The sequence below is a fragment of the Oxyura jamaicensis genome, chromosome 26, assembly GCF_011077185.1.
Source record: "Oxyura jamaicensis isolate SHBP4307 breed ruddy duck chromosome 26, BPBGC_Ojam_1.0, whole genome shotgun sequence".
NCBI lineage: Eukaryota > Metazoa > Chordata > Aves > Anseriformes > Anatidae > Oxyura > Oxyura jamaicensis.
In genome coordinates this window covers 849,152-984,492 of record NC_048918.1, presented here as the reverse complement: position 1 = coordinate 984,492, position 135,341 = coordinate 849,152, and the positions used below count along the sequence as shown (strand labels likewise).

Genomic DNA, 135,341 nt, shown 5'->3' with positions numbered 1-135,341 from the left:
TTTTGGGGAGTCAGCAGGAGTTAAATCCTTGCTATCGATTCTTTCCCAGCCCGGCTGCATGGCTGAGCATTACCATGAATTACACTGCCGAGCAGCGGGGAGAAATGGAAGTGGGTGCAAAGCAAGCACGGGGACAGGAGGGGGACGCCTGCGTGCTTAAAATATTTATGATGCAAATTATCATGTGTTTTAAGCCTGTGATTCTTCAAATATTTATCTAGCATTAATATTTTGAAAACTGCATTAAAATTTGCCACCGGTGCTTTATTCATTAGCAGAGTTCAGCAGCCACAGACAGCAGTGCCTGCTAAATCTGTAAGGCGCCCATGCAGAGGCAGCAGCTGGAGGATGGTGCCTGGGCTGTGAGAAAGAGCTTTCTGCTCCCACTTCCAGAGCAGGAACCTCAAATGAATTCCTTACCCACGTTGACTTCAGCTGTGACTGCAGACGTTAAATTCAGCAGTTCACACGCCAGGCTTTTTGACCCGTCTGACACCAAGTAAAAGCACTGTAATGTGAGGGAGGTGAGACTGATAGTCCTGGAGGAATCGGGAAGGGGAATTAGGGGCTGGGGGTTGTGAGCTTGCCTAAACCTGATGGCTGGTGTGGGTCTGATGGAGCTGTGAGAGCAAACTGAAGTCCTCCGAGCACAAAGGCAAGGCTTCCCTTCTTGGATGTGCCGGCCCCATTCAAGGAGATTTTTGGACAGGGGGGAAAAAGAGGGTGACCTGCTCTGCTATGGCTCTGACACCCCCAAATTACAGCCTTTGGGGCACACAAATCCCCAGCCACGTACGGGGCAGCAGGGCTCCAGCCGTTTGCTCTTTCCCCCCCTGCTCTCTGCGCGCTGCCTTAGCCCGGGGCTGAAGCTCAGCTTCAGACCAGCGCTGGCTTCTAGCTCCTGTTTTAATGCCAGCCACTTGCCAAAATACCCCAGGCACGGAGTGACTTGGAGGGAAAAGTACAGGACATGGAGACAAATGCTTGGTGGTGCTGGCACAAGGAACTCATTTTCCCTTGATTCTTTGACGCTGCAATTGATGCATGGCTTAACGAACTTCACTACCGCTGCCAGTAGCCTGTTAGAATTACTCCCAGTTATGGCAAAAGTTTAACTTTAGGTACAAGCAGGACTGCGAGTGGCTTCATTTTGCCTGTATTTTTTTTATTTTTTTTTGGTTAAGCTTCTAACCTCTGCCGTAATTTTGCTTCATAAAACCCGGAGGGTGTAAGGGAGCCTGCAGACTGCGAGTTGTTACAGGGACTGCAGCAGGGCAGAGATTTTGCCTTGTGATGCTGGGGGTCAGACTTCCAGCTGTGACTTTTATTTTCCCGAATCCTCGTTCTGCACTGGGGACAGGGCGTGCCAAGCCTGCCTTTAGGGACCGGGCAAAGTAGAGCAAAAAGGTGCCCGTTGCTCCCAGCCGCTCTGGTGCTTCCACTGAAGAGGTCCTGAAGTCAGGTCCCTTATTTCTGATTTTGTTTCCTTTCCCTTTTGAGTACCTTTGCATAGTTACGAGGTGAAGCTGGCCGACAGCATCCAGCTAATACTGATGTGATTAATTTTCATCTTTTTGTTTTAAAGGTTGTGCTCTCCAGTGCAGAAAGCTTCACCACAGATGGATGGGAAAGCTGCCAGCCAGCCACATTTTTGAGGTAAAAGGGGACAAGACACGGGAAAGTTTAGTGCTTTGCAAAAGTGACCTTTCTTGGTAATTAATTTGTCACTTCCCAGCACCATCTGCTGACTCGTCAGCTGCATCCATCATAACCATAAAAAAAAAGATACTGAAAAAGTCAATTAAAACAAGGACCGGTGTCAAACGGGCTTTGCACAAATTCCTTAGCAAAGGTGGGAGAGGGGAAAAAAAAAAAAAAAAAAAAAAAAAAAAAAAAAGCCCAGCAACCAATTCCGTAATATCCTTTTCATCAGCACACATACCCATGGTCCCAGGGAGAAAAACTATGTTGAGCTCCCCAGAAGTTTTACAGCCAGGACCACTTCGCTGCCCAGCGATAAACAGTAATAAATACACAGGGATCTGGGAAGCATCTCGGCGACTGCCACAGCTTCAAGGCAGGATTTGGCCCAGATTGAGCGGTATTGATTGCGGTGGCAGCAGCAATCGCCGTGCGAGGAGCGCCGCGCAGTGCGGTGTGTACACGCCGTATCGATCAGCTGCGTCGCGGGTAGGTGAGAAAAGTCATTTTAGGGGTTTGGGCTGTAGCTCTTCTCCTCTTGTCTCCAGCAAATTGCGCCGGTGCTTAGTGCTCATCCAGCCGGGCAGGAACCCCGCTCTAACACCCCGTGAAGCCATTTGAGGCAGGAGGCTTTCATTGCTTTCTCCACCTCATTTTTTCCTCCTGCATCTCCCCCATTTGTGGCTGCTTGCTTTCGAGGTTCCTCGTGCGTAGCCGCCGGTCTGTGAGCAGCACCGGGACGTTTCTGGCCGGATCCCAAACCCTCCAGCCTCAGCGGCTGTCTGACAGCTTCCAGGGACAACCCTGGGAGATCTCAGGCAAATCGCTTGCTCTCTCTGCACCTCATTTATCTGGAGAGAGATGTTAGTGCTCGGTTTGGTCCCTGAGGGGTAGTGCTGTGCCCAGGAGTGCGAGGTGCGTGGTTATTATGGTAACAGGGGCCAGACAGGTCTCAAAATGGGCAGACAAATAGCCCGGGCTGCCTTGGCATCTCCCCACTCATCTGCTCAGTTCATAAAGCTTTTGGTGATAGGTTTAGCATATGTAGTTGTATTTATTATACTAATATTTAGCTCTAGATCCTGCCAGGGGAATTGTTGCCTTGAATGGATGCTTCTGTAATGCCAGTGGGTCAAACACCATTCTGCTGGTTTTGGCACCGTTTGCTGGTGTTGTTACTGTGATTTGTTACCACGACAGTAGAAATACAATCGATGCGTGCATCATTTGGCTGCTGATACACTTGCATCATAAAGACATTATCCTGGGGGCTCACCACCTACGTAGCCAAGCTGAGAGAGAGGAATTTATCCACCTTATAGATGGGGAAACTGAGGCAGGCAGCGATCTGCTTTAGGGGCCCTGTCCACTGGTGGGATGCGCAGAGAACAGCTGCCAGCCTATGGACGGCAGTCTGGGGAGGGGATCATCCTGGAAACGAGAAACTCTTAAAAATCCGATGCAGATAACGGTGCTGCCCATCTGGCACGCTCGTTTCCATGCATGCCAGGAAGCTGCTCCCCGGCACTGCTGGGAGTGGGGGCACCGCTGCAGGGGAATGAGCGAGCACTGGTGCGTGCACAGCTGTGTGCGTGGGTATATAAAGGGTGGGCAGCACAGCAGGAGCATCCAGGTGTGAGAGGGAACGAGAAGAGTTCTGACCTCCAGCACCGGGCTGCGCTCACCAGGTAGGTGCGTGGTTTGTGCTCCCGTTCCCCAGCTCAGTGGGGCGATCTGTGGGTGCTCGGGTGGGTGCTGGTGGCACCAGAACCCGTTGGCTTCAGCAGCGATTGCTAAACATGGGAGAGCTCTGACAAAGGAGGAGGAAACAAAATCAATGCTTAAATAAGGGGAAAGGTGCTTTCTGCTCTTAACACGCGGTGGAAGCATTGATTCCATCAACTTCTGCCTTCTTGCTTGCCCTGAGCACCCAGCAGACACTGGAGAGTGCTGTAGAGGCACAGCAAGCCCTGGGTGCTCTCTGCACTTGGGAAACTGCTTTAAAGAGACAAAAAAGAAATTTGCACAGCTCCTATTGATGGTAACAACTTGATTTTTTAATTTTTTTTGGAAGACAGAGCCTGGCTGATAAACCTACTGTCTTGTCACTGTTCTCACACCGGTACCTGGTGGATATTCACCCCTCCTGCCCTCGAATTGGCACTTCACTTCCATTTTATGCAGGCATAAGCCGAGCTGGGCAATGCTGCTCCCAGCCTCGTGCGACCTCGGTGCTTTGTTGTGCTGATGCTGAACTTGGGATCCTCCTGCTTTGTGCTTTCTCTTTGTAGCTGGGAAGCAAATTCACAAACAACAAGGTACATATCTGCCTGGAGAGGCATTGAGCCGGAGATCTCGGGTCTGAGAGACATGTCCTGCCTACAAAATAAGGAATAGACATTCAGAAAAGATATTTTTTGACTGGAGTAATGTGTGGGGGTGTTTCTCTGGAGGAAGAGGGAGAGAATCAATTCACAAAGGGCTAGTCAATACGAGATGAAGGAGGTGACTGAGTTTATTTCTCTGCATGTGGCAGTATTTCATTGCAGTGTTAGAATAAATGAAACCGCACAAAAGATTGATGCTACGGAGATAACACCGCATTATCAGCACATATGCATATCGACGTGCTGTATTACAAGGGGAGAGCCTGAGAAATTCCCCTTCTGATCGCTCCAGCAACAGCTCCATTTCGCGAGGTCTCCCAGGGCGATCTCTGAGTGTGCCTGAGGGGTTTCTGTCCCGGCACGGGTGCTGAGGGAGGAGATGCCCTCTCCTGGGTGCAGAGCGGTGCCAAGGGAGAGGAATGGGGCTGCAGCCACCTTCTCTTGCCATCGGAGCTCCCCTGGCCTGGCACGCAGCTGGGGGATGTGACCGGCAAGTGCTGCAGGAAGGGAATATTTATTAACTTCCACCGGCCTCCAGCTCAATACTAGCTGATATTTATGGGAAATCTAATTTAGGGGTCAAATTTGACCTAACAATGTCTTTTTAATAATGTCCAAACTGAGAGGTTTCTGAAACTAATTAAGGATCAGGCTCCAGTCAGGTAGAGTAGTTAAGCCGTGAGAGCAGACTTCATTAAACGCGTCCAGAGAGAATATTTTAATATTTAAAGAGAGCATTTAATGTTTATATAAGTTCTCTTCCAATGCAAAGTCACTGTTAAATCACTTCAGAAGGTAGTTTTTAAAGCCCTTTATACCAGACTTTTATGCAGCAGGGCTGGCAAACACCCTTCCCAGCTCTCCTGAACCCAGCGAGGCTTATTAAAGGATTCAGTCTATCGGTGCAGATTTTCAAGGGTGAGGGATATAAAAACAAAATTTAACAAAAGAGCTGTAGTAAGTTCTTTCTCTCCTGCAGCATCACCATCTCCCTTGCTGTCAGTGGGATTGACGCGTGTGTTTTGCTCTGGATGTGTGCAGGTCTTAAACCACTACAGCTGGAGGGCTAAAGCTTGCAGAACAGAGGGAGTCTTTAACAGTACTGAAGGGCTGGGCTTTCAGTCTCTGGAGATATTGCTCAAGAACAAATCTGTTTACAAGAAATAGTTTGAGAGGAGAACTGTCAGTCAAGGCACTTCTATTCTCAGCTTAGGAGCAACTGGAAGAGTAAATATACCTTTAGTTAGCTGGTGGCTAAATTAGATTGCAGCTGATGAAAAGCCGAAGGGATTTCTTGTCAAACGGCCCTCTCTGTTCTCACCCTGGCACCCTCCTCCCTGTGTTGTTCAGGCTCTCACGATGGTTTCGAAGAAGGTGATGGCCAGTTTGCTGCTGGCGTACGTGGTGTCTCTGCTGGCTGAACAGACCGAAGGCTTCGTGCCCTTTTTCACCCAGAGTGACTTCCGAAAGATGCAGGTAACTCACGAGATGTCCTGCGGTGGCAGGAGCCCTGAAAAACATAGGGAAGGCTTCTTCCTCCCTCTTCCTCCCTCTGCTCCCAAGCCCCGTGTACGCCATGCCACTGTTGCTCCCATCGTCTGGCCCCTCTGTTAGGACAGAACGTCTAGGAGCGGCAGTCCCTCCTCATCCCAAAGTGGTAGGAGATGGCAGAGAACACTTCCAAGATGTGAGACTAAAGAAGAGTCTGGGCTCCTTTACATAGAAACTAAAAAACTGTGCGGGACATCATCAGCTGCTAGCAGCTCGTTTTTCTTTCCTCCATGCTAGTGGCTGTAATTTCTATAGAGAAGCTGCAGCCTCCCATCATCATACTGATGGGTCTTTTTGTTGTAACAAATAATTAACCATCCTCCAGATGGTTGTCACCTCTGGGATGCGCAGAGAGAATGTTTTTCCTTTTGATGTGAAACTAATACTGTTGAAAGGTGTCAGGCAGGCAGCCTCAGAGACTGCATCTTCTCCTTAAACACAGCCAAAGGGAGCTTCCCCCGCACGACACAATCCATTGATACTGGGGAGGAATCTTTTTTTTTTCCCAACACCTACTTGCTCACTGGATAGTGATTTCTTCTTATGGGGAGCACAGACATCCTTCAGCCTCCTTGTAGGAGAAGATGGGGACCCACGCACAGTCCCCAGACGGTTCATACGTCGTCACCCTCTTAGCTATGTGTCTGCTGGTGATTGAGGGGCTTCTGGAGGTACGTGGGTGAAATCAGTCTTAGCTTTCTTCTAGAGGCTGCCTCTTCTCCTCCGAGCACGTGTTCCAACCAAAGCGGGCGCACAGCAAGCAGTCAGCGTGGCGCTGAGCACAGCCTGCGCTGCATCTTTCATCCTGTTGTGTCGGTCATGCCCCAAAGCAACTCTGGCTTTTCTGTTTGGGGTAGGAAGAAAGGAAGGGTCCTGAAACCAATATTAGCCCCGTAAGTGGGAAAGAACTGATGTTACAGGCTTCCCAGAAAGTCTGGCAATATGTGTTGTCTGCACAGAGCTCTCCATTTGCAACGAGCTCGTGCAGGCTTTTGTTAAACTTCGGTGCCACTGAGACAGCAAAGAACCAGGACTGGGCCTCTGGAATGGCTGTGTGAGGTCGCTGTGCTTGGCTGCCAGGTCCTGCTGGCAGCGGTGTCTTGCACGGATCAGAGCAGTCACCCAGGTTTGCTGCAGGCCATTGCCTGCAGTCCCCTAACCCAGCCTTACACTGAGCATCGCGGCCCCTCCTGCGTACCGGTTACATCCCCAAGGCCACGATGACCGCAGCTGATGGGTCTGTTCCCCATGAGCGGTGGCCCTGGGGAAGGATGCAGCAGACAGCTCTCAGACCTCCAGTCCCTCTGGTTTTCTGCCCTGCTCCTTGGCTGTTGATGTGATGCAGAGCGGGTTTGGTACCTGTGCGAAGCGGCCTTACAGCATCACTGCCCTGTTTGCTCTCTGCTGTGGGGTTGCAGGAAAAGGAGAGGAACAGAGAGCAGAAGAAGTCCCTGACCCCGCTGCAGCAGCTGGATGAGGAAGGCCTCGCTGAGCAGGGTGACACAGATGTCAAGACGATCCAGGTATGTTGAACCCTGCGGCTCTAAGAGCTCATAAGGACACGTGGGGGAGAACTGAGAGCCCAAGGGCGGTCCCATGGGGCCTGGTGACCACTGGGTGCTTTGGGGTGCCACAAGAGGAGCCAGAGGGTGTTATTAGGGGGCTCAGCCCATGTAAAGCAATACCACCCGTTTCCTACCAGCTCTGCCAGGCAAGGTTGCATCAGAGAAAGGTTTTACCTCCAAGCCATAAATCATCTCAGAGGTTTAGCAGCCTGGGAGCCCCTCAGACCTGCCTGGCCTCTCCCTTAGCATGGGAAGATGGAAACAACATGAGGTCTGTCTCCGCCGTTCAGCGAACGCCAGCCAGCTGCAAGGCAGTAATTTGCAGCTCTGCTTCAGGTCTGGTTTTAACTTGTCACTCTTTCAGGCAGCTCCGGATCAGCTGTCTGGTGTCACTCACCTCCCATCTCAGTCCTCTGCACCGCCAGGATCTTATTTATAAAGTCGGGCCCGTACGGCTGCACCCCCCAAAGCCTGTATACAGAGCAGAAAATTGCCAATTTTAGGGATTTAAGTGCCAGCCTAAGCCCTCAAAGGCACGCTTACTTGGTTAGCTAAGTCCGAAAATTGCACTTTTCCACTTGAATACGGGGAGCCCTTTGCCCGGTCGATGCAGCCACTCCTGTGCTCAGCGCAGCTGCCTGCTGCCAGCCAGAGGAGCTTTTAGGTCCAGCCCAAGCGGCGGGACGGGCAGCGGGGCCAGCCTGGAGTTTGGCCAAGAGGCAGGTCGATGTGCAACTGCTCTCATAAATGCGGTACACCGATGATCAATGAAAGGATTTAAACAGCAAGGATTTGCAGTTCAAAGCATTAAACAGCTGGCACATCCCAGGTCCGATGCTCCCCACATGCTGCAGCCACAAGCCCTCCCGTGCCTCCAGACACGAGGGGAGCAGCTCTGTTAACTCCAGCACACCTGGGCCATGGCTCAAAGTCAGCCTGGAGGCAGGGCCATGTCTCGTCCTCAGCCCTTTCTGTGGCAGGATGCTTCGCCAGCGTCAGTAAAGCTGCTGTCTCGAAGGGTCAAGGTATGAGATAGCGGAGGATTTTAAGGTGCAGGAATGATTTTTTCTTTGCAGTCTCTGTTGCTGGTAGGTGCCTTTCTCTGTATTTCTGAGTCACACCTTAGATGCTCCAACGCATGAAAACTTTGGCATTTTCACCAGCACAAGATTGCACTGCAGTACGTGGGGCTGATTTACATTGCTTTTCCCCATGCAAGGATCATCTCACGTCAGCCTTAGACCCTTTAATGACTTGAGCAAAGTGGGGTCAGAGCACCCCAACCTACCTGCCTCTGCTCCCCTCAGCTTTTCCTGATTTTCCTGCTTCCTCCACAGCTAGCTGTTCCTGTTAAGGCCGGGATGTGGCTCATCTCGAGGCAGCTGGAAAAATACCAAGATGTCCTGGAGAAACTGCTCGCCGAGGTGTTACAGGACACCCCAGACGGTACTGTCAGAAGGTTGATTCCTGCCTGGGGACTTCTGCCCCGCCGCCGCCCCCCCCCCCAGCAGCTCATCATCACCGAGATATTTATATTCCTCAGAAGGGCTTTTGTGTCATGTTTGCTCACTTTACAGAGTCCTCAGATACCCCACCCACTCGCACGCACGCGGTTCCCTTCTGGGAAGGTTAGACGCTCTCTTCGGGTGCTGCCTGGGCCCCAGAGCTGCTGCTGACTGTTAGCAGCATTGCAACACTTCCCAGCAGCTCTCCCCAGCCCTGCTTCCCACCTCCCTACTCCTCCCCGAAAGTCCTCAGTCTTTAGGGTGCAATTTCCGACCACACTTTCAATGCTAGCTGCGTTATAATAATCATAATGCAGAGCGTGAGGCACTTCGGCACCCACGGCCAGGTGCGAACACCTTGCTCCCTGCACTGAAGCTTAACACCGGGTGAATTGGCTGCAGCTCCAGGTCTTGAGCACTAACAAACCCAGCCCTGGGATTTTCTCTTAGTGTATGGGCATTGCAAAAGGAAAAATGCAGGGGCTGGGGGGATGCAGCTGTTCCAGCCTTCGGGAGTGACGGAATGATTCTCACTAGTGTTATCACTGAACATTTGTCTGATTTGGGCTAAAATACCCCAGACAACAGGGTCCCTGTTATCCCTGAGGGAGTTATTTTACTTTGGCTTGTGCTGATTTCAGCCTCCATGTTTTTCAGGTGAGGAGCTGAGGAGGAGAAAATGATATTGAAAGCCTGGGAAAGACTGGATGATAAATTTAAGGACACTTGTTCTTTCCTCTCTGTTCTTTTTAGCTGACTGATATCTGCAGCATCAAAAGAGAAAGCGATGCAGCTTGCTAAAGCTAAAAGACTCCACTTATGTAAATGAAATCTGTAAAAGAGATTAACAACAAAATCTGAGGTGAGATAATAAAATGCGCAGTATAATTAAATGGAGGATTTGTGCCTTCTTTTTTCCGCGTGCCTCTCAGCCAGATGGCAAGCAGCAAGTGTGGGAAAGACGAGAGGGAGGGTTTCCAGTTCCAGAGAAATCACGTCCTTCTGAGAAGTACAAAGCATGCTGTAGCACATGAGTAATTAATCTTCGTGGACTAATAGGTTTTAACCTTCCCTTTTGGCAAAGAGGGAAACTGAGGAACGTGTACAGGGACAAACCAGGGACAGAAGCACAGGCTGAGGAGCTTGGGTGTGGGTTCCCACCCAGCTCCATGCTCCAGACACGGCAGGGCACTCCCCTGTACGGCTGGGAGAACACCGGAGTCCTGATGTGCAGTTTCTACCTGCGATCTTAAAGCCCTGTTGCTCAGCCAGGCTGCACGCATCTAAACAGCGTCGCAGGGAACACCTCACCCGTAGCTATGATGTGAACAGACACAGTGTGAAATGACACAGAGCTCTGGCCCGATTTCTGTCTCTCAAACGAACCTCGATGTGACATCGTAATTCCACTTGAACATATTGCTCTCCATTTACATACCTTTGGCTTATTTTAGAGCTGCTCCTCTCTACTGGCAGCAGGAAATCCAACATATGTAAAGTAAGGACTGATGAGATGAATGGTACGTATGTGAATATATCCCCATTCGATCCAATTTTATCCTCCCAACATAACGCAAATTCTGCTCTTACTGAGGCTCATTTAAATAGCTGTGTTTGTGCTAGAACAACACATACACACTTCTACCTCCTTGGAGCACTGTCTGCTGCGAGCCATCCCTTAGGAGAAATGAAATCTCCCGATGTATAATGCAACATCCAGCACAGAGTGGATTCCGGTTTTAATATTTGATTCGAAGGTATGCTCCTATTGAACAGACTGATCAGCTCGGTGTAACTGGAAGTTTGCAGGGATTATTGCTGAGGCAGGTTGAGCTATGGAATCACTATAAAGGAGTCTGAGCAGGAGGAAAATAATACATTCCATTAGGCTGAAAATAAAAGCGACTGCACGTCTTGCCGGGCTCGGAGCTCAGCCAGTGCAAATCAGTCTGCAGTGGAGTGATACCCCTGGGAAATCTGTCATGGAAATCACCGGAGGAGCTGCACTGCGTTTACACCAGTGTCCAGCAAGATCAGAGATGAGGCTGTTTGCTTTGAAGGGGCGCTCGTTACTTCTGAAAGACCTAAAAGACCTAAATCCTTACCCTAGGCTTAATTTTGCCCTGCCACGGGAATAAATAAATAAATAAATAAATAAATAAATAAATAAATAAATAAAGGATAGTTTCCATCTGAAGTGCAAGCTGCTCCTTAAATCCCTACAGAAGCTCTACTGCAGGAGGTCGGAGCTGTCTCTCTAGCATCCCCTCTTGCCCTCTTGCCCTGCTCTTCCACTGAGGGGGTTTCCTGGCTCCCCATGCTGTGTAGGAAGGAATGTTGCCCAGTGGCAAAAAAGTAAATAAGTGGCAAAAGTAAATAAGAAAGTGAACGTGAGCCTCTGGGGTTTGCTTCCTGGACCATTTCCTAGCAGGCTGGTGCTGCAGAGACTTCTATAAGGAGATCCACAAATGAGCCTTTACTGGGATGTCTCCCTCTGCTCCTCCGTTTTGACCTACACAAGCCACTGCTGGGCTGCAGCAGCAAGCTCTGCTTTCGCCCCAGTCCTTGGTTGTGCCCTGTTCCCAGCTGGCTGAGGTGTGGGATGAGCTGTGGGATGCATGGCTGCTTGCGACAATAACCATACGAACCCTCTCTCTTGTTCTGCAGCAATAACTGTACACCAAAGTGCAAGGGGGCCTTCAGCTTTCCGAATAAAATCCCCTCCAACTTGGAGGCTTGAGTAGTGGGAACAAAGCAGATATTCACCCCAACCGCCCTCCCAGACATGACTCCTGCAGTCAGGGATGTATCTGGTTAAGAAGAAAAAGGGGTTCCAAATCGCAGGACACATCTGTATGCACAGTGCCCTCAGCAGGCTGCTTTGGCGTGGCTCAGCCAGCAGCGCTGAAGTCCACGTCTGCAAGCACGTAGGGAGATGTTGCTGCTCCAGAAACCAAACAAGTTCCATGGCAGGATGAACAGCTGGGGGAAGAGAGGCTGGAAAGGAGGAGGACGAGAGAAAAGGATGAAAGTGGCACCCCCTTTCTAACCTAAGCTCGGCAGGCTGAGGACACGACATATGAGGAGGACAAGGAGTGGTGTTCTTGGGTCACACCTGTGCCGCGGCTGTGAGTGACAAGGTGTTAAATCGGCACCGTCGGCTTCCAAGTAAGATTTGACACTTCCCCTAGTGGCATATGCAGGACTGTCGCCCGAATGCCATGGGATAAGAGGTGGGGGTGGGATGGAGGTTTCTCTGGCAGCCCCTCCGTCAGGGGTGGGCAGTCATCTGCTGACGTGCTTTTTGGGGTGCAGCATGCTCTTCAGGCACCGTGTAAAGATGGTGCAGCTCTACTTCTACCCGTCTGCTTATACCACTCCTGTCTTGGTGCTTCAGGAGGAGAAGCAGACAGCACGGCACGCCTGCTCTTCCCAGTCGATAGCTGAGTCACTGCCAGCTGGCCTAAGACAGCTTCTGGGCTAGCAGGACAGGTGGAGGGTGTCCCGTCCTCACTGTCCCATCTTCCCACAGCCAGCTCAGGATATTTACAGCCAAGATATTCCCACCGTGGGCTGGGAACTGGCTTTCCTCAGCCAAGGATCTCTGAGCATCACAGCCCATATGCAGCATTGGCAGGGTTGTGCTCGCCCCGGCAGCCTCTGCTGCTGCCCAGGGCTGTGTGGCTGATGGAAGGGGCTGCACGAAACAGAATGTCCACTGCCAACCTCATCAGCAGCACTGCTGGCAAGATAATGGGAACAAATAGGTCCCTGGGGCTATGCCCTCTGTCATCTCTGAGAGGCTTTCTCCTGCCTTCTTCTCCAAGGTGTTCAGGTACCTCCAGGGAAGGCAGTGATGCTCCCAAGGGCTAGCTTGCTAGGGAAGAAGGAAGAGGGGCAGTGGATTTCTCTCCACAAGGAGACATCTGTTTCTGCTGAGCATTGGTCCTGCCAACCTCCCTTCTGCAAAAGAATCACAACTTTTCCCCAGTCCTCCAACTCTCAAACACCACTCCCGTGTTCTCCACTCTGAAGGTCACACAATGCTGGGCCAACTGCTGCAACTTCCCTGACTTTCAGAAGCAAACGAAGATGAAGAGTGGTGCTCTGCTCTGCTCTGCTCTCCTCAAGCAAGAGGAATTCACTTAATTCATGAGCTTGTATGAGCTCGTGCTTAGATACCAGCATACATCTACAAGTCTAGGCAGAGCTTCTCCAAACTGTCTGCAAGCTGTGAGCTTTCAGAAACTGTGTACTAAGAGCATATTCTAATTCTGTATTTACATTAGACACTACTCCAAATTATTAGCTGTCAGTTGTGCTTTCCACTTAGTGAGCAGGGGAGGCCGGCTCGGCTTCGCACATTCACACTTCCCATCGGAACTGAGTATGCTCTTTTAATGGGCTCCCTGGCCTCTACTAAGTGTATATTTGTTGTTGCTAACCAGATTAACAAATCTCAGTATCTTGTTGCTGCTTTCTCACATAAATCAGGAAGAGCAAGGCGAGCCTTGTCTGATGCCCTGAATTAGAAGAAGGGCACGACAGCAAAATGAGCGTGAAAGGAGGGTGAGAGGAAGCTGAGAGCCTGGCTGACTTGCCTTGTATTTAAGGCAGTCATTAAAATCAAAGATGCCCTCACTTGCTGGATTTGTACAAGATGCAGCATCTAAGCTGAGGACACAGCAGAGGTTTCTGTGTCCTGCTGTACTCCGTCCTCACAGAGCTGAGTGGCAGGCGGCCATGCCGGGGCTCTTCCACAGCCCCTTCCCTGCAGGTCCCACTCCTGTGGCACTGAGATGTTTCCACGGCTCTGGTATCATCCGTCGGTCACAAAAACGGCGATGCACAGACAGTCTGCAAGCATTCATCACCACTTTTTCATTATCTTTAATTAAATTCTGATATTAAGCCACAGTATTTCAGCCACTTTCATTACTTTCTTTACAGGCGGCAGCAGGAAAAAGCAATTACTGTACATCACTGCTGAGCCAAAATAAATTTTCGAGTTGACATTTGGTTTTGCCTTTTTAGGCTTCAAGTATGTAAGGAACCTCCTTCCCCGGCAAAAATCCTCAGGACCCAGATCCTGATCCTGCCCAAAGCGGTGGCAAAGTGCCAGCCCGCCTGGCAGGTGCCAGTTCAACGACTGTAACTTGGCAGAGAGGAAAGGGATGAGGAAAACATGTGTATGGGGGTGGCAGGTGGCAGGGAAAGACACTTCTTACTGCTCATACATGTCCCTAAAAGTGTCAAAAATTGGAATTGCTTGGTTGGAGCGAGGCGGGAGGAGCTCACCACCCCTACTCGCTCCAGTGCAGTGTGGCTCCCAGGGTGACAGGGCAGTGGCACTGGTCGGCTGGGGATGCTAAGGCTGTTTTCGTCTTGCTTTCCCCATTCCTCCCCCTGTCCCTTCTCCTGGGGTGGGCAGCAGCTCCCGCTCAGCACCATTCCCTCCCTGAGAAGTGCCTTCACTCAGCCTTCACAATATTCTACAAGAAGGACATCGAGGCCCTGGGCCGTGCCCAGAGAAGGGCTCCGAGGCCGGTGAAGGGCCTGGGACACAAGGCCTGGGAGGAGCGGCTGAGGGAACCGGGGGGGTTTGGGCTGGAGGAGGCTCAGGGCAGAGCTCTCTGCTCTCTGCAGCCCCCTGAGAGGAAGGGGTGGGGAGCTGGGGGTCGGCCTCTCGCAGGTAACCAGGGATAGGACCAGAGGGAACGGCCTCGAGCTGTGCCGGGGGAGGTTCAGGTGGGCAATGAGGAGACATTTCTGGGTCAGGCCTTGGGACGGGTTGCCCAGGGGGGTGGTGGGGTCACCGTCCCTGGGGGTGCTGGAGGAGAGGTTGGGCCTGGTGCTTGGGGACACGGCTCAGTGGTGACAATGCTGGCAGGGGGTGGTTGGAGCAGGTGATCTTGAAGATCTTTTCCAACCTTAGTAACTCCATTCTTCTACACGGCGCCGCCCACGAGGGCAGAGGGACGCCGCCGGAGGCTCCCTCCCGCCCTTCCCAACATGGCCGCCCGGAGGGGGCCGCGAGCCCTTCCCAAGATGGCGGCGGCGCTTCCTCGTCGGCCGAGTCCTTCCGGCGAGGCCCGGAGCCCGGCCGCGGCCATGGCGGAGCTGACGGACGCGGAGCTCCGCAAGGAGCTGGTGGCGCTCGGCTACCGGCCGGGGCCCATCACCGACACCACCCGCAAGGTTTACGTGAAGAAGCTGGGCTGCCTGCGGGCCGAGGTGGCGGCGGCGAAGCGCAGGGGCCGCGGAGCCCCGCCTAGCCCGGCCCGCAGCTCCGGCAGGCCGCAGCAGGCCTCGCCCTCCCGGCCTCGGCTCGCCTTCAGCCCCGGCGGCAGGGAGGAGGAGGAGGAGGATGAGGAGGAGATGGAGGACGAGGAGATGGAGGAGGACGAGGAGGAGGAGAGGGGGCAGCCGCCAGTGACCCGCTGGGAGGCCTCAGGGGAAGGCGGCAGGCTGGCCTGGGGGGGGTCCCGGTACAGCGGCAGGGCTGAGGGGGGCTCGGCCCGGGGGCTCGGCTCCACTTCGCACTGGGACACGGCCGGGGAGAGGAGTGGGGGGCTCACGGCTCGGCCAGAGCCAGCCCTGGATGGGTTTGGGGGGCTGAGCCCCGTGTTGCAATGGGGCACGTCTGCAGAGAGAGGGGGGGGGCTTGGTGCGGGGTCAGCACTGGGCACCGATGGGTTTCGGGGTTCAGCCTCCTCAGTGCATTGGAGTAGCTCTGCAGAGAGAAGCAGGGGGCTCAGCGACCTGTCTGGGCCGTCCCTGGATGGGTTTCGGGAGTCGAGCTCCTCGTCCCAGTGGAGCACATCAGTGGAGAGAGGCGGGGGGCTCAGCGCCAGGGCTGGACTGAGGGCGCCCCTGGATGGGGCCGGGGGGCTGAGCTCCGAATCCTCCTGGGGCACGTCCACAGGCAGAAGCGGGGGGCTGAGCTCCAAACCCCTTTCCAGTGATGGGAGCGGGCACCTGCCATCTAGGAGCAGTTGGGGTGCATCGCTAGGACGAATTACAGGGCACAGCTCCCCGTCTCTGTCAGAGACAGCAGGAGAAAGGAAGGGTCTGTCCTCCTACAGCTGGTGGAAGCAGGAGAGCGAGGTAGCGCCCAGCACCCACTGGGGAACTGCAGCGGCACGTTCCGGCTTGAGCCACCAGTTTGGGCGAGGGGAAGAGGATTTGCTGTCCAGTGTTCGGAGGAAGGAGGACAGGGAGCCGAAGCCCGGCAGCTGGGCAGGGGGACTGGCCCGGCGGCTGCCCTGGAGCTCTGCGAGCAATGCAGGGCTGGCCTCGGGCAGCCGCTGGGATGCATCGGCAGCAGGACAGGGAATAACTCCCCGCACGAAGCTGCTGCGGACAGCCCCCAGGCAGCGGACAGAAGGAAAGGGCAAAGGCCTCGAGTACTACCTCTCCAAGTTCCTTTTCCTTGCCAGCTTTGTGCTGCTGCTGATTTTTCTGGGCATCCTCATGGTGAAGATGATTGGGTCAGGCTGGCTTGACAAGGGAGAGGAGAACTGTACGTGCACTGTTTTAATCCTGTTTTTAAACTTTACCTTTCCTGATTTCCCTTTATTACTTTTATCAGCGTCAGATTTATCATTATCAGTGCCATAACCTGACACCTCTATTTCCGTCCCTGTTTCCCTTTCCCCTTGTCCTTGGGAAACCTTGTTAGTGTCATTGAAAGTCAGTCAAGTGTGTGGTTTTTTTTTTTTTTTTCCCCTCAAATGAGTTTGGCCTTCAGTTTTTCAAAACCCCGGGTTTTATGGAGAGCAACGTTCCTGCTAGGAAGTATTTTATGATTGTCTGCCGTGTCACATCATGCCCGTGTAACTGTGACGCGTTTTAATGTTAGGCTCTGCAAAGCACTGACCACAGAGAAGTACGGGGTTTGGTACTTCGGCACTTCAAGCGTGGCAGAGCATCCGCGGGCCATGACAAAGGGCTTCCCCATCACCTTGTTTATAGAGCAGAGTTCCCCAGCTAAAACAAATTGAAATATCGACACTTTATGGCTTTGAACTGAACAAAGAGTTTTGGTTTGGAAGGCGTCAGTCCTGAAACTGGGCGTCCTGCTTGTAGATGTTGGCGCACTTCATGCGTGCGAGGATGTGTCCGGGTTCCTCAAAGCCAGAATAAAGCTAGCCCGTGGCCCTGAGTTTCTGATGGGCCCTTTAGAACGTTGTTAGGTATTTCTAAACCAATGGTATTTTAAAGCAAATCGTGCAGCACAGCTGAGCACTCCTAAATACACAGGTAGTTAGTTAACAGTGCTAGAGGGGAGTGCTTGACCGACCCGTGGCCAGCCCACGTCCAACTGTCAGGGCAGGAGGCAGCAGTTAAGCCAGAGGCCGTAAGCTGTGGAACTAACAGCTCCGACCACAGCAGACCTGCTGCTTCTGCCTTGCAAAGTCTCGATTTAAATCCTTGTTATTTCCGTGATGCTTCAGGTGGCCGTGGCATGCAGCGAGTGACGTTACTAGATTGCAAAGATCAGTGCGAGTTTTCATCCGCTCGCATCTACTTAAACAGGAGCTGTTGAAGCTCCTGGGCCACGATTTTTACTTTGCAGATGGATGGGGTCCATCGTCTTCACCCTGGTACAAAACCACTTTTACTTGTTCTGCTTTCAGCACTGCCTACCAGAGCAGTGCTTTGAATGTGCAAGGTACTGTGCAAAGCAAGATTAAGAACAGCAGAATCAGACTTGAAAGTAGAGCCTTTTTAAAAAAAAAACAACACATAATTGCTTTCTTGATCAAAGCTGTTGTTTTGCAGCCAGCTAACTTCTCTTCCCCTTCTTCTCTCCCATAGTTAATCTTTTGCATGTGGATTGTGACAAAAGAACAGATGATGTAAGTGTATACTTATTTATCTTCAAGTATTGGGGACTGGGGATTCTCACAGAAGAGTAATTATTCTGGGAAGCTTCCACCACGATCAGTATCACTGTGAAATTATTAGTTCTATCTTCTGATTTCATGAGTTGGAATTAATGGGCCAGATTAAATTGGGATTGTGTATGAGACTCTGAAAGATAAAAATTTAAATTCCCGATTACGTGAATCCATTTCTTTAATAGTTGTAACAGAAGTGATACTGGCTTACAGACAAAGCTCTACCTGTGTTCAGCTTCAGCAATGCAAGACTTAATCCAATTCCCTGAACTTCATTTCAAATTGTTTGTACAGCCCTATTTTTTTTTAATCATAACGCGTTATTTTGAGAGAAAAACTGTGTTGGATTCAGCGTTATGGTTGGTGTCCTGTGCTGTTCGGGGCATGCAGAGTTGATCGGCCGTCTGTCTGAGGGGGTGTCCGTGGTGCAGCCTGGGCAACGAGCTGGGGGAGTCAGTGGCCCTCCTACAGGATGCGCAAGCTCGCTTTTGACTCAGAAAGTGCAGCTCTTTGCTGTAGGCGAGCTTAATTTGAACTAGTGATGCAGAACTGAGCCAAACCCCACTGCTGGTGTTTCGTTTTGACGTTTTTTAGCTAGCCTGACTGCTGCCCTGTGGCTGCCAGTCTACTCATGTTTGTTACCTGTTTCTGACTTGCAGTTCTGTCAAGCCAAGCACAAGGACATTATAATGAACATGCTGCATGAGTTGTATAACTACTTGTCCATACAAGCCGGTGAGTTCCAATTGTCATTACAAAGCACTTGTGAACGTTCAGCAAACTGCCTCTCCCAGCTGTCTGGACGTTTTTAACCTTAGTTTGAAGAGAGGGGTTTGTGGAACAGTCAGTTCCACTTGAAGAGCTCTGAGAAAGTCAGGTAATAGAAAAATAGAAAAAGGATGTTTATTTTTAATCTGAACAGTGCTTAGCTAATGCGCTTATATCACTGTGCTCTTGTGGAGCAAGTGTTCCTTGCACTTGATGCATTGGGAACTTGAGGTACAAATATCCAGCTTTATGGTTCTTTTCTACAAGTATCTTGAAATTGTCTTCCAAGACACTCAGAGCCAGTAAGTGTAAACTTACAGCGTGTTCTTACAAATGGAGTTGAAGCGACTTAAGAAATTGCCAGTTCTCTGCTGAAATGTAGCCGATGATGTGAATGCTTCTGTGTTTTCTTGGTCCTGAGGTAAGACAGCTTCACTTGGCTGAGGAGCTAACCCCACGCAGTAGCCAGTCTCTACCATGTATGCACCAGTCCAGTCCATAACTAGTATTTTGTGATGGAGAAGGCTGCTAGAAGTTCGGTGGACAAGTAAAACCTCTTTTTTGTTGTTGGTTTTAAGATAATAGTGTTAATCAGTAATGGTGCCTAAGTTCCATTTTCCTGATTTCAGCCCTCAGCAGGGCTGAATCCTTTGGATAACTTGAATTTCACAGCATTGCTAAAGCTTTCCAAACCAGACATCGTATTGTGAAATACCCACCAGTTTCACATAAGCTCTTAGCACTTTTGTTTAGTCAACGTTGTGAAGCACGATGTAGAAGCCCAAGTTTCTGGCCGATATTCCTCTGCCCGTGTAGAAGGCAGAGCTGGGCTTCTTAGAAGCATTCTGTGTGTTAAGCTGGAACTTCAGCATTGCAGTCTTTGATGCTTGATGGAAGGAGCCCCTCTGCAGGGCTTTAGGTCAGAGAGGCAGTTACACGCTCTGCAAAGGGAAGAAATAGTATTTTTTCCCCTCATTCTGTGCTGAGTAGTTAACACACTGAAACATGAGGTTTGATTGCCCCTTTCCAGCCTATATGCAGTGGCTGAGCGCTTTATTAATAGTCATAATCTTATCTGCCTACCATATAAATCTCACCTTGTAATCATTTTGCCCAGAGCTATAGTTGAATTTAAAGGGTAGCATTTATAGACAGTTCAGTGTGCTTCTGAAGTGTTCGAAGGCTTTTTAAAAAAAACATGATTTCTCTTTGACTTTTTTACCAGGTAATTTTGAATGCGGAAACCCTGAGAATCTAAAAAGCAAATGCATTTGGGTTAGTGAAGCAAGGGATCACGTGGTGGTGAGTAGGCTGTGAACAGCTATTGTTATAACGCAGTGCTTAGTCTCTTACAAGGCAATAAATAATAGATACTAAAGCAATTCACCATCTGTTTTACTTCCTCATCCTGTTTTGATTCTTTCCCATATCTCTAGTCTCCCCTTTGGCCAGTCCTGTTCTCAGCACTTCGTTTGAAAATAATCTTCTCCTACATCTCTGATTCAGCCCCTGTAAATCTAACTTAATGGTTTGTTGTTTCGCCATAGTCATCAGTCTTGTGAAACCAGAAATTTCCCTGGATTGAGGGCTGGGCAGAAGAAAGATTTTTCTATACCCAAAAGTGTCAGAAGACAGACTGCTTTGATCTAGCATTCCATTTCTTTCATGGTAAACTGTCAGTAAGATTATGTTGTATTTAGTGGTTAGTCTTAACGGTCTGGGATAGGGTTATTTTACACAGTGTTTCATGCATCATCTGCCAGAGCCAGAAGATTTTAGTCCAGACCAAGCTTCAGATGCCACTTTCCTTCCTTCGGTTTGCAGAATTATGATAAGAATTAACCTAGGGACAGACTGCATGGAATAAATTCTCCCCCTGCTGTAATAAAATCACGTTATTTGGTATTTTAAATGAATGGAGAACTAATCTTCTTATGGATTCTTCTGTACAGAATGTAACTGGTAGTTCCCCACAGAAGTTTGAAGCTGCCCTGCATTGGATGCTGAACAGTAACAAGGATTTAGGAATATGGTAAGTGGAAGCCCACTGTTCCAAAAGCACGTTTCTCGGTGTTGGCTGCTATGTGATTTGACATCCTGTGCGGTGTGCACAGAAAGCTTCCATACCTCGTTAGATTTCAGAAGATAATCTGAGAGTGGCTTTGTCAGTGTTTGGTAGGCAAGATTCCAAATAAAACGTAGGGTCCTGCTGCAGAGATTGGCAACTGCAGACATTCCTTCTGAGCGTGTCTCCCAGCCGCTGCTCTGGGGGACATTGCGTTCACGAACACGCTGTTTCGCAGGTGAAGTAGAAATCTGAGGTCATGGCTGCTTGTGGCTCTCAGCTCTACGTTGTGCTCCCTGCAGGGCTTAGAAGCTGGTCCTGGTGTCTTGCCCACTGTCTTTTGGCTACAGTACTCTTGTTAAACGTGCCCACGTGCCCACTTTTTGCCCAGATAATGCTTTCCTTCAGTACTCTTACTGTCGTCAGAGCTTGAGTATCGTGTGGAACTGCATCATTTGAGCAGAGGGGTTGGGTTATGTAGGTCAGTGAAGCATTCCCCTTAGTAGGTAACAGACCGCATGCTTTGGGATCCTTTGCAGCAAGTTCTTAGGAGGAAGAGAGGAAATAGATTGTTGAACGGTTGGTATCTTTTCCTTAGTGTCAGTTGTCTTTCTGGCAGAACACACAGTACGCATTAAAATGAACAGACTGGGACCATGTAGGGGTTGGTCAGTCACCAGTGGGCCTTTGTTCTTTTGGGTTTCTTGGCTACCGCCCACTTCAGTACGTGAGAAATGGCAGAAATACTAGTTTCTTCAGGTAAAAAGTACAACGTTCAGACCGTAATCTAACGGAAGACTGTTATCCAGAGTCCACAGACATTATTACCTGCCTCTGGGAGGTGTGGGCTGCCTCCCCTGTATGTTACCTCTGAAGCTGAACATTTGTTTGCATTTTAATATTGCTGAATGTATCTCTGATTAAATGAATTGTAACAGTGGTAATGCTAGAGCTTATGGGCATAGCTCGTATGATTTGCCACTGCTTTATTTTTTTCCCTAAAAAAAATTCGGTGGCTGCTGCTGTGATTTAATGATCAGACAGCGTCTACTGCTTTTCTTCCTGGTGCATGGCAAATTCCCAGGACAGGATATTGCTTTCCTGGTGGCAGGCTTGGATTTGTGGGTGGGCTGGGATCCAGAGTTTTCAAATTTATGTTTTCGTATGGGAGCAGGGCTCGTGTCAGGAGCCTTGTGGTACGATATATTCCCATTTTTTTTATTTTCATAATTAGCAATTTTGCCGGCTGTTCGCCAAATGGATCCACTTTCATGAAGTCTGCATAGCGTGCAGAACGAGTGTTCGGCATGCTTAAAAACCTGCGGGTGGCATTTCTAGCAAACGCTACGTGAGGTTATTTTTCTAGGTGCTAGTCTGAGAGGCAGAACTGAAAATGAGCTCTGCACTCGGTGATTCTCCTGCATATTTAAAATATTTTCATGGAATTTGGGTTGTAAATAAGACAAGGGGGTGGGAAACAACTGTGCGTCTCCAGCTACTGTAGAATCCAATAACCAAATACAAGCTGTCAGCAGTTTGTGAGCTGTGCGCTAGTAAATTGAGAAAGTGTCTTTGTCTAATAGGTTATTCATTGCAAACCTAGAATGAATTAGTATCTTAAAAAAAATGAAATCCCCCTTAGTCTAATTCCTCTGAATCTGATGGCTCTCACTTGGTTTGCTTGATGCCTGTTGGCTTAGAGTATCTAATAAGGAAACCACATCAGTGTAGATCTATATATAAAGAAGGGAGTTAGAAGCACGTCGGCTCGCGCAGCAGGTGTGGACGAGTGATGTTGCAGGAGGATGTTATCGATTTTGCCGTGAATGCTTTCTGAGGGTGTGTCTGTTTCTCACTGCAGATACAGTTGACGTGTTGTCACTTCTCTAGCTAAACTGTTTATGCTCATCTGTACTGAGGAAAACAGCGCAACCTCTGTGGACATTTGCAGTCTCCCTCAACTGCTCTCTCTGCAATTGCTGATGAGTGACTCAGTAAACATTTCCATTTCTCTGTGCTGGGAGGTGGGAATCCAATTTAAAGTTTAATCTTCTGCACGCTGAGAGGTGCTGTCAAAGAGTCTGCAGAGGGAGACTTCAGTTTACCAGTGGGAGTTCCAGCCCTGCTGCCTTTTCTAAAGCCATATCCACTCCTTGCTAAGCAGCCAGTCCCAAAATGTTCTGGAAAAGAGGAGTTGCAAGGATGTTGGTGTATTTTCGTGGTGGTGTATAGAACGAGTTACTGCGTCTGCAGTCTGTTTGTTCTCCCTCTCTTGATTAAAGACTGCAGCTGGAGTGTGTTCTCTCTTCACTGAAGATCTTCTGCCTCTTCCCATCAGGTTGAAAGGCAAAGACCTTTCTGAACCAGTTACCAAGGTGGAGCAAGTGGTCTGCCTCGAATCGGCCCATCCTCAGATGGGTCTCGGCTGCCGTTTCCGTCGGGCAGTGGTCACTGCCATCATGAACCTTTTCCTGTTTTTCTGGTGTAAGTTGTCGGTGTTTCTAATCAGCTTTTCCCCTTGCTGGCTGTAGAGACGAACGTGCGTGTGCTCACACGTTTTTCCAGCTGTATGAAATTACTAACAGAGGTGAAATAAATCTGCTGATGAGTTAATTTCTAATTAACCTTTGTTCTGGCAATAGAGGGAGACCTGTAGACCTGCTCTTGTGCTGTGAGTGCTTAACACCTACTTTAAATCAGCAAGCTGATTAGCTCTCTGAGTGTTCCTCAAGTACCCATTACTGTGGTCTGCAAAATAAGTACGTTAACCTACCTAAAAGGTTCATTTTTTCTTTTTCTTCGTGCACAAGGCTATGAAGTCTTCTGGACTCTTTAGTAATGACTTGTAGCATTCCAGTGTTACAGGTTTTATTGGAACAGTCTGTCATGCCCCAGCCGAGACAGAAGTCTTACTGAGCAAGGTGATAACGAGAGATGAGTGTTGAATAGAAGAGTTTATAATCTAGCCAGACAAGGTGGGGGTGAAAGGGGATAGTTATGTTTATTGTAGAGACTGAGATGCTAAAGTTAGCTCATGTTGTAACAGGGACATTTGTCAATGCTAAACCTTCAATATAGATCTGAATTTCAGGCTGGCACTGGAGCCCCAGGCTTTATTTCCTTATCAAGGAACTATCTTCAGAGCAGTGGAGCTTGACAGTCTTCCTAAGTGATTATTGTGGGGGAGGCCTCTAGCAAGGAGAGAGCTCTGGGATTTAGACAATTACAGCCCTGTGGTCATGCGGAGGTTTCTAGTAGGGGAGAAAAGGTCTGCGATGAGGCCTTCTGACCACCTCCCACGAGCACGCGTGTTCTGCTGCTGCAGGTGTTGTCGGGACCGACAGCTTTGTGGGGTGCAGCTGCCGTGGTGAACAAAAGGAAATGCTTGGATTCGGTTCCAAGCCCACCTGAGTAGCAGGGAGGAAGAATGCTGCTTCCAGGGAGGTGTCAAGAATAACGCTGCTAGCATCGAGCAGGTACACATATGTCAGTACTGAATTCTATTTGTTTTCTGTTCTAGGTCTGATAACTCTTTGGGGGATCCTGATCTTCCTTAGATACCGCTGGCGGAAGATGGAGGAAGAGGAGCAAGCCATGTATGACATGGTGAAGAAGATCATAGGTAGAATCCAGTAGCTCTCTGAACCCAAGTAGCAGAGTTCTCCTCTCTGCAGCGTTGAGGTCTCTCACTGTTTTGTCCTCCTGCCTTCTAGCCGTTGTCCAGGACCATTACAAAGAATGGGAACGTAATCTGGAGCGTTACCCCTATGTCGGCATCCTCCACGTTCGGGACAGCCTCATCCCTCCTCAGAGCAGGTGAGCTGGACGTTGTTCTTTTAGGAGTGTTCTCAGCATGATGTTGTTCACCTCAGCTCAAAACTACAGTTACTGGGTAACCGATCGCGAGCAAACAATTGATGGGAAGCTGGACTGCAAGAAGTCTGTCTGGCCTTCCGCTTCATGAAGGATTTTGACACAGCTCAGGCTATGACTCAGATTGATGTGATAGTCCAGGGGCTGATATTTTGTGCAGTCACACAGGTTTATTGTCGTTGTTCTGTTACACAGTAAGTGGATTTTGCTTTTCCTGGGCATGGTGCATCTTATTTTCTCTCCTTCATCCGATCTGTGCTAGGATGCTCTCCTGTTTCTGAGCCGTTGTACCTTCTCCAGAAGGTGCTGCGCTTCTTAGGCCAACCCTTTACATGAATTGAACCGTGTCTTGGGAGGCTCTTCTGAAGTGGTTGTCTGTGTTGGTAGGCTGGAAAGTTGCCAGTTCAAGTTGGGCAGCAGTGAACAGGTGGCTTTGATGCTTTTTCAAAAAGTGGTCAAGTTGGTGGTGGGGCCAGAGGGCTGCAGCCTGGTTCTGGGTGCTGTACATGCCACTTCATCTTTGCAGGATTTATATTTTTTTATCCTTTTGGTTAAATGGGGCTGCTTTGTTCACCTGACAGCACAGAATGCTGTGTGTGCTGCAGTCTTACACGCGCTCCCTCCTTAGTAGTCACCATACAACCAGTAGGAAAAGGAGTTATTTCAGCTGGTTTTAATTGACCTCTGTGTATGTGGTGCCCAGAATTACTAGAAAACTGATTCAAAACCGGGGTGAACTCCAATTTGCTCTCCCTGGTCTGAGAGATCTCTGCAGGGGAGAGATCAAGGAGGTGGGGGCACTTTGCAGATCGAGTGCCTCTGCAACATGAAGCGGGCTGGAAATTCAGGGCAGTCATCAATTGCTTGTGCTGCCAGAGGGTCTCATCTTCCCCACTGGCAGGACTTGTGTGTTCATGTCCTGAGCTGAAATCACCTCTAAACTAGAATTCTGGTTTAATCTCCTTTGCTGTCTGCACACGGAACAGGAGGAAGCCAGCAGCAGCTTGATCAGCAGCCACAGTCACTGTAAGCAGGAAAGCATCAGTAAGGATACGATTGTAATGTATTTCCTTCTTGTCGCTGTTTCTTGCAGAAAAAAAATGAAGCGGGTCTGGAACAGAGCTGTGGAGTTTCTGGCTTCAAACGAGTCACGGATTCAGACGGAGTCGCACAGAGTAGCAGGAGAGGATATGCTAGTATGGAGATGGACTCAGCCTTCGTACGTCTCAGATTCAGAACACTAAAGAGGAACAGAAGTTGAGCAACGGTTGATATGAACCTCTGCAAGGGGGCAGTCCCTTCTCTGGTGGGAAAGAGGTCACCGTCCTACTCCCCTTGGGTTGGGGATTGCACGTATCTGTTTGCTCTTCTTTCTGAAAATCTTCACACACAAAAATTCAGGGCAATAATGTTGGCTCGGAAAGAATATGGGCTTGAGCTGGTGGGAAGCTAGAATCACACCAAAGCCTTCCAGCAGATATCTGGCTTCTGAAGGCAAGCTTGCCTAAAACAACTTTTTAAAAAGAACAAATTTTTATACCTGATATCAAGGGACTTAGGATCTCTCTGACAATGGTTGGGTTTTTAAAATTTGACCTCAATTCTGCAAAAGCCAATTGGTGGCAACATCCATCAAGGAGTGTGTTTAAAGGAGATTAACATTTCCCATGGAAACATTGGGGTGGCAGTAAAGATACGTTTTGTTAGAATTTGTCAGTACAAAGGTAGTGATGAAAGCACTTGCTGCTTCCTTAAAGGGAGGATGTTTGTGTCCGCTTCACCCGTCAGAAATGGGGAAAATGAGTAATAAAATCAGGTGGAGGTCGTCGTAGAGGGAGGGCAGTTTGATGTGCCTTGGTGGTTTGGGCTGGGCTGGGGAGGGAGGGATGGAGGAGCGTTTGTGATCCTGCTTCACTTTTTAAGTCTGCAATCTCTGTGCTTTATGTTTCCAGGGGGGTGGGGGGAATTTGGGTGGAAAGCAAAGAATATAGGAAGTATCAGAAAGCGCTTTCTTGTGGCTACAGCCAAAGGGACTGCTTCGTGGGCTATTGAAGAGCAGCTTTGGAAAGTTTATTAGGGCTGAATGTACATGTTTATCCTGGGCAGCTGCAATGTGTGTGCTGTGTGTCAGAGCAGAGCTGTTACAATGCTTGGAGTGTCAGTGCAGGGGTTGCCAAGTCAATGTTCCTGCAGCCTCGCGACAGGTACGAGGAGCGGCGATCGATCCTCTGTGCATGCTGCAGGCATTGTCTTTTTTATCTGCCATAATTTAATTACTTAAGTTTGGTTTTATATCCAGCAAAGGACTGTTTTTTGGCTTTGTGTTTTTTTTTGTGTGTGTGTTTTTTTTTTTTTTTCTTCCAAAGAAAACGGCTCCAGTGCATGGCAGCTTAGACTGGGCAGAGGTACTGTTAATCCGCCTTTCCCAGTGCTGTAAAACTGCTGTCCAGGTCACCGCTGAGACAGCAGGGACCAAATTCATTGCTGGCATAAGCTAGTAAAACCTGCAGAGAGAAGCCAGCACATTTGAACCCATGTAACCAGCAGATGGCTTTAACCTGACCATTCTGGGTACCATGTGAATGTTTGCGTTCATCTCTGATGCTGGATGGGTGGAGAGCTTCCTCTCCAGGCTCTGGGTTGGCAGGTAAGCTTAGCACGGCTGCCAGAGCTCTCCTGCCTGGCTTGCAGGCTGGGGATGCCACGTGGAAGGTTGGTTCCTCGTGCCCGTACGAAGTCTGCACCTCTCCCCCCTGCTGCTGGTTTTGGTGGGGTGTTGCACTGTGCATCCTGCAGGCTGCAGCGGAAGGAGGGCAGAGACTCCTTGCACGCCTCCTGCAAGACATCAGCCAAAATGGGTGGAGAGAGGAACAGAGCACGGGAGGTGTTGTGCGTTAAGCGGGAGGTGTCCTGAACGGAGCTGACTCATCCCCGTATTTTGGTTTCGGTTGCAAAGGTAGGGTGTTTGACCCAAAGAGGAGACTCAACAGCTGTCTTCAAGGCATTAACCACTAAACAAGGATTAAAGCGAAGGCAGCCTTGATTCTTTGGAAATGTTGTAACAAGATCTTCACTGCTGTCATCTTTGCAAACACCAGTGCCTACATTCTTAAGCCTTTTTTAATGTTTGCAGGTTTTGGGTTAACTTTTTTTAACCGTCCAAATCCAGAGTGAGGAGTCAAGCATTGCAGTCATGTTTTTGTATTACAGTTGTTTTTGTAGAATAAATTTAACTGGCTTGGTGCTGTTTATTATACGTTCAATTTAGCTTTGTAAACCAATATATAAAATAAATTTATTACAAATGATTTGTTACCTTTATTTTTATTGAGGAGTCACAGGTTGTTCCAAGTGCTTTTGCTCGTGTAGATCAAGTAGTTCCTGCTCCGGAGAGCTGGCAGTTTCTAAGTATAACACTGAAGGTGGTACGGGGATTGCGTGACAGCCTAATGAGACAATGTGGATCCTTGTGACGCTCGGCGATCTCAGCGCAATAGCCCAGGAGTATCAAATGTTTGGCTGCAAATTAAATCCGTGTTTTGGGAATAGTCGGCATTAAGTAGAGGTGAGGATGAAAAGCTTGTCTTGTTTAGCTGCGTTTCGAAGAGAGTGACAGCTTTGGGTGCTGTGGAACTGTAAATATTAGTTTAGCTTGATCAGGATTCCTGCGGTCCGTTGTAAAGCGTTCACTCAAAGCGGGGAATGGGGTGGAGCAGTAAGGCTGCGGTGACTGAGGGTGCCTGGAGCTTCATAAGTTTTGCCACTGTTCTCTCAAAGGCAGATCCCTGTGACATCAACAGCTTCTGCACCAAGTCTTGATTCTGCTCCAGGCTGCTCTGATCCTGGGTGCTGGGACCTCCTCAGGCCGTGGTTACCTTGCCTTTCTTTGGGGACATGGTGTGAAATGCCAGGTGACGGTGCAGGAAGAGTTGGGAGGTGGTGAGGGCGTGGGATACAGTGCTGGAGTGGGACAGACGTCCCTTCCGACCCTTCCTCCTGGGCTGTTGTCTGTCACCAGGCACCACACTTCCCTCCTGGTGTCCCATGGGTTAATGCTCTCTAAGCAGGTCTATTGCAAGGCACTATAAAAGGGAGGATATTTGTATGACGAATGAAGGCAGAAAGTCATTTCAGACTATTGAGCAGATACCCAAGGTTTCCAAGGTTGCAAAGCGAGTAGGAGACACAGGCAAATCTTGCGTGAATGCTGGCAAGTCCTTGGGAAGTTGTCCTTGGGATCCGTTTGCCTGAGCGTTTTCAATTCCTGTCTCACCTGAGTGTCAGTGACTCAGAGCATGGACACCACGAGCTTTAACTTCTCCAGAGTCTACTCGTGAGACAGCGACAGTAGCCCGTGAGTCATCGTTGTGTAACTTCAGTGGACGGGGTTGACTCACTCGCGTTCGGTTAGAGCAATATTTAATTGCTCTCATAATGTAGGTCTGGAGCGTGAAGGGGCAGACTTCCACCAGCAGGAGAGGTGACTCGGTCTGTGGCTACGGTGGAAGTCGATGGGAGCCAGCTGCCTCCTCTCCGGAGCTGAGTTGTTGCTAAGGTATGGGAACAAAAGGGAATGTGAGGCTAAATCTCCCCTCTGAACCTGCATTCCTGTTTAGATGCTTTCACCCAGCCTAGGTTGCTAAGTTACAGCTGAAATGTATTCAAGGTTAGGAAAGAGCCTTCAGTTTGGTGTAATTACATGTGCCGGAGGATGTTTGCTTTGAACCAAGTTGCCAGGATGTTTTCCGTGATAGGCTTCCCCCTTTCATTTGCAATTTTCAGAGCACAGAAGACCGGTTTGATGCCGCCCTTGCTGCCATGCTCCTGCTTGTTCTGTGCCGGCTGCGTTGATGGTTTCTGCGGTACGAGCAGTATTCCCAGAATCCCAGCTCCATTCAGAGAAGAGGGAGCTCATCTCCCTCCCTGCTCGTTGCTCTGCTAACACCGTGCATTCACCCGACCTGGGCTGCTAACATCCCCCTCCCACTTTCTTGCAAAGTATTAAGTTTCTATAAATAAACTCTCAAACACTGGGCTGATAAAGCCATCGTATCCCCTCGCTGTCAGAAAGGAAAATATGTACCAACAAGGAATCTAAAATAAAATTTGCCCTTTATCTTTTCATTTCCTGCTTCCATTTAAAGCCTTTCACATTAAATGTTTTGTCTCCTGCTGACATGACAGCTGATGCTGTGCCTTATTTATGGGACGCGGAGTCAGGGCACCACGCCAGTTCTCCTGGAAAGATCAACGTGAACCGGAGAAAAGCACAGACAGGGAGCCCTGCCCAAAGGTGCCTCCTGCCAGCGCTGCCCCGTCTGAAGCAATGACTCCCCAGTGCCTTCTCCAGGATTTCCAATGTGATTTTGTTCAACCTTTAAAGCAAGTGCCCTTGAACTTGGGACAGGTGCCCCCAGGTAGGTGTTTCCAAAGGCTTTTGGGTACCTTCACGCACCGAACCTCCCCGCAGCAGAGTCAGGTGCAGTCAGACAGAACCAGGTCCCTGCCCTGCCTGGCCTCCGCTGTCAGTTTGCAAAGAAGTGAATTATTTTTGTTTGAGCACTTCTGCACTGAGGGAGGCTGCTAAGGTCTGACCCAAAGCCCACGGGTGTCTTTGAACTGAATCTCCAAGGTGAGACCACAAAACGTTGGGGAAGCCTTGTTTGACTCCCAGCTGGTCCACGCGGCTGCATTTTTGCACCCTGGTAGCCCCTGGGCTCCTCCATCCCCTACTCCGGGCAGAGCAGCAGCTCCCGGGGGCAGGAGCCTCCACGACCTGCCCTCTGATGGAGGAAAGCACCTGCCCTGTGTTTGTTGACAGAGATCTTTAAGGCTGGGTTCAGGCTGTTTACATCTCCACTCCAAAACATCTCCCTGTGTCCAAACAGCAACAGCGGAGGAAAACATGCCAGGAGCTGCTGGCCACCGGTTGCAAGCAGGGCTCGCAGGGTGCGGCTGCGCAGCTTCCAAATATAACAGCTCAGAAACGGTTCCGGGGGGCTCCCCACGCGCTGTTTTCCTCCTGTTGCTCCTGGTTTGCTCAGCCAGGACACCTCGAGGACGGTTCCTGCATTTGCCAGCCAGGTGAGGCTCCAGCAAGGTCCTGGCCAAGCTGTGTCAGGATGAGACCCGGCTGTGGTGCGGAGGGGACCAAGGACCCAGGGATCCTGATCGTCCCGTGCTGGCGTGCTCGAGGCTGGGCCTCCCCAAATAACGGCATTCCCACCCTGTCCCAGTCCCTGCCCAAGCTGGCCGTGGGTTGGCTTCGGGACCACGTCTCCATCAGACGGAGGCTGCAGCCTTCAAGCTGGCCAAGGGTAGTAATATCTCCGTGCCCGTAATTAGTTCCTAATTAGCATAGTTTTAATATGAGACGGGCTTGCTCTCCCCTTAGAGCGCTCTGCTTTTTACAAGAGGCTGAGTAATTGCCTCTGTGGCTCTGCGGCCGCTCGGCAGCGGCAATCAGCCCGGCTGCCGGCGGGGGAACCGTGCGGGGGGCCGCGGCCCCGAGCTGCTCGCGGGCTCCGGCTCGGCGTCCTCCCTGCGCTTGTTGTTAACAGAGCAATAGCTGCCGAGGTCTTGTCTCCCGGCCCGGCGGTGCGCCTGACATAAAAATGAGATTGAAGCAATTAACGCAGGCATTAAAAATGCATGCGATAGCAGGGCGGACTTCTGCCAGGGGAGAGGGGGGAGCTGGAGACGTGCTGGGCGCCGCGGGGCAACTTAGGGTGCTCCGTCCTGCCTCTCGCTGAGCTGGGGAGCGTTGCCCAAGGGTCTGCCCTCCTCCTGCCCTCTCAATAATGATCAGATTTAAAACCACAAACGCGAGGTCGCATCCTTCGGCAGGGCTGTGGCTGGAGGGATGCTCCAGAGCCGAGCCCGTGGGCAGCGTGTCCCCGAATGTGTGTAGGGACCAAGCGGCTCCCTGGGAGCCTCCTGGTGCCGATGCAGCCGGATGACCATCACCTTTCAGTCCCCAGTCCCTGATTTATTGGGTGCTGCCGAGATGCCTCCTGGTTTCCTTACAGACGGTGGCTTGTGAGGGTCTCGTGGAGGCTGTGCCCCCCGTCCAGCGAGCTGCTTTCTCCCCAGCGTGGTGGGGCTGCGACGTCCCCAGCCCGCTGTGTTTTACTCCCGACCTCTCCCACCGGCTGTCGCGGTGCAGGCGAGGCCGAGCGGAGCTGAACCACGGCCGGGGGCAGCTTCGCACCCCTCGGCAGAAGGCAGCGCGGTACGGTGCTGCCCGAGCACCTGGCAAAAGGATCTTGAACCTTCTGTGGTGAGGGCACAGAGCGGGTAAAAAAAAAAAAAAAAAAGCCTGTTGGCAGCGGTTCATGGGGGTTCAAGCCTGTTGGCAGGGCTGGCTGCATTCACAGAGTGCCTGTGCGGGCTTTTTTCCTTCCGAAACCAAGCTTTTTTTGTTTTCTTTGGATTTTCTTTGTTTGTTTTCAGGCACCCGAGCTAATACAGCAGCATAAAGCGGAGTGAAGTCAGGACTCAGGCAGCGGGGGAGCAGGGGCTGTGTTTTATCCTTGCCTTTAATCTCGGCCTCTGCCCCCGACTGGCAGTTCGATCCCTCTGGCCGCCGTGATCCTGTTTTCTCCCCTCTGGTTAGCGAGCGTTACCGCCTCCGTCCGTAATTAGCTCAGCAGCAACATTTCCTTCCCAACCTCCCATCGCCTCGCCGCAAGCCCCCCCCTGGTGCCCTCCCCATCGCAGCCCCACTTGCGGGCAGGGGTTTGCCGGTGCCCCCCCCCCCCCCCTTTTATTTTATCCCTAGGACAGGAGGGGAACGAGCACGGGCACCTCCTCGTCCCGCGGGATGCCCAGCCCGCCAGTGCCGTGCCCCAGAACGCCAAAGGGGTCTTGCTGGGACACGCCGGGCTGGCAGCGGCCGGCGTACGCGGAGGGGTGCCCGCAGGGGGGTGTTTGTGTTCCCAGGGGCGTTGGGGAGCCGGGGGCACGCGCTGTCCTTGCGGTGCTGGCAGGAAACCCTCCGGGACTTTTCCACTCCCAGCGTGCCGGGTGTCAATTTTCCCTGCACGAGGCCGTTGGCAGGACCAGGGCCGGGCGTCAGCGGGCTCCAAACCCCAATTCCTGCTCCAGCCCTCGCCTGCTGCACGGATTCGGGCACAGCCCGGTCTCACCCCCCCCGCCTCCCCTTTCCAAAAATACCGTTCCTTTTCCCAGGCCCATTAGCTCATCGGTTCAGTCTATCCCGAGCACCCCAGCTCCTTCCTTTGCCTCCAGCCCCTTTGCCCCATCTTTCCCTGCACCGTCCCGGCGTATTTCCCATAGCAAACAGCCGGGGAATTTGCTTGCTGACGCCCCCGGCTCAGCACCAGCCCCTGCCCTCTCCTGCAGGGCACAGCTGGGCCCCAGCCTGCTCCTGAAGGGCGAGAAGCAGCAGCACCACGAGGCTGGGGGAGCTTTGCACGCACCGAAATAAGGCAAAAATCGTTTGGTTTTCCTGCAGAGCTGGTTGCACGAGAGAGCTGGAGCACGGCCACAGCAAAACCTTGCGCATGGCCGGGGCGCTGCACCCACCACCCCCTTCCCCCCAAGCCTCAACCCTCGCGCACACAGCTTTGTTTTCCTTTAACACCCCGGGCTGTTTTCTTCCCCTTTAAACCTCAGCTGTCAGCTGGACATACCAGGAGCTTGCCAGAAATGTCGGCAGCGTCAGGTGATGGCCCAAATGTCTGCGGGCTCCCCCCCGCTCCCTCATTTCTCATCCTCGAGCAACACCGAGCAGCAGCAAGAGCCCAGCCCAGCCAGCACCAGCCACGAAGCCAGCAGCCATCAGGTGAGAGCCAGGGAAACCTCAGCGTCGGTGCAGGGTGGCCGAGGACAAAGGTGGCCGAGCACTCGATTTCGGAGAGCTGCTGGGGCTGTTGGAAGGCACGGCCGTGGCTCGCAGCAAGGGACGGGAGCAAGGGGAGAGCAGCACCCGGGTGGGTGGGAAGCTCTGGAGCAACCCAGGGTGGGTGAAAAATGAGCATTGTGGCTTTGGGTTCTCCGTCAAGCTCGTGGCACTGCTGGGAAGCACGGGGCGGGTGGGCACCGGGGCAGAGGGGTTTGGTGCTGAGGTCCTGGTGGTGCCGGTGCTGGTCCAAGGCCAGCGGGAGCCGTGCCGGAGCGGGGCTCGGCAGCGCTGCGGGGGGAAGCGAAGGTCGGTTTGGATCCAGGTCCCTGCTTGTGCACAGCTCCTAAAAAACCTGCCTGGAAGGGAAGGGAAAGCACGTCCAGGTCAGAGCCCCGAGGCGAGACAGATCGGTGTGAGCATCCAGATGAGCCTCCAGCGCTCAGCCGGGCTGGGCCAGTTTCTCAGAAACAGCCCCCAGTTTGTGGGAGAGCTGCTCCCTTCCCCGGGCTCAGGAGCTGACGAAGGACCCTCTGGTGTCCCCAGGCAGCGTGGCCGTCCCCACCCAGCCTGCCCTTCATGGTTTTTTTAGGAGCTGTGCACAAGCAGGGCCTGGATGTTTTGGGGACCGGGTGTTTTGGGGGCCGGTCCACCCAGGATAACGCGGCTCCTTTCCCTGCCTCCTGACGCTTCGCAGAGCTGCCAAATAAATCCTTCAGTGCAGCAAACGGTATCTTTGCATCTTATTCACGAGGGACGCAGGGTCTGGTCATAAAGTTTATGAACGTCGTTTTCTTTCAAGAAAGGAAGCACAAGATAAAAGAGCTCAGGGTTTCCGCACGTCAGGATTTATGGCTCGAGCTGGGTTCCTGCCCCGAGAGCGGAGCTGTTCCCTGCCGGCACGGTGCTGGCTGCGGCTGAGGGAAGGGCAGAAAAGGTGGAGTGGAAATTCATCGAGAGCCGATGCTGCGTCTGCTCCCAGCCCCTGCAGGATCGCCCCGATCCTGGTGACCCAACCTCAGCGCCAAGGCTGAGCTGAACCTGGCGAGGAGCTGTGCTTATAAATCACTCCAGAGCCGTAACGAGAAGCCCGCCTGTGCAGCGGGGGGGGAGGTTTGGGCATTTTAGCTGCACTTTGCACCAGGGAGCAGGAGGCTGGCGGGGGGAGGCCGTGCGGGACGGGGTCTGTGCTGGGGGCACTTTTTGCTGTTTTGCAGCAGCCGAGGGGGGGCCGAGTTTGCTTTGACCCTGGCAGGATGCGTGCTGGGCTGGAAGCAGTCGGATGTTCCTCACAGCCAAGGCTTCGAGGTGTTCGGAGGCACAAGGCCAGAAACTGAACAGAAATGGGGCAATTAGGTTTGCAAAGCGCCGCCGCGCGTTGCTCCCAGGCTGGGCTGGCGCTCGGCGCAGGAGCTGGCTTTGAATCTAGGTCAGCCGTGGTAGCGAGAGCTGCGGACACGCAGATCTCCTCGAATCAGCAGCCAAGTTCGTTTCTTGCCTTTTAATTAAGGAAAAAAAGATAATATATATATATATAAAAGAGCAGCACCCTGCGGTGCTTGAAACGAGGCTTTGCAGCCCCGCTCCTCGCGGCGCCCAGTGACGCTGAGAGCCTGGTCAGTGTTGACAGGACATCGTTTTTATGGCGATTCTCCTTTTTTTGATATTCCAAAGAGATTCTGCGAGCAGGACCAGGTGAGCAGGGCTGCCTGGAGGTGTGTGCATCCCCCCGGAGCCGGGCTCTGTTTGCCCCCGGCTGTCGGACCCAGAGCTGCGAGGCTGCCGTGCGGGACGGGACGGAGCAGGCGCTAATTAAAGCTCGGAGAATTTCATCCGCTTGATTTCTTTTGGCCCTGCTTAGAGCTGGGAGCAAACAGCCTGCTCTTCGTAGCCTCTTCTGACATTTGGCCTTCAATGAGAGCAGCACAGAGGGGAGCAGCACCCAGCAGGCCGTGTCCCCAAAAGCCCCGGGCAGCGCGCATCCTGGCCAAGCCCGTCCACGACTTGCAGAAGGCAGAGCCGTGGTTTGGCCGGGGTGGAACAGCCTGGCAGGTCCTCAGGCCACACACGCCAGGGTCAGAAATGCAAAATGCCCACAGGCCGGCGGTGAGGTGCCGGGAGCGCTGCGAGGGAAGCTGCCGCGCTCTGCCCGCAGCGGGGGCAGAGCTGGGGAGATGCTTCCCTGCAGGTGCCGTCATGTCTCGGGCGGTTTTTTTGGCAGGGGAGTTCCCTGTAAAGAGAAACGTTTTCCTTCCCCCAAATTTTCTGCCTCTCCTCCGTCCGCAGTGCCCAGGTTACTTTTTCATGTTAGCCGGAGGAAAGAAATCTTCAGGGTTTCTCTGGTTTTATTTCTGAGGCTAGAGATTTATCTGTGATTCCATGTATTTTTAGTGACGTAAATATCTTTTGGCATTCACGATAACTTGAGCTGGCAGAAGTGAATTATTTCAAGTGTCTTGTTTCAGAGGAGCTCAGTGAGTGTCTGCAGGAACATTTATCTGCGCGGAATGAACGATCTGCTTCAGAACAAAAAGTAAATGAAAAGAAGCCCTCGCTCCCTTGTGCAAATCTTGCTCGGAGTTTTGCTTAAGAGCAAACAATAAGAGCCTTATCAAATTGTGTGTTTTTTTCTCCCTGACTCTCTCAGCGATGCCAAGGCTCCCAGCACTGCGTGTTGTGTCAGCCGCGTTTCAGCCTTGGACCGTCTCTAAAGCAATAAATACGGATTGAAGTCAGGTTGCACTCTCTGCTCCGAAGAGGTGTGTTGACAAATGTGCCTGCTTTTTGCTTTTCTCCTTTTTTCAACCAAGGGAGTGGAGAAAAAAAAAAAAAAAAAAAAAAAAAAAACCAACAACAAACAGCAAACCTACAGCTTTCAAGGGAGAAATCCTCTTTAAAAGTTGTTGCAACTTAACAAAATGCTAAATGCTTTTATTAACTTCTAGAAAGGCTCTGAAGAGCTGCTTTCTTCCTGGGCTGAAAAGCACTCATCTAAGTGGCCTGGCTTTGTTCGCTCAAGCTGGTGCAGGCTGGTAATTGTAGAGCAGAAATTCCTTTCTGAAGTGTGCAGTGACGAAAGAATAGAGAAGAGGGAGGGAAAAAAAAGAAAAACCACCAAAAAAACAAACCACCTTGGGGGATGCTGAAGGAGCGAGCTTTGCAGGTAGGAGGGTTTCTTCTCCCCCTGTGCCTCCAACCCACTTCATCCGACTCCTCCAGGCGAAAAACAAAGCGGGCACCTGCGCAGAGAGCCTGCTCGCTGGGGAGCTTAATTACAGCAGGAGGAGGGAGAAGGGGAAATGTAAGCGTCGGAGCTTCGGCTCTTTGTGGCGGGGCGAGGAACGCACCTCGGAGCTCGGCGCTGGCAGGTGCAGGAGGGAAGAGACCCAGAGGGAGCGGGTGCCCTGCCATGGGGCACCTGCAGGTTTATGCCGCCCCCCCCTTGACCACCAGCATCCGAGAGCAGGGGCTCCGTGTGCCACCTTCGTGGCCCTTGGCTGCGGAGAGGGTGACGGCACTGGCCGCGGGGTGGCAGAGGCGATGTCGCGCCCACCCAGCTGTGCAAGCTTTGGTGGGGGGAAATGGACCTTCCAGTGGGGTTATCCTCTACTGCACCCCGTTTCTTCTAGCCAAACTGGGATGCCAGAGTCCCCCCAGCTGGAGAAATAAGGAGAGAGTCACCCATACTAGCAGGGGCAGGCCAGCCAGGGCTTTGCATGCTGCCTTTGGAGGGCTGTAGGAACATGAACTGGCCCTCAAAATAACAACACTATATGGTTGTTTTTCCATCACTTGTAGTTTGGGGTCTGGAGTGTCTTCCTCTGATTTTACTGCCCTGATGGTATGGAGCCTGATGCTTCCTCAGTGTAAATATTTCATCTTCCTTTCCATCTTCCTCAATGGCTGCAGGATTCCCCTGCCCGATGTCCACCAGAGCAGGAGCATCCTTGCAAAGAATGAAGTGAAGAAGGGAGAGGGTTTGCTGGGCGCCTGCAGGAGAAGCCAGGGTGCTGCTGCTGGAGTGTGTCGGTGCTTTTCCTACCTTACTTATGCCAGCAACTCGTTCCTGCCACAGCCACGGATGGATTTCTGTCTGGGGCTGGAATTGGGAAGTGAATCGTCCAGCCGGGCTCTGTGGCAGCGTGGAGGGGCCGAGGGAGCTGCAGCTTGGGTGGGAGCCGTGCGGGTGCTGCTTTGACTCAGCCTCGCACCGTGCAGGAAATGCTCCCGGTGGCCCTCAGGTGTTAAATGGGCAGGGAATGTCCCAGCCTCGCGTTTCTCTGGAAGGTGTAGGAAATGTCGCTAACCCCACCGGCGGTGCTCAGACGCAGGGAGCCGCCCAAGGACGGCCGCCCACAGAGGCTTTATTATTAAACCTCATGCGCGAGGAATGTCCTAGCTTGGGGAAAGACTAAGCCCAGCATTAACACTGTCTCATAAGGCAAACTGAGATTGTTTCACAGCAGGGGTGGTATTAATACAGCGTATTAATAACCCGGCATTCCTGGTCCAAGGAATGCCCTGATCCAGCTGGTTCGATGAGGCCACCGCATTAATTTGATAGCTCCTCTCCATCGTCTCCCTCTGTGTCTTTTACCCCCAACAGGTCTAAATCGGGCCCTTCCTGGACTCCGCGTGTCACGCCGGGGCTCCCTGCCAGCGCCCGGGGCTGTGCGAGGCCAGGCAGCGCTCCCGGCCCTGCCGATGCCACTGCAGGAGGAGGCTTCGTGGTGGCTCGTCCCCCCCCTTCTCATGCTCTCCCTTTCATCCTCTGTTTGCAGACACCGCCGACGCCACACTGAGAAGCCGCACGGGGTGGTGACCCAGCGCAGCATGTCCCAAAACCCGTCACCCCTCCGCTGCCACTGACCGGGAGTGAGCCCTGTGCCCAGCAGCATGGTGGGGCAGAGCGAGGGCAGGAAGGTGGTCCTCCTGGAGCCTTTCGTCCACCAGGTGGGCGGCCACATGAGCATGATGAAGTACGACGAGCACACGGTCTGCAAGCCCCTGGTCTCGCAGGAGCTGAGCTTCTACGAGTCGCTGCCCCTGGCCATGCGGCAGTTCACGCCCCAGTACAAAGGTGCGACCCCGCGCGTGATAAAATGGGTGATGGAGGTGCCACCAGGATGAGCCCCGAGCGTGGGGTCAAGCCTGGAGGGGTGGCAGCACGGGAGGGATGGCTCGGTTGGGGATGGGAAGCCCTTTGCTCGTGCAGCGAGGATGTGGGCATGTGGGATGTGGGCCGCGAGGCTGGCTTTTCCCAGCCTGGCTTCGAGGCTGGCCGTGGCCCCGGATGGGTTGGTCTGACACCGTGTGAATGGTGGCAGGGAGTGGGTGTAGGAAAGCTGGGGCTTGGGGAGACCTCTCCAAACCAGGATCTGACAAGTCACACGTTCTATATGAACACTGCTGGGTTATTTAGCAGCTGGGGATCTCCAAACCACCCCGTGCTGCTGCGCCACCCGGGTGCAGAGGAGCTGTGGCCAGGCAGAAGCACCACGTAGTTCTGGAGTGGCTTTGACCCAAGACAAGCCAACGCGGCCTGCCTGCGCAGGCCACTTTTCATTCCTTGTGGGGGCTAGCCCTCAAATAGACTGCTTTTTCCATGCAGTTAACATTTCATTAACCCCAATTAGGAAGCTGGCCCGCTCCTGCTTGGCGCTGCCCTGACCTTTTGCTAATGTGATGCTGTGGGAGCTGCCCGTGCCCTTGGGATCACACAGCAGCTGGCCCCGCGCAATAACCCTGGGAGTCGGGATGCCGCTCTGAAATAGCAGCCTGTGAGAAGAAAGGGTTTTGTGCCAGGAGCCGGGCTCAGGGGTTTTGCCTTTGCCCCATGCCCCTTGGTTTTGGAGGAGGTGAAGGTTTGGGCCAGAGGCAGAGAATTGGCGAGGGCAAGGAAAGGGTCAGGGCTGGCACCAGCATGAGCTGGGGGAGAGGTGGTCTGTGGGGCCAGCGTGAAATACCAAGCCTGGATAAAACAGCACAGGGCTGTCTTGAGCATCTCGTCTGATGGCTGCTCCACCTGAGCCGAGCCCTGCTACAGCGCTCCCGTAGGCAAGGGTCCCTAGAAAACCAGAGGCAAGAACTGCTTAGCTTCTAAAAATCAACCCCAGCTCTCTCAGCTCTCGCTATAGAAACACAGCACTGGGTGGCCGTGAGGGTCCTGGCATGTTTTTATTATTATTTTTTTTAAGATATCCTTCCTCCCTCCCTCCCTTATTCCCTCGCTATTTTTGCCTTTACTGCCAGACTTGTGCTGCTCGTAACGCTCCTGACCCTGGATTTTTGTGAGAGGCGAGAAGCTCAGCTGTCACCTAAAAACTTAAAATATCTTTTGGTCCTTCAGCGTTACGGAAAGGAGCTCAAAGTGTCAGCCGAGGTCCTGATGCACTTCCAATCCAATTTCCCCCTTCTCCAGAAAGTCAGGAGCCTCTGTAGATTTATGGGACAATATTAAAAAGATGCTTAAGAAAGAAAACAAGTCTTCCTCTAAGCAATTTCCTTTAGCAGGAGCCAGGGTTTAGTGCTGGAGAGCTGAGCCCTGCTCTGTCTCTCTAATAAAGACATTAAGCAGTCCCAGCTTATCAGTTCAGGGGTGGCCCGGTTATTAATCCCCTTTTGTCATCTTTTTCTTTTCTATTGCAAGTCCCAGTGAGTTTTGCAACGAGGGGTAATTAAATAGCAATTCTCCTCCAATTTGGCATTGGGCAGACACATTTTTTTTTCCTTGCGTCCCAGCCCTGAAAGCTGGGTAAACTGAAGAGGTGGGACGTTTTCCCACGAGGCAGATCAGCACCAGGGGGAATAATCCTGAGGTCTTCATCACCCGCTCACACGTGTCCACGCTCCTCATCTCTATTCTTAGGCTCGGTGGGGCTCAGGGATCCTTATGTAATGATGACATTATGTGCAGCGCTGATCAAATGTCATCATTCAAATCCTACACCCAGCTGGCTGCTTCAAAAACCCCCACTGCTCGCTTAACCCTTACGGGCAGGTCGGTGACCTTGAGGCTGGCTTTCCCGAACCAGCCCCTTCCAAACCTTCTCCTGCCCCATTCAGAGCTTGCTGGGTGGGGGGGTTGGATACAAGGCTGGAACTCCTGAGGGTCCCTGGGGTGCCACCAGCATGGTGATGGCACCAGAAAGACCCACTGCTGGCCTCGCTGGCTCTGGGCAAGAGTGGGATTGTGTTGGTGGTGGCACTGAAAGGCAAGCAAAGGCAAGCACCCGAGTACGTCTTTGCTCCCAAGCACATCTTTGCTCCCAGACAGATGTTTTCTCGTAGCAATAACAGGGACGCTTGGCAGCACTGGATTTGTTTTGCACCCAGAGGTCACTTGCAGGACATATGCAAAAAACATCCATCCCATAAGGAAGTACAGCGGGAAACAAAAGTAATTGTAAGGCTGGGATGCGGGTTTATGAAGGGAGCGTTTGGGGGAAGGAGGTGAGATGATCACGTTCCCTTGCAGTTTAACTGCTCCTTCTTGCCTTTGAAAATCTCCCCATTAATTTTCATATTAATGTAAGATATTTAAGAACTCTTAGTTTCATGCTATATATAACATTTTTAGGGCCGGATTGTCAGCACTATGTAAATCAGCACAGCTCCATTGACTTGCAGATACGTAACTGGGGCAGTTTTTAAGGTTACAGGCTGCTGTAGTGCCAGAACTGAGGCATAGTGCTAGATTTGAGAATTAGACTTTTAGAATCGAGGACTCCGTTCCCCCCTCAGTGAGTGACTTTTTAAAGATAAAAGGGCTTTGATTCCAGAAAAAAAAAAAAATATATATATATATATATATATATATAGGCTTTTTTCACATCCACCTCCCCTGAAAATTCAAAGCAAGCTGATAGGAATTTCGCTTGCTCTTGGTAATCTGTAATACGGATTTTACAAACGGGACACTGCTAGAGATCATGCGGGTGATGTTGGAGCCTGAGGAAGACGTAGCTCCCAAGCTCCTGCTGCTCACGATCACCATGAGCAAAGGATTAAGATAGCTAAAAATATCACGCAGCCCCTAATTAAGGTTTCTAGCCCCACGGAAAGAACCCCACAGGGGTTTCCAGCCCATCTCTCCTGGGCAAGAGCAGCCTGTGTGTGTTCCTCACTCATTTCAACGCAAAGTTATCGGATTTAGCCCAGCCTGCTGTGGCACACCGTTAGGATTAATGCTGATTTTTTTTGACAGAGAAAGGGAACAGAAGCGGTTGTGGGCTGCACCTGGGGCAAGGTACCCGAGCAGAGGCCGTACAGGGGGCAGGAGGGCACAGCAGGGACATGAGGCTCAGGACCACCCCAAGTCGCACGGAGGTGGCTGGTGGAAATCTTCCTGGAAATCTTCCCTCGGTTGGCAAAACCCAGCAGAGAGGGCTCTGCACAGGCAGGGAGGGCAAACCCCTGTGTCCGTGTTTACTCTCCGTAATCTCACTTTAAACGAAGAGAAGGCAGTTTGCATGTTTATTTGGCAAATTTGTTTGGGAGAAAAGAGCCGACTTGTTTGTAAGCTGCAGAAATGCGTCTCCCCGCAACGAGGAGCAGACCAAGCGAGGGCACCGGGAGGAGACGGCTGGCACAAACCCAGCGCCGTGTGTCGCTAACGGGGGCTCTTTCCAGCGATGAGCTTTGTTGGTCCAACAGCCCAGACCGTCCTCTTCTGGATCTGCCTTGCTGCAGCCAGACTTGAAAGCAGTGGGGTGCTGCCGCGGATGATTCACGCGGCTGGCATCCCCTCTGAGACCGAAAGGGCGATGCTCTAAAAATGCCTGCGCTGCCTCGAGAGGCTCGGACGGCCCTGACAGGGCTGCAGGAGCAGCGCTGCCCTGAAGGACTGCTGTTATCAGCCTTTCCCAGAAAGGTCAGAGCCGTCTGGAACGCCAGCCACGGCCATCCCTGCTCTGTTATTTGACACGTGGAGGCAGCAGTCCCGATGCCAGGGATGGGCAGAGACTGGGCTAAATACGCGTGAGGGGCTGAACGGCATTTGAGCCCTCTGCTTCCCATCAGAGTCAGGGAAAATTACAACCCGAAAACGTGCAGTGGTGTTTTAAGCACTTTGAGCGGAAAGAAATAATCGCCGCTCACGGTCGTTCCTCCTCAAGAGCACATTGAGGGTCCGTCCAGTCCCTCCCGTCATCCTGCCATTAGGGTCCTGGTGCTGGGGGAAGGACACGTCCACGACATTGTGTGGCCCTCACGTACACAGGCCGCGTTGCCAGCCCCTACGCGTGCCTCTGCCCTTGTTCCTGGGGCCTCTCTGGTTAAAAGAAGCAGTTGGCATGCTGGTCGGCTGTGGAAAATTCCCGTTCCCCAACCCTCCCTTTGCTTTCTACCAATGGAAGGCATTTCCACCTTGCCCTGAGCTCAGAAGTGAGACCTTAATCCCTCGTCATAAATAAGGCAGGGGCTCCTGGCCCAGCGCAGGGGGCTTTGCTGGGTCACTTGCTGCATAACAGAGCCTGAAGGAATGGAGAAGGAGGGAACATGGTGTTCGGAGGAAACAGTTTTCAAGCAGAGCCCACAGAAGGAGGGGAGGGAACGTTAGAAAAGCCTGTGGCTGTTTTCCAAGGGTCTCAGACCCACGGTGTTTAATGGGCCTCAAACCAGGCCGGGATCAGTGCGAGGGACCGCTTAAAACACGAGGGGACAGCTGTGCCGCTGGTGCTGGGCCTGTACGGCAACACAGGCATTAACCTCACTCTGGTCTGGTTTTCCTCCTTTCCTGCAGGTGTCATTTCTGTGCACCTCAAGAAGGACAGCCTCGGCAACCTGACCCTGCTCGCCAGCCCCAGCCTGCAGGCGGAGAGCTGCGGCCGGCTGGACCACGCCATCGGCGACTCGGCGGTGACGATCTGGCACAAGTACAAGCGGGCTGCCGGCACCAGCAGCGAGCACGCCCTCGTCAAGAGGTGTCACACGCAGCTCACCAAGACCTTCAAAGACAGGTGAGGGTGCGCCATGGGCTCCCTGCAGATTTCTCCTGGTCCCGGCCTGCTGTTTGGCAGCTGGAGCCATCCCGGTCTCGGTGGGGTTTAACTGGGATGGTTTTGGTGGCACGGCTCCTGGTTTAAGGTGAGGTCCAGGCTTAGAGAACAAAAGCAAGGTCCAGGGTTAGAGAACAAAGGCAAGGTCCAGCCTGCTGGCTTCACGGTTCACCCACAGATGGAGCAGGGGAGATTTGGCTGTGACCGAGGTGCTACTGATCGATTTTATGCCTCATGCTCTGCTTCAAGCCCATTTCCTCCAAGTGCAGCCAGCTCCAAAAGGAGGAGAGGCCCCATGAGAAGAGCCACCGAGCACTCCGAGCACGTAGTGCCCCTCTGCTGGTAGCCAGCCAGGAGGTCGGTAGCCACACGCGAGGTCGGTTCGATCCTGTCCTCGTCCCCAGAGAGCTGTCTCTGAAAGGCATCACAGTGCTCGCAAGCACGCCTCGACCTCAGGACCTGCAGAGGCTTTCCACAAGACATCTTTCATGTCAAACTGCTTCAGAAAAGACCTCGGTCAGCTATGACTGAAGGGTGCAATATTGCTACCACGAAACCGCTGCCCTCGGTGCGAATGGAGTTAGGGCTTTGGGGCCAGCAAATGACCGTACAAGGAGAACAAATATCCTTTTTGCTCCCTCCCTTCCCTCCTTGAAGCCAGCCCTTGGAAACGGAGAATCGTTCCTATTGTTGGACAATTTGCCTGTGTTGTGCCTGTTAGGTAGATAGAGATTCCTGGTCATTGACACCATGAATGGTGCTTTTCACTGAAGCCAAGCACACTTTGAAATTATAATGAAAGAAAATATTGGCATCCAGCAATAGATGGCTTTCTGAAAATTACTTTTACAGAGTAACAAAAGATCTCTGCAGTTTGGACATGATGAATATGTTTCCTTTGAGAGTCCCTGAAAATTTCCCTTATCAAGTTTGAGGCTCTACAAAAGAGGAGGGGAGGGAATATTCTCTTCTGGAGCTTATAAACCAAGCATGTTCTTTTGTGTGCTTTGACTAGCTGCCCAGGGAAGATGCTATTGAGGACAGACCTTCAGTACCACACAGATCCACTTTTGGAAGATGCAAACGGAAACCAGCCAGAAAGAAAGAGCTACAACCCCTGGGGACTGCACTGTCACAGGCAGCACCTGAACCGCATGTCCTCCAAGTATAATGAGAACAAACTTCACCGTATCCTTTCTCTTCTCTCTCCTCCATCGCAGCCTTTGCTACAAATAACAGCTCATAAGCAATGTATGTTTTATTGCAGTGCTATGCATCCCTTCTCTGTCCAGCTGCTGTGCAAAAAAAAAAAAAAAGAAAAAAATATATATATAGATGCTCTCTTCTTCCACTATCTAAAAAAAGAAAAAAGGAAAGAAAGAAAGAAGAAAAAAAAATATTTCCCATAAGGGGGCATTCAAGCTTAAGTCAAAGATCCCCTTGGCGTACATTTAAAAACACAACTATACAGGAATTAGCAGCCGCCTCGCCTTTTATTTTCCTATTACACTTCATTACCCACCAGTCATGTGAGTAATACAGTTTAACAACTTCCCCACACCCACTGGGGTGAGGACAGCACTGAGGCAAGGTGTTGGATTGACAGCCCGGGGCTCCGGTGTCACTAGAGAATGGATCTGTTGGTGCTTTAATTGGTAGGACTGTACTACAGTAAATTAACTGCAATTGGCAGCAAGGGGCCTATAGCAATGACATGTTGGTAAAATTGGCTCAGAAAGTCTCATTACAGTTGTGAGCTATTATGGAGAGCGTCAGCAGTTGCTCTGATTTAAGACCTCTTTCAATTAGAATTTAAAAGTATTGGGTTTCCCTTAACTCATGCCCAGAATTTCTATTGCTTGAGAATGTGGTATCAAAATACAGCTATCCCTGCATCCTGGACTTAAAGATGGGCACCCGGCAGCACGGAGATGACGCCTCAGAGGAGAAGAAAGCGCGTCACATCAAGAAGTGTGAACAAAGCACCTCTGCCTCTCTGGGCGTTCGCATCTGTGGGATGCAGGTAAGACAGCGCCCCGGTCCTTCTGATGTCTGCCTGACACGCAGCTTGAAACCAAGCTGGAAATCTAAAGGGATTCTTTCCCTTGTTGGTGTAAACTGACGTAGATTTCTTCTCGTCTCCCACCAAATAGAGGCTGTAAGAGCAAGCCACTTGACTTGTGCATCCTATCCTCAAACAGGGCAGAGTAGGGGAGTACAGAATATGGCACGCAGAGGGGAACCTTTTCCCGTACCCCTGTTTGACTCCTGGAGGTTTGATTACCTTCAAGCTGAGAATCTGCCTGTACATGAAGACAGATTCTCCTCTTGTGCTCAGCTCCTGGCTGCTGCACACACACACAAAAAAAAAAGCATCACTTGCTCCACTCATGCCTTTGCTGAGCTGTCTCGTCTGATTGCTGCAAGAGCGAGGGGTTTCTTTTGTGCTAAATATTATGGTTCTTCTTGATTAAAATCACTGCCCTCCCTGCTAGAAATGGAAGCTACACATTTGATTCACTCACAGTTCTCAAGCAGGTTTCAAAATGTTGTTCTGCTGTGCCTGAAGGATAATTATGACAATGATGATTATAAAGCACATACACTGCAGTGTAAACAGTGTCAAAAACGATGTCCCTTTCTGGTCTCTGACATCCTTCTGCTGAGCAGATTAGGCTTTAAGTTACAGCTGGTATGTGAGCTAATTCTGAATTCACTCTTCCAGTTCTTACTCTGTATTACCATTGCCTCACATACATAAAGATTTCTGTCTGTACCTTGTCCCTCTGTTTAAGAAAACAAGATTATTGCTACCTGCACTAAGAGAAGGAACAAAGCTGGGGTGTTCCTGTACTGCGAACTCCTGACATAGCCAGAGGGAAAATGCTGTAAATCAGTAATGATGTGGCTACGACTTAGAGCTATACAGGGTTTGCAAAGGGGTAATTTATAGAAGCACAGGAAGAATCTACACCGGTGGCTTAAACTGAAGAGTTTAAATCTCCAGAAGGGGCAGGAGGTGGGATTCAGTGAGAAGCCTGCAGCACACTGCCAGTATTGTTCAGCTGCAGAGGATCTGTGTCTCAGCTCGGGACTGAAATTTTTAGATTAGGGCAAAACCCAGAACTGGTGGAGGGGAGAACAGTAAGACATCCACTGAATCTGGATTGTTGCTCTCTTTCCTCAAGGTCTACCAAGTGGACACTGGCCATTTTCTCTGCAAGGATAAATATTATGGAAGGAAACTCTCTCCCGAAGGATTCAGGCAAGCCTTGCACCAGTTCCTGTGCAATGGTAACCGCCTCAGAACAGATGTCCTGGAGCCCATCATCCTGCAGCTAAAAGCTCTGCTCTCAGTCATCAGGAAGCAAAGCTCTTACAGGTTCTACTCCAGCTCACTTCTCATCATCTATGATGGACTGGAGCACAAGGAGAACACAGCACCCTTGGATAATCACCTCCAGGGGCACTTCCAAAAAACAAACTGCACCACGACACACGGCACTAATCACGCCAGAGTCGACGTCCGCATGATAGACTTTGCCCACACCACTTTTAAGGGCTCCAAATGCAATCACACCACTTATGACGGGCCAGACCATGGCTATATTTTTGGCTTGGAGAACCTCATCAAAATTCTTCAGAACATCTCGGAAGGAAAATGACAAATTCTGTGAAATAGCCTGAATTTACTAGTGACCGATATCCCTGAAAAGTATCGCATTGGGTCAGTTGTGTGGGACCCTCACAGCTGCTGAATGTCACGTGCACGGCTTGGAATGAGAGCATGGACAGCTTGCTAGGAAAAACTGCTACGTGCCATTACTGAACTGAAGCGTAAAAAGCAAAGAGCTGAAAGAATCTGTTCTGCCTGCAATCAATCAGAAGATTTATTTTCCTTTCTTGTTTTACTGCTGTCCTTGATTTATTTGTGAGTCAAAAGAAAGCATTACTTGAAAGAGTCTTAATGATAAAATAGGACCTGCTCACCTCCACCACACTCACCAAGCCAAGCAGGCTGAGAAGATGTTGTGCATGTGAGTGAGACGATTAAAATGAGCTGGCAGGTCTTAACAGATTGCAGCATTACTCTCATCTCACGCTCAGTGCTACGGGCCGAACACACTCAAAGACACAAGTGGAACTAAAATGCACACCCTGACATTCACACTCCACGTGCCCAGCGCTGCAAGACTGTCCTTGCAAGTCATTTTCCATACAGCGCGGGTATTTGGTGCTTTGTTGAAACACAAATGTACCAGATGCAGAACTCTGGTTCTGTACTGCTTAAGGTGTAAAAGCAGGTGGACCTCAGACCAAGAACTGGACCTTGCAAAGGTTTAATATTCCTGCGGGACGTAACAGGGCATGTTTCCTAAACTTTCTAAGCGAGAAGCTCCTTGGGGGCTGGGAATGTGATGATCCTGTCAGATACTAGTCACACAAAAACATTCACATCAAGGTATTTATGCTTCTAATTTAAAAAAATAAATTCAGGGACTAGACATTAAAGTTCACCTAGAAATTCTTTGATACAAATATTGTGTGTGTGTTTGGAGGAGACAATAACAAAAACTTGATAAAATGTTTACAGCTTTTGTTGACAGATTTTATTATGGAACAAATATAATTCCTTCCTGCATGGTGTGGGAAACTTGTATGAAAAGTCCTTACACAAGGAATAGAGGTACAGAACCCAGTTATTGGGGAGTGGGGATATAAATAAAGTTGTCTAAGTAACTCTCACCTGTTGTCCGTCTCTTTTTCACTTCCAGAGCGTCCTGACGTTGTTATCTTTTGTTTAGGGCTGTGTGTTTTCTGAAGAGACATTATTACCATGGGCTTAAATATCAGATCTCAGGGGAGACCCCTTCACTTGTATTTTACTGCATACAGCTGGTAAACTGCGGCAATTTATGGCCGGAAAATTTAAGTCATCTGGCCCAATTGCATATTTTACTTGGCCTGAAGTGGATTTGGGAAGACCTGATTATTTACTGAATGCTGTTCACAGTATTGCATATTTCTTGCCCACAAACTGCAATGACTATAAAGAAAAAAAGCCACAAACACTCTGCTTCAGCGGTGAAAGGATTGAGTCATCAGTTGCCTTGGCTCATGCTTGCACATGAGGTCGGTGCTGAATGTGGCCGACACAACCCACCTGAAGGGCTTTATCCAGACCTCCCTCAGCCTTTGCAGCGTCGCCGAGCCTCTTGCTGGATGCTGCCACCAGGCCCTCGGGGCTGGAAGAGGTGAAGGACAAAGAGGGGTCTAAAAGGAAACACCAGCAGCTGGCTACCTGAAGGGAAGCTGTGGGGAGCTGGGGGTCAGCCTCTCACAGGTAACCAGGGATAGGACCAGAGGGAACGGCCTCGAGCTGTGCCGGGGGAGGTTCAGGTGGGAAATGAGGAGACATTTCTGGGTCAGGCCTTGGGACGGGTTGCCCAGGGGGGTGGTGGGGTCACCGTCCCTGGGGGTGTTCGGGGAGAAGTTGGACGTGGTGCTTGGGGACGTGGCTCAGTGGTGACAGTGGTGGCAGGGGGTGGTTGGACCAGGTGATCCTGGAGGGCTTCTCCACCCCTGATGATTATTTGAGCACACGCCTGCCCCCCTGGTTAATGATGTTACCCACCATTTAACCACCCGCCTGCCTGGAGGCGACTCTGAGCAAGTGCACAACCTCCCCACACGACAGGGAGAACCAGGCAGGGCTCCCTAGGCACTGAAACTGCCAGAAACCGAGCCTTGAAGCGGCGTTAAGACAGCAGCCGCCCATGGCTGACAGGGCCCGCAGCACCAACCCCCCCGCATTGCCCCCCCCCCCCGTGCCCCGCCGGGGGGTGGCGGTGGGCCTGCGCCCCCCCCCCCCCCCCCCCGGGCCCTTCTCGCTCGCCGTAGTCGCGGCCGTCATCACGTGCCCGCCCCCTCCCGGCCGCCATGGCGGCCACCAGGTACCGGCGGTTCCTGAAGCTGTGCGAGGAGTGGCCGGTGGAGGAGACGAAGCGGCAGCGGGACCTGGGCATCTTCCTGCGGCAGCGAGTGGCGCAGGCCTTCCGCGAGGGGGAGAACACGCAGGTGAGGGCGGAAGCGGCCCGCGGGGAGCTGAGGGTGGGGCAGGGGAATGGGGAAAGGGCCGCGCATGCGCGCTGCGCTGCTGTGCCTCAAGGTCCGGCGCCATCTTAGGGCCGGGGGGGGGTGCGCATGCGCAGTGTGCCGCTGCTCCTCCTCCTCAGGGCCCGGCGCCATTTTGGAGCCTGAGGGGGACCGGGGGGAGGGCGCGCATGCGCGTTGCGCCGCCGCTGCCTCACCTCAGGGCCCGGCGCCATTTTGGAGCCGTCGGATTCCTGTCAGGGGCAGGGGGTGCGGTGGGGCTGGGCTGTTCCCCTTCCCTCCCTCCCGGCACCGGGCAGGCTTCGCTGTACGCGGAGACCTCGCACCGGTTGTGATATGTGCTGTGAGGTGCCCCCTTCCAGTGAGTTTTGAACCCCTGATCAGGGAAGTGGGATGCAGAAAACTTGTCAGGACCGTCGTGGAGTTCGGGGGGGGTTGTTTGCTGTGAGGATAGGCTGATAACACGGTACAGTGTGGGGTACACAGCAAAATCCATCAGTGCTGGGATGCGGTGGTTTTAAAGCTGGCTTCCAGCTGTAACTGTGTTGGATTTCAGGTTTCAATACTGAAATAAAAGAAGCAAACTCTTGACTTGGGCTGCAGTCCTTTACAGGCTTGGAGGTGGTGCTGTGGAATGTAAATGTGCCCTTTCTTTGCATAAAAACACTGTTCCAGGTGTGCGTTTTCTCCTACGATGTGCCATTATAGGCACCTAATTCTATATTGGTCACCAGAATAAGCTGCAGCAGGCATTTCAGAAAGTGCGTATTGCTTTTTCATATGCCCAGGACAGCTGAATGTGCTGCACCAATTGGTTACGAGATCCCAAAGCTGCCACTCATCTCGAAAATCTAAATTGATGCCTGCAGCACTGATGTCAATTTGTACGTATAAAGACTTTATACAGTAAAGGGAAATGTACTGGCAGACAGCAGGAGGAATGTGTGAGAAAAGCGCTAGAATCTTAAAAGACATTTTGTCAGCCTAATGCCCGTTTAATTCACATGGAGTAAGATTTGCTGATTTTTTTCCAGGCAATACTATTTCAGCTACCTATTTAATAGCTGTTTCTGCTGTCATTACTAAAACATCAGCAGGCTCACTTAAAATGTGACTGTGAAATACCTTAAGCTGAAGATCACCTGCTGCGTGATGGTGCTTATTTTTAACAGTTTGCCTGTCCCTGTGTCCTCTCTCCCACAGCAGCCGTTACCTGCTGTGGCAGGAGAGCCTTTCCTTCATTTTCCCGGCTTGCACAGGGGAGGCATCGCCTGCCTTGTGCTGGACCTGAGCCACTGTCCCGAGGACAGATGAGCTGTTTGGCTTTACTCTGTCTTGCTGCTCTTCATACTGTTCTTACTCGTGTCCGTTTTAATCATTTATGTTTGATGTCATCGAGCAGCAATGCAGAGTTCTGGTCAAGTTGGCCCCACTGTGGAATACAAAAACAAGTCGACGTGCCACTCACGCTGCTAAATAGCTGGCTATGCAAGGCAGATGCACCTGTTGGAGGCACCTAGGAGAGTTTCAGGTATTAGCAAAATCTTTCCAACTTACTAGACCAAAATAGAAATCCATTTACCCTTCACAAGCTGTACAGTGCCGTACATGCCGCTTTTCCCTAATCAATTAAAAACTATTTTTAGCCTCGCCAGGATTTTATAGCTTCCATCCCAGTACCTTATCCTGTTTGATCCTTTAGAATAGAGCAGGCGGCCAAACCAGCCTTTGATCAAAAGATCTCACAGATTTCACAGCACTGGCCGGTAAGCGTGAGCAGAACACCGCACCGCGATGTTCGCATCAGCTGTGTGTTCGCAGTTGATCTGTCCTGCCTTTTTGAGCAGAATTCAAGGTTCATTCTGGAAATTCGGGGCCTCATTATTCTCGTAGGCCAAGCTGGTGAGAAATGGAGGGGAAAGAAAATGCGCCGCATTCTGGAGTGGCGTAATAGGGGTCGTCGGCACCCTGCATTGCGCTGAAAAAGTAACAAAGATGCTCCTTTGCTGGTCTTTTCATGAGCTTTTAACCAAAATGAAATGGTTTTGCACTGCAGGTTTAAAATAAGACTTGTGTGGTACTTTTATCCTTTTCCAGATTGCTGACCCTGAGACCTGTGACCAAATGTATGAGAGCTTACTCAGAATCCACACCAACTACTACAAAAACAAGGTAAACGTTTTGGCGTTAGCCACCATCAGCCTTTTTGTGGGACCTGCGGCTGTCGGTGCCGTGGGCCACATCCCAGCGGGGTGTCTGGGAATGCAGCAGGCAGATGAGCAGTCAGGTGGATGCTGCGCTACCCGGTGCCTTCCGTCTCTCTTGGCTTTCAGTCTGAACGCTGCAGACGTTTTGGCCTCTGTGACATGTCTGAACAATGTCGATGGTAGTTCCTTGTGTGGATGAACAGAATTCTTAGAGCTTGACGGAACATAAGTTAGGATTCTATTATCTGGTGACATAATTACCTGTGTTAGCGCCCTACAAGTAACATCTTGTTCTCTTTCTCCTTCTCTCGCCTACCTGCTCGCTTGTGAAGTATCCACGCCTGAAAGAAACAAGCTTCACTGGGGTGACAGTGCAAGACTGCAAGATGATTCTAGCAACAGGTATTAGTACCGTGATTGATTCGGGAATAAATCAGTGCAGGGGATAAAGTACATTCTAGGCTTTGTTGTGTTGGCTTTATCACTTCTGCTAAATACCAGTTACTAAAGGACTGAATTGGACTGCTGTGCAAGTTTATTAGGGTGGTTTACAGGGAGTAAGTTCAGGCTTAATTGGGGAGATTTTCAGTAGTCCAGCAGGACAAAAAGGCGATTGTGTTTTGCAAGGGCCAGGAATAGCAGAGGGTTTGCAAGGGCTCTTTGAGACTGAGAGGCCAGAGCTGTGTGAAAAAAATGCACATTTGCTACATCGCTGGAAAATTCTCAGCTTCTGTTTCACCGTGTTCAGGCTCCCTTCAGTGTTTCTTCTCTTGTATTAGACTTTGAGAGAAAACAGGGTACCACAATGCAGAAGTGCTCAGCCAAATCATTTTATTAAATGCAGCATAGGAAGCTAGTGCAGTTTTGTTCTGCTCCAGTTCCTAACTTCGACTGCAGTGCGTGGAAACCGAATATCAGTTGTTAGTGATAAGGGACTCCCTGCACAATTGATTGGAAGGGAAAACAAACTTGCCTCAGGCCCTGAAACAGAAATTCATTAAAATGAGAAGTCAAAAAAAGCAAATATATGTAAGGCAAAGGGCTTATAAGAGGGCTTTCATGCTCTTGCTTTTCTGCTTTTCTTTCTCTTTCCCCATCTCCCTCTCCCTTCTCCTTTTGCAGACATTCTGAAACAGATGGAAGACATGAAAAAAGGAACATGGAAAAAATTGCGAGAAAGGTTTTCCGCCAAGAAATCTGAAGAGGACTTGAAGTGATAGGCTAACTCCCAGAATCTCCTCTGTATATATTCCTAAAGCTCTGTATGTTGCCACGATGAATAAAACCATTCATTCCTCTTAGCAACAGCATTTTTTGTTCAGACCTACACCTTACGCTCTTTATTTTTAATGCCTGCTCTTTTCTTCCTGGAAATCTAGGCCATACCTGAACACATCTGTGCTGAAAGTTATTGGATCAATGTCAAAGGAGCTTTGTGTTGTTAGACCCGATCATTTGTGTTACGAGAAGCAGAGCATCAGGAAATGCCGCAGCACGTAGGTACAACCACGCTCGCTTTAAATCTGCTTGGGAAGCCAGCAGTGGCGGTAACGTGGAAATACAGCTGTGAGGAGGGATAACCTTAATTATCACAAGTTATTTTCCTCTGGAGAAGTCCTGTTTGGGAGGACAGAAAACAACTGAGAGCAGTTTGAGTATAACGGGTGTGTTGCTGGACAGGCTTCCCTCAGCACGGCAGGAAGGTTCTGTAGGGGTTACTGCATACATGAGGGATGAAGGTCGGTTTTTATGGTGTGTGCTCTGCAGGGCCATAACCAAATTTCAAGTGTGCTTAGTCCTTTGTTGTGGCTTAGTTTTATTCCCTTTTAAAGCTCTAGTGCTTGCATCAGCCCCTATTCTTGGGAGGCAGAGGCACAGGCGTGGAGCTGGGATGGCCGCAGCACTGCTTGGCTTGGGAAGGGTGTGTGTCTAGAACGCCGCTGTGCCAGGACTCTGCTTGGCTCCACGCAGCACCAACAGCTGCTCCTTTTTATGTTTGAACTGTGTTTTCCTGGCAAGTAGTGAAAGAATTTGAAACTTTGCAGCAGGCTCTGATCCAAAGCTTCAGAAAACAAAGCTGGTGTTCAAGGTAGTTAGTTGTTCATGGTAGCATTCTTCATCTTCTCTGTGACTACATTTTAATGTTTAACAGCTGGAACCAGGAGCATTGGGTTGTGGAGCACTTAGGGTAAGACCTTCTGGCTTCAGGTCTTTGGATTGCTCCGTACTTCTAGCAGCCCTGTTACAACCCAGAGTGTACAGGAAGGGAGGTTTCTTTACCATGTTTAAGTTTTTATTATAACTTGATTTTTGTCTTTAATTTAGTTAAGGCAATTTACACTTTAGTTCTTAAGTAACAACAAACAACAACAACAAAGTAAAACATTACACCAGAGATGAAACTAAACCACAGGACACCCCTTCACAGTGAACTCCTGGAAACCTGCCGTCTCCTGCTACTGCCCAGACATTCTTTGTCCACACAAGACAAAAGACCAGTCCACGTAGGACTAGCACAGGTACTCATCCTCATCTGGCGAGCTAAATGCTCAGATCCATATCCTCGAGCGTAGCGCCTCTTTACTGCACCACCGTGAGGAACGGAACTCTTTAAAGGGAGAGGAATCGGCATGGAACAGGTACAGCAGAGATGATGGTTGGTTTGCAAAGTTCCACCTTTTCCTAGCGACGCTCCTGGAATACGTGAAATGTCGCAGCCCTACCGCTAGTTACACTACACCTGAGGTGGAGGCCACCCACATGTAGCACATGGAGATAACGATACAACCCCCCACGTTTGCAAAATAAAGAGTTATTGCAATGAGGAATAAAAGTCTTGTATAATTTATCTTCCTATGAGGGCATTGGAGTAACATGTGGGTCCAGGTATTGAGGAATCCTCGCCGGTCGTTGCTTCCTGAATTGCTTACAAGCGATCTAAGGAAAATGGTGACTTGGAAGCCCCTCCGCATGGCCCGGCTTTCTCTGGCAGCGATGTCCATGCGCAGGACCCAGGGATAAGCAGCCTCGGCAGCTGATAGATATGTTCAGTCCCTCGGCGGGTGAAGCTGATGCTTTTTGTGTCTTAGTGGTTCATGGTATTCTGGACATCCACAAACCCCATCCTTTGTCTGCGCTTCCTTTGCTCTGTCATCTAGAGTTCAAACAAGGACAAAAAATGAGGTAGGAAACCAGTTTTTTTTCTGTTCATTAGCGTGCTTCTCAGGTCTGTGCCTGACTAGGCTGCTTTAGGCATCTGTCAGAACACCCTGTGAGTTCAGTGAGGAAGTACCGAAAAGCACACGACCCAAGTGCAGCTCTTTTGTGGGGGTCAGGAACACGAGCCCTTTGCTTTGTATCCAGAGTTGCACTGGATCGGGCTGGTTCTGCCTCCTGTTCTTGCCTGTGCTGCCTCCTGTTCTGCCTCGCTGTCTATTTTGGTAGGGACAGGGGGAGGGTTTACAGTCAGACCTTCCTCAAGTGTTCCTGTTTTTATAAGCGTTTAGTACCTGTTCCTTCAGCTCGTTCAGCTGGGAGGTGAGATGGGACACCAGCTTCATCGTGGAATTGAGTTTGTCTTGAAGGTTGCGGATCTCATTCTGTTCCCCTTCCCCTTCATTGCTGACCAGCGACATGGCTCGCATCCGAGGGAACCAGTCAAGGTTCTTGTTCTGGAAAGAGACCAGGTGGAATTTAACAGGAAGCCTGCCTATGCTCGGGGACTAAAGAAATTCTCAAAGGCTCCTTTTGTATGTATCCTTGCAAATTTTCCACCACTGGTCCGTTTGCACCTTTTTTCATACAGCCATCTGGATTCAAGTTCAGAAGTTTTTCTTTTCTGAATTTCCTCACCCTCCCTTTTTGCCTTGAAACAACCTTGAAGTCACAGTCTGTGCTGCCTGGTTCTGCCCTTGGATCAATCCTTAAATACACAGTACAAAACATCAAACAGACAACGTGCTGTTGGCTGAGATTGCCAAGCGGAATTAACCACCTAATTTAACCAAGGAACAACAACATTCTTAAATATTTTGCAAAAGTTCCTTCTCAAAACTGTTTTTCTTTGGCGAGCCCACTGTTCTCAAATATTTCCCTGGGATGGCTGCTCTGAGGGGACGCGTACCTTTATCATCTGCGCCACGTAGCTCTCAGGCCCCGTGTAGTCTGTCTTGTTCTTCACTCGCACCAGCACTATGAAGTACAAGTAGTTCCACATGTTGTGCTCGTATTTGATATGCTCCTCAAAGGACACCGTCTTGTTGTCGAACTTGTCCCGTTCCAGTCCTGGGAAAGGCAGTCAAGTACGGAGAAGGTGGAGAGGAGATGAGAAGGTAAGAAGTGAGCGAGCAAACAAATGCGAAAGGAAGTACAGATAATTGCCTCCTGTCCCAGGTGTGACTTTCAAGAAGTGCTTTTAATAATTAGTTGGCATTTAGCACGTAACAAGCATCGAAAGCAGGGGGAAAATAACCCAGTCGTGTATTCAGGAGGCTTCTATTTAAAGCGCTACTAGCTATGCTTCCTGCCTGGATATCTGAAAGAACAAAATGCACCCAGTGGATCCTACAAGAAAAAAATAAGAAGTTATATTTAAGCTTGGATTGGTTTTTATGGATGCTTTCCTATGACTGAAAGCATTCTGGAACATTTTCCTGTACTTCATTTCCTTAGTAATATGGTGCATTTTTTCCCCCCACTTGATAAGTGTTGGTCCCAGGAGGGATCACAGCGACGAGAACACCGCAAGGTGGCATTTAGTTTAACACCTCATTAACAGGAGGCGAGGAGGAATAATTTCCCCTCTCCGTTTGTGTCCTTGTTTAAGCCTCCTCACTCTGCAGCGACCCATCAGTGAATAGCTTTAAGTTTTGCTGTGAACCGAATGAAAACCCAAACCAGCTGAAACTTCCTTCCTTCCCTCGTGCCATAGATCGACCTTAAAAGAGAGGAGCCACGTGGGGGCAATTCCTGTAGGCAGAGTGAGCCGGGTCCGAGCACTCACCACATATGAAACACGTGGTCTTCAGTATTTCTTCCTTCTTTTGCTTCTCGCTCCTCAGGTCAGCAAAGGTGTCGATGATGACCCCAAAGATGAGGTTGAGGACAATGATAATGACAATGAAGAAGAAGAGGAGGTCGTAGACAACCCGAGCAGGAAACAAGGATTCCTGTAATGGACAAATGGGAAAAAAGAAAAAAAAAAGTGTGTCTTTCCAACCGTGCTTTGCTGCAAGGGCCGTAGGCTGAGGGTGCAAGGTGAGGAGCAATAACTGGGGAGTGGTGGGGAAGAGAGGAGGGAAGCGCTGAAGGACGGCTGTAGGGGAAAAAGCTGGCAGTGCCACAGTTTCCAGGGAGGAAGGGCAGCTCCACAGCGGTATCTGCAGCAGGACTTGGCAGAAGAGAGGGGCCCGACGTGCTGCCAAAACTCACATCCTTCGATGGCTTGCGCAGAATGTCACCCACACCCCCTCCGTTCCTCAGGCCGTGGTTCAGGACAGTGACAATGCACATGAGCAGCGTGTCGCAGGCTCGTTCCCACTGGTCAGCGTCTGCTTCTGGAATACCAGAGGGAGGGCAGGGGGGAATAAAAGCAAAAAGAGCACCCACAGGGCAGAAGAATCCCAAGCTACAGGCTGAGTTGCAGTGTCCCATCTGGGAGCAGGAGCTCGGTGTGGATCTCCCAACCAGCAGCTCGCCCAGCTTGCTTCTTGCAGTGGAGGTGTTTGGCTGAGCGCTCACAAAGCTCCCACTTGCTTTATGACTAAATTGAATCTATTTCAACATTTTTATGCCAGGGTCAGTACAGAGCTTGCGGGCCTCTTGCTTAATATGTGCCAAACAGTGGGCTGTTTGTCAGCGAGCTCAGAAAAATCTTACAGCATCTTTTCAAAGATGGAAACAAACAAAGCAGCCAGCCTACTCTGCTGCTAACAGAGCTCAGCTTTCTAATGAGCTTGCTTACCTTCCAAGGCAGTGGGCACGGCAGAGCAGCTAATTTTGTCTCCACTGCATGACTCCATGAAGGTCTCCATGTTCCTTTGCATCCCCAAGGGGTCATCTGCAAGTAAAAGCACAGCCCTGTCAGGGCATCAGCTTGCCCCGGCAAAGCTCTTTGCTTGTGTCCAGGCGTGCTCTTCAACTGCGTCTCATTGAAACATTCAAGCAATGTGGAAAAATAAAAAAGCTTAATTTGTATTCTCCTGGCCTCTTCTAGGTCTAGGTTTTGAATCTTTTGCTTAGGTTGCAGTAAGACCTCTCCTATAAACTTCCCTGCAGTCACTCCTACCCCCCAAACCCCGTTCTCTGCAGCAGGAGGTCCCTAAGTCAGCGCAGGCAGCTGCCTTCTCCACCAGCCCCAAACCACTGCTCCCAGGAGCTCAGCCCCACGCTCCCAGGGTCTCGTGCGATGATCCAGCTGCAGAAGGGGCCCAGGCTCTGCCTGGCCCAAGCCCTGCAGCCAGTGAGGGCACGGCCTGAAGCACCTTTGGCTTTGCTGTCCGGCAGCCGGTCCACCTCCAGGATGAAGTCATCCTTCAGGAACAGGAAGCCCACGATGGAGAAGAGGTAGACGAGGATGAGCGCCAGGAGGGCTGTCAGCAGGATGGAACGCCCGTTCCGCGTCACGCTTTTGATGACATTAAACAAGGTCTCCTCGCGGTAGATCAGGTCAAACAGCTGAAAGGACCAGGAGCAAAGAAATGCCATAGGGTGCTTTTCTGTGACAATGCCTGGCCTACCTACACCCCCTTTATCCCGAGACCTTGGATCACCCAGGAGACGTTGACTAACTTTCACATAAAGCATCTAAGTTTTCCATCTCACTGTAGAAGAATGAAGTGACTTATGCACAGCAGGAGAGCCAAGAATAGGACACGTCTCCTGCCTCTGCCCTCACCAGCTCACGTTGTCTCCCAGCTGACCCAGATAAGGTACGCAGTAGAGATTAGAAAGAGAGTGATAGCAAAAGACTGGGAGAGACAGTAACAGATACTGTCGGAAGGCAGAAAGATCAGCCTACGCAAAGATCAGAGCACACCGCATTGTTCTCACTGCCGTTATCAATCAGCTCCTGGAAGATGTCACAGGAAACTTCTAGCTTCTAACGGGGCAGCCTGGCTGTGTCTGTGCCCCAGACATCTGCGTTTACTGTACCAGGATGCTGTAGAAGAGCTCGTGCACGAAGAGTCCCAGGACACTCGTCAGGATGTAGCCAACATGGTAGAGGAACTCCACATCCATGATCATGGCCTTGTAGCCTCGGATGAAGGTGCCACGATTGCCCACAAAGCTCACTACGAACACAATCTTGTTGGTCAGCTGGGGAACAAGCAGAAATGGGAAGCAGTGAGGTCTGCTGCACTTCGGGAATGCAGAACGGCCTCCTGTGCTGTGAGAGGTTACGCTCCTTTTCTAGCAGCGTGCTGAGAACTTACATTGAGAGCTCCCAGGATGTTCAGAGTGAGTCCAATCCCTAAGTAATAAATGGATCGCAAGATCAGGGCCACGAGGAGCGGTCGGACACCGTACCGCTTAGTGAACAGGGCCATGATGGAGAAGCAGATCAGAATCCAGAAGAGCAGCGAGATCAGTGGGGAATCCAGCACTCCTGGGAAGAGAAGACCCACAATAACTAAGTGGCATGAAGTTAAATGCACGTTGTCAATCCAACGCTGTGCTGCTGTCCAAAGTGTCTGAAAAAAGCTAACGTGCTGATTATCAGAGGGAAGAAAGACAGAAATGATGCTTGACTGCAGAGACTAGTACTGGCTGAGATGGTCCTTACTGATACACTTCTCTAGCATCCTTTATCTGAGATCTCACAACCACTGTAAATGATTAAGACTTCCAGACAGCTGGTACATATTCTGTCATTACTTCCTCCATTTTACAAACAGAGAAAGTACAGCCCGGGGAGAAGAGACTGTTCCCTACGAAGGAAGTCGTGGGAGGGCTGGCAGCTGAAATCTTGATTCGGTCCCTTGCCAGGACCAGCAGAAAAGGCCTGGGGGCTTTGGGAGTCAAGAGGAGACAAAGGGTGGGGAGAACACCAGCACAGGGACCAGTGCTCCCTGCACACGAGGGTCTCCTTTGTCCAGCACCCCGAGGAGCAGCGAACGCAGGGGGCACTCACCCATGGAAGTGGCTTCGACATAGGGGTAGAAGAAAGCAATGATTATGTTGATGAAGACAGCCAGGTTGAAGGAAATGCTTCCCCAGAGCGTCATTCTGCGGGAGAACCAGTACATCAGCGGCATGCCTGGAGGGAGAGGAGGCAGACACACATCTCAGCCAACCTCGTGTCAGCTGGGGAAGGCTCTGACCTCCCCAACATCCAAACGGCTCGGCTCAGGGCAGCGAGCGGGCCTGGAGGGACCCTTCCCTCCCGCTTCCTTCAGGCCATTGACAAATCTCCCTCCTCATCTGCTGAAACACGAGTGCAGGTTCAAATCGTTACCGCTCACACCTCTCGTCCCCTTGGGCCTTTGACCTGCTCTGGCACCTTGGAATCAGATTGGCTTCGTTCTTGGCCTCCCCCTCCTCCCCATCTCCCACCTCCTACATCCTCGCATCCTTCAAAACAACCGCGCCTTTGTGTTTTCAGCCTGATTCTCCGTCCCAAAGGAGACCCAGCCAGCAACTTCCCAGCCATACTGGAAGCTTGTTTCCTGCCCGAATTCCTAAGATAGTTTAGACTGGATCTGCAAGTGTTTTCAGTGCTGCTACACTACCTCTTAGCTGTATCGCAGTATTTACAGTGCGGCTCCTGTTGACGGAGCTCCTGTTATTTTAAGCCAGGGAGTCCGTACTGGTGCAGCCCTGAAAGCACCTAGGCTCTGGAGGGGGCAGAGGAACAAGTTTATGTCCCAAATACAGCTGCTAGATGCTGGCTTAGGAAAAGGCAGCTGAAAACTAATGAAGAGCAGGCTTTGTAGGGGAACACAGCTGTCGGTGTTGTCCCAGAGAATGTGCTGTAGGAGGCATTTCAGAGGAATTGCACTGACAGGCATGGAGGAAATATCCCCGGGCTGGAAGGTCTCGATTAACCTCCACTCCCTGCAAATTGCTGCGCCCTGCAGAGAGCAAGGGGCACAAGGGGGCAGAGATGCGATCTGCAGGCTGCTGCCAGGACTCACAGCCCCCTCGAAGCACAGCTGCCCCCCCCAGGTTCAAAACAGGAGCTACTCAAAGAGCCCGTGCTGGGCAGTGCCAAAGGAAGGTCTGGTTTGCTCTTACTGCGCAGTTTCTTCTGCCACTCCATCTCGTTGTGGAGGAAGGAGGACTGGTCGAAGAAATCACTGACTTTGCTGCCCTGCTCGTCCTGCTCCGTCGTGGTGAAGAGCCGGTACTTGGTCTCCTTGGTGAGGAACTCACAGATGCCAGGCACCGGGAAGATTATCTGCTCCATGCTTCGGTCCAGGCGCACAATCTGCAGGAAGCAGGGCGAAGGGCAGGGTGCCGTCAGATCCTGCCCGTACCACGCTTTGGTTTCCGCTTTCCTCGCCCCAGCTGTGCCTCCCCAAATCCAAATGTCACCAGCCACACATCTAACACTACAGTTCCACCCAGCAAAGGCATCCTCGAGTGCCAAGAGGAACAATGACAGCACGTGGACCACACCAACAAGCAAGGATGGGGCTGCTCTGACTGCATCCCAGCTGCTGTGTGGAGAGAAGGGAAGGGTCTGGGGGGCTCTGTGCTTCCCCCAGCACCCGACGGGCTCTGCTATTGCCTCCAGCTCTCTGCAGCACAAAGGACCCGTCTGCTTTTAGCAGGCACGGGGACGGGAAGGCTCCTGGTGCAGAATGACAGGGCACGAGACAGCCGGAGCACACGTGGGATTCATCAGCCGTGTGTGTACTAGCAACCCAGCCGCAAACAGGTCTTGCCTCGATCTGGGACGTGTGCTTCTCGTAATACGCCAGCGGGTCCTCCTCCTCCTCCTGGATGGGAGCCGTCGACTTCAGCATCTGCGTCAGCTGCTTGTTATTTAGGCTGAGCTGGGATGTGGGGAGAGGAGAGAGGATGAGAGTGGGAACGGCCGGGGGGGTTCGGGTCTAACTGCACTGACAACGCCGTTCCTCAGAACGTACTGAACCCGATTAGGTCTCAAGGAAAAGCAAATGAATTAAAGCTTCCTAGAGGAGTACGAGCGTTCCCCGAGGTGACAGACATTCGATTCCCTGCAATAATTACATCCAAAAGCTGCTAATCCACAAATTACAAATCAATGCCCCTGAAACCCAAGGGAAATCACATTACTGCTGAATCTTGTACGGGATCTAAGGCAGAGGCAAGAAACGACAGCGGAGGACTCAGTCCTTGCTTTTCTGAAGGGAAGGGAGGAAGCAGGTACCAGGAGCCCAGCAGCGCAGCACCCTGCAGCAAGCTGGATGTCACCCGTGGCCAAGCCTTCCCCAGGGAGCCCCGCGCATGCAGCTCTCCACAGCTGGGTTACAACGGGTGCACGTGCCATTGGGATGCAGATTTGGCTGCACGGGCTCTTATAAATCTTTCTTCAGTCCCCCCCACCCCCAGGAACACCGAACCCCATCAAATCTTGAACGACAAGCAGCAGGGCAGCTTAGCGAGGCCGGGAGGAGCGGCTTTTCGCAGCCTCCGCTCGGGGTCGTGGAGCTCTGCCTCTGTTCCCGAGGGCTTGCCGTACCATGGATGAGATGCCCTCCTCCTCCTCCTCCTGGATTCGCTTCACTGGCTTCAGGAGCTGCTGCAGGGACTTGTTGTGTCGGGACAGCTGGAAGGGGGACAGTGAGAGTGGGTTAGCACAGGATGGAGCAGCCCCCGCACACCAGAGCGGGACACGGGGTGCGCACCGGAGGGGGATGGCCACTAAGCCAGGGTGCTGGGTTTTCGTGGGAGGCTAAAAGCACATTTCCCAGCCTGGCTGGAGAAAATGTAAATAAACAGAGAAAAATGTGCAAATCGGTGAGTGGGAGCCCAGCACAGCACAGCCTGGTGGGGACCCTGCTGTCACAGCAGATTGCAGCACCAGTACCTGCAGCGCCAGGATATAAATGTTGTGGCCGACTTCCCGGGGGGAAACCTCAGCATTTTCGCACTCTTCCTCCTGCAGATAGGCCTTCTTAATCACGTCGACCTGGAAGGCAGCAGAGGGCAGGTGAGCTTGTCCTGGTCCCCTCACCCCATTTTCCTCCTCCGGCCACAAACAGCTCTGGGAACCCCACTCAGGACGGGTGCTCGTGGTGTGTGAGTAGCATCGGGGCAGCACCCGAGGTGGTTTTGGGGCTGCAAGCCAGAAACTGCACCAGGACCCGGAGGTGTAGGAGCTCCAGCACGAGCCACAAGCCCAGGGGCTTCCAGGAGCTCGTGGGGGCTCTTTCACCCCCCGACCCCGCTCAGCCCTTACCAGTTCCTGCGGGCGGAGGCTGATGAGGATCCGCTCGGCGTTCTCACTGTCATGTCTACTCTCCATGAGGGCCAAGAGGAGCTTGGAGGCATTGTCCTGGCAGGGAGAAGCCCTTGCTGAGACGAGCTATGCCCTGCCTGTGCCCAGGACCTCGCAGTGGGCAGAACCCCCCAGCACCACGGGCCGTCATAAATCCAAGCCGTGCACACGGGAGACGAACCAGCCCAGCCCCAGTGCATGCACATGAGGACCTGTCGCAGCGCCTGCTTCAGACCCACCTCACCCCACAGCTCAGCCCACGGACACGCCAGCAAGCCGGGAGCCCACGCAGTGCTGCACACACCTGCACATCCCAGCCCCGGGGCCCTGCCTACCTTCAGCTGCAGGACCAGGTCCATCCGGTACTTGCAGAGGGGGCTGATGTCGTTGAGGATGAGGGCCGTGATGATGTCGATCCCGTTGGACTCGTGGGTCACGATGCAGCTCTAGGGCAGCAATGCAGCGGGGTTATCCCATGGGTGCTTCCACCCCTCCCAGCTTCACCTCCAACGCTGCTCAGGTCCAAAGCAGCGCCCTGCCTTCAGTGCTGAACCATCAGTTTGGCTCCAGGAGCCCCAGACCCCTCCTCTCGCTGGCAGTGGCACCATTTCCATCACCATGTTATTTTTTACATCACCGTATTATTTAGCCAAGCAGGAGCTCGTAACCCAGGCGCTGTCCCTGTGCACCACGGGGAACCCCTGCAGCCCTCCTTCACACCCTGAACTCCAGAGCTGCCCCAATCCCTGCTGCTTTCCCGTGCATCCCCCAAAATCCTTCCTTGGGCATCCCGGATGGGCTGGGACGTGCGAGGACTGACCCAGACCTGCAGCGACAGGCACGGACCTGGTTCTCGTGGCAGGGCCCCTGGCAGTACTCGGTCAGGGTCTCCAGGGTCTGGGTGATGAGGGCCACGTTGTACTCGTTGATGTAGAGCCCCAGCAGCCCCAGCCCCCCCGTGGTGCTGCCGCACATGATGTCGAGGAACTGCAGCGTCTCGCACACCAGGTTGTAGTTGGTCTTGTTGTTCTGGCACCGGAGGAAGTTCTGTCGAGCAAAGCCTGCAGTTACAAGCCTGAGCAGCATCACTCTGACAGAGGCACCAGGTTCTGGCCCGGCTCTCTGCAGCCCTTTTGCTAATTTTGATGCAAAATTAGGCTCAGGGCCACCCCTGTAGCGTACAGACCGCCCCCCCCAGAGCAGCACCCAGTCCCATGGAAAGAGCTGTGCCGTGATCAGCTCCTTCCAGGACACAAAGCAAAGTTAATCCTAAGGGATGGTGCATTTGCAGATGGGGAAACTGAGGCACGGAGCAGCCAGCGCAATGTCCTTTTGGACCCAGCTGGGGCAGAGCCCATCCTTCCTGCGCCCCAGTCCTATGGCCTCTGCCCCGGTGCCCGGCAGCCCCCAGAACCAACCTGGAGGTCCCGGTTGTGGTTCTCGCACAGCAGCTGCAGGAATCGCAGGATAGGCTCCATAATCAGAACCGTCACCCCCATTTCGTTGTTCTGGCCTTGCTCTCCACCGTCATGACCCTTCCGAAACCCTAACGCCAGCGGGTATCGGGAGGGGGTGCCAGGCATCACGAAGGCCTCTCCGCGTCCTGCTGGGCAACCCAACCTCGTTAGCATCAGGCTGTCCAATGAGGCAGGCACTGGCCCTGCTGGGAGGACACGGCCCCATACCTTTGGCGCCAGGGTCAGGCTCGTCCTTGTCCTCACGAGGCTTGTTCCCAATGTCACTCATGTTCACTGACACCGTGGACTTGGTCTCCTGCTGCGCCTTCTTCATCCGGTCATGCAAAACTTTGAAGAACTTCTCAGACTTCTTGTCGCTCGTCATGAGGTTGTAAAAGGATTTCTGGGAGGAGGGAGGACAGCAGCTCCAGTCTCCGCTGCAGTAGCCAAACCACCCCAGCCTGCCCCTCTGATCCAGTAGCCTCCAGCACTCCAGCCCTTGCCTGGGATAACGTGGCGAATAGGTTTGTTTCCAACAGTCCTTGGGGATCACAGTCCTCTTGGACTCACCGGGGTGCATCGTCCCCTGTGCCTGTGCCCCCCTTGACCCTGGACAGAGCTGGGGACAGCACAAGCAGCAACTACAGCAGCTCCAGGCTTGGAAGCCCATGATTTTTGTGTGTACAGTTCGTTGGCTTCCCCGTGGTAAGGAATTCAAGATAACCCACAAGTTATCACCTGAGAGCTGCAAACCTGAGTCATTTCCGCGATACCCGGCAGAGGGCATCAGCATTACTCCAGAAACCCCTCGGCCACAACCTGCCCCTTTCGCAGCATCCAGCCACCAAGCTGGAAAACCCGAAAGCAGAGAAATTTCTGCAGTTCCTCCCCCAGATGGCGAGCAAATGCATGCTCCCAAAATTTTGGTAAAGTCTGCTGCTCGGGGACCGGCCAGGGGCTGAGGTCTGCCCTGCGCCCCTGTCTTCTGCAGGCTGGGACCCCCGCACCGCACACATCAAACCACGGCTGCCCAGCCCCCGGGGACTGGTGCCCACCACAGGCACCTGGATCTCGGTGTTGCCTCCGTCCAGCAGCCGAATGGCCAGCAGGATGCTCTCCTGGAAGATCTTCTCGTTCTTGGTGTTCATGATGAGGTCAGCCACCAGCTTGGTGGCCCCTTCTCGGTCCAGCCGGCACTGGACAGCAGCGATAGCGGACCAGTCCTGGTCTTGGCCTGCAGGAGAGGACACAGACGGATGTGATGGTGGTGTAAGAGAAGGAGCGTGGCCAAGTCACTTCCAGGGGCATCTCAGGCCCTTCTTCTCCCTAAATCCTTTACTCCCATGGAGGTGCGAGCATGGAGACCAGCTTACAGACCTTATTCCACCGTGGTTTGGGAACCAGGCACTCAACGTGAGCAAGAGCAGCGCAGAAAGACGAGGAAAGGCAGGAGAGGGGCACTCACCTCCCCCAGCAGCATCCATGATTTCGCCTTTGGAGCTGGACTTCTTGTTCTGCAGGTAATTGTTCAGGAGCATTTTCCGCAGCAGGTTGCCCTGCCAAGACAAATAAACGTCACGAGGCTCCCAGTGCCAGCGCCAGAGCAGAACAAGGCTGAGTGCCCACGGGCTGTGACGGGGAGGGTGCTGCCAGCCCGGGCAGCTGGAGCCAAGGAGTGGGGCTGGGGATGTGCCACGGGGCTGTGGTGCTCACCCTCTCACCGTACTTGTTCCTCTTCACCAGCATCTGCTGCAGCGTCCTCAGCACCTTGATGCACAGCTTCTCCTCCGTCTCCATGAGGTCCTTGGTGTGCTGCACCAGCCTGGCCACGCACAGCAGAGCCACCGTCACGCAGCCGAGAGGGACACGTGGTCCCCAAGGGCACCCCTCCACTCCGCAGGTGCAGAGCGGGGTGCACAGCCCACGGAGGGAGAAGGTCAGCAGCCCTTCCCCAGCACCCCACGGCAATTGCAAAGCATCCTCACTTGGACAGGAAACCTCCGCTCTCGCATCGCTGGTACGCCTCCGTCCCCTCCATGAAAAGCAGCTCTGGCCGGTGGAGGACATCCACCAGGACGGACAGCTCAGCCTCCACCAGCGGTTTCAAGCGGTCCTCCAGGGCATTAATGATGTCCTACAAGTCACAGCACACACCTTCAGCTCGACGCGTGCCAAGGAGACACAAATATGGGACCGGGACCCTGTAACGCCCAGCACCTTCTCGCTGCCTCCCAGGGGAGACGCGCTGCGCCGCTGACCTGCGCCGCCACCGTACCTGCAGCTTCTCTATGATGTTCTTGTAGTCCCACTGGTTTGGGGTGGTGGAGACACGGGGGAAGGTCCGCGTGGCTGTCTTGTAGCTGGACGTGTTCCTCTGCACGGTGCTGGTGGAGCTGCTGTTGAGCAGGGAGCTGACGTGGGCGTCCAGGTCCATGGGCAGCGCGATGGAGCGGCTCTTGGCTGCGGGAGAGGGAGCCGGGGTTGGGGACAGCCACAGCCCAGCCCATGCCATCGGTTGGGTCCTGCCACACTGCCTTGGGCTGGGCACCCCTTTGCCTGCTCTTCATTTGCAGCACGGAGGAGAGGAGTTAAATACAAGAGAAAAAGCCCCCAGGTAGGCTGGGGTGCAGGATTTCCATCCGTACATCCCCAGAGCAGCACCACGTTGCCTGCAGCCCCCCCAGCCCGACAGAAAGAGGACGGAAAGAGGCACTGCCTCTGCTTTGCAGTTGGGAAAGCCCAGCACGAGGAGCTTGTAAGCGCCCTGCCTATAATTACGAAGGGGAATCCTAAGGCTCTGGCCGCTGTCCCCACCCGGTGTCTCACCACCGCGCAATGCTTTCCCCACGGTGACTCAGTGCTGACAACCCTCGTGCTGAGCCAGGCAGCCACAGGCAGGCCGAGGGCAAAGTCCTGGCGAGGGAAATCTGCCGTAAAGGCTGGCTTTGTTTCTGGGCCCGGCCCCAGCAGGGACACACCAGCAATCTCCCAACCAAACCCAGCCTTCAGCTCGCCTCTGGCCACCCCGGTCACCAAAAATACAGCCCAAAAAGCACATCCCAGAGCCAAACCTCCCAGCCAGCAGCCTCTCCAGGACACTCTGCCATGGCTGCGGGAGGGGAGAGGACTCTGCTGGAGCAGAAACAGCCCTGGGCAGCTGCATCCTCGTGGCTGGGGGGTGGAACAGAGCATCCCCGCGGCACAGCTCCTTACCAACCATGGCCAGCGTGCGGATGCAAGCCTCCACCGAGCTCTTGTGCTGCTGCTGCAGCCAGGGGCACTCCAGCAGCCGCGTGGTGGACTGGAGAAGCTGCACCACAATGGTCTGGTGGGTCTGAAGGAGAGAGCGGGCAGGTCTGGACCAGAGCAAGGCGCCTCCAGACCTCACTTCTCAGGGCTTGGTGAGCCCCTTTCCCCTCTCCGTGCGTGGCCCGGCCGTGCAGCGCCTCATTACCTGCAGGGAGGTGCTGTTCTCTGAGAAGGGGGAGCTGAAGAACGCGTTGATGGTGTCCAGCACCACCGTCAGCACGTACTTCTCCAGCGTGGGGTCCGGCAGGCGCTTCTCTCGCTTTTTGCACATCTGTGAGGAGACGGGAGGATGCTGATGGCACCGGGGCGAGGTGACCAAGCGTCCCGGGTGGATGATGCTGCCACGCAGCGCTGCTGAGACCTCGCTGAGCCAAGGGACACGGATGGTGACACAGCTCCTGGGTGCGTGCCAGAGCCGTGACTGCTCCCCAGCATGGCAGCTACACAAGTCCCAGTGGTGCCCAAGCCCCCTGTCTGACTCCCCAGGCTTCAAGGAGCCTTGGTGGCACCGAGCTGTCCCCACCCAATGCAGCAGCCCTTGCTGCTGTGTTGCCCCCACCCGGCCCTCCCCACGCACCTGGGCCATATCCAGGGTGAAGTTCTCAAAAAGAGTCCAGATGTGGTTGCTGGTGTAGATCTCCTTCATCTCCACCTCCGTGTCCACGTAGCAGTGGTTGACAAAGTTCACGTAGGCCATCTTCACCTGCCGGGGAGGGAGAGGACAGGGTGCAGGCACCATCAGAGGAACAGAAAACAGAGCAAAGCCGCCGGTGCCCTCCTCGAGAGGCACCCCGTACCTCCGTGATGCAGTCCTCGTGCGTCACCACCCGCACCACGTCCTCCAAGGGCAGCAGGGACGTGCACTTGATCTCCGTGTAGACGTTCTTGCCCTCGGCGCAGGCAGCCAGCAGGTCCACCAGGGAGATGTGGTACATCAGCGGGCTGTTCTCCTCCACCCCATCCCTGGCTGCTGTCATCATCTCCAGGAGGGTGGCCAGCGACGCCTTGTCGTTGTAGAAAACCACCACGTCATCCCCAGCGTTGGTGAGCTGTGGGGAAGGGTCACTGGTCACCACTCCGCAGAAGGAGGGTGAGAAACCTCAAGAGGCAGAAAACTGCATCCTCTGCACCGGGGAGCACCAGGGAGAACAGGTCGTGCGTTTATGGGGAAAAGCGGACGTTTGCGATGCAGCCATAAATCACAACTTGTGGCACTCCAGAATGGTTATTGGCTCTCAGACTTTTGCATCTCTTGGAGATTTTTCCAACTCCAGGGAGAAACCAGCATGCGTGGGAAGGTTCTTGCCCGAGGGAGAAGCCAAGCACGCTCCTCCCGGGAGCTGTGCCCCGCTGCACCCCATAGGGGAGCAGGGGCAGAGGTGCTTACCTCGGTCATGATCATGTCCTGGCACTTCTTGACGTACTTGCCCTCGGCCTTGATGATGGTGTGCAGGAAGTCCAGGTACTGCACGTGGCGGCCGTGGGTGGCCACGCAGTGGATGAAGTGCTGCGGCACCGTCTCATTGATCTCTGAGCAGAGCTGGTAGTTGTTGAGGAAGATGTGCTGCATCGTCTCGGCCTCCAGGAGCTGCGGGACCAGGGGGATGGAGTGAGGCTGGGGGCTGCGAGGCACAGCCTCCCCTCCTGCCCCGGCCCTGCCTCTTCCAGAGGTCTCCTCCTGGCTTTTCCACCTCCTGCTCTCAGCCCCAGGAGCGGTGCTGAAGCCTCTCCCCGTGCTGCCACCTGTGACCACCCGCTGCCCCCCTCTCCTTACCCCTGGGGTCAGGAAGAGGTTGAGGTGTTTGTGCAGCAGGGCCTGGTTTTCCTGATTGCCAGCACAAAACTTCTGCAGGAACTGGTGGGTGAACTTCAGGATCTCCAGCATCTTGGCATCACCCTGAGGAAGGGCAGAGAGGGGGGCAAACACCCGCGGTTGGGAAGGGATGGAGCAGGCTGCTGCCCCTCCTGCCTTGCCCAGCCTCAGGACCCAGCCATGCAGGGTGTCCCCGTGTCCCCCACCCCTTGCCCAGACACTCTGGGACCAGCTGGCTTCTGCCCACCCACCTTCTCATAGGGGATCTGCAGCAGATCCAGCATCACTTTGTGGGCGTCCATGTTCTTCAGCAGGCGCTGCTGCTTCTTGCGCACTTGCTCGCCAACCCCGCACATCTTATTCAGCCGCTCCAGGATCTGTGGAGAGAAGGAGCGTGGCCAGAGGGGAGTTGAGCCCGGGAGCCACCAGGATGGCCACCAGCACCAGGGGTCTGCTTGATATCCAGACGTGCCCCAGAAGAGATTGAACCCAACGGACGCCTGAACCCCAGAAAAGATTGGAAGTACCCCCCCACTTTCTCCCTGCCCCTTCTTGCAGGTGCCCCGGCCAGCCCTGGGGACAGTTTTCGATCCCACTCACCCCCTTGACTATCTGGTAGTTCTCACTGCTCTTCTCTCCTGGAGCAATGACCTCTTCATCAGCGGTGTGCTGCGAGGGGACAGAAGCAGCGTCAGGATCCTGCCACACCTCTCCAAAGCCCGGGCCACAACTGCACCCCACAGGACCCTTTCCCGAGAGGTGTGCGTGGCCCACCGAAGCTGCCGGGTGTTGGACTGAAGTGAGCTGCTTCTCTGCCCCCCCGTCCTCTCCCCGCTTGGTTCCCAGCACCTTGCTCAGGGCTCTCACCTCTTTCTTCTCCTTCTTGTTCCCGTCCCCCGTGCTGTCCCCTTTGACGCTGCCTTTCTTGTCCACCCACAGCTCAGATTTCTCCACCATGGTGCGGAGTTTGTCCAGCTCTGACTTGATCACCTTGTAGTTCTCGACATCCTGGGCTGAGATCAGGAGCTGAACCTGCAGTGACATTCCCGGGGGCTCCCCTGTGCAGTTGGTCTGGGGCACGGACCCCACTCCCGTCCTCACCCAGATCCCACCCCCCAAGCAAAGGGGCTGCAGCCACCCCAGCCAGGACCAGCACCCAGGTGCTCCAGGGTTACCTGCTTGAAGGTGTGCAAGACCTCCTGCCTCTGGCTGAAGTGCTTGAAGAGGAGCTGCAGGGAGCCGGAGATGAGCGGCGGGTAGTCGTGCATTGTCAGGTGGATCAGCACCCGCAGGAACATCCTCCCTCCTTCGTCGTCCACCTCCAGCATGCTGCTCGTCTTCCTGAAGCCGGGACGAAAGCGCTTGGTGTTAGCAGCCACGTGGGAGCTTGCGTGCACTCAGTCAGCCCTCGGGGCTGATGGGGACAGCTGCGTTAGCCTTTAGAGCCTCGTCTTCCTCATCACCTGCCGCTCTCAGCCTCGGCAGCGAGTACGGGCAGGAGAAGGAAGGGCCCTACAGCCAGGCTACCTACGCACCGGAGGGGCAGGGACTCACCCCACACCGAACATGGCCTCTGCGTGCTCACCGATCCTGTCCAGGTTCATGGCTGCAGCTGCAGGGAGAGGAAAGGGAGATGAATGGGGCGGCCAACACGATCCCTGTGCATCAGCAGAAACCCTGCAGGATCCGGCCCAGCTCCCCAGCCCATGTCCAAGCACCCACGATGGACACAGGACACCTTGTCCCTCCTGCACAAACTCCGATCCCCCGGGCTCCCTGCCAGCAGAGGTGGAGGATGGAGAGCTGCTGGAGCTGAGGTTGTACCAGGAGCAAAGGGGAAGAGTTACTTGTGGAGTCGAAGGCTGGAGCCGTCCCGTCGGCCGCGCTGTCCTGCATGGGGTAGACTTCCACAAACTCCTTCTTGAAGACGGAAAGCAGGTAGGAGATCCTGTAGTCCAGCCGCACGTTCAGGATGAACTGGCAGCAGCGGGGAGGGAAGAAAGCAAAAGTGAGACCTCTCCTCACACCACCTGCCTCCTTGCATCAGAAAACTACATCTTCCCACCCCATCCCGCAGGTCCCACCCGCAGCTCCCCGATGCTCCTCCGGCTCCCACCTGCAAGATCTCCAGGATCTTCAGCTTGGTCTCCATCACCACGATGTTCTCGTTCTCGATGCTCCTCCCTCTGTCCACTGGCTCTGGGGCAGAGCCGGCACTGAGGCTCGGGGGGCTGAAGATGGACTGTTTCCTGCTCAGCACCATGGTGGACATCATCTGCCCAACGCCCTGGATCGACCTCCGCACGTTCTTCCCTGCAGAGGCAGCCACAGTGGGCAGAGTTAATGCGGAGGGAAGGGAGGGGGGAGAAGACTGATGGAAGGACCCACTTCGAGTGCAAATGTAGATGTTAACCAGAGAACCAGCAGGAAGGGCTGGCTATTTCTCTGCAGTGGCCAAGGACTCAGCATCTCCTGTCTCCTGTAGCAGACCCAGCCCAGATTTCCACACGACCCAACCTGCAGCTTGTTCTCTTGCAGCCCAAACTGGAAAGCACTGGGCAGACCACAGGAGCTACCTTCCCCTGGGACCGTGCCTGGTTTTGGAGCAGGGACTCACCCGTCACCTCGTCGTTGTAGACCGCCTGCATCATCAGCTGCGGGTTTTGGACGCAGTCGATGATGCCCAGCAGCGTCCGCGTCAGGCGCAGCAGCTCACTGAAGCTGTAGAAGCCGAAGTAGATGAGGTTGTGGGCAAGGCTGACAACCTGGGGAAGGACAAGGCAAGCTCCAGACCTTGCTGTGCTCGGGGATGTAAACATGGGATGCCGGCACGGCCAGCCGCGTCCCAGAGGCAGCTGCAAGGCGTGGATGTGGCCGATGGCCGCGCGAGGTGCCCGTGACACCAGCGGGTCTCGCACCTCGAAGGTGAGCTTGTTCTTCTCCTCGTTGGCGAAGGGCACCGCCTCGCTCACCACGTTGTTCAGGTAGTCCTCCACGAACTCCATGGTGCTGGCAAACTTATTTTTCTTGTCGTCTCGTGAGGCGTTGAGGTTGGAGTCGTAGCTGTGAGGGGAGACAGCACGATGAGCTGGATGGCAGTGGGTCTCCTCGGCCCAGCCGGGCAGGAGCGCTGCCCAGGGGGCTGCTGAGAGCCGTCAGGGCCAGGAGCGATGCTTGTGACTATGACGGAGACCACAGGAGGACATCTGCCACCCCACCTCCCACGTCCCCCCAAAACTGCAGCGCCTCTCACTCTTTGATCGTGATGGCCGTGGGGATCTCGGTCCAGAGCCGCGCAAACTTGACGGGCATCACCAGCTCCTGGGGGTCCCTGTCCACGTGCACGTGCAACATGAGGTGGCAGAAGGACGCCCGGAGATCGAAGGGCAGCATTTCATCCGCCATGCAGAGGAAGATCAGGTCCACCCCCAGCTGCTGGGAGATCTCCTTGATGGCCAAGTACTGGCGGTCCAGACACATGCGGGCAAAGAGCTTCAGCTGGTACCTGCGTGGGGACGAGGTGGAGAAGGAGCAAGGCCGTGCAACCCTTACGTCTTCACCCCATCTCTCCAGAGCCTGGGGAGAGGGTGCCACAGGGCTGTCACCTGTAGTAGCTGAGGACATTCTCGTCGTGGGCATTGCCAGCCCGGGCCTCCTGCGCCAGCTGCCGGATGCTTTTCTCATGGTGGTCGTTGTTCTTGTCGGTCCAAGTGAGCCAGACCTCCTCCTCCGAGTACTCAATGCTCAGGTACTCGTGGGTCTGGGACATCTCCTTCACCGGCCGCAGCCTGGGGCAGGGAAGGAGTAAACCCGGAGATGCTGCTGAGGATGGAGCACCTCGGGGCATGACGGGGGTTTCCAGGTTTTACAGGGCCACCACAGCAGCAGGCTGGGCCAGGCACTGAACCCCGACCGTGGAAAACCTCTCCCCCTGGCTACTCACTCGGTTTTGATGAGGATGTCACTATTTTTTGGGTCCAGCACGCACTTGCAGATCAGCTCCTGGGTGACAGGGATGGCGATGTGGTTGGACACGCACAGGTCCGAGAGGTAGTCCAAAAACCTGGGGAGCGAGGGCAAAGCAGAGACAGCTCGCTGTGAAAGGGCGGTCCATGGGGTGGGGGGCTCTTTCTGCCTCTGCTCAAGGCACATCCCACCCATCACGCTGCTCAAAGCCCCCCGGGACGGGGGCGCTGGGGCACGCACCGTGGCTCGCGGTTCTTGCGCACCAGGCTGACGAAGGTCTCCACCTCGGTCTTCGTGATGTGCTTCTCCAGCAGCTTGCGGTTGTTGTGCAGCAGGGCCGTGATGGTGTCCTCAGCCAGGATGTCGTAGCCGATCTGGGACTGCATCATCCCGAACTGCTTGGCTATGTGCTCCTGGAGCGGGCAGAGAGACGAGTGTGAGGCTGCACGGCGGGGTCTGCTGATGCTCCCCTACCCCCCCCCCAGGGCTATGCAACACGAGGTGGGATGGGGGCTCCCTCCTTCTACCCCTCAACCCACCTGGTTTTTGCGATAATCCTCCTGGGAGTGCCGCAGCACGCGGTAGCACAGCCGAAACATGTACTGGTAGGGAGCGTTCTTCTGGTCCGACAGCTCCTCCAGCCGCACCAGGGGCCCTTCGCCACCCTTGTCCTTGAAGGGGGCTTTCAGGATCCCAAAGATCTGCCCCAAAAGCAGGGCTGTAAGTGCTGTGTCACCCCCCACGCCGCCTCCCATGCATGGCTGGGCATCAGCTGTGCTTGGTGCACCGCCGGACCCCAGCCTTGCCCGGGTGCACGGTCGTGGCCGCTCACCTGCTTCAGGATGTTCTGCTCCCGCATGAGCTTCTGCCGCTCCCGGTTGGGCTTGGTCACCACGATGTCCAGCACGTTCTGGCCGTTGTTGGGGACATCGCTGACGAAGAACACCAAGTCCTCCAGCAGCTGGATCACAAACCTGCAAAGGGGCACGGTGCCAGCGGGGCGGCGGGGCCCTCCTTCCAGGGAGGCCACTCACCCGCCGCACGCAGTCCACCCATGCTCAGGTGCCTGCAGTGCTGCTGGCACATTTTGTAGGACTAAAAAGCCCACGTTCGGGGCTCAAAACGCTGCCGGGGAAGCTGCTGGCCGATCCTCCCTACTGCTAGAGGCCAGTGGCTGCCCTGAAGCATGAGGCTTTGCAGCCCCTGCAGTTCCTACGGAAATTATTGTCTCGAGTCAGGTGCCGTGGTAAATGTCATGGGTTTGTGCTCGTGATTCACGCCGGGGATTTTGCGTTCAATGCCTCTGCCCCTTGAGTCACATTTGGAGCGGTGCAAGTGCCATGGGACCAGCGTGGGGCGGGCTGGCAGGGCGGCAGCAGCAGCTTGCTCCGTCCCACCGGGTATCTGTGTTTGCTCAGGAAACGCCAAGAACCCACCCACCTAAAAATAACACCGTGACTAACCAGGCTGCCCCTATCATGGGGCCATCTCCCAGCCCCTCGGTTATTTTTCTAGCAGCAAAGGAGGGGCCCGAGCGGGTCTGTGCTGTTATCTGATTTCCTCGCCAGATCCCTGGGAGAAGCAGGCGTGGATTTGGGTCATGGGCAGGAAAGCAAGGCAGAGCCGGCACCATGACCCAGGCAGGGCCCCCATCCTGCAGAGATGCTGGAGGGCTCCAGCACAGCCCCATCTCCACGGGGAAATGACTTTTTACCTCCTGTCATTCTGGCTGAGAAAACCTTCATTCATCTTCTCCACCACGTTGGCCAGCATTGAGCTGGCATCGTTGGCAAAGTCCAGGTCCCGGATCTCAGACACGGGCACGGAGACGATGGCGAACGCTTCTTTGTCTTCTTTGGTGGGACATGTGCCCAGCTGGGAAGGAACAGGGAAGCGGTGTCACAGCTGCAGGGCAGCACCAAGTGTCCCCACATCCACCCAGCTGGCACCAGGGGCCCAGTTTCTCCCCACTGGAAGGACTGGGATGGTCTTGAGGTGACTCTGGGAGGCTGGGGGCTGGCGTCCCACTGCCCCCTTGGGTCATCACGGTACTTCAGTCCCCGGGTGAAGGTAGGGGTGCCCCTGGGCAGAGCGGGGAGGGAAGGAGGAAGGAGCCAGAGGGTAAATCTGTGGACGGGAGGAGGGCACGGGGCCACACCATGAGGCGGATGGGTCTCTCCTCGTCGATGTCGATGGGCACGTTGGTGCTCTGGATCCACGTGTTGGTGCAGAGGTGGCGCAGCCGCACGTACGAGTTCCTGCAGACAGCACGGTGCCTTGGTCAGCAGCCCCCGCGCAGACACACCGGCACCCACCGCTTCCCCTAGCACCCAGCAAAGCCCCCCACCCCGTGCCAAAACTTCCCACCGTGGATGAATCCTCCCTTCTTTATTTCCACCCCTCCGTGCCGGCGTGTGCTCACGTACCGCGGGACAAAGGAGTCCGTCTTCTGCAGCGTGGTGGGGTCCAGCTCGAAGAGGGAGGCGATGTCGTTGCCGTGGGGCACGGCCACCAGCCGGTACTTGATCTTCTCCCCCGTGTTCCTGCGGCTGGAGCGGCTGCTGCCCCCCTGCACCAGGGAAAACGGCTTTGAGCCCGGAGCGGGGAGGTCGCCCCGCCGAGCCCGGCCTCCCTGCGCACGCAGCATCGGAGGACACGCAGCGGCTACGCTCAGCGCAGAAGCTTTGGCTCGGGTGCCGGGCTGCGCCTCGCAGCGCGGAAACAAACGAGGGGCTGCAAGAGCACAAGCGTGGCACGACGCCCCTGAGCTACGAGGCCACCCCTTCTCCAAACCTCGCTGAAGAGGAAAAAAAAAAAGTCCAGATCTTTCTTCTACCAGCACTTCATCTGCACACCCCCGTGGCCTGGGGATCCAACATGCACTGGGACCCCTCTCCGACAGATTTCGGCGGGGTCCTCTTGCAAGCGGGACATGGGGATGTGTTGGGGATGCTACTCTAGAGTGCGGGATGCGGGATGCTCTGCTCGGCAGCCCTGTGCCAGGACAGCCTCCAGCCACAGCCTCAGCACCAAGCGGGACCCGGCGGCACAGCGCGGGCACTGTCCCCGTGGCGGGCTCTTTTTTTTCGGGGCATTTCCCTGCTTTCAGGCAGAGTCTAAGAGGCAGCGTGGTTTCAGGCAGCGGCAGCAGCATTTCTGCTAGCAAGGCTGCACACAGCTCACCGTGGGCGCTGCTTTGGGCTCAGCCACGTCTCCTTTATAACTTGGGTTTTCCTGAAAAGTTAAAGAGGGAGATGAAAGACAGCTCCCAGCCCTCCCCCTCGGTCCCTCCAAAGCCCTAAGCGTGGGGCGTTATTTCTGTTCCTTCCTTGCTCAAGCGCACCGCAGTGAGAGAAAACCTGCCAGGATGGGGCTGGAGGACACAACCCATGCCCAGGGCACAGCGCTGCAGCCCCACGGAGAAGGACAGGGGCAGAGCGAGCCCTGGGGCTCTGCATCGCAGCAAGACAACCTCTCGCTGCAAATCCCTCGAGGCCCCAGGTTAGGGTCCCGCTGAGCACCACGAGCCAGGCAGCACCAGCCCCGGATGGGGATCTTCCTTCCTCTGCAGAGGTCAACCGAATGTCTTTTGGTTTAAAGCACTCCAATTTCAGAGGCTCGGCATCGGATCCAGTAAGTGCTATTTTCCGTCCTGCCCGCGGCAGAAGGGGCCCCCTGGGGTCCTCTTCCGCAGGGACGGCACGCCTTGGGCACGGGGTGCACCCCGCTCCCCCCGGCACATCCCTGCTCCCCCCGCAGCAGGTCTAACACTTCTCCCTTGGGCATTAGCGTCATATAAACCACGTTACCTAAGAGCAGAAACCTCCTTGTGCCTCTGTCAGGAGGCCTTAAGCTGGCCCTAAATGGGAGCAAAACCCAAGTGGGGTTTTCCAGGCTCAGGCCTTGCCCACGCCTCCCCCAGCCCTGGATGCCTCCACTGACCAGAGGATGAGGAAGGACAAAGCCTGGATGGGAAGAGTTAAATGCAGCCAGGTGAGTTGTCTGATGCTTCCACCCCACCAGGACGTTGTGCCAGTACAGTCGCTTGGCCCAGAGTGAGCAAACAGAGGAAAACCCCGGCCACCCCCTCCGCCCCCCCAGTTACGTGTGCCAGGGCCAGAGGGGAGGCAGCCGGGAGCATTTTGGACATCGCTGCTCTGTCTAAGGGTGGGTTCTACTTTTGGTGACAGCCTCTCGAGGGCAGGGCAGCTTTCTGCACCCCTCTGCTCGCCCCCTTACCTCGGCTGCCAGGTAGTTGCCCGTGGCAAGGTGCTTGAAGCGGTACAAGCCGTTCCAGTGCCCGGCGCCCCCTCGGCACGGGTCGTGGTGGACCACCTGGAAGGAGCAGAGGAGCGCTCAGCACAGGGCTGTGATGCCAGCCCCAGTCCTGGCCCACGCCTGGCCCCGAGCAGTGACAAGATCCCCGTCCTGTCCCAAAGGACAAGCAAAGAAGCTTGGGGCGCTGAGCCACCGAGGGGCTGAGGGACACCCATCTCCTCCAGGGCAGCCCGAGCTATAAAATCGGGCTTCCAGCTCCCTCTCGGAGCTCAAGCCTTCTGCTGGCTTTCACCAGGGCGCTCAGGCCACCAGAAAGTGGAAATTCAAGGCCTGAAACGCACCGAAACAAGCACTGCCTCCAGCAGCCCCCCCAGGCACGGCACAGCAGCCCGGCTGCCCGCGGCCCCGCTCACCTCCACCTCCCACAGGGCGTTGGAGCTGGTGGCCGAGGTGGCCGACTGCCTCAGGGTGGTGCGGAGGAAGACGTGCAGCTTGCCTTTGTACTCGTCGCAGGTGAGGAACTTCTCCTGCTCGGCGTGGAAGAGCCTCACCACGTCCCCCTGGCACCGGGACACGGCAGTGAGGACACGGATGCGGCGTTCCTCCCCCCAGCCCCATGAAGGAGGGTGGCCGTGGCTCTGCTAAAACCCACCTCCAGCAGCACAAGCGCTCCTCCAAGCCCAGGGGAGGGCACCTTGCCCGTGCACGGGGTGGTGGGGACATGGGGACACGGGGACACCCTGTGCTTTGCAATGCCATTGCTCTATTTACTTGCACCAGCCGCTTCTCTCTGCCTCTACTCCCCGGGCTGTGAAATGGGTACAAACCCCCCGGCTTCGCACCCCGGGAGCGGGCAGAGGCTCTGCTCACCAACACGTTTATGGCATTAACGCCCCGGGAGGAGGATGCAGAGGAAGCTGGGGATAAGCAGGCGCCCGGGGATGAGGATCTGTGAGATCCTAACAATCAATATCCAGCCAGCTGCTTCCTGGAGGACCTCCGACCCGAACAATAGCTCTGCAGGGAAAGTTCCTTTCCCAGGCAGCAGCCAGCCCTGCTGCATGGCTGAACAGCCAAAAATTGTCCCCGTGGCTGGAACCAGAGCTGGCACCATGTGTGCCTCATATTGTCCTTGGGAGCCAATTGAATACAATAAGGCAGGGGGTAACCTGATGCCCCCTGGGCACCTCCTGCCCATAGATACCCAAATTCCCAGCTCCAGCTCCCTGTTAAGTGCTCCCAGTGATGGATTCCCCTAGAAACCAAGCCCCTCAAGGCATCCTGCCCTTGTCACACAGCCAGACAGCTTCAGTGTCCTGCCTGAGCAGGGGATGGGGCTGGACCCCCTGAGCCCGTCGCGTCCCGGGCGGCCGGCGGCCGAACCTCCTTCCTTACCCCCTTCAGCACTTCCTCCATGTGGTCGCGGAACTGCATGAAAAGGTTGATTTTCCAGCTGGTGTTACAATTGACCGAGTTCACCTAGGCAGCAAGAGAGCAAGGTCACAATCGCAGAAGGGAAATGAGACAAGAAAAGAAAAAAAAAAAAAAAAAAAAGAGAAGAAAAGAAAAGAAAACCAGGCAAGCCCCCAGCCAGCCCCAGCACCTCCTTGCAGCCAGCGTTGTCTGCAAGCTCATAGTTGCTGGCGTGCAGCGGCTGCCCGGCGTTCACAGGGTTCAGGATCACTTTGTCTCCTACGACTACCTGGGGAGCAAAAGGAGAACAGGGGAGGGAGCATGAGGCGGGTGCTTGGTGGGGATGTGAGCCTTGGCATGACTAGGCACTGCTCAGCCCAGCTTCTTATGGGGGCTTTGCAGCCCTGCGCTCACATTATCTCCGTTGCTCCTCAGCTTCCAGAAGGGCTGGATGAAGAGCCAGGACCCCTCGTTGCCGGTGGCATCCAGCGTCACCCGCATGGCATTTTTCTCCAGCAGAGCCGGCAGCCGCTTGTTCACCGTCAGGTACTTGTTGCTCTTCATGTGCAGGAGCTGAGGAGCAAACGTCGGGGTGAGCTGGGGCGACCTGGCACAGCCCCAGGTCCCCGGTGCCGGTCCTACCCAGGAGAGGCACCACGAGCCCCTGCTCACCAGGTGCTCAGCTCATGTTCACTGGATCTGTGCGTTTTTTCCCCAAAACCCAGCAGCCCGAGCAGCCTGGAGGCAGAGCTGCGAGTGCCGTACCTGTATGACGCTGCCGTACTTCACCACGTCCCCGTGCACTTTCTTGTTCTCCGTCTCGTTCTGCTTCTGCTCCATCTGGGCCGCGTGCTGAATGCCAAAAGGAGAAGGGCTCAGGGTGGAAGCAGCCTCATCCTGCCCGGAGCAAGCCCCAGGGGCACCACCGGCACCCTGAGCTACGGGGAGGGCAGGGGACAGGCTGTGACACGGCCCCAGCATCCCTCTGTCCCCCAGGTGCCACGGTCCATAAGATGGTCCTCAGCATGGGAGCGCTGAGCCCAGGACCCTGCTGTGGCCCTACACAGCCACATGAAGCACACGGGAGCTTTCAGCCGAGGATTTAAAAATTGGGACAGGTTTCTTCAAAATTCCCCAATACAGGGCGGTGCCACAAAGGGACCAAGGGCTGGGGCGATGCTCCTGCCCAGCAGGGCCACGGCACCAGAAGAGCAGAAGGCTGCACATCAGCAGTGCCGTGCCCGGAGCTGGCAGCATTTTCGGATCTGCCACGGGCTGTGCCTGCCAGCCCCTCTTTCCTAAACCACAGACGTTTTGGATGTGACAGCTCTGGCAGCCGAAGGGGTGTTGTCAACAGACATGGAGCAAGGCAGGAATCTGCTCCGGCAGCGGATCTGTCTGGGAATGGCGAGGGTGCGGCACCCTTGCATGGGCACAGCCCAGGCAGCACCAGCCCCGCGCTCCCATGGAGCTGGGATGGGAAAACCACAGCAAGAGATGGGGCTGGGACAGCATCCGCCCCTGCCCATCCTGCTTCCTGCCCCTCTTGCATGAGGAATTGGGAAAGAAAGCTGGAATCACGGCCTGCACCCTGCGGGAGGATGAGGCAGGAGGTCTGTGATGTGAATCAGGGCTTCGAATCTGCCCGGCACGCGGCGCTGGGCTCCAGCCCCTTCGCTCTTTTGGGCATCGCCACCGCTTTGGTTAATTCTCCATCCCCATGCTGGGGTGCCACCCACGGGACGTGCTCCCACCTGGCCAGGGACCGCAGCGGTGGCTGATGCCATCGGGAAAACAAACTGAGGGCCTGGGGAAACCCACTCTGCTGCCGAGCTGGGAGTTTAACAACCACCCCGTGCAGCAACACAGCCCCGGCGAGACATCAGGCACCGCGGCGGCTCCTAAATCTGCGCCCAGATCTCAACTCCTCCCTTGCTGAAAGCCACGGGGCCAGGAGTGGGGACAGGCTGCCCTGAGCCAACAGGGGCTGACATTCACAGCCTGTCCCTCGTATAGGGGATGGGGTCTGTCCCCTGTAGGGATGGGGCACCAGGGATGCGCACAGGGGCAGCCCCGGAGGCTGCGGGGTGGCTCCGAAGATGTCAGGGGTGGAAGGAAAACCTCCGTGGTGCATCTGGCTGCACCTGCAATTAGTCAGCTGAGAAAACACCAAGCCTTAAAACCCCTTAAAAGAAAAGGGGCAGGAGCAGAAGCTCAGAAAGGCACCAGTGGGTACGGGGCAGGGTTTCTCCTGTCGGGACCTGGGCCGCTGCTGCTTCAGGAAGCGCTCTGGGGGTTGCTGCTGCCTTCAGCCCGCTCCCGGTGCCGGCGGCGTGTGCCAAAAGAGCAACACCAGGAGCAGCGGGATGGAGCGAGGAAATTACAGGATCTCTTGAAGACAAATCTGAAGCGAGGTTCAATCAATTAGGCTTGGAAATTAGCCTCTCCGTCCAGTCGTGGCCAGTACGGCTGTCGAGGTTACAAATTACTGCCTAACCAGAGCAGGAAAATGCACGTTTCTGAGCGCGGTCAAGGAGGCGCTGACCCCATCTCGGCATCTCCAACCCAAGCCAGGACACCCTGGCCGGACACTGCCTTGGACTTCGCTCACCAAAAGCGAAGCTGGGGGAGCTGCGGGGCCCGGCTCGAAGCCTGGCGAGATGATTTAATGAATCCTGCCTGAGCTTCGGTGCTATGAATCATCCTCAGGGCCTCGCCAGCTGTCTGAGGCGATTATGCAATGTTTAACATGGGCCCTTTCCAAACCTCGTGGAAGTCAACAGGAGCCTTTCACTTCCCCAGCCCGTTGGAGCAGGTCCTGCTCGCGGCGGCTCCATGCCGGGCACCCCTGGGTGCTTGGGCTGTGCCGAGGGGGGCAGCGGGACAGGAGGCAGCAGAGCTGAGCAGGGGGGACACGTGAAAACAGCAAAACCCAGGGGGGGTCCTGGCTTCCCAGGCATGTTTTCCAGGAAGCAGAATGTCTCCGGGTTTGCACAGCGAGGGGTTAGGTGGCTGCCACCCTGCCAGCCCACGGGGACCGTCCCCGCTGGCCAGTGCCTCGCGCCGGGAGCTCCACTCACCTGCAGCTTCTGCAGCAGCACCACATCGGCGATCTTCTCCTTGTCCTGCTTGGTTTGCTTGGCCTTCCAGTACTGCTTCTGGGCAGAGTAGCGGTTCATGGGACATACTTTGAAGAGGCAATCTGGGAGCAGAGGAAGGCACAGCGTGAAGCCGCAGCGGCCACACCGGGTCCTCCTTTGGGCCCAGCGTCACCCAGCACCCTGCGGGCCCCCTGCTCCCCTCCCAGCGGCATCCTCCCAGCCCGCAGCCACCCCGACCGCTGCTGGGGGTCCAAAGCAGACGGGTGGAAGGTTGAGCCGCTCGCTGGTAGCTGATGGACTAGTTTGGGGTAATAAATAATGAGGCCAGGAGTGACTCCACTGCTTGGACTCGCAATAGAAGCATTCCCATCGGAAACGGCCGCGCAACTTGGGAAGGAAAGCTTCAGGGGGAGAAAACGTATTGATGAAGCACAGCTGGGCTGAACCAGGAGCGGATCCTGCTGGAGGAAGGGAGTGCAGGCAGCGGGATGGGGACAGGAGCAGGCGTCCCCACACCGCCCTCACTGCCCTGCAGCCCCCGAACCCAGGCAGCGAGGCCACGGGATGCTGTCCCCGCGGTGGCCACCAGGACTCTGCAAACACGCTGCTGCTCTCCCATGCCTGCTCACAACGAGACTTAATTACCCGTGCTGGAAGCTACGAGCCAGCGCTCCTAAAATCTGGATTGCAAACAGCTGCACTTCCAGTCCTAAAAGAAACACTCTGGGGATGCAAAGGGTCTGGATCCCGGCTCCCCCAGACGCTGGCCACGCGGATGCGCTCTGCTCCCCAGTTTGCTGCTTTTCCCCACGCTGCTGTGGCCAAATGGGGGGCGCAGACACCAGGGTCTGGGATTTGTGAATCCAGGCAGGAGAGCAGCCCCCTGGAAGCCAGGAGGCAGCAACATCGTGCGTCTGATTCAGCTCAGGGTACGAAGCTGCGTGGGGACAGGGGGCGACGGCAGGAAGGGACCTGCAGCCTGGGTCACCCGAATTACGCCTGAAATAGCAGCCCAGAACCTTCAGACACAAAAAGAAAAATCACTTCCATCTCTGGCCCCGGTCCCAGCTCGCTGGCAAGCACGTATTTATTTACCTGGGAGTGACGAACAAACAAGCACAGAGCACAGTTCTCACCGGCCTGGGCTGCTGGTTAGGGGCCAAGTTTCACATTTCATTTTACAGGTCTATTTGCTAATGGCATGTCCCGTGCCAAGGAGGCTTTGTGACGCTGGGCTTTTAATCAGGGACTCGAGTGTAGCTGCTGTAATGCCTGGCTGCATTCTCCCACTGCCTCCAAGCAGGGCCACAGAAACACTTGGGCCACCCGCAGCACCTTGAATCGTTTTCATTAAGTTGCTAATTAGGTTGCAAAAGGACCTGGTAGAAAGGAGAAACTGAGGAATGAGGGAGGGGGAAAAAAAATGCAGCGTAGCTATTAAGAGAAAGGTGCAAATCAACCCCCTGGCTCCAAGCACGCCCTGTCCGCGGGGGCTGCTCATGTCCCCATCTCTGCACGCCAAGCCCGGTTTTGCAAGGAAGGAAACTGAGGCACGGAGTCGGTTGCACGCGGAAAGGCTTCAGCAAGGCTCGTGCTGGAAGCCGGAGGTTTTGGCACCCAGGTGTATGGGCCGAGGAGCTTTTGCAAGACAGATGGTGGGAGGAAAGCAGGGAAGCCGAGGAAAGCTCCCACATCAGCACTGCCCAGCGAGCACCAAGCCAGAGCAGAGCCCAGATGCGGATCAGGGATGGGGCTGAGCAGCTCCTGACGGGCACAGCCATGGAGATGAAACCTCCCGCGTGTCCACCGGGGAGGATCCGGGGTATTTGGGGTACCAGCCCCCAGGCTCCGGCTGCCCACTCGCCCTGCAACCATCGCAGCCTCTGCCCCGAGCCCTGACTTAGGCACCTGCCCCGCTGAGCGCAGGGCTTGGTATTTTATTTGCTTCTTCCCAATGCGCCCGAACGCAGGGCCGAGAAGAGGCTTGGGGGGAAGAAAGCACAACGGAAAGCAAATATCCAAGGAGCGCCAGGTGCCTTTCAGAGGCTCGGAGGGCACGATGCAGGCAGCCCAGCCGGAGCCCCTTGCTGCAGAGCCAGGCTCCAGGCTGTCTGTGGGCATTTCCCAAACCCAGCTGGGTCTGACTGCGTGGGGAAGGGCCCTGCTCCCCGCTCTGTGCCCCAAAACCCCCCGGCAGCAAGGCGACGAGCACCAGGGAGCTGAGCCGGGAAGGGCAGGGTCCAGCCACAGGATACGGGGACGGCAACAACCCATTAAAATCCTCTTAAGTCTCCTGCTGCTGCGGCAGGGAAACAGCACCAGCCCGTTGTTTTTACCTCCCTCGCGGTGATAGCTATCGACAAGGCAGACTGCTACTTTTCCGGCCATTAAAACAAGCGGCTGGATATCCTGATACGGGCTGCAGGGAGCAGGGCTGCGTCTAGAGCAGACCTGAGTCTGGAAAAGAGATTCAACACCCGCCCATGGCCAGGAAGGGAGACGCTGCGGCTGCTGGGACCAGCAAGCCCGCGGAACTGGTGCCGGTTTGCGCCCAGCTCCCAGCTGTTCCCAGCCAGCCCCAGGTGAAAGTCCACTGGGAGCAGGATGGCTGCCGGGTGTGCCGGGGCTGCGAGGCTCTGCGGGGCTGCCAGATGTCCCCAAAGTCAGCCCCAAACCCAAACAAGTGGCAGAAGCTCCCACGGAGAGCCGGGTCACTGCTTGGCAGCGGGGAAGGCGTCTGCAGAGCACCCCGCTGCAGGTAGTTAAAGCCACCCTATGGACAGGCCTGGGGCATGAAGCAGAGTGGGAAACCAGTATTTACATAGCTTTTTTATCGAAGGGGCTTGGAATTATGGTAGCTGGTATAAAAGGAATGGCTGCCATAAACCAACCCCCAAATCCAACAGCGCGGCCACTGGTTCAGGGAAGTTTTCCCCGAGCACAGCCCTGCTTCGGTCCCTACCTGCCACAGCATCCACAGGACCCGCAGGGTGCTCCAGGCACCCAGACCCACCAGGACGCCCCCTGGGACCCCTCCGTCCCCCTGCATTTTGCAGCGTGCCAGGCACAAAAACACCATTCCCCAGCGTTGGGCACAAAGGAGATGCCCCGGGGATGCCCGCAGAGCCCAAAGGTCTCTCCCCAGGGGCTTACACAGCCCGGGAGCAGGAGGCTCTCCCCAGCAGCCTGCCCTGGCTTCTCCCGACCGTTCCCACACACCGGGATCCATCCCAGCCCTCCGGTGACTCATCCCCTTTTCCGCCCGGCCAGGCCGTCGCAGCTCGCTCCCGCTCAGGGCTCCAGCCCGGGAACAACGAGCACGGCCCCGAGCGCTCGAGGAGATGGCGCAGCCCAAAACGTGACCGCCGAGGCTGGGGAGGGATTTACCGTCTCTCCCGAAACCCTGCCCGTCTCGTAAAAGGGCGGCTTAATCCCCCGGCTCTCTCTGAGGTGCAGCCAAGCAGGGCAGATGTAATTAGCGCCGAGCGCTAACAGGCTTGCCTTGAAGTAGTCTGCCTGTTGCAACTGCCCCTCTCTCTGTCCCCTCCTGGCTTTTTTTCTCTCCCCGGCTCCCAGCCGGCAGATACCCAGCTGCCAGCATCCCTACAGATGGGTTTGGGTGCGGACCCACCTTTGCAGAGGGCTGCTCCCCGCTCCGCAGGGCTGGGTTATGGGGTCCCAAGGACCCTCCCAGCACAGAGGCGGTTGCAGTAAATGTATAAACGCACCCAGGGGTGGACAGAGGAGGGTGGCTTTGGCCAAGCCATGGTGACAAACTACAGCAGCTCAAATCCCTCCGGGCTCCTCTGGAAAGGGCTCGCCCCGGTCCTGGGTGAGCTGGGACCCCGGTCCCCATCCCTGGCACGGATGCTCAGGGCTGTGGTGTCCCCATGGTGTCACTGCGGTGACCGAGCTGCCCCAACCCGGCCACAGTCTCACCTCGAAACTTCTTGGGAGGGTTGTCCAGGTCTCCAGCCGCCGGCTCCACCACGCACCGGTCGTCCACCAGCCTGTGGGACCAAGCAGGAGCAGCGTTTTAGAGACAACAAGGCAGCAGCGGGCCCTGAGCGAGTGAAGCACCACACGACCCACAGCACCATGAGGGCAGACGTGCGTTGGCACCGGCCCCAAAAGGACAGCATCAAAACCTGCACCTCCTGCCCCCTACCCCTCTGCATTTCTGTATTTATAAATAGAAATATTCGGCCTGATGACACCCAGATCCTGCGGCCTCTCATGGGTGCCTGCCCCAAAGGCATCACCCCCTGCTCGCCGCCACCCTCCCGATTTGGCCACTCGTGTTTTTCCTACAGCCCTTTAGGGCAGACCGGGTACAGACGGCAGTGACGAAGCACGGTGATGCTGGGCACCGGGGCCTTTGCTCAGCGACCCGTGCGGGAGGCTCTGACGCCCGCACCCCGCAGGAGCGGATCCTGCCTTGCTCAGCACTCAGCTGAGCCAAATCCACCCCGGGGCGATGGGCAGCGCGTGGAGCCAGGCTTTCTGCCCGAGCCGGAGGCTGAGGTTACTGCTCACAGCCCCCGTCCCCAGATCTCATGTAAAAATGTGTGGGGTTCAGCTTTCACTTAACAGCTCTCCTCCATTGGAGAACCCCACCGGGTTGGAGCTACCCCACCAGGATGCAGGGGGTGTAACTGTCGCAGATGGAGGTGGCAGGGCCCCCTGGAACCAGGTGTTAACTATAATTAAATTAATTATTATCAGAGCTGCTGGCTCTGCCCATCAGACACAAGGGGCTTTGCATCTCCTGCCTGCCCCCTCCTCGTTTCCCAGCGTTAAGCCAACTCCTGCAGGCTTGTCCTTGGGTGCTGAAGCTCTTCTCCGTGATTTCAGGACGGGACATCGCTCCAAAGCTACCGAGGCCAGCGAAGCACAACCGGGGATGAGGCACCCCTGTGCTCGGCCCCCAAATTGCAGAGGGGTGAGCATTGCCGAAGGGCTGCTGGGCGCCGGGTGCTGCGGCGAGACAGGCTGGGCCCGCTCGCCCGCTTTCTGCCGGCCCCCAGGAGGCAACGCAGGGAGAGAAACGGTGCTCCTGCCCCGGGCGAGAAAGCGAGGAGCGTGTCCCCACCTGAAGCCGGGCAGCTGGGAAGCGAGGGGCTGGATGCAGGAACGTGGCGGCTGCACAGTCCCAGAGGGAGCATCCTGGGGGGGAGCACCACGATGGGGACAGGGGAAGCGCGGTGGGCACGTGGCACGGCGGCAAAGGGCACGGTGGCAAATGGCACGGCGGAGCCCACGCTGCTCTCCCCACTCCTCGGGGGCTCTCGATGCAGCCAGCGAACCCAACGGGCAAAGTGCTGCTGGGTTTTCAATGGAAAGAGAAATCCCACGTGCCGATCTGGCCTCCCTCCCCTACCCCAGCCGCTCTCCAGAGGAGGGGAAAATTCCTCTCCGTAGCTCGGCAGAGAGGAATTTGGCCTCGGCGCTGATGGATTGGGACCCTGGGGACCCCAAGGCTGCTGCATCCTTGGCAGCAGAGGCGCTGGAGCAGGAGCCGGCGTCCCGCCGCGCAGCCAGCGGCACTGCGGGACTTTTGCCTTTCGCCCTTGCTTCTCGAGCCAGAGCTTGTTTCTCCTGGCTGTCATGCGCAGCCTCTCCCAGCCGGTTCAGGGGGGTTTGGAGGAGCTCCCCTCTGCCCGCTGGCAGGACCCATCCCTCATACGGCTCAGGGAACCAGCAGGCCCCGAAGGTGCAGCCAAACCTCGCGCTGCGGCACCCAGGGGTCAACGGTGCTGGCAGGAGAAAAGCTTGCTGAAGCCCCAGCTCCTGGGGCTCGGAGCAGATTAACCTTAGATTTCAAGTAATAAGAAGAAAAACATAATTTCTCTAACTTTTTGGTGGCAGCAACAGCTTAAGAACAACTAGCAAAGCCCCAGAAGACTGGAAAAGGCAAGCAAATAAACCCAGCCCTGAGGTTCTGGTAATCAAACGTTGAGCTTTTTGCTGTGCCTCGGCTGTGCCCACGCTCGTGGTCAGCAGCAGGGGGGTGCTGGGCTCCTGACCCACGCCTGCCCAGCCCAGGCTGCCCGGGGAAGGAACCGGGACTGTCCCCAAGCTCCTGAGGGGCACGGGCTCTCGGGAGGGCAGGGAGAGAGGTAAGGAGGGATGGGACAAAGCAGTGCCAGGAGGAGAAGAGGCAGCTGTGGAGAGGGGCTTTACCGCACGTAGCTCACCGCACAGGAGATATGCAAAGCCTCAGCCCAGCCCGATGCCAGCCGTAGGCTTGTTTGGTTTCTATTGCCCTGAAACGCCGCTTTGCACCCCCAGCACCAGTCAAATGAGAGCAACGGAGCAAAGCACCAGCCCTCAGCAAGCGCCCGCCAGCACCTACAGCAGCAGAGGGCTTGCTCCATTTATAAAAAAAAGTAGAATTTAAGGTCTCCATTACGGCTAAGGGTCCACGCAGACCATTTCCAGCACCAGAGTAAATGGCACAGGCGTCTCCTACCCACGCCAGCTCCATCTCAAGCCACTGCCTGGAACTTCTGTGCCCAGCGCTATCGCTCTGCGACGCCGGGCTGCAGATAGCAACCTGCTGGGCTGGAAGCCTTAATTAGCTAATGAGCTCAGAGCAGTCGCAGTGTCTTTAATCCCGGAATTACACACTCTGCAGGAATGCAAAGCGCTGTTTTTATTAAACTGATACTCGGGACGAGCCTCGTTGGGTTAAAAATCACTGAAAACAGAAAGGATCCTGACGCGCTGGACATGAGTCACCTGGGTTACTGCTGGGGCCAGGCCCTGTTTGCTCTAAAAACCCCCATCAGCACGGCGGGACGGCGTGGAACGGGGCTCCCTCCGCTGTCAGAGCAGCGGGGCCGCCCGGCGTGGGGCACGGCCACCGCGGCTTTCATCTCCCAGGTGTTAATGAGAAAACCTCATCAGCATCCGAGCACCTGGAGGGAGATGCCAGGAGAAGCAGCAGGCTGGAGGCACCGCTGAAAACGCCACGCTTCGCCTTCCCCAGTCACCCTTTGGGAGCACCGGGGGCCTGATCCTGCCCCTCGCCGAGCCTGCTGCATCTGGTTAGCTTTAAGCCCTGCGAATCGTCACGGCGGGTCCAGCGGGGTTTGTGCTGCGTGCCGAAAAACCGAGCACAAAGTGATTCCCTGGCCTGTGGCCAGCGCGCTTGGCCTCGCACGAGGCTGAGCCTTCGCCGGAGGTCAGGGGACGCGGCTCCTCCAGCGCCTCCGGGCCAGGCACCCCTGAACCCAAGCAGGGACGACGGCCAGCTGGGGCTGTCCTGGCGGCGAGGAGGAGGAGGAGGAAGAGCAGAGCTCGCCGTCAGGCACAGGGCTGGGTCAGCCCCTCCGGCACACAGCCCGTGGGTCGGTCGGCCTGGCAGAGCCAAGGGAGTAAAAATAAAGTGAGCGAACGTGGCGCGGCCACAAAAACACAGCCTTGTCCCCGCGCCGTGGGGAGGACGCCGCTGTGCGCCTCGCGTGCTTCTCCTCCCCGCAGGAGCGAGTTCGTCCTGACCCGGCAGGGCTGAAGTTACCCTTTAACCAGCTGTGTTTCCCTGAAGTGCTCCACCCTGTAAATCCACCTGCAATCACAATTACAGCCACCAACGGTGGTATTTCGTGTTAAACAGCCAACTGCCATCCAGGCGGGCTTGCCACCGGCCCGGCCCCTCCACCAGCCCACAGTGCTGGTCCCTGAGCCCCCCGGGATGGTGGGGATGGGGCAGCTCATGCCCCTGACCCGCGTCCTTCTGCTCCTCTCTAGCTCCAGCCATTGGGTGCTGGCTCACTGGGGACACAAGGCGAGATGGGGACACCCCTGGCAGCGGTTTCTCCAGGGCTCGTGGCACCACCGCATCCAGCAGGAACCAAACCGAGGTCTCCCAGCTCCTCTCCCTGCTTGGCGCTGGTTTGGTTTGCACGGATGATGCCCGCAGAGCATCCCACGGCAGCAGCCGTTTCCCCATCGCAGACCCAGCTCCACCAGTTCCAGCTCCACGAGCACAAAGCCGCCAGGAGTTACTGGTGATTTGTTACTGGCCGTTTTCCCCGAGCACCAAAAGCACCGCTCCCTCGGGCACCTTTCATTTTCAGCAGCAGAGCCCCGCAGAGCCCTTCCCTACCTCCCCGCTGGGAACAGCCCTGAACGGAGCCCAGGGGGAAGAGGAGCCCACCCCTGGGTCCTGCACCTCCTGGGCAGCTTCCCCCGTCCCAGACCCCTTTTGGCAGCTCCAAGATGCCCGTCCCGCTCTCCCATCGCCACAAAGGGAACGCGATGGGCACCGAACACGCGATGGACACCGAACAGCCCCGCCAAGGGATGCCTCCAGCAACACGGCTGCCCTGACCCGTCGGCGTAGCTTCAGTGCTCAGCTCCTGCCCTGCGCTTCTTTCCTAACCTCTCCTTTTGGTTTATCTCTAGCATTTTAGTGACTTGGGGAGTTTTGGCCAACGTTCCCCCACTTAGCCGAGCACTGGAGCGCACACGAGCACTCCCCACCCTTCAGCGGTTTTTCCTCCTGCAGAGCAAACGCCCACTGCAGGCAGCATCTGCAGGAGGAAGGGTTTGTGCCCTGGGGCTTTTCCCTGGCGTGATGGGGCCACGAGCAGAACAGGCGCAGCCTGGGGGGCTGCAGGGCTCCCCCTGCCACCACCCCCCATTGCAAGTCCCTTGGATGAACGGGGAAAAGCAACCACTTCTTTTTTTAAATAAAGTCAAGGCTTAGTGTTAATGCGGGGCCTGATCCTGCTTCCCTGCTGCTTTTCAGGGCATCCTGCTCCCCGATGCACCGCAGGGCTGCTGGCCCCCCACACCCAGGACTCACAGGGGGTGCTAAAAGCCCCGCAAGACCCCCCCAAATGATAGGGCTGAGTTCTTCAAAGCGAGGACAGCGAGAACAGCCAGCACCCCGTGCGTCATCTGGGCCCGTTCCCCTGCAGGGCTTCAGCCTGGGCTGGAGGTGAAGGACTCCCCCGCTCGCTGCTCCTGGTCCAGAACCACCAGGGCTCGCTGGGTTTAATTCAGCGGCCGCAGAGCCCCGCACCCCGCTGCAGCCTGTCCGAGCATCCCGCAGCCGTGGCCACGGGGGCTGCCAGCACCGCTGCGCCTCCCACCTGTGGTGCCTCCGAGCACAGAGCCCTGCGCATCCCACAGCATCACCCGCAGGCACCCCCGGCCTCGTATTTAGGTGGCGTCCAAACCCACGTCAGCCAGGATGCCCCAAAGGCCCTACAAGTTCCCCTGGGAAGAGCTCACTGCCCTGCCACGACGGGGAACCACAGCGCCAGGACTTTGGGGTGCAGCCTTTAACTTTTGGGGCCTGGACACTCCCCGTGCCATCCCATATACACCGGGGATCCCACTGCGGAGCGCACCAGCCCAAACCCGTGCCCTCCTGCCTTCATCGAGGAAGGATGGAGGGAGCGCTTCCGCAGGGTGCTCAGCTGGGCACGCAGCACCCAGCCTGGGGCTGGCAGAGCGATTTGCCTTGCAAATGAGCCAAATGAGGTCCCAAACAGGCAGCAGTAGGGCTGGGGAGAAGCACTCTCAGTGAGTCACCCGCTCCCTTATCGCAGGAGTGATTTAAGGTGCGGTTGGGTCTCCCAGGTCGCGGGGCACAAGGGAAAAACAGTTTCAGAGGGTGGGAAACAACCCAGAGGAAACAGAGCCCTGGGAAAGCGAGGCTGCCCAGCAAAAGCTACGCTGGGGCCTGGGAGAACGGTCTCTCCAAGCAAGCCCTGCTTTTCAAATGTTTATAAAACTAGAGAAGCGTTCTGCAAAAAATAAAATAAAATAAAATAGAGGGATCTGGGGACGAGAGCTACAAAGAGATTGGAGCTCCAGAGTGTCTAAACACCTCTTAATTTGGCTCCTGGCGAGCCCCCGGGACATGCTGCGTGGGCTAATAACCAGCGCCGGCTCCCACCGGGATGGCTCAGCACCGCGCCGCCGAGCTCGCAGACCCTGCCCAGGGACATCCCCCGTGCTGGGAAAGCGAGCGAGCCGCCAGGAGACCCCTCCAAAAGGGACCTGGGGGGCATCCTCCCACCCGACCCGGCAGGGAGGGCTGGGCGCAGAGCGGCCACAGCCTGCACGCGGAGGACCCGAGGTCGGCACCACGCAGGTGGGCACATGGAGATTTTTGTGCCCTCGCCCACTCCCGCCCTGCAGTGGGGTTTTGGGCACCAGGCTTCGGCGGGCATTAAGCGGGAGGCTGCGTGTGCCCAGCAGTGGGTGCGCGTACACGTGTGGGCGCCGGTATGTACGGCTCCGGTTATACGCAGGCATGTGGGAGCAAGTGCATTCATCGCAGATTATAGAGCCAGGCAGCTCCTGCCCCAGGAATCCCATCCAAAGCAGCATTCCTGGCTGATCTCAGCCTCTCCTACATGCGCGATGGGGCAGGTGCTGGCACAGACCCACGTCCTGGAAGCACCGCCGGCACCGCTTGGAGCTGCAGGCAAGATTTGGGTCCCTGCTCTGGGCAGCCCAGGGGCAGCGGCGTTTCCAGCGATCCGCATTGTATCGAGGCACCCCACGGTGAGGTACAAACCCTTCCATGCCCAAGGGCACCCAGCAGCCCTGCCAGAGCCCTGTCCACAACAGGGATGGAGCATCTCCCTGGGCAAATGCTCCTGCTTAGGTACAGAAATTGCAGGGACAAGGGACAGGTCCCTGAGGTCCCTGCGTGTCCCCAGGTGGGGCTGCGAGATCCCCTCCTGCTCTGCTGTGGGAAGGGGCTGCAAGGAGACGGCTCAGCCTGGACCTGGCCATGCCCACACTGCCCCCGGCAGGGCTTGGTGCCCATGGGCCCCCCTGGGTGGTGACCCCGCCGCGATGCCTGCTGCGAGCTCGGCCACGTGGGACCACAAAGCGGGCAGTGAGAGCTGGAGATCTACCGGTGCCCGGCCCTGGGGACAGCCACCAGCAGCCACACGGGGCAGGGCTGGCAGCTCTTCTCCTGCCATGCCCCACAGAGGGACCGCGGCTGCCCAAACCCCATGCACAGCCCCAAGGACCCTCACGCTGCTTGAGCCCACCTCGTTCCCTCCAGTCCCCAAAGACAGGGAAACAACTTCTGGGCAGAGGGTGGGCTGCAGGACCATCCCCCCCCCCACCCCCCCAGGGCCACATCCTGCCCCAGCAGTGACCATCCAGGGCAGAAGGGGCTCCTTAGCTTGCCCCACACCTGCAGGAAGAGGTCCCCAGCCCCTGTTCCCTCCAGGGTCAGCCCCGGCACCACCTCCCCTTCCCCTTCTGCCCAGAGAAACAAACCCACGGTGCCGGGCAGGCTCCGGGACAGGGCTCACTCACCCCAAAGTGCTGATGAAGCCGTTGACCGAGCCCTCGGCGTACAGGGAGACGATGTCCCCGATGTGCAGGAAACTTGACATCTCATTCATGGTTGCCTTCGACCCGGCGCAGCGCCGCTTCTTCCCCAAATCACCTTCCCTCGCAGAAATCCACCATGGGGCAAGCGGGGCTCAAGGGAACCAGCCCAGAGGGGCTTTGTCCAGCCCAGGGGGGCTTCTTCCAGTCCAGGGGGAGCTTCTTCCAGCCCGGCTCTCGCCCCCTTCTTCTCGCCAGCTCCCTGCGAGCAGCGGAGGGGAGCGGGACGTGGGCACGGGCTCTCGCACAACTTTTACATGTGCTGGGCAGGACGCAAGCCAAGGGAGCCAGGGAGCCGCGGGCGTGCTGAGAAGAGGAGGAGGAGGAGGAGGAGGAGGAGGAGGAGGAGGAGGAGAGTGGGGAAGAGGCTCAACTAGAGGTTTGCATGAGATCTGTCCGGCTGTCCGTGTCTCCGTCTCCGCACAGCTTTCTACCTGCAGCCAATAGAGAGCAATCAGGAAGTCCTGCTCGAAAAAGCATGCAAATAATTTTGGCCTGGGAGGAGAACCGGAGCTGCCTGGGTGTGTGTGTGTGTGAAGGGGGGGATGCCCAAAAAGAGGCCCCACCCTCTGCTCCCCGCCTCCTCGCTTGGGGGAGCGTGGGCTGGAGGGGCACAGCACCCCAAAGCCGTCGAGCAGCCCCCGGTCCCCGCATCGCCGAGGCTGGGCACGCCACACTCGCAGCAGCCCGGCAGAAGCGAGCACTTCCACCGCACACCAGCTGCCCTGGGCTCACCCCACGATGCAGCTCCCCAGGGTGCTTGGCCCCCCAGCCCCACAGCAGAGCCCCCCAGCCCCACGGCAGAGTCCCCCAGCCCCGCCACCAGCCCCTCTGGGGTCTCCGTCTCGCCCCCCTGGCCCCGGACTCCTCTGCTTGGAAAAGCACCGGGTGCTTCCTTGCCAGCCGTGGGGGCTCTCGGGGTGCTGTCCGTGCACAAACACAGGAGAAAAGGGGAGAAAAGGAGGTGCTGGGAGCTGGCAGCTGCACTTTGCGTCCCTCACCAAACCAAATTCCCAGTGCAGGTGGGATGTGACATCGTCCCTGCCAGGGGGAAACTGAGGCTGCTGCGACCACCCCGTCCCACCCAGCCCCTCTGCGGCCGCCCCAGCAGTGAGGGTGCTGCTCCCACCGCCCCTCCATCTGCTCCATCCTCCCCAGGAGGAGACCCAGGGCCCCCAGCCCTCCGTCCCTGCTCCTAAGCCCCCCTTCAGGCAGCGCTCCCCCAGCCTGGCTATCCCGCACCACCTGGGAGCAGGGGAAAGCCCCGGGCTGAGGGCAGGGCGGCTCTCGCTGGATTTTTCTGCCCCAGGCAAGTGTTTGTGGCCGGACAGGCTTCCTGAAGCCCGGGTGCCAGCAGGCAGGTTCCCTGCTGGAGCAGATCCTGCTTCACCTCCTGCCACCTCTCTGTCCCCCTCGCACCCATGCGCCGTCACCCAAGCCTCCCCCAGCTGCCAGCCCCATCCAGCACCCAGCCCACCCATCATCGCCAGCAGCAGGAAGGGCCCCCACACACCCCAAAGTCCCTCCCCAGTGCCTAAATCCCATCAGGAGCCTTTTTGTGGTGAACCCGGGGCTGGATGAACAGCTCTGAGCTCCCGGTGTAAAAGGAAAGGGACCAGCGGAAAAGGACCACGTCCTCAGAGCATCTTCTGGACAGCACAACTGCCCTAGTTCCGCAATTTAATTAAAACTTGTCTGCTGTAAAAACAATATTGGAAGGGGAAAAAAAAGCATGATGCTTTTCTCATTTATTTCCCTCCTGTCCTCTTTCCTTGCAAACAAACACACAGGTTTCAGGAATCTAAACCTTGCCCTAAATAGTGATTTTTTTTTCCACGAGGAAACGGACAGGTCCCCTGGCAGAACAAAGGGGAAAAAAAAATTAGTGCAATTCCTTCGGGGGAGATGCGAATTCAGGTCCATCAGGATTAGCTGCGTTTTCAGCACAGGACAAATTTAGAAGCCTTTATCTCAGGGCAACAGAGGGGGAAAAGCGAAGATCATAAGAAAAAAAAAAAAACTCGCTGCTGCTAAAAGCAAATGAAGGTTTCACAACAGGAGCTCAAAGAAAGCCCCCGAGGAATCAGAGACCAAAACTTTGTGCACAAATCAGCCTCTCTGATCAAAGGCACGAGTGGCATCTCAGCCAGCACCGCGGTGCGCCCACCAGCATCATCAGGCACGGCCGGGCACCACTGGCCCAAGCTGGGCTCCCAACACGCCCATCCTCCTGCACCCCTGGGATTGCTCATGTTTGCAGAGCACCGGGCGGTAAAAATCCCTTGGAAATGCAAAAAAAAAACCAACAACAACTGCAATAAGCAAACATGCATCTGGCCTGGTTTCTGCCATCCAGAAGGATGGGGAGCAGCGAGGTGAAGCCCCTCGTGGGCTCCCTCGCACCCCAGAACAGGAGGCAGCCCCGTCCCCACGCTGGGGGTGGTGGGCACCGCATCCAGCCCGCACTCCGGGCCTTGTGTCCCTGCTCCGGGCCTCGTGTCCCCGCTCAGCTCCATCAGGGACAGGGAGCAGAAGGCGTTCTGGGGACGTACCCCTGCCTGTTCTGTACCCACCTCGATGCACAACCGCACGGAGCCATCACGCTGCCAACCCCATGTGTGCCCCCAGGGTGGTCTCTGGGCTGCTCCCAACCTGTAGGGATATTTTGCCACAGGTGCAGACCCCAAAATGCTGGGGGGAGCTGCAGAGAGGCTGCAGCCCCCAGGTGAGCGGAGCGGCCCCGGCCGTGGGGATGCTCCCAGGCACACGCAGCCGAGCGGCTGCCTTGCTCCCCCCACACCCCGGGGAGATAGAGGAGTTAAAAATAAGAGCGTTTCCTTCCTTACCCCCTACTTTAGGCCACGCGATAAATAAAAACTGGGAGTTTCTGCCTCCCGGAGAGGAAGCGGCTGCGGAGAGGCGGCCGGTGAGTCAGGCCAGCAGCAGCCATCCCCGCTCCCAGGCACAGCCTTCATCCCTGGCGGGGCTGGGGCCACATTCCTTTCACATGCTGAAATTGCTCCTTTGCGGGCAGCCGCTCAAACTGCGGGGCCACTTCCCTCCCCCGGGCCCCCCAGTCTCGTCCGCAGGATGCTCCTTTGGCAACGGATCCCCTCCACCCACACCTCCCGCACGCCCTTCCCACGATGGCCCTTGGCTGCTGGGCTTTGTGGCGAGAGTTCCCCGAGGCTGCAGCTGCACCGTGTTGGCTTCCCGATCCTCCGAAAAGCTGGACAGCCTCAGAGCCCCCCCCCCCCAGGTTGGGCAGGAGCCCAACTGGAGCTTGAGTTTGGCCAGAGGCTGTGGGAGCAGGAACACCGCTGGCCATGCGGTGAGGATGCCAGGCAGGTCGTGGTATCCAAGCAGCATCTCAGAGCCCTGCTGGATCTCCTCGGGCATCCCAAATCCAGGCTGGGAACTCAAGGGTGAAGCCGCTTGCAAGAGGAAAGCAAAAAATAACTGTAGGCTCCTTTGTTAGGGGAGGAAAGAGGGAGACACTCAGGCCCTTGTGTGTGGAGCGGGAAGGCTGTCAGCAGATGCACATAACAGGGGGATTCTTGGCCAGGAGGCGACTTTGCCCCCCTTGTCCTGTGGGCGCCGGGCACGCTGACCCCGCTGCTGCCCACAGGCACAATGCAGAGGCCACCCCAGGGTCTGCACGGTGCCCTTCACACCACTGCACCACCCTCCTGCACCAGCGACCCCACAGAATCAGGCCAGGACCGACTGCAGGCTTCAGCTGCCAGCAAACAGGAGATGCTTTTCCTCCTAGGTGAGGATTGCAGAGCCCATTTTAACCACCATCAAAACAGAAACTGCCCTTTTGGTGCAGAAGATGCTACGCGCATCCGGGTGACCTGGTGACCCCAAATCTCCTTGGTCTGAGCTGCAAACCCAAACCCCAAACCTCCCCACCAGCAGCCAGCTGAAAGGGGACCCGAGGTCTGCCGGGGCAGGGCTGAAACCCCCGCAGACAACTTCATTAACGGCACAGACGAGGGCCAGCTCCCTCCTGCCTGTCCCATCTGTGCCTCTGCTCCCACCCGGCCGGCCCCGGCGGTGGCAGCACGCAGCCTCGCGGGAGCAGCTCCCCAAAATAGCTGCAGACTGAGTGACTTTGGCCCACATCCTCAAAGGTGTCGTGGCTCCAGGTTACGTGTGCTAACCCCTTCTGACCCCACAAGGGTGGCTGGAACCCACCGGTGCACAAAAAGCATCCCTTGCACCAACCCTGGGCTGACACCAAGAAGACAGAAATGATGAAGACATAGGAAAATAGGGAAAGCAATTCCTCCAGTCCTACCATTACCCCTTGCCCATCCTCCTGTCCCCCAGGCCCACCCTGCCCCAAGGAAGGGCAGGCAAAGCAGCCAGAGCCCAGCAGAGGGGAAGAAGCCCCCCCAGTTCCACCCAGCCTCCCCAAAAAGGGTTAAGCAAAGCCGGCTTGAAGACACTTTGTACTTGGGTTTAAAAATACAGCCAATCCCCCAGTGGCGTAGCTCCGTGTAAGTTGCAGGTATATTTCCACAGCCGAGCCAATAACCTTCCCCGAGGGAAATTTAGGCTTTTTATGATTAAAAGGGGAAAAAATAATAGTGGGGAATTAAATATAGTACAGAGCAAGAGAACAATTAGCAGTTGCCGTTAGCGACACCGGGCCGACTTCGGGACAAACGCCGCGGCCGTCTGGGGAGCAGCGGGGCCAGGGCAGCACCCAGGTGACAGCGGGGACCAGGGGCACCTTTGGTCCTTGGTCGAGCCGACCCCACAGGGCCCTCGGACCCAGCATGCAGCCCGGTGGGACCGGCCGCACCTCACAGGCACGATTTTTTCTCCTTTGGCTTTATCAAGAGCAAATGGAAGTGTTTGCACAGGCCTGTAACTTCCCTAATAAGCAAACAGAGGTTAATTGTGGGGTGGAGCAGGGTCTGGGGCTACCAGCTGTACCCTTGCTGCAGGCCACGAGGGCAGACGGTGGCAGGGATGGGGTGGGCGAGGGATGAGCCCCGCTCCCCATCCGTCCCCACGCGTTGCCCGAGAGCTGGGGCATTGCACAGCCGCCCTCGCTGGGCTGCCCAGGCACGGCCCCGGGCTCGTTGCCTCTTTGTGGCTTCCACACAAACTTCTGAGCGGTTGCACAGGGGGTTTTGCCCCACATCGGCCACTCCGTCACCCACTACAGTCACCCCCATGTGACAGCATCACTCGCAGCTCTGCCGGCTCATCTCCGAGGGCACGCTCAGATTCACGCCCTGGGCAAAACCCTGTTACTTCCCCAAGCTCTTCTCAACAGCCTCGTGTAGCCCCCATTGCTAGGCAGTTTTCAAGAGCAGCCCCAAGACCTTCTGGAAGCAGATCAAGCCCTGACCGCACGAGCTTGGCCGCGTTTCTGCCCCTCCACACTCGCTGATCCCAGCCCCTGAAGAAACCCAGAGGGCTCTGCCGCAAGCTCTGCTCCAGCCCGGAGCCTCCCGCGGCACAGCCTCTGCTTTCAATAGCTCTTCGGGAGATGGATTACCACTCCAAGCAGCATTTCCTCTGCCTCCAAGTGGGCCACGCAGGCCCTCTGGCCTGGCTTGCGGTCAGCGCACCGCGATGAATGAACAGCGCGGCTTATCGCAGCGCAGCCGGGAAGTGCGCTGCCGCCGCGGCTCAGGGCGGGCACGGTGCCCACCTCCGCGCACAGCCAGCGGTGGGACAGGCTCCAGCTCCAAGCTGGGGACTGGGATGCTCTGCTGGGCTGAACTGGGGTGTACTGGGAGGGTCTGGTCCAAAGGGCAGCGGGTATCGTGGAGAGAAAGGACAGAGCACAGAGGAACCAGCTTCCCACAGCAGGCTTGTCCTGCCCCGGCTTCCATTTCCCCCCCTGTAAAGTTTCTCCTAAAATGGCTGATGTGAGGTTCTACCCTCCTCCCCGGCTTTTTTTGAGGCAAGTTAGTGCCAAGCAGCCTAATTACAGCCTTCGCTGAGGTAACCACGCGCTCTGCTGCTGAATGAGAGGCTGGGTTACCGTGTGGCTCGGGGCCAGGGCCAGCTGCCTCCCCGGCTAGGCCCAGCCACCGCCTCTCCTCCGTCACACCGGTCACGTCCCCAAGGGACGGGGGGGTGACAAGCAGACGCCGTTTCCCTCCGACAAGGGCGTGCTGAGCACGGGAGCTGAGCACCGGAGCGTGCAGGCAGCCCTGCCCGCAGCAGGCCGTGCTCACGGTGGGTTTTATGGGCTGCCTTAATGAGAGGAAACGCTGCGAGCGCGGCCGTGGCGCAGCTCCCAGATCAAAGGAGATGCTTGGGGCGAGCTCGGCGATGCCGCGGTGCAGGTGGCTGCAGGAGGGGGATCCCATCCGCCTTCCACCCTGTGCCCCTGTGTCAGGGCTGGGGGGACATGAGGACACGGGTGTTTTCTAGGGCAGGGTCAGCATTGGGATCCCAACTATGGGAACTGGTGGGGAGGTGAGTGCATCAGGGCTCTGCTGTGCTCCGAGCACTGCGATCTGCCAGAGCGAACCCATCGCGGGGCAGCAGAAATCCCTCAGCAGGAGCACGGGGTGTGACCGGCTGCTGGGGCTGGGAACCGAGGCACCCCCAGAGGCAGCCAGCACAGCAGTTACCAGCCCAGGCTGCAAAACACGTTTTTGCTTTCGCTCCAGCAGAAACCTGTCCCCGGGTGCACCGGGGAAAGGTCTGGATGCAAATGTAGGAGCAGAGAGCAACAGCAGCAAGGAACGCTGCTGCTCGCAGAGCACGCAGACCATCAGCCCCTTGCACGCAGGCTCAGGGGCCCAGCTGCTGCCATGGGTGCAGCTGAGGCTCCTCTCTCAGACGAGCCCCAAAAGCCCTACACGGGGCAAGGGGAAGCCTTCCAAAGTCACAACCCCGTGCATGTGTCCCAACACAGCAGAACCCAAACACACCAGCTGCTTAGGAAAGAGCAGTGTCAGACCCCACAGGGTGGGTACTCACAGTTCAGGACCCACTGTGTCCTTGCTTAGAGTCAGGCACCACAAACCACATCTGCCCCAGAGCTACAGCCCCTCCAGCCCCATATAAAATACCTCCCCCCCCTCCAGCTCCCTCCCTTTAAAGGCACACCTGCAGTTAAAGCCCTCAGGGCTAGGTTCACTGCCCCACTCCTGGGGGCTGCTGGACCAAAGTTTTTGGCTTTTTCCTGCTTAAAACCTGCTCAGCATAGAGAGAGGAGGAAGATCAGGTGTGCAGTAACGATGTCTCTTTGGACACGTCTCCACAGGTGTCTCGGGTGAGGGATGAGGTCCTCGCTCCCAAAACCACCTCATCGTGCTGGGGGGGTGAAGAGAAGCTGGACACAAACCCCAGCAGCAATCACCCTACGCAGTTTCGTGGCGGGCAAACCCTCCCAGCAGGTCCAAAGCCACTTGGAGGAAGCCGCCCAAATGGCACCAGGAGGATTACCAGCAAACCAGGCTGGCAGCCTGAGATGTTATTTCAAGGGACAGGCCACCAAAAAAGAACATCCATTCGTGAGAATAAAAGTTGCTGGGTGTGCTTGAGGAGCACCAGGGAGGGATCTTGCTGCTCTGCCTGCTTGCAGCCCAGCTTGCAGCCAAGGGCAGCCCTGGTGCAGCCGCAGTGCCACAGGACCCCGGCGTCCTCACACCCCGGCCGTCGCCGCGCGCCTCCTCGGGCTGAGTCACGCTGCTGGGTCGGGGTGGTTCCTAGGCAGCTTCCACCGGCACAGAGGAATGCATTGAACAAAGACCCGAAATCCCTGTTTGCTGTGGAGGGAAGAGTTAGTCATGCCCGTGCTCCGCGCTGCTGAGTCACCCTGCGGCCGCCGAGCCGTGGGATACGGGACTGGAGAGGGTGGGAGCGACTGTTTGCTGCCTGGACGTGTAAATCGATCCGGAGGCTGTGCCGGTACTACAAACCAAGCCAAGAGGGGAGAGGAATAGTTGGCAACAGTTTATAGCTGTTAAAGAACAGAGAAAGGGACCTTGGAGGTATTTTATTTGCAGGACTGGAGCTGGCTTTAAAAATTATAGGTAATGTTATATCGGGTTTTATACACCACCAACAGACCCCAAAGCTCTCTTACATGCGGCAGCAGATGCTGCTCCTTCCTGCCTGATTCGGAGCAGCAGCTGGGCCCCGATTTCTGAAGGCATCAGCCCCCTGGCTGGGGCTCGGCTCAAGGCGTGGGGCACAACCGGGGAGTGGATGAATTAAAAATCTGCCCAGGCTGTCCCAGGAGCAACGCCGGTTTTGTGCAGCTAATGAAAAACCCGCACAGAGGCAGGACACAATTGCCTTGTTGCATTTTTAAACTGGGACACAACGCACGTCCCTGCTGGTAAAGCGGAGTTTTCTTTATCATGGATGCCAGTTTACCGTCTAGCGTTTAATTTTAACACCAAAGGCTCAGCTCTCCAATGACTAACGTTTCCTTTGATCAAAATCATGGCTCTGGTGAGCAAAATGCTCCGATGCTGCTGGGAGGGAGCGTGCCCAGCCCAGCTGTGCAGCGCAAATCCACTTCCAGCGCCCGGCCCTGTGAAGGACGTGAGTGCTGGAAAACCTGGGGGTTTATCTGATGGGGTCGGTTGTTGCTCCTTATCCCAGCCAGGAGCATGTCTGGGGCTCAGCTTCGTGTGTCTGGGTTACCCCAGTGCGTGTGCCCCATTGCACAAGCCCAGTGAGTTCCCCTGGGAGGGGTGCGGACAGAAATAGGTGCATCTACGCTCTGCGTCTGCAGAGGGACTCAAACCTCTGAGTGTAAAGCAGGAATTACATCTGCGTGTAAAGGCAGCCCTGGGTCCCGTCCTGGGTTCTGGAGGAGGCAGGGGAACCGGTCAGCCCGTGGCCTGAGAAATTCCTGCCCACAGGCTGCCTCAGCCGCTCGCCTTCGGAGCTTGAATCATTTCTCTCATTCGCTGCACAAGACAGATGATTTCCTTGAAAATGGACTCTTTGTTTCACAAATATTTCTCCCGTCTTGTCCGGGACTCTGAGCCTTCTTTGTTGATGAAATGACAATCTCTTTCACAGCCCCGTGATACCATCAGCAGAGAGAGGACTTTTGAGGCTGGGCTGAATTGCGAGGGAAGAGCCTAAGTGTATGCAGACACCCTGCACAGAGGAAATGCTGTGTGTGCTAGAGCAGCTTTGTTTTTGAAAAATACCAGGCTACGTCCTTGGTGGTTTCAAATTTGGGGCACAGATTGTCTAGTTGTTCTGTGATTTTGGAGCACCTGAAATAACGGGATCTCAGGCTGGAGGTGATCTCCTAGAACCTCCTTGCTGCCACCACAGTACAAATGGGTCGTAATAAAAAATAAATTAGTGTGAGTCCACAGAAGCCAGCAGAGCTCTATCCCTTTCAGAGGCCGAGGATCCAGATGAATATTTCATTGAAAATATCCTATTACGCTGGCTCATATCATTGGAATATCTGAGTGTCTCACATTTGTAGTGCAACTTTACGACAGCTTTGTGAGGCCTGGAAATCTCAGACTGAAAGTTATTCCAGGCGCAGGCCATCTATTTTGCTCCGTCTTGGTGCAGCATCTCATGCAAAGGAGAGCACAGCAGGGACTTTGCGGTGCTCTCGCAGACCCAGAATAAGCAGAGTGAGACCTCGCGTCTCGGAGCACGGCTGCACCGAAGGAAATTGGGTTGAGGCTCCCGGTGCCAGGGCAGTCCCACCAGCACATCCGTCTCTGCAGCCGGACAAGCTGCAGCAGTTCCAGCCCCCTGGCATTGCTGTTGGCTCTGCTGTCGGTGCCTGGGAAAGTGACGAGGTTTGCAGCAGCTTCTCTACCTTACAGGTTGCGAGCAGCCTCGCTTGCCCTAGCACCCCGTCGGTGTTTGCAAACAGCGTTCTTAAAATACCTCGAGCAGGATGTGGGAGCATCACGTGAACGTGCAGCTTCTTGTCAAGGTGATGGGCCCAGTTCTGCCCTCGAAGGGGAGAGCAGAACAACCCGAGGACGGCTCAGCGAGGACAGCTCCACGTCCCACCCGTGCGCAGGGACAAGGGCTGCACCGACCAGGGATGCTCGGATGCTGTGGAAATGACTCTGACATCTCTGCCAGACCCAATTTGGCAGATGACACCAGCTGCTTCCCAGGGAGGTGTGCGTAACCCTGAAACGAGCTGCTCTGAAGTGAGTCAGCCAAGGCAAACCCTTCCTCCTAACACCTCCAAGCTGGGCGCTGGTGTCTGACATATGACCTGGCAGAGAGAGACTGCTAATAATACCAGCATTTTATATAGCGCTTTTCTCTGGGAAATCTCAGGCTGCTTTATACAGAAGTCAGGTTTATTTGGAGCTCAAGGCTTCTAGGATGTGTCAAGGACAGAGATTTGGTACCCAGAAAGGCAATGTAGGAACGACCTATTGCCACAAGAGCTCTGCCAAATCAATTTAGTAAGAAATTAATGATGGCTCTGGTTAATTTGCCACTGTTAGGATCCAGAGTAAAAACCCCAGAGATGATCAGAGAGGGAATTCATCTCTCATGGGATGTCCCAGGCTAGCCAGGAGAGTTTAGGTGCCACAGCCCCATTTTGTGATGCGCTCCAGGGACCGGCAGGAGTGCGAGATGGCTGCGAGAGCATCTCGAGCCGTGCCAGGAGAGCCCTGGCTGCTCGCAGGAGGGCCGAGCTCTGGGGCTGCACCCAAAGCAGGTGCCCAGCCCTCGGGGGAAGTCCAGGGAAGGAGCCAGCACGGCCTCCCGCTGGGAATCGCTCAGAAATAGTCCTGAGCAGCGCAGAGGAACGCCTGGGGAGAGCGGGCGCGTACACGGCGGGCTTTGTCTGGGGCAGGTCGGCTGGGTGTGTGCTTCCTGGCATACAATTCCCAGATTAGCAGGAGCCGGGCTGCCAGCAACTCCTCCAGCCCTGCTCGCGCAGCCCGGTCATCACCAAGCCGCTGGAAATCACTGCCGAGGTCAGGTCCAAGCACCCGGTGCTGCCAAATGTCTCGGGATGGCCACAGGGGAAGGGACAGAGCGAGGACACGGTGTGCACCGGCACCGTGCACGGGTGGGCACGGAGCAAGCAGGGCTGGACATGGATGGGGTGGGATGCTCATCCCAGGCACCCAAAGGGTAAATGAAGGAGCAGGGTGGCATTTCTCCACCGCACGGGGACAGGGAGCCCCAGCCCCTCACCAGCACCCCTGTACGAGGTCGGCGTTACCTCTCAGCCCCAGAGAGGGGAACAAGCACAGGCCGAAGGATCTCACCCCTCATTTTGCAGTGGGTGAGGCAGAGCCAGACCTGCCTTGTCTTACCCCCCAAATTAAAAAATTAATAAATAAAAGCCTTGAAAGCCACAGAATAACCTGGCAGACACACACAAAAAAGCTGGAGGGCGGGAGGAAAAGAAGAAAGTAGGAAAAGTAATTTGACACAGAATTGTTTAATAAGGGAAAGTAAATAATCAGAGAGAGAAGCGAGAACAATTTATTCACACTAAAACTGAATCTAAAAAAACTTCAAACCAAACCTGGCCGTGCCAGTCTGGGCATGGGAGAAAGCAGGAAGGAAACGGGGCATGTGCACGAAAGACAAACAGGGGGGAAGAAGAGGAGGAATCTGAAGCAAGGGGCTCCTCGGGGGACAGAGGGGAAGCGCTGGGGTCTCCTCCAGGAGGGCTGGTGGTGCAGGCGGCTCCACCAGGGGCTGCTCCACATCCCTGCCCGGTGCTGGATCTGGGGAAGGAGAGATGGGTACACCTCAGGGTGGTGATCCCGAGCAGCTCTGCACCTCCAGCATCACTCAGGGCAATAGCTGGACCCATGCCGGCACGCTGCAACCAACAGCAGGCAGCCAGGATGCTCCAACCGACTTCAGGCACGTCCCTGCCTCATCTGCCCGTGGACCATGCTTGTGAATGGGCATCTGCTGGCAGAGACCCCCCTGGAAGCTGAAAGGAGCTGCTGTGGGCTCAAGGATCAGCCCCGTGCCCTCACAAGGAAGGACAGAGACGCTCCAGTGTCCCCATTAAGCTCTGGGAGCCTCCCTAAAAGCTAGAAACCCCGCGCCTGCCCACACACTGCAGAGAGAGGTGGCTGCAGAAAAAGCCAAGCAAGGAGGAGAAAAAACAAACAACCGAGCAAACAACCCGCTAAAACTCCTGGCCCGCACGGTGCGAGACAAAAAAAAACGCCTCCACACATTTTTCCAGCAATATTTAAGAGTTCCCCATCCCCCCGTCGCAGCTGCTGAAGGCAAGGCGACTCAACGGGGTTTGGCACGAGGGCGGGGAGGGGAGGCAGAGCAGGGACCCCACGCACCCCGACTCGCAGCACCCCGCTTCCCCGCCTCGCAGACGCGCTCTTCCTGCAGGCAGAGCGGAGGAAGCCGCTCTTTCCTCTCTCTGAGGCTGTCCCAGCCTTCGGGAGGAGCGCGCCGGTCTTCAGAGGCATTTGGGAACACGGCACTGAGCCCTGCAGGACCGGGCAGGAGCTGTTGTGGCCTTGTAGGAAAGGGGAAACTGAGGCAGGGAGGTGCAGAGCCACACTGCTCAAAGGCAGAGCCTTAAAACTAGGCTCAGCTGATGGCTGACCTCGCTGAAAGGTGCTGGTGTTTCCACAGAAACCCCCAGCTTTACCAGCACGGGGTTGTGGGGCTGACACCATGCATTTTAAGCACAGGAGAGATGCCCCACGACGGCGCACCGAGGGAATATTTCCCTTGACCAACCTCACCCTTATCCAAGGGCTCCTGTGCCGCTTGCTCCCAGCTCCACCCGGCTTCTCCCAAAGCAGCCAACGGTTTCTCCCAGTCTGTCTTCAGAAAACCTTGGATGAAGAAAGAAATATGACAAGGAAGCAGTCACCCTGCGTATGACAGCAAACTAGACCAATGCTCTGAACGTGTCCCCGCAGCAGGAATCAGCTGCAGGCACCAACTGCTGGGTCACACCAGCACAGACCTGCAGGAACAAGGCCTGGATGTTGGGCTTTCTTTAATCAATTTGATAAATCTGGTGTGCCTGGGAAGTGCCTTGCCTCGAGCCTCGTATTTTCCTTGTCCAGAGCCCAGAGACAGCACAGCTGTGACGGACTTGACACAGAGACACCCACGGGGTCCGAGTGGCAGCTGCCTGCTGTGGGGAGCCGGAGCATCGCGCCTCCAGCCTCAGCATCCTCCTGCCTCCTCACCCTGCTGGGAAAGGCTCGCCTGGAGCACGGTGACTTGCCCTTAGTCACATCCTGGCCAGTTCAACCAGGCTGTGCCGAGGTGGATGGAGGCGTGGGTGCTCCGTGCTGCGCAGCGGGCTGACCGCAGCGGGGTGCGAGTCCCATTTCGGCCAAGAATTCGGGGGGAAATGAGCCTGCCTCCACGGCCACACAAGGCATGCCATGAAGCCTGCGTGGCCCAGGTGCATCCACCCGTGCCCCTCGATGCGCCCCTTCCCTGCTGTCCCCTGCTCCCCGCAGCCAGGAGCGGGCACCCGGCGTGGCCCCACGCGTGTCCGCGGCAGCCCGGGTGCCTTAGCCCGGCTCGGCACGGTTTGAAGGCTGACAGTGCCACCTGGTGCCGCGAGGGGATGCCGCCGCCCTGCTCCGCGGGCTGACAGCGGGGGGACAGGGTATTGGGGTGCCCCCCAGCAGGACGGGGCCCACCTGTAGGCAGGGAGCGCGGCGCGGGGCTCTGCGCACAGCTCCAGCGGCGCGGGGCTGCTGTCAGCCGCTTCCAAAAGCGGCTCCTCTTCGCTCTCCAGTCCCAGCAAACTGCCCGAAGCGTGAGGCTGCAGGGAAAAAAGGAAAATCAAGGCCATCAGGGTTGATAAAATGCCTCCACACCAGCTTGATTCCGATGTAACGCCATTTCCAGCGGCTGTTTGTGATGAAAAATGCTAGGTTTCCCCACCACCACCGAGCCAATTTACCAACCATCCATCTCAGGAGTGCTTCACGCAGGTGAGGGGATCTCTCCTGGTACGGATGGGAAACTGAGGCAAGCAGGGGAAGAGGCTGGCCTCAGGTCACACAGGGAACAAGAGACAAAATCCAGCAGGAGTTTGGCTCCGGGCTCCCTTACCCTAACCCTTAACTTAGCTCTCGTCCCCTTTATTTCTCCAGGCAGTGGCAGGATCTGCAGCACGGTTACGCTGGCTGGAAAAGGAAATCTATTAAAAATAAATAGCAATAAAATAAACTTTCTAACGGGTTCAGGCAGTTCCCCAAGACTGCTGTTAAAACACTGCCCTGGAGTCCCCCTCTGCTGCCTGGAACAAACCATCGACCGTTTTCTGCGCTGATTTAGTGCGCTGCACCAGCAGCAGAGAGGGGGCCTGATCTGTCTGGTGTCTCCGTGCTGCACCGTTCACACCCACAGCCACGCTCCGACAGAGCAGGTTTATCAAAGCTGTATTAAAGCACGAGCCCTCCAACACCCCAGCTCCTTCCTGCTGCTCCCCCAGATCCCGCGTCGGCACCTCTCCGAGCCCTGGCCCCGCAGCTGGGGGCTCGGCTCTGCTCCAGGTTTGTGCCTCTGCCGCAAACCTGCCCTGGTTTTGTTGTCTGGGTTGGAGACACCCGCCCTCCTCCACCCGTGGCCTCACTTTGTTCTGCAGGTACTAGGGGAAAACACCAGCATCCCCAGCCAGACCGCTGTCTCAGATGAAGACCGAGTCTGTAGGGTCGTCTCTTGTTCTATTTGGGATCGATGTGTTAGATAAGTTATTGCAACGGGATTGTCAGACAGCAAGATCATTCTGCACACGCAGCTCGCTCCAGGGCTGCTGGGTGACAATTTGCCCCAATTAAATAACCATGGTCACAGTGGGGGCTGTAAGGTGACCAGGAAGGGAGTCCCAAAGGCCTGGATCTTGCTGCTAGCCCCTTTTCCCACCCATCCATCTCTTTTCAGCAAATATCCCAACACCCATCACAGCCCTGCAGCATCCTGAGACCATTTCCTTGCTCAGCTGGAAAGGACGTGGGGGTGCAGAAGAGCTTCAGAGACAGCCCTGAGAGCCCACAGCTGATGCATTGGTGCTTGGGCAGTGCCAGCACTGTCCACGCTGACCCCTCCCTACACCTCTGCTCAGGTCTGAGGGCACTTAGACGTGCCCAAAAACCCTTCTCACCACCTTCACCCCACGCTCCGCGTCCTCTCACCAACCTTATGCGAAGCCCGCTGCAGCCTGTTCATGCCGATGAGCCTGTTCCACAGGGGGAGCTCTGCTTTGGAGGAGCCTGCACCCCGACCTGCTGTTTAAGACAAGGCCAGAGAAAGCAGTGACTCCCCAGAGCTGCCTCCTGCCTTCCATGCTGCCCCTGGCACGGCAATCAGACATTTCAAAGGGGACTCTGTGCCAGGCCCAGATCCGCCAGTACCAGGAAAGCAAATAGACCTGCTGCTGGGCATGCCTGGCACTGGAATCACTGGAAAACAGGCTGAGGGGCCCCCTCCCATCCCATCCCCATCCCCATCCCACCCCTGGTTGATTTTCAGCACTCTCTGCTCAAGCCCTTGGGTACTCCCCTGGTGGTCCGGCTCCCTGGGGGTATCCCCCTGGTTGGCAGCCTCCAACACGTGGTTTCGATGCCAGCATTTAGCCAGCAGACAGCCCGCAGCACCGGCCCCTGGGCTCGTACCCCAAAAAGCAGCATACAGACCCGGAGAAGGGCTACCAGAGCCTGAGACCAGCCAGCTGAGAGCCCTCAGGTTTGTGTGGAAGGAGGGGGTTCCTTGCCCTCTAAGCCACCCTCTCACCTTTCAGCAGCTGCCCTTTGTCCCATTCAGCATCAAAGCCCACAGAAAACATCAGCCTGGGGCTTGCAGAGCCCGTAACGTCTTCATCAGCAGCACCCAGACCTTGGAGGAGCCCATCCCTGGGGGCAAAGCAGAACTGGGTATGACTGAACGAAGGCAGGAGCAGCATGGCCATTTCGGAGCCCTCTAGCAGCACAGTTGGACCCGGCTGCACCCTGCCAGCAGCCAGGAGAGGTCCGGGAGCGCAGAGACTCCCGATGGGTGCAGAGGTTCCTGATGGGTGCCACCGTCTGTAGGAAGCAACCTGGGGGAGCCTCAGGGAACGGAGCCTGCCTGGGGGTACAGGACACCCTGAACCACCACACGGGTTCGGGAAGCCAACTGGGGCCTTACTGGGAGTGCTGGGCTCATTTCGGTGTTCTAAGTAGCAAATAATAATAATAAAGGCTACTGGCTTTTTATAATATCCAACTGAGCAGCTTTCTGCAAAGCATCGCCTGCTTGGGATCTGACGAGGCTGATGCAGCCAAGGAGGCTTCACCGTATCCCTTCGGACATCTGCATCCACGAAGACACGGCACTGAAGCGACTGTGGCCTCGTGCCACCCCTCACCCATGCTTACATCTCCAGAGCTTTGTCCCCGAAAGCTTCTGCCTTGGCCACCCCGCCGGCTGCATCCTTCTGGGCCACCTCCAGCTCTGCATTGCTGGTGCCGGCGCTCAGGCACCTCCTGCTGCTCCCCAGGGAGCCCTCCAGGCTGAGCTCCCGCAGCTCCCCCAGCAGCACCTCCGTGCCCTCCCTCTCCGCATCCCCCAGGGGCTCCCAGTACGGGGGCTGCTGGACCCTGGGCTCTCTGTGGGCAGGTGAGACCCGCTCTCCCTGCGAGCCGCCGGGGTCCCTGGTGGTGCCTGGCTCTTGGCGCTCTGCTCTGGGCCCCTGTGTCCCCAGAGCGCTTCGGTGGTAGCCAAAGAGCCCCCTGAGGAGCTGGAGCAGGGAGGGACGGCTGGGCACAGCCTGCGGGGCATCCATGGGTGCTGGTATGAGCAGCGGGGCCGGCCGGTGGCACAACGGCTGGGATCGGGATTCAAATCCAACGGCTCCAAACGGCCCCGGAACACGGAGCTGGGCTCTGAAACGAGCTGGGGGGGGAGGATGGCACTGAGGGGGGCAACACATGCACAGCCTGGGGGTGGAGGAGCAGAGGGACCCCCAAAAATGAAGCCTCTCTTCTACCCACAGCAACTCCCTCCCGCTTCATGCCCACCTCCGCCGTGGCTTGGCCCAGCCCGGGGGTGTTGCAGCGTTAAGGGAGCTGGGAGGGGGCTAAAGGCACAACACCACGGCCAACAAGAGGCTAAACCACTACTTCTTCAGGCAGCAGATGAGCAAATGACTTCATAAACGACTTTTAAAAGGAGTTTGGCACCGCACTGCGATACGTTCACGACAACGAGGGCAGCAGCAGGACCAGCAGCAAACCCAACAGCGCAGCTCTCCCCTGGGCACTCAGGCACGGCTTCAGAGTTTTCCTAGGGCTGGGATCACAGGCAGGGGCATGATGTCTCTGCAAAGTTCCTGTGCTCGGCAGAGCCGTGCTGTAGCTGCAGTGCCACCGGCACGAAGCTTTCTCCATGGGTGCAGCGAGGCCCTCAGGGCAGCTCGCTGGGTGGAGTTTGGTTTGGCTTCTACGCTCAGAGTTTCTCCTGGCTGGCTCTGCCAGCGTCTGCTCACCCGTGGATCTGCTGCCCGTCGGCTAGCCCACAAGCTCAGGCTGCAAGAAGGGTTTCTCCCCCCCGAACTCATCTCAAACTGCCGTGTCATCGTGATCAGTTGAAACTGAGATTCTCCCCCCCCACACCCCAGCTGTGTCCTCCTGTTCCCTTTCCTCTGCCATCGCCCGGCTCAGGCAGCCCAGCGGGGTTCCCACAAAGCACAGTTTGCAGCCCTCCTCGCTGCAAAAATCACCCCCTCTCATCAGCCCCTTGTTCCCCGTGGGGCAAGAGGAGGGCTGGGAAGGCACAGCTCGCTGCAGCCCCCTTGCCAGCAGCAGCCCAGGTTTAGGCTGCATCAACCAGTCGGTGAAATCACTCCCTGGAAACGCCACGAGGCTCCTTGTGAGGTTGTTCTGCACCTTTGTGCTTACCCCAGCAGAAGGGGCTGCAGGAAGCCAGGAAATTTTCACATCTCCATCTGCAGCCACAAAGCCAGCTTGGAATTTCTTCCCCATTCCTTCTACATCTTAAAAGCACTGCTGTACGAAGCAGGGGTTTAGACCCCGTGTCAAACGATCCCCTAAATGCTTGCCACCACTGTTTCCCAGTGCCCATACTGGCCGTTCCCATAGCAGAGTTAGTGCTTTCACACCGATTTCCCCCTTGCCCCCAGTATCTCTCCCCTCTTTAACACTCCCCAGCAGCCGTTTGCAGACATCGCAGCGCCTGCAGCCCGAGTGCCTGCTCCTCAGCCCCCACAGCCCCTTTGCTGTGGACACAGAGGATTTGTCCCAGCCTTCAGCACCGCTTATTTCTCACAGTTTTCCCTGCTCAGATTTATTCAGTTAGGAAGATCACGGCGATCTGATGCTCGCCAAGTACCACTTTCCCAGCTGGTTTCAACAGCCATGCCACAGAGGCATCATGCAACGGACCTGAGGTGGAAGAAAAGTGGTTTGCCACAAGGAAGAAGGATTTTAGATGAGATCCCCTTTTTCAAAAGCTCTCGCCAGCACCGCCTTCTAGTGAGGTAATACAAACGAGGGATGGCAAATCTGAAACGGTGGTGAACTGAGGAACAACCCGGGTTGAGGCAGTGTTGCAGAGAGAGAAGTGCAGGGTTCATCTCTACGGCATTCATCCCCTGCAGTGCCTGTGCTGCTGTACAGTCTGGTCAGGTTGATGGTGAGGCCTCGAGACCCCCAGGTCCAGGCATTTCTCTGGGAGGAAGGCAGAGCCCTGGCTGCCAGGCTGATGGGGACAGGCCCTGATAGCTGCTGCCTCACCTTCCTCTGCTCCATGGTTGCGGTCCTATCTCCCCAGAAGCCATTTCTGAGCAGGCACAGCTCTCCTGGGCCTTGTTCCCCAAGGTCACCGCAGGCATCCATCGCTTCCCCCATCACAGCTGGCTTTTTGCTGGTGTCCAGGGGACAAGGGCAGCTCTGGAGCCACGGCATCTGGGGGCCACTTCCCCAGCAAAGCTCCAGCAGGCATTCATCAAATCCTTTCGTTCTGCTCCCCTGGGCAGGGAACATCCCACAGGACACATTGTCCGAGGACATGAGCAGTGCTCCTACCATGGGGCAGGCAGGTAATTGGATAATTAGCAATCAAGCATTCAAACCAGCCCCAAACCCCTGCTTATCTGGCAGCTCGCAGCCCCAGCAGCAAAGCCCTTAGCAGCCTCCTTGGGGAAAAAGTTGGGGCAGCTTTGGGGCTGAGCCAAATAGCCACCCCTTGGGGAGCTATCTTGCTCTTCAGGGTGAATCACGCCCTTTCCCTGGGTTTTTTTCCTAATCTCGGTGGATTTCAGCTTTCCCAGGTGCGAGGCACCTCCGCCACCATGGACCCTTTCGGCCCGGTGGCCCAAAAGAGAAGCTTCCTCCTGGAAACCTGAAATGGTCTGAGGGCTTTAACACAGCTCCTGGCCCTACCTGCCAGGGGAACCCGACGCAGGGCGAACCTGCAGCCTTCCCAAAGGGAAAAAAAAAAAAAAAAAAAAAAAAAAAAAAAAAAAAAAAAAAAAAAACACTGGAGACCCCAGGGGAAGCAGAAGACACCACCCAGGGAATCTCAGCAAGCACGGTGCCAAGGAGCATCGCACCACCCCTACACCGCTGGGCTCAGCACCCACAGAACCCGGGTGCCCTGCAGCTGGGGGATGCCCTCAGCCGGGGAGGGTCCCCCAAATCCCCCTCAAGCCCCCCAGGAGCATCCCCGGGGTGCACGGCGCTGCTCGAAGCGCTGCCCGCAGCCCCTTTCCCACGCTCGGGCCGGGGAGGGCGCCTCTAGAGGGAGCTGAGCTGAGCCCTGCCCGGCTCCGCTTCTGCATCTATGGTCTGGGGTTGGGTTTCTATTTTTTTTTTTTTTTTTTTCGGTCTCTCTTCTTCTTTTCCCTCCTCCTCCCCGGCCCTGCTCGCTTCCTTCCCCCGCGCCGCGCCGCTGCGCTCCGGGGAGGAGGCAGGAAGGGAGCGGCGGGGATGGGGCAGCTCCCCGGAGGGATGCGTTAGGGCTCCCCGGGACCCTCCCCCGGCCCCCCTGGACCCCGCCGGGAGCCGGTGAGTAGCGGGGACCCCCCCCCCCAGCCTTCGCCGGGATGCTTCGTTCCTCCCCCCCCACACACACCCAGGCCGGGGCTGCTGAGCGCTGCCGGGGGTTGGGGGGGTTGAAATGCAGCGGGGGGACCCTGGGGAGGTGGGAGGGGGGGGGACAGAGCCCCAGGGCCTCATCCTGCACCCTCCTGGTGCGGGAGATTTGAACTACACGGCATAAGGCAGCAGGCAGCGATCTCTGGGCCAGGGCTGAAAGGTCTCACTCCGTGCTGAGCGCTGCCCCAAAGAGCAAACATTGCCTCTTTTGGTGATATTTTCTCCATTTTTTTTTCTTTTTTTTCCCCTTCCTCTCTTTTTTTTTTTTCTACTTCCCTGTTTCTTCCCTTGTGAGGCCACATCAGTGACAGCCTCCCGGGCACCCCTGTGCTGAGCGTCGGTTGCTGGGAGGCTTGGGGCAGAGGGCTTTTTCAGGGCCATCGGTGACAAGGGCCGTGCCATACCAGGTTGTGGACCGTGGTGACATCAGGCCAGCTCCATTTCGAGCCGTGACCTCAGCCCCAGGCATCACACGTGTGGCCCCATGGGCTCAGCTGCACAGTTTCCTGCTCAGCACCACCAGGACACGGGGGGGTGGCTGCAAGGTCCCCATCCCCGACAGCTGCAGCCATGGGGCTCGAGGGCTGGGTGGGCACGGGAAAGCACAAAACTGGGCAAACTTCCCCCGTTTGCTCGCTCCGGGGGAGGAGGGGGGGGGGGGGCTCTGCACTGAGCGAGCAGGGGTTGGGGTCCTCTGGTCCTTCAGCCCCTTGCTTTTTGGTGGGATCGCTGCACGGGCTGGGGGCCAGGCCTGTGAAATGCTTCTCCCAGGGGACACTCCGTGCGTTTCCTGGAACGGGGCTTTCATAACGCATCGGGGGGCTGGGGCTGCTCCCCCCCCCCCCCAGTTCCTGCGGGTCCCCTGCCCTCCTGCACCCCACAAATCCGCCTCCCTCGCTGGGCCGTCCCCGGCATCTCCCTGCTGCCCAGGCACTGTCCTCTGGGAGAAAAGCTGGGAGAAGTTGAGCGATGAGCACGTCCTGGGGGCACTCAGGAAGTGTGTTGGAGACCTTAGAGCAAGGTGAGGGAGGGCGAACCGAGGAACGGTTGAGGCAAAGGTCTTTTTAGGAGGGAAGCCTGCAGGAAGGCTGATCCTTTGGCACGTGCTCGTTAATAAAGATAAGGCTCCTGTGCCATGTCAGAGGTGTTGCTAAATCCACGGCCCAGGTGCTATCTGCTCCTTTTAACCCTTTGTGGCCTCCTACAAGAGCGAAAAGTCAGGGCGGAGGTGAATTGTCCTCTGGCTGAGTTAGACACTGCTCCTAACGCCCTGCAGCCTCTCTATGCCCTTTCGGGAGCCCCGTGTCCTGAGCCCTGGAGAACCTTCATTTTCTGCTGCCTTGGGCTGTCTTTAAGCATCTGGTGTCGTAATCCTCCTTCACACCCTCCCTGCTCTTTCCTGGCACAACGTTCTCATAACCAAGGGGAATGGGGCAAAGCAAAGGGGCAGCGACCAGGAAGCAGGAGGAGCGAGGGCTCTGGGAAATGGAGAGGCCGGGCTGAGGCACTGGCCCCGGCAGAGGCGAGCAGCCAGCTAGCTCAGAAATTCATTTAGTTTGCAGGAGTGGGACTTACGGGTCCCATCTGGGAGCAGGTTGCAGCCCCTAGGCACATGCAGGGAACGGGGACACGGCCGCCGGTCCCAGATGTGCGCAGGAGGCTGCGGTGCCCCGCGGCGCGAGAGAAGAAAGCGCTGCAAGAAACTATATTGAGAGGGAAACTGAAAATGAAAGTTCCTCTACGGCCCCAGTCGCAGCTTGCAACGCTCGCTTCCAAAAGCTTTGGCAGACAAGAAGTGCGAAGCAACACATGAGTCAGCTGCGGCGCAGGCTCCGGAGTTGGGTGTTCCCCCAGACATCCTTCAGATGGAGCAGTCGGAGCCACATCAGAAATTCATGGTTCTTGGTGGTTGAGGTTTGGCTAGAGGCAGTGGGTCCACGTGAAATACGGCCGGCTGCATCAACGGCCCGTGCTGTAAAAGCTCCGGAGGCGATTAGTCTCTGGCTGGATGCGTCCACGACCAGCACCGTGCTCAGCACAGCTTCAGGCTGTAGCACTGCGAGGCACAGAAGGAATTCCTCCTGCTTTGGTTACCCACAAACGGACAGAGAACTGCTCCCAGTCTGCTCTTGCTTCCCTTTGAAGCCTTCAGATGGGAGGTGGGCTGCAACTTCAGCCTCGCTGAGCGTGCGTCTGCTGCTCCAGGCGCTCGCCGAGCTGCCTGCGCTGCGTCCATCCCTCCTCTGCTCCGCAGCCTGGCTCCTTGCCGCCCCCGGCCTCCACTGCTGGTCCTCAGCATGTTTTCAATTTTTCCTTGGATGGCAATGTACGAGGTCGGGGAGGAAAAGGGAAATCCTGTCCTCGGAGGCATGTAGGAAAAAACAGCACCTCCATCTGTGTGTCACCAGGGCTCAGAGTCCCTGGCTGTAGATATGCAAATATGTGAGGACTTTCGAAGCCAGGCTGATAAACTTTGCATTTCCAGCCCCTCATCCCACCCTGGCTGGATACCGCATTTCAAAATCTGTTTTATGATCTCCATTTTTCTCTTCTGAATAATCAATGTGAGGCTGTAAGCTTGGCCCAGGTGTTGCACTCCTAAGTTTGACGTAGGCGGTTATTTATCTAAAACCAGCACATTTTTTTCATTATTTTATTTTCGGCCAGAATTTGATTTAAACTTTTGAGTGTCAGTGTGTCCTCATGAATTTGAAGCTGGTGCAAATCAGAAAACCCCACCAGCTCAGCCCTATAGAAGGCCTGGCCTGGGAACATGTACTGGCATGCTGAACAAAAGGCAAGCCGCCGCCGTGATCTAACCCCGACCTAAACGGGCGGCCTCACTTCCTTCTCTGCATGAGCCGGGGGTGATGTCAGTGTGATGAGCAGGGGATAAAAGCTGCTGCTGAGAAATTTGCAGAGCCCTGAACACAGGTATGGTTTTAGGTCGCCTCTGAAGCTCGGGGGCAGTTGGAACTGGGCACTTGGTTTAATTTTCTTACTCAGAGAGGAGCTGGGAAGACATAAGGAACGGGAAGCTAGGGAATCTGGGTATAGGAAAAGAAAGACTGGCAGAAATTATAGAAAATGAGCCAGAGGTGCTTGCAGAGGGGAATCAGTGTTGTTGCTGGGGCAGCTGGCTGTGGTCACGGCTTGGTTTGCTCTTGAGCAGTCGTGGCCATGGCTTGGGCTGTCTGCAGTGGGGATGCAGTGGCTCAGCACCCGGCGGCCCTGCAGCTCTTGGTGCTGGGGTTTTACTTTCTTCCCAGTGTGAAGTTGCTGCGGATGATGCTGTTGTTTGGGCTGGAGAAGCACTTGCTGGGTCATGGGGCAGCCAGTAGGTTTCCAGCAAGGGTGGGGAAGCGGGGTAGGGTGCTGGGTGACTTTCCTGTTATGGTATATTACTGTCTGCAAACATCTTGATGGGAAGAGAGGAGAAATCTAGCCAAAGGACTCGGTGTGACCATGAGGGAGCAAGTGCAGGGAAGGGAGGAGCCAGGCTGCTCGTGGAGATAAAAGCAGGCAGCGCTTCTCTGAGCCCTTAGCTCAGCCAAAGGGGCTCCGTGATGCTGACCTGAGAGGTGTGGGAAGGAGCAAGAGGTCTCCGGTGTCACTGCCAATGGGCCATACCCTGGCTCACATCCTGTCTTTCCCCTCTCCAGGTAAAGCTGATCCTCCCCAGCATCTCTGCGATGGCCTCAGGGAACGACGGAGACCCACCGAGGGCCCACGGACGCCGGGGCAGCAATGGGCGCAGGCTGTCACAAGAGCTCAATTCAGGTAAAAAGGGGGATGTGCTGTTCGGGGCTGGGGCAGGAAGCATATTCATTCAGCTGTGGTTTTCTAGGTGGGTTGGTTGGTTTTGTCCTGCTGTGTTTCTTTGAAAAGATGGTTTTTCATGCTTCTGAGGGCTTTGCAGGACTGGGATAATAAGTCAGCTCCGTCCATCTGTGCAGAACTGAACTCCTGAGTTCACACACTCAGAGCTTTAGGGAGATGCTTGGCGTTGGGCTAGCACAGTGGGCAGCAAGGGGGCTTGCAAAGCATGCAGCAAACAGCATGCAGGGAGCTGCTGAGAGCTGGGGTCCGCTGCCAGCTGGGTGCAGGCATGGAGGCTTGGGCGTGGGGTGAATTGCCCCAGCTGGCTGCTCGATGTGCCACAGGTGCTGGGTGTCATTTACTTTCCCTTCCGCCAACACAAGCGAGCGAAAGGTACTTGAGGTTTAAAGCAGGCAGGAGAACGTGCTGTGCTGAGTGGTTTCAGTCGTGCAGCAACAGCTGCCGGACCAAGTTGGGTCCCTGCTGTGTTGGGGCGGTGACGAGAAGTTTGGGGTCAGGAAGGGCAAGAAGCGGTGCCTCCCATTCCCCATACACCCCAAACCCAGCAGACAGTGTGATTGTGTTCCCCGCTAATGGGTGAAACTGGGAACTGGGCCGAAAGGAAGCTGGGAAAAGCCTCAGCTCCCGTTTCGTCCCCGGCTGATAAAATGCCGCTGCACAGCGAGGTGTTCAACACGGGTGACTTCTTAACCTGTTTTGCAGGTGGACTTGTAAATAAGGCTGAGTCACCGCTGCTCTGTCAATACTGCAGATTAGAAGTTATAGCTAACTGTTTATGTATTTGAGCCCAGATCCAGCTCAGAGCTGGTTTATGGGCCTGGTTATGTTGTTTGTATTCTGGTACAGCCCAGGCTCTTCTCCATCTCGGAGTACCATTTGTTCTGGATCCCGCATGAACACATTAGAGGAGGGAAGAAAAAAAAAAACAAAACACAACTGTCCTTCCTTTACCAAAGTCTACAAGGCATAAAAATAAATAAATAAATTAGAGAAGTTGTTTACGTATGCTGATTTCCTGTTGAGGCCTATGAGATGCTGATGTGAAAACCTGCGAGAGGATCGGGCCCTGAACTCTAACCACACAGTTTTACAGTCACGCTTCCTGTACGTTTGCAAACAGTTACTGGCAGTGCTGGCACCCGTCTGCTTCCCAAAAACCGGGGGTCCACCTGGAATCCAGAGGATCCCCATGTACCTCGTGGGGAGAAGCCACATGGAGAGGTGGCAGCAGAAAGGCGCAGCTTCCAACACGTGTACGGGACTACTGGGTGGAAGAAAGCTTTTGTCACCAAGTATTAAGCCTGGTTTTCATTTAGGGCTTGCTTGCCTTGTTTGTTTGACTTTGGATACATAGGGAGTGAAGGGATTTCTCTGCTGGTCAAGGATTTGAGTGTTGTCTTGATCCCTTGTTTTACCAGGGCTTGCTTAGGGCAGGGACAAGATGCTGGTGTTTCTGCGAGGCTGGGTGGCAACCCACGCTTCTCGTATTTTTAGGGTTTGGTAGATGAAGGCAGGAGCCTTGTGGCAGTGTGTGATGAGGAGGAGGAGGAACAACGTAATTCATGAACAGTCACGCAAAGGGGAGCAAACGTTGCAGGAGGGCTGGGAGGCCCAGCACCAACAGTACCGAGCTGAGCTCAGGAAGTGGAGTTCCTAATTCAGAGAACTAACTCGTTAACCTTGCCCTACTTCATTTCCCATCTGTAAAATGGGTCTTGTGGCACTTCCCTGTTCAGACATGTTGCCAGGGTGTGCGCACAGCTCTGGGAATGGTTGGGATAATGCACCGAGGCTCAGGTCAGGGGGATGTCCCATATCAGGGGACATCCCCTGGACAGGGCTGTGCTCACACCTGCAGGTAGTCGTGTAAAATGCAGGGTAGTTCCCCTACAGTGAAGAAGGACAAGTCCACGTGATGCAAATACTGTCTGTGAGGTCACACTTAGCTCCTGTATGGGCCATGTTAGCTGGAATCCCAAAGCGCTTTGCTGGGAAAGGTGTAGGGGCTCTACCTGCTTCTACTGCTAGGGAAATGGACAGAGATTTGAAGCAAGGCTCTGCGAGGATGTCTGCTGTGTCAGGGTTGTGCCTGGAAAACCCAACCATCTGACTCAGAGTTTGCAGTGCTTAACTGGCAACTGCTCTCTTACTCTGATTACCTGGGCTTTCTCATTTGCTTGTGTGCTTAACACTCACATAACAAACTCAGAGAGGTGTACGACTTGGTCCCTAGTTGTTTATCTTAGCTGTGGACTTGACATTGCATGCGAAAGAAGTGATGAATTGATAAATAGTTGCTCAGAGATGTTAGTCATGCGTCTGTGAGCAGCTCCATGTCTTCATCTCCAAGACCACCTGCAAAATGAGTAGAAAAAACAGTGACCTGTCTGTTTAAGCCCAGGCTCTCATAGTTTCTGTAGAGCAACTGAAACCATTTGAACATGCTTTTCCTTGCTCTGGTGCCCCTGCAGGTCCCATCTCCAGCACAAACACACCTTGAGTATTGGATTTCTGTGTTGAACTGCATCTCCCATCAATATGAAATTTCCATTAAAAAAAAGGAAAAAAAAAAAGAAAGTCATCCTTCTTAGGCTGCACAGGGGAACAGCCCTGCTCTGGAAGTGCCTTATGGCTCCTTTATTCCTGCCTGAAAAGAATGCTCCAAAAAATCATTTCTAAAAACGTTGGTGGGCACGAGCTGATGCCCACCCATCTCAGGCATCCCACTGAGCACAGGGCCCTGCCTCCCTTTGCGGTCCCAGAGATCAGCAAATACGGGACAGGTCTCAGCTTGGGCAGCAAAGTACCCGAGCAAAACCTTGCAGCGGCCCCCAGCCCCTGCTGGGGTGTCACCCCCTGAACTAAAGCAGGTTCCTTGAGTCAAGGATCTGGACCAGAAAATCTCACTTATAAATAGAGAAATTTCAACCCTAAAACCAAGGGCGTTTGCCCAGTAGCTCTGTGTGGTGGCTGTTTGAGGATCTCGCTCCTCTTTTGGGTGGGAAGATATTTGCTGTAAAGAGCAGAGCAGGGGGAGTTGCTTTGTGCTGAGCAGATGCCTCAGGGGAGGGCAGTTTTTCATTTGCCTGTCTGGAAGCTCTGATCTCGAGCGGGGCAGGATTATGCCAGCACGATGTATTTTTAAGCTGATCAGCCTTTGATCCTAGATGGCATCGCTGATGACAGGCGAGGCGCTGCCTGGCCTGGTGGAAGCTAGCTTAACTCCCTTAATGCCGGTGCTGCTCATCCCACACCTCAATTGCAACTGCAACCCCTCGAGGCAAAAACCTCCAGGGCCTGTTCTTGGTCCCCCGAGCTGTATTCTCCCTTGGGATCCAGTTGATGTTTCCCAGTTGGATATCAGTCTCTGTGCAGACAGCTGCTGTGGTTATTGCCCATCTCCTGAGCTCAAAAGGGACGCTGCCAGGTTGCATCTGTCACTATTGCAGCCTGTGGCGGGGCTGTTAAGTTGTAATGACATCCGAGGAGTGATTTGGGTGAGGCTGGTAGTTTTTACCAGCTGCTCCCCAGGAGATAGGAACAGTGAGAAGGAAAGCAGAATCCAGGCGAGGGGCTGCTCTTGGAACAGGTCTGGCCTGGGTGCTAGGGGTGCTGGGGACCGAGCATGAGGGGGTCACTGCTCTGTAAAAGGAAAGCGGAGCAGAGTCCTCCCCTGCAGCACGGGGTCTGCGTGATGCCGAGCCCCCTGATACTGCCCCAGGAGCCCAGAGATGCAGGAGGAGCTCCAGCCTGCTCTGCACTGCTGGCCCTGTGCATCCACGTGGCAAATCCCGATCCAGAGCCTCGTCCTTCCAGTGGGGGACACCCAGGGATGGTCCCAGTAGGAGCCACAGGTCAGCATTTGGGAGAAAAAGGGGCACGTCCGCCTGTCCTCGTGTTACTAAAAATAGTGCCTGGGATAGTTAAAAGCAGGGATTTTTGGGTACGCTTATTTCCTCTTTTGTTCTTGCAGTTTGTTTACTCTGCCTCTCACTGAAACTGTGACTCAGTCAGTTTCGTTTTCTGGTTGCTGCTCCGTGCTTGGCTCCTAGTAAGGTGGGATTTGTTTACCACCAAATAAACCCGTTCCCGCAAAACAAAAAAACAGTCCCCTGAAAACACAGCCACCGGGGTTTGTCACTTCCCTTCACCTTTATTTACACAGCCCAAGCTCCCTGTAACCCGAGTCTCCGCACGACAGGTCCTCTCCTGTCCCTGCACCACCCTACCCAGGGCTGGGTCCATCTCCCTGGGGCTGCGCAGGGGCCGTGGAGATGTCACCTCATTTAGTGTCTGTGAATCTGTGGTGTGCACGTGATATTTCTGTCCCTTACGTTTTGTGGATGTGCTCGGTGGTATTTCTGTCCCCTACAGATTTTGCGGAGGTACCTGTGGTATTCCTGTCCCCTACAGGTTTTGCATCTTAGAAAAGAAATTGGGAAGGAGGGCATTAACTGGACTTCAGAGCTGATTCCCCCAAATCCTGGGCTGCTAAACCAGTGCTGTAAGCCTGAGTGTTTCTCCAGCCAGAATTCATTCCCCAGGCTAGCTGAAACCAGGCTCTAATCAGAGACACCCCGTGACAGACCGGGTACTTTCCCCAGGAGCTATGCAGTGCCTGCGATAAGGTATCGGTCACCATGGTACCTTTGGACCGGGACGCCTACTGGGGGCTCCCTGCTCCAGGTCCCAGCCACAGCCAGACCCTTTCCCATCCCTGAGCAGCACAGGGAGGTGTTGCCCTCTGCTCGAAGGATCTGCCCCCGTGCCCCACGTGCAGTTCTTGAGCCCGAGCAGCACCCAGACAGGCACAGGTTTGCCGCCGCCGCTCGCTCCTGACTCATTTCCTGCCTGAGCTCGGTTTTCGCGCGCACTGTCGGAGCTGGTGACGTGACTGCCTGGGTGCCTGCCCCCGCTGAACCCCAAATACCTGGCATGCCAAACCCTGCTTGTTTACGAGAGCGAGGGAAGGAAGCTGCAGCACCCAAACCCAGCAGCAGCCCCGGCTCGCAGCCTGGAGCCTCGCCGTGCCCAGGGCTCGTTGCTTCCACGTGGGTTTGTTACTGAAGCACAGGGCTGGGGCATCCGCGCATGGCTGTGTTCAGACCCATCGCTGGGCTGTTTGCTTGCCAGCGCAAGATAAGGAGCCACCTTTTTGGTTTATGGTTTCTGATTTAGTCCAAAAACTCATCTTTCTGTTCCTGCTGGCAGCCCAAGGCGCAAACCCTCCCCTGGCCTCGTCGCTGATGGGTGTAGGTGAGACTGGCAGCGAGAGATTGAATCAGCTGAATTCTTATCAGTTATTCCAAATTATAATCACTTATTCCAAAATGACCAGTTTAACCTTTGGTCACTGTGTCATTGCTGATGCCACACAAGGGCACGATCATGGGTGGCATTGAAATAGAAATAACCCTGGGTTATCTGCTGAGGAGGCTTTTCTGCACTGATTGAGCTGTGCTGCCTGCCTCTTGGGGTCTGGGTCCAGGATTCCTGAAATTGTCTGTGCCAAGCAGTTCCCTTACAGAGAGATGCTGCCACGTGGGGAGAGCTTGAACATCAGCAATGTGTGTGTCTGGCCAAAAAAAAAGATCCAAATGCAGGCCCGTGCCCCTCCAAAAAACAAGTCTGGCTTCAAAATGAGCTTTCTGAGAATTGATCCATGTTGGATTGCTTTTGTGTTACTTTCTGCTGTTCAGTCATGGCTGTGAACCCCAGCCAGTCCCCTGCACCTGCAAGGGAAGAGGCAAACTTGGCTGCGTTTGTCACGTCCTGGGGGCTCCTGAAATGCTGTGCAGACCCCTGGCAGAGGGCTTGGCTGGCTGCTGAGAGCAGCAACCTCGCGAAATTCAAGAACCATTTGGGTGCTCACCCAAAGGAGAGGGGCTGGGGATGAGATGTGGGGCTGCAGGCTGAGGGGAGGGATGCAGGCTGCGATGGGATGCACGTGGAGAGAGGAGATGTTTGAGCAGGCCAGCACAAATTTAGGCTGGAAAAGCAGGCGTGATCCCTTTCCTACTTGGGGAAAGTGAGCAGGTGAGCTGCCCCCTCAACTTTTCTTCCCCTTGTCTCTCTCAGAAGACCAGGTGGTTCAGGAGACCGAGGAGGTATTTCGGAGCTATGCCTTCTACCGCTACCAACAGGAGAGAGAAGAGAGCGGGGAAGAAGTGCCCTTGGACCCAGAGATTGCAGAGATCCAGCAGGAGCTGGGCAGGTAAAACTCAGGCATATCCCTCTACCCTGCCCCAGGCCAGGCTCCGTTACAGATCTGCTACTGGTCTTACTGGGAAGCCTGGCCTGCCTGTAATGCCATTTTTCCCCCGGGCAGCACTGGGAGCCTGGTGGGGAGGCGCCTGGCCATCATTGGCGATGACATTAACAAGCGGTACGACGCCGAGTTTCGCTACATGCTGAAATCCTTGCAGCCCACCAAGGAGAATGCCTACGACTACTTCACCACGATCGCCTCCAGGTAAGGCGCCAGCTCCCTCGGTGCGGGCAGGACGCCTTCTCCTGGAGGAGGTGAGGGATGGAAAGGTCCCGCTGGGTGCAGTGCAGCCCATGGAGGCTTTGCCCCCAGCCTGGAGCAGCCACCCCCCCCCCGCAGCACACAGACTCTGTTGGTTCAAACTCCATCCACGTCCCTGCCTTGAGCTTTGTCCAAGCTCATTGTTACAGTTCCTGCATTTTCTGTCTCTGCTCTTGCTCCTGCTGGCACAGTCTTCACACGTTGCCCCCTCAGCTGTGCAGCAGCGATCCTTGCTCAAGCTGTTTGGGGGCAGAAAGTCTGGGGAAAGCAGCTGGGAACTGGGGCCAAGCGAACGTCCCAGCTCCCATTCAGGTGTACAACCAGCCCTGGACCAAGGCGTAGCTGCTGCTGGTCCCAGCACCACCTGGCTGGTGGCTGGAAGCCCTGGAGGGCCAGGCTTTTTGGGGGCACAAAGCAAACAGAGCTCCGGGGAAGGGCAGGCGCTCGCTGCCCGTGGTGGTGCCTGCTTGGGGCAGGATGGGGCTGGCTCAGGATGTTGGGATGCCCCAAAAGCCTGCAGCTGTCCGGTGCAGGTGATCCGTGCCCAGCTTTCCCACTTCAAGCACAGCAAAAGAGTTGAGGACTGAGATGCAAACACCCAAATAACTTTTTGCCCTGACTACACCAGGTGCAGGCTCATGTCTGTGTCCTGAGCCGCCTTACTCCGCAGCATTACGCTGGCTCCACCGAGGTGGCCGCAGATTCTCCAGCTGTGCCTTGAGGGGTTCCTCACCCCGCTCCCTGCATTTTGTCCATAGGAAAACCAAGACCCTGTGCACATTTAAGGGTCTGCCCAGGGTCCTGCAGAAGACCCCAGGCAGGGGTTTTCTGGGCCCTGGCCCCGGGCCCTGCCAGTTCCCATGGCGGTGGCACAGACCCATCCCTGCGCACCCTCTGCTCGGTGTGTGTTGTCTAACTGCCTCTCTTCTGTCCTCTTCCTGCTCCCCTCTCCTTGGGAAGCCAAGCTGCGCTGTTTTCACCGCTTTGCCACCCTGAGGCGGTTAACGCACCGCAAACAGGTAAATTAACCTCTGTCCCCCTCTCTGTGCTACCTGTGTCCTCGTGGTTCCTTCCCTCACCCTCTGCGACCGGCTCTGCGGAGAGGAGAGCTCGCTTCAGCTGTGCAGGGACAGCTGGGGCAGCACCAGGTTAAAACGCAGCGCTTACTTTTCTTTTTCCCCTTTTTATTTTATTTTTTTATTTTTGGTTTTGTTTTTCTTTTCTGACTTGCTTACCTTGGTGGAAACCAAGAAAAAAAGCCTTCAAAAAGCAGTCTAGGTAAATCAGTGCCAAAGCTGCACATGGCAGATTTGTGCCCACAGCAGCTGAAACTGGGATCAGGAAGGCTAGGACACAACTTAGATGTATTTTGGAGCCTCCCAGCCCTTGGGAGCATCAGCTGAAGGCGAGATCAGCTGTAGGTCTAGGAGGGGTTTGTGCAGGAAAAGGGAAAATCCTGTTCCTTCTGCCTTAGATCTGCTAAAACTTCCTTACCTCTGGGTGTGATCCCACAGGCAGGGGATGCTGTGTGGGTACTTGGGCTGCAGTTCCTGCTCCCAGCTGCACGTGCAGCAGCTTCGGGGCTTGCTGCAGCCTACAGCCTGGTAGCTTCACGTGGCACCAGCTTGCCGAGGTTAACACCCTGGCTTGTGAAAACCCAGGTAGCTCAGGAGCTTCTTCACAGGCAGCCGGCGTGCCCTTGTATTTGGGTGCAGACCTGAGGGAACAATGGAATGGGCAGGAGGCTGGCAGGACAGCCACAGCCAACCCAAGGTGGAATCCATTCAGCAATTCAGAGCCTGTAGCTGTGTGTGCAGGATTTGGAAGCTTCCTTTTTTTCCTACGACATCCCTAATCCATCTGGCTGAGGCTAACAGTGGCTGTGGCTGTGGTTGCTCTGCTCCAAAAGCACGTCAGCTTATCGGTGGCCACGTGTTGCTTGGCCACAAAATCACCACTTTGCCCGGGCGGCAGGGATGCACCTCGAGGACTAGGGAGGCGAGCCAGCCTCAGCAGAGTGTTTGGGGGTGATTTAACCAAACCTATCGTCTTCGTTTCAGCCTGTTCGAAAGCGGCATTAACTGGGGCCGGGTGATCGCGCTGCTGGGCTTCGGCTACTGCATGGCCATCCACGTCTACCAGCACGGCATAACGGGCTTCCTCCGCCGCATCGCCCGCTTCGTGACGGATTTCATGCTGCGCAACCGCATCGCCCAGTGGATCGCCCAGCAGGGAGGATGGGTGAGCCAGCGGGGCCACGGCTTGTTCCCCAGGGGACCTGGGGGGGCGATGGGAGGCTGATGGGCTCCGTCGAGGTACAGCTGAGGTTGGTGGGGCCGGCAGCGTGGGCAGAGCAGGAGGCCAGCCCAAGCAGGGTGCAGGCAGGTCTAACACCCCCTGCTAACTCTCTGTTTCCCGTCAGGTGGCTGCACTCGATCTGGACAATGTTTACATGAAGTACATGCTGGCGGTGGTGGCCCTGGTGATGGTGGGGCATTTAGTGGTACGACGCTTCTTCAGGCCCTGACCGACGTGGGGGCAGAGGCTGGGGGGTCCGGCCAAACTCTCTCTCAAACCTCTCCTGCATTGAAGTCTCCCAGGAGAGGGGGGCAATTTGAGGAACCTCTGGGGGAGAGAGAGCGCAGCTTGGACCCATGACCCTCCCGCTGCAGGACGTGGGGTCTCTGCCACCCGCAGCAATGCCACCAGGAGCAACAGAGAGAGGCAGCAGGGGGGGAAGGTTTGACTTTGGCTACTTTACGCCTCGCTGTGCTGAGGACGGAGCATCGCTGTGACCCTGGTAGCCCACAACAGGGAGGCAGGAGAACAGGCTCCTCTGGAGGAACAAAAGCATTGTCACGATAACGCCGGCGTGGGCATACGTGTGCGTGTGTCTCATGTCTCGTCAGCTCTGTGCTGTTCCTAAGACACTCCATGGGGTAGGCGCAGAGCTCCCCCATTGCTGCTGGCTCTAGCCCAGACCTGCATTCAAAGAGGGATTCCAGCCTCGGTTGCTCCGAGCATTTGTTGTAAGCCCCTGGAGGGGCGAGCCAGCATTAGAAAGCCGTGTGGTGCTTGCTTTCACCTTCCCCTTGCTCCTGAGCCCGAATACTTGAGCTTTCCCTTTCCTTTTAGCAAGCAGCCCCTTCCCATTTTTAAAAGAACACGGTGACAGAAGCACAACCTGTTATCTGACAATCGATGGCAGCAGCCGGCAGTGCTGGCACGGGCAGACTTCCCCTGCCCCAGCCCAGCATCCCATGGCCGATGCTGGTCCCATGGCCACAGCCATGCCTTGCTGCCTGCACCCCAGCCCTCACGGGTGTTCAGAGGGTGCTTGCCAGCAGGCCTTGGGAAGCAGCAGGTTTCCAAACACTAAAAAGCTGTGGGGTGGTGACTTGGGGGTGTGCAGGCAGCCTGCCCTCTCTCCAGTCTGCTGGCTGCTTCCATCCAGCATACTGGCACATGAGCAGCCCCAGTACAACCAGTTGGTCCCCTTGCTCTCCGTGGGAGGCACAGGTTGCTTCTCATCTCTGTATGGGCTCTTTGTTATGTCCTCTTTGAGCCGGGGCTGCGGGGACAGCAGGGCACAGCACGCTGCCCTGGCAACCCATGGCTTTTTCACCAAAGGATTTGACCTTGTTCTTGACTAATTCTTGAACATGAGTTTTGGGGGAGGCAGGGACGCAAGCAGGCGCCGCTCCATCTCCGATCTTTCTGACTTTTGCAAAATAGGGAGAGCATCCCAGTGCGGATTGCACAGTTTAGCTCTGTCTGCTCTTTTTACTCCAGGTGACTCTGTAAGGCTTGAAACTGTGACTGGCCCTGTCTGAGCCATTCCAGCATCACCAAGCTCCTAGAGCAGCTCAGCCAGCTGGGGGAGGGAGCCAGGGGGACCTTGGAGGTAGGAAATGAGCCGTGGACCGGTGCCTGAGCTCCTCTCCTGTCACAGAGGGACCCCTGGGCTGGAGCAGCACCACAGGTGTAAGCAGCCTGAGCCCACTGCCCACTGGGACCACCCCACGATGGCTGGACCTCGCCTGGCTTTGCTACAGCAAAACGGGCTGGGGGACCACGACTGCTCTGGCTCATCCCCTTGGCAGGGGGATCGCCGTGGCAGGGCAGAGCCCAGCTCACCCACAGCCCTGCCTGGGGTCACCGGGGTGGGCAAACTGGGGGCAGAGAGAGCAGCCCTTCTGCCCCACTGTACCAAAGGTGTTCCTGGCAGACACCTGGCTGTCGTGTTTTTAAAATCTTCCTCTATCACCTCGCCGTGTCATTAATTCCTACCTTTGTCTTCAGATGGGTTTTTTCCTCAGTGTCTCTCCCTGGGGACTGCGTGTCCTGTCAAAGCACAGAGGACCCCTGGCAGCCTTCCTCCTTGCAGCTTAGCAGGACCAGCCATAATTTTGTATCGCTTATGTCCCTCACATTCCTTTTTTTTTTAAAAAAAAAAAAAAAACAAAAGAATAGCAAACTCTTTGGCCTCTTTCCATATCAGTCTTTCTGTGCCCATCGTTTTCTGCAGTATCCCAATCCCTGGTGGAGCGTCCTGGACTGTACTCCTTTAAAAGGCATTAAAATATTTGCTATAATATTCCTCTGCTATATATCTGTTTGGGTTGCTTTCTTTGTAATACTTAAGTGCTGAGCAGCACAAGCCTGCAGTGGGTTGTCTGTGAGCAGCTTGACCCCCCCAGCCCCCACATAATTATCTGTCCCCCCACAAGTGCACTTCTTTGCATTTATCCACACACAGCTTCATTTGCCATCCCGCCACCTGTTCAACTGCCTTGAGCAGATCTCGAGATTTCCTGACTCTTCTCTGGCACGAACCACTCTGAACAACCTAGTGTTATCATCTGCAGTTTCCTCTCCCCCCTGCTTACCTTCTTTTTCTGGGTGAAAACACCACCAGATGGAGCTTTTTTGCCACAGTGAAAATGAACTGCTAATTGTTATTTTCCTTTTCTCTTAATCAGTCACGTTATTGATCTGCCACGGTTCTCTGGTTGTCTGATTTGGTTATGTCTCCAGCAGGATTTTTTCCAGAGGGCCTTGGAAAGAAAACAGTACATCAACTTTTATTCACTACTTTACTGACACACTCCAAGAACTCTAACAGATTGGAGTACTTCTGCTAGTACAGAAAGTCATGCTGCTTGTAATTTATTCTCATCTTCCAGAGAAGGGGTTTCACCTTGCAAACCAAATTCGGATGTAAGGCCATTTAAATAAAGGCAATTTTTCAGCTTTATGGTAGATGATCGAGCTTTGGTAAAGTCTATGATACCAGGACTGAGAAGGGAACTTTTAATATAGGTGCTGTACAAAGGGAAGTTTCCATTTTAGCCATTTTCTCAGGGGATTTGCAGGGAGGATCGTCTCAGGGTATCGGCATATTGTCTCGCTCTGCTCTCACCTCTCCCAGCTTTCCTGGCACCGTGGCTGAGCAGAGACAGGCTCGAAGTGGGAACGTGAATGGGTGGCTGCTCTGTAGTACTGCATCCCATCACTGGATGGCCACAGCACTGCAGCCACCTGGGTGCTGAACTCCCACGGGGGGAAATTCCTGCTTCCAGGCCCCCCTCTTTGGCTGGGTGACCGGTGGCTTGTGCCCCCAGAGCTGCGTCCACACCGGGCCCTGGTGCGCAGCAGGGGCAGGCATGGCTGGGCCAGGGCCTGATGGGCTGGGGCTGCTGGACCCGAGGCAGAATAAGGCGTGAAGGCTTTGTCCTCCCCAGCAGATGATGCTCTTTGCAGGGCCGGTGGGCCCTCTGAAGAGCCACAATCTACCTCAAAGCCCCACAAGGCAGAGTTCAGGGAAGGGCCTGGCCGAGGCACCCCAGGGCACCTGGGCTACGTGCAGGCAGCTTTAGCTCAGGCTGGCAGTGCCAGGAGCCCTTTTTACCAAAAAGTGCATCCCTACTACAGAAGTAAGAGCTCTAAGGAAAAAAAAAATAAAATAAATCTCAGAATAACCCCAAATGTTCCCTGAAAGGCTGAATCAATCGTTTCCTTCTGGAGGGATAAAGACCTGATCAATATTTTTAAGCAGCGTAAGCTGTGTTTAAACAGCAACCCGGCCACGTGTGATACCCTGTATGAAAAGAAGCCCATGTAATGCACTGGATAGCAGGCTCTCCCTGTTGTCACCTTCCTAGCCACTATGGTGCTATTGGGGCACAGGTGCCCCCAAAGCTTTGATTTCTTCCCCGGTAAGCAAGGGAAGCAGGGAGGGGGAACCCTCAGCTGGAAAACAAAGGCAGGAGAGCAGAAGGCTGAGCTCTGGCTGCTCAAACAGGTGGGAAGGAAATTTTCAGCCCCTCTCAAAGACACCTGAATCACTGCAGGGTTTGGTGACGACATGGCAGCTGGAGCAGACGTGGCACTTGTCTAACAGCGACCCAAGCTAGGGCTGTTATTTCAGGAAGGTCTGGCTCTCTGCGATACCTGCACCCGCTGGCACCAGTGCCTGCCTGATCCTCCACTGGGCAGGGAAAGGAACCAAAGGCTCCCACTGCTTCCTTTCTCCACCCAGCCCCAGGATCTGTTACGTGGGATGGTTTCAGCATCGCGGTGCCCAGTGAAGGCTTAGGTGCACCCCAGAAACAGCAACGAGGGGTGCGGGCAGCAGTGCCAGCCCCCAGGGCTGGAGGTGCTGGAAACGGGTGGGAGCCAGGGCTGCTGATCAAGGTCAACGCCACGTGCTCCGTGATGCTGATCCCTCTCTGCTTGGTCCCTGCACATGAAGGATTTCAGGGAGGAAATTGGGGCTTTTCTGGCAGGGGTTTCTTTTGTGCCAGAGGCAGCCGAGAGGAGGTGCTAAGTGACATAGAGTTACCCAGACAGAAAACTCGTCCTTCAATTTGAAGTGTGTGTTTGTGGGTGGGCAGGGAGATTTAATTCGTAAGGTTATAATGGGTCTGTAAAAAGGGGGTGAGAAACTGGAGGAAGAGTATCTTGTTTAATGAGGTTAATCTGAGGGCATGGCATATTCCCACTCCACCCCAGCTCTTTTCTCCTGGATGGAGGAAGCTGCCTGAGCTATCAGCTTGCTTGTCAGCACATCCCCTCCTTTATGGCTGTTCCTCACTCTGTGAGCCAACAACCCAAACCCTCCCTGCCAAACACAGGGAGCAGCAGGGTTCAGGCTCTGAGGACCACTGCCCCAGAGAGACCAGCGCCTTTGCGGTCAGGACTGGTGGCAGCCTTCTGTGAAGCTCTGTGTGATAGGTATATGCATATACTTGAAGCCACGCTGTCTCTATTCACTCTTCCTTGCCTCTCTAGCAGCAGCGAAGCACACGATGCTCCACACAGCTTCCTTCCCAGCTCCTTTCTGTACCCCTCCAGGAAGCCCTGCTCAGGAAGAAGACGGGGTACATGATGGAGCAGAAAAGCATGCCTTGCACTGACTCTGGAGGGGAGGGAAGGGGCTGGTGAACACCTTTTCTTTCCAGTGGGAGGAGGAGGAGAGGGAGGAGGCAGGCCACAGGTTGTCCCAGGGGCAGCAGGGAAGGAGCTGCCTGCAGACCAGGCCAGCTTTAAAGGACAGACACAGGGGCTGTGTGGAACATGGTGGCTTGCTTTTACCACAAAAGCATTCACAAATATTCTGTTTTAAAGTGATGTAATATATACATATATATATATTTGAAAATAAAAAAGGTACATGCAGCACTTTCTGGATGTGTTGATTTTTTTTCCTGGAAGATGTACTCCTTTCATTGTGCATTTTAGGTTCCTTTGCATAAATTTGCAAGAGCTATTCAGCCACAGGCTCAGTTTCCCCGTTAGTTTAGGGAGCCCAGGCCTTCTTGTACCTTCTCTAGCATGAAGAGCTAGGTGGGGAGAGGAATGTGCTGCTGAACCTCACTTTGCCATCCGAAACAGTGCCATCAGAACAGGTGCTGCTGGGATGAAGGAGACAGCAGCAGTAATCTGCTGTCTGATCAGCCCCTTGACCTGCCCAGAAGTTAAGGATCTTATCTCTGATGTGTCCACACCTCAAGAAACAGTAAGGAAAGTAAATTGCAAGAGAAAAATCCATTATAGAGGAGTACAGCAAGGTTCTCGGCTGCTGTAAAAACACTCTGGGAAGGGAAAATAAACTGATGTTCTTATCAGAAGCGTCCAACACCTCCGAGACTGGGAGGTTCTACCACCTTCACAGAGCAGTCACATTACTAAGCACAACTGGGGCTAGCACAAAGATGCCCCAGGGAAATTGGGGCATGAGCACTCCTGCAACAGCCACCATCCTGGGCAGCCCTTCCCAAACCCCAGCCCAGATCCCTGGGCTCTGCCACGTTCACCCTCTCTCCACACCCCAAGGCAGCACACAGGCTCATACCCAGCTGCCCTCAACCATTCTCTTCCCTACATGGCTCCCTTTGGCCCCGAGATGGATCTTGCTGGCTTACCTGATTTCCACACCTCCCTGGACCAGCCTGGTTGCCAGCTTCCCCCAGTTATCCTTACTGGTACTGGGGGGGCTCCAGCAATACCTGCATGGGGTAAAAGAAGCAGGCATTAGGAGACATGCTGCTATAACACCACCACCTGGGGTGGGACAGGCAGGACTGTGTGGGATGTTAAAAAGTTCCAGCCTCACTAACGAGCACTAACACATCCCCCCTGTGCTTACTGCCACGCAGTCGCCACTTCTGCCCTTTCCTTCCCACCCCCAGAGCAGGGCACACGGCATCACTATGGCCTTGGGTGCTCTGGTTGTGATGGGACATGCGGAGCCCAGGCAGGTGCTGGTGGCTGCAGAGGGGCAGGGGAGATGTCCCCGTCTCCATCAATTCTTGCTGATGAACACAGAGCATCCTTCCAGATTCCCTGTCCCCAGCCTCAACAAGGATCTGGTGTTCTGGTTCAGAAAGGGCTGGAGGTGGGTGATGGCAGGATATATGGTCGCTGTAGGACTCCGGGGTAGCAGAGGTGGCTTAAAACAGGAACGGCTCTGCTTTGCCAGCAGGCAGAACAGCACAGCTGTTGTCTTTCAGCCCACTTAGCAATGAATCTAAGTGACTCAACAGCTCCCAGCCACTGCTCTGCCCCATCCCACACCATTGCAAACACGTCTGCCTATCAAACAGAGCAGTGACAGTTTCATGCCATTCCCCTTCATATGCCCTGGATTTGCAATTTCTGCCTCTGAACGCCAGCCAGTGAAAATGAGGCAAGATGCCTGCCAGGATGAGCTGGGACCAGAAGGTGCTGCAGGGTCTGAACCCAGGCCATACTCATTTTCTGCAGAATTAATCCTGGGGAATGGATATGTGAGCACCAGGAGCAGGAGAGGAGATGAGGGCTCTGGTTATAAATCGCAGCAGGAAAAAACAAATAGGGGCTCAGGCTTTCCAGACAATCACTCGGTAGTAGATTAAGCATCGGACTGTAAATAAATATTTACCCTCTAGTTCCTGGTCTCTATAAATAGCCGTATCACACAAGTGCCAGTTGGTACTTTGAGATCACTGGGGTGAGATTCGAGCACGATCGGAGGATCCCCAGTCACGCAGCCCTGCACATACCTGGCTGCCCCTGCACAGCCTGCACGCAACGCCCTGCCCAGGCTCTGTGCCTCGCTGCCTCTGCCTCTCCGTGCAAGGAAAGGTTAAACTTTAACAACAGATAAATGGCCCTAATTAAAGAGAGCTGCTCCTGCAATCCGCTTTGTCTCCTGCCCCAAAACCAGATCGAGCTCCTAATTAAATTACCAGAAAAAAAATAATAATAATAAGGCCACAATATTATTGAAGTATTTGCCTTTGGCCATTCATATAGATTTGACCCTAAACCAGAATCCAAAATATGGTGACAATCTAAATCTAGATCTGGTATTTGAGACAAGTGCTGTACCTCTAAAAATGGGTCAAACTCTGAACAGGCAAGTACCACAAGTTGTTCCTAAGCCCTTTTTCCTTGCAATCTTCCTGCAGGGATTTCTCTACAGCTAAAAAACGACAACACAGGTCATGGCCTGTGCTTCCTGAAAAGACAAAGCGATCCCACCACCAAGGCACCAGGCAGCAGGGCTTTGCCAAGGCAGCAGGGCAGCTGTCTGAGAAGCAAGGAGCCACTTCCAGCATCCAGCACAAGAGGAAAAGGCAGACCCACAAAAGCAGCAAAATTCTGGCACTCTGCAGCTTGCTCAGACGGGCTTTGAGCCTTTGCCTTTAAGCAGTCCGTAGAGTCTCATTTTGTTATCTGCAAGCAGCATCACTCCTGCAGCATCCCCACCTTTGCTGCTCCCTGATGCAGATATTTCTAGGGGAAATACGACTGAACATCAGTCCTGGCTGAAACACCATGCTCCACCCCTTCTAGGCTTCACGGCTGGCACCTTTGCTGCTGGGTGGAGAACTCCACGCTCCTGCAGAGGCTGCTGCTGCTGTCCTGATGTGAGGGACATCACCCCAAGGGAAAGGCACCCCAGGAAGAAACCCCCCCAACTGCTCAGGAACCCACCAGGGAAGGGCCTCAGGAAGCCTGCCTGCATTTCTCCCATCGTTTTCTGGTGAAGGTGCTCCATGAGGCAATATTCACTTCGCTCCCACATCGCTGCATCTGGGGAAAAACAGAAAGAGGCAGGATTGCAAGGAAACGCTAACAGAAACCAAATGGAGGTCCAAAATTACAATAGTACAAAAATTAGGGCTGTTTAACTCAAGAAAAGAAGGAAAAAAGTGAAAAAAAAAAAGTCTTATCTTTCAAATGTTATGGTTTCTCTTCCTTTAGTAAAACCTTTGTTTTCTGCAGAATCTTTCCCCATATTTTCCTTTTGCTGTGAATTCCCTCCAGCCCCTGTGCTCTTTCACCTTTTCACTTTCTATTTCTGCAAAGGCTGAAGAAACTCAGCAGAAAAAAAAATAGTTTTTCTTCTAAGAAAAACTTCTCAAAGCATTGTTTTGATGTATTTTGACAGTTTCATAATTCTCAGCAAAAATATTTTGGCCGAAAAGAAACAATCACTGGAGTTTTCCCTGCTGGTGCAAATGGAATTTTTATTAAAAGAAAAACTAAAATACTTTGATGTAAATTTCTCAGTCAATTGAATCTTGGCCTTAACTGAAAAAAAAAAAAAAAAAAAAAAAAAAAAGAAAAAAAGTCAATAAATGCAGATTTAGAGATAATGCTACTTCCCAGGTCTCGTGGAAGCCTTGAATTAATAAATTAGAGTAGTAAATGGCTTCTACGGAAAATCCAAGACAGCTGTTGCCCTTCCTCCTCACCCATAATCACCAGCAATAA

At 55.1% G+C, this 135,341-nt stretch overlaps 7 protein-coding genes and 1 long non-coding RNA gene across 12 annotated transcripts in view; 6 read left to right on the top strand and 2 right to left on the bottom strand.

The window, feature by feature from the left end:
* The window catches only part of MLN (motilin), a 14,037-nt gene extending 4,435 nt beyond the window's left edge, over positions 1 to 9,602 (top strand). The window contains exons 3-7 of one of the 3 annotated variants that reach the window (XM_035347131.1): positions 1,586 to 1,656; positions 5,415 to 5,564; positions 7,058 to 7,162; positions 8,542 to 8,650; positions 9,367 to 9,602. In XM_035347131.1, the coding sequence (XP_035203022.1) occupies positions 1,624 to 1,656; positions 5,415 to 5,564; positions 7,058 to 7,162; positions 8,542 to 8,650; positions 9,367 to 9,392 (423 nt within the window). In that variant the 5' untranslated portion in view covers positions 1,586 to 1,623 and the 3' untranslated portion in view covers positions 9,393 to 9,602. The remainder of the gene's footprint in view (positions 1 to 1,585; positions 1,657 to 5,414; positions 5,565 to 7,057; positions 7,163 to 8,541; positions 8,651 to 9,366) is intronic. The other 2 variants (XM_035347132.1, XM_035347133.1) reach the window with 2 other exon arrangements.
* Positions 9,603 to 14,769: 5,167 nt separating this feature from the next.
* LEMD2 (LEM domain nuclear envelope protein 2) lies at positions 14,770 to 27,626 on the top strand. The gene is made up of 9 exons (XM_035347089.1): positions 14,770 to 16,231; positions 17,530 to 17,570; positions 18,272 to 18,347; positions 19,606 to 19,682; positions 20,333 to 20,412; positions 22,784 to 22,929; positions 23,966 to 24,067; positions 24,159 to 24,261; positions 25,412 to 27,626. The coding sequence occupies exons 1-9, from the start codon at positions 14,821 to 14,823 to the stop codon at positions 25,560 to 25,562; spliced, it is 2,187 nt and encodes a 728-aa protein (XP_035202980.1). The 5' UTR covers positions 14,770 to 14,820; the 3' UTR covers positions 25,563 to 27,626.
* Positions 27,627 to 27,770: 144 nt separating this feature from the next.
* Positions 27,771 to 47,925, top strand: IP6K3 (inositol hexakisphosphate kinase 3). 2 transcript variants are annotated; one of them, XM_035347102.1, is made up of 7 exons: positions 27,771 to 28,873; positions 29,503 to 29,735; positions 37,963 to 38,261; positions 42,924 to 43,140; positions 44,195 to 44,367; positions 45,027 to 45,202; positions 46,368 to 47,925. In XM_035347102.1, exons 3-7 carry the CDS (start codon positions 38,078 to 38,080, stop codon positions 46,842 to 46,844), a joined length of 1,227 nt encoding a protein of 408 aa, XP_035202993.1. In that variant the 5' UTR covers positions 27,771 to 28,873; positions 29,503 to 29,735; positions 37,963 to 38,077; the 3' UTR covers positions 46,845 to 47,925. The 2 variants fall into 2 exon arrangements, with proteins under 2 accessions (XP_035202993.1, XP_035202994.1); XM_035347103.1 differs by lacking the exons at positions 27,771 to 28,873; positions 29,503 to 29,735 and adding an exon at positions 32,247 to 33,124.
* A 1,152-nt stretch (positions 47,926 to 49,077) lies between these two features.
* On the top strand, positions 49,078 to 52,801 carry LOC118178531 (ubiquinol-cytochrome-c reductase complex assembly factor 2). Its single transcript, XM_035347135.1, has 4 exons — positions 49,078 to 49,257; positions 51,391 to 51,465; positions 51,833 to 51,902; positions 52,623 to 52,801. Exons 1-4 carry the CDS (start codon positions 49,120 to 49,122, stop codon positions 52,715 to 52,717), a joined length of 378 nt encoding a protein of 125 aa, XP_035203026.1. The 5' UTR covers positions 49,078 to 49,119; the 3' UTR covers positions 52,718 to 52,801.
* On the top strand, positions 49,767 to 51,383 carry LOC118178533. The gene is made up of 3 exons (XR_004756178.1): positions 49,767 to 50,177; positions 50,696 to 50,824; positions 51,187 to 51,383. It is a non-coding gene; the product is annotated as an uncharacterized LOC118178533 (long non-coding RNA).
* Positions 52,802 to 54,581: 1,780 nt separating the features above from the next.
* ITPR3 (inositol 1,4,5-trisphosphate receptor type 3) lies at positions 54,582 to 94,159 on the bottom strand. Its single transcript, XM_035347081.1, has 59 exons — positions 93,792 to 94,159; positions 93,564 to 93,750; positions 86,202 to 86,272; positions 82,242 to 82,363; positions 79,927 to 80,013; positions 79,576 to 79,734; positions 79,352 to 79,450; positions 79,144 to 79,227; positions 78,162 to 78,308; positions 77,710 to 77,805; positions 76,654 to 76,704; positions 75,897 to 76,039; positions 75,629 to 75,728; positions 75,185 to 75,345; positions 74,303 to 74,444; positions 74,010 to 74,171; positions 73,711 to 73,883; positions 73,448 to 73,567; positions 73,110 to 73,292; positions 72,758 to 73,009; positions 72,423 to 72,567; positions 72,122 to 72,269; positions 71,621 to 71,817; positions 71,352 to 71,481; positions 71,059 to 71,116; positions 70,680 to 70,845; positions 70,372 to 70,536; positions 70,105 to 70,173; positions 69,756 to 69,881; positions 69,466 to 69,588; positions 69,079 to 69,279; positions 68,489 to 68,740; positions 68,269 to 68,394; positions 67,837 to 67,962; positions 67,596 to 67,716; positions 66,658 to 66,842; positions 66,368 to 66,516; positions 66,096 to 66,204; positions 65,848 to 65,938; positions 65,447 to 65,616; positions 64,611 to 64,785; positions 64,344 to 64,528; positions 63,772 to 63,972; positions 63,261 to 63,371; positions 62,887 to 62,982; positions 62,515 to 62,616; positions 62,167 to 62,253; positions 61,388 to 61,498; positions 60,735 to 60,927; positions 59,632 to 59,757; positions 58,934 to 59,106; positions 58,653 to 58,817; positions 57,983 to 58,175; positions 57,463 to 57,558; positions 56,931 to 57,055; positions 56,503 to 56,668; positions 55,624 to 55,784; positions 55,010 to 55,171; positions 54,582 to 54,654 (listed from the first exon to the last, which is right to left on the bottom strand). The coding sequence occupies exons 2-59, from the start codon at positions 93,650 to 93,652 to the stop codon at positions 54,586 to 54,588; spliced, it is 7,995 nt and encodes a 2,664-aa protein (XP_035202972.1). The 5' UTR covers positions 93,653 to 93,750; positions 93,792 to 94,159; the 3' UTR covers positions 54,582 to 54,585.
* Positions 94,160 to 106,827: 12,668 nt separating this feature from the next.
* LOC118178655 lies at positions 106,828 to 112,381 on the bottom strand. Its single transcript, XM_035347377.1, has 4 exons — positions 112,346 to 112,381; positions 109,347 to 109,465; positions 108,753 to 108,841; positions 106,828 to 107,373 (listed from the first exon to the last, which is right to left on the bottom strand). The coding sequence occupies exons 2-4, from the start codon at positions 109,396 to 109,398 to the stop codon at positions 106,828 to 106,830; spliced, it is 687 nt and encodes a 228-aa protein (XP_035203268.1). The 5' UTR covers positions 109,399 to 109,465; positions 112,346 to 112,381.
* A 1,055-nt stretch (positions 112,382 to 113,436) lies between these two features.
* BAK1 (BCL2 antagonist/killer 1) lies at positions 113,437 to 131,746 on the top strand. 2 transcript variants are annotated; one of them, XM_035347120.1, is made up of 6 exons: positions 113,437 to 113,617; positions 117,370 to 117,487; positions 123,626 to 123,761; positions 123,876 to 124,019; positions 125,037 to 125,095; positions 126,499 to 131,746. In XM_035347120.1, exons 2-6 carry the CDS (start codon positions 117,400 to 117,402, stop codon positions 126,732 to 126,734), a joined length of 663 nt encoding a protein of 220 aa, XP_035203011.1. In that variant the 5' UTR covers positions 113,437 to 113,617; positions 117,370 to 117,399; the 3' UTR covers positions 126,735 to 131,746. The 2 variants fall into 2 exon arrangements, with proteins under 2 accessions (XP_035203011.1, XP_035203012.1); XM_035347121.1 differs by lacking the exon at positions 125,037 to 125,095 and adding an exon at positions 126,137 to 126,317 and having other exon boundaries at positions 113,444 to 113,617; positions 126,499 to 126,734.
* Positions 131,747 to 135,341: the final 3,595 nt, after the last annotated feature.

What these genes read in the sequence shown, in the direction of transcription:
- LEMD2 (XM_035347089.1), top strand. Translation starts at nt 14,821, where the DNA reads ATGGCGGAGCTGACGGACGCGGAGCTCCGCAAGGAGCTGGTGGCGCTC. An exon ending in GTGACAAAAGAACAGATGAT is followed by an intron (nt 17,571 to 18,271) that starts GTAAGTGTATAC and finishes TCTGACTTGCAG; the next exon opens with TTCTGTCAAGCCAAGCACAA. An exon ending in CTCATCCCTCCTCAGAGCAG is followed by an intron (nt 24,262 to 25,411) that starts GTGAGCTGGACG and finishes TGTTTCTTGCAG; the next exon opens with AAAAAAAATGAAGCGGGTCT.
- IP6K3 (XM_035347102.1), top strand. Translation starts at nt 38,078, where the DNA reads ATGGTGGGGCAGAGCGAGGGCAGGAAGGTGGTCCTCCTGGAGCCTTTC. An exon ending in ACCAAGACCTTCAAAGACAG is followed by an intron (nt 43,141 to 44,194) that starts GTGAGGGTGCGC and finishes TGCTTTGACTAG; the next exon opens with CTGCCCAGGGAAGATGCTAT. An exon ending in TAATGAGAACAAACTTCACC is followed by an intron (nt 44,368 to 45,026) that starts GTATCCTTTCTC and finishes ACTCATGCCCAG; the next exon opens with AATTTCTATTGCTTGAGAAT.
- LOC118178531 (XM_035347135.1), top strand. Translation starts at nt 49,120, where the DNA reads ATGGCGGCCACCAGGTACCGGCGGTTCCTGAAGCTGTGCGAGGAGTGG. An exon ending in GCGAGGGGGAGAACACGCAG is followed by an intron (nt 49,258 to 51,390) that starts GTGAGGGCGGAA and finishes ATCCTTTTCCAG; the next exon opens with ATTGCTGACCCTGAGACCTG. An exon ending in CCAACTACTACAAAAACAAG is followed by an intron (nt 51,466 to 51,832) that starts GTAAACGTTTTG and finishes TCGCTTGTGAAG; the next exon opens with TATCCACGCCTGAAAGAAAC.
- ITPR3 (XM_035347081.1), bottom strand. Translation starts at nt 93,652, where the DNA reads ATGAATGAGATGTCAAGTTTCCTGCACATCGGGGACATCGTCTCCCTG. An exon ending in AATGTCCTCAGCTACTACAG is followed by an intron (nt 73,010 to 73,109) that starts GTGACAGCCCTG and finishes GTCCCCACGCAG; the next exon opens with GTACCAGCTGAAGCTCTTTG. An exon ending in ACCTGGTCCTGCAGCTGAAG is followed by an intron (nt 62,983 to 63,260) that starts GTAGGCAGGGCC and finishes TCTCCCTGCCAG; the next exon opens with GACAATGCCTCCAAGCTCCT.
- LOC118178655 (XM_035347377.1), bottom strand. Translation starts at nt 109,398, where the DNA reads ATGTTTTCTGTGGGCTTTGATGCTGAATGGGACAAAGGGCAGCTGCTG. An exon ending in CAAAGGGCAGCTGCTGAAAG is followed by an intron (nt 108,842 to 109,346) that starts GTGAGAGGGTGG and finishes TGTCTTAAACAG; the next exon opens with CAGGTCGGGGTGCAGGCTCC. An exon ending in TGCAGCGGGCTTCGCATAAG is followed by an intron (nt 107,374 to 108,752) that starts GTTGGTGAGAGG and finishes TTTTCCCTGCAG; the next exon opens with CCTCACGCTTCGGGCAGTTT.
- BAK1 (XM_035347120.1), top strand. Translation starts at nt 117,400, where the DNA reads ATGGCCTCAGGGAACGACGGAGACCCACCGAGGGCCCACGGACGCCGG. An exon ending in ATCCAGCAGGAGCTGGGCAG is followed by an intron (nt 123,762 to 123,875) that starts GTAAAACTCAGG and finishes TCCCCCGGGCAG; the next exon opens with CACTGGGAGCCTGGTGGGGA. An exon ending in TTCACCACGATCGCCTCCAG is followed by an intron (nt 124,020 to 125,036) that starts GTAAGGCGCCAG and finishes CTCCTTGGGAAG; the next exon opens with CCAAGCTGCGCTGTTTTCAC.